The sequence below is a fragment of the Ranitomeya variabilis genome, chromosome 2, assembly GCF_051348905.1.
Source record: "Ranitomeya variabilis isolate aRanVar5 chromosome 2, aRanVar5.hap1, whole genome shotgun sequence".
Classification (NCBI taxonomy): domain Eukaryota; kingdom Metazoa; phylum Chordata; class Amphibia; order Anura; family Dendrobatidae; genus Ranitomeya; species Ranitomeya variabilis.
Window position 1 is genome coordinate 1,003,593,019 of NC_135233.1, and position 144,179 is coordinate 1,003,737,197.

Consider the following 144,179-nt stretch of genomic DNA (forward strand, 5'->3'; position numbering starts at 1 on the left):
ATACTGAGGTAAAATACTGACCAAATACTGCTAGTGTGACGGCAGCCTTACTCTGCAGTCACCAACAAAATGGCTGCTCACTGTGTTCCTGAATATCATCCTCTCTTATCCCTTAGAAAACACCCAGAAGGGGAGGAGAGGAGTGACATCACACACGTCAGCAGACTCCGCCCATAATTACTGCAGTGCAGTAATGTGAGCTAGTTGTACACTAGGTTTTTCTGAAATTTCAGCAGCTGCTCCCCCTAGTGTTTAAAAGTGGAAATTCCCAAACTTTTCAAATTATTTTTCATATTTTACTAAATTATAAACAAATGATAATATTTTTTAAGAAAATTTAAACATTAATTCTTTACATTTTTACAATTGCTGTAAAAAATTTTTTTTTGATGGCACCTTCCCTTTAAGAAAACGAATCTTGTTTCGATTTCATCAAGCACAGTTTTAAGTAAAGGCTTGAAGAATGTTTCTTCAAATTCTCTTGGATTTAAATATAATGTTCCACTTGCTTGCTGGCACGCTGGCTCTTGGCAATCTTTATCATTGCATTGACGAGTTTTTTTCCTAATTCTGTGTGCTGGGTACTCGGTGGGTATATCAAGCTTCTTACATATATCGGCAGCTTTACTCTCTGCTTGTTTGAACCCCAATGTGAAATACTCTGTGAAGGCTGTAGTGATGGCCTCAACCAGTGAAATTGTGCTGGAGAGGTTCATAGTTTTCGCCTGTAAAGCCAGGCTGATTTGGTTGACCTGCAGCAAGATGTCATACCAAACACATAATGAAACTACAAAAGGGTAGGTACAAAGTGAATCCAGTAGAATCTTTGCTTCGCTGTATGTGTCACTGGAATATTTAGTGCCATGTACAAAGACTTCTAAAGCTTCAACAAGCTGAGGAAACTGAAACAAAATGGCTTTAACTGATTCAAGACGAGCACACCATCGTGTCTGAGATAGAGCCTTTAGTGTTAATTGTGATAAATGCTTATTGGCCACTTCCCACCTTTTAGTTGCTCCAGAAAAGAATGCATAAATGCGACTCAAAAGGTCATAAAATTGTTTTGATCGGTTGGAACTCTCTGCAGCATGTACGACAACAAGATTCCAGTTATGTGGAGAACATGGCACAAAGAATGCATGAGGGTTTTTCTCCAAACCAATTGCCTGCACTCCTTTATATTGTCCCCTCATATTAGCTCCATTATCATAACACTGGCCACGAATATTTGAGACACACAACTGATGCTGTTCTGTCAATCTTTCTAACACAACTGTTGCTAGCCCTCTTCCAGTTGTGTCTGTGACATGCAGAAATTCCAAGAAGCTTTCTTTGACCTCCACTGTTTTGCTAACTTCATCCATGACCACATATCGCAGCACTAGGGACAACTGCTCTTGCTTAGAGATGTCAGGTGTGCAGTCTACGATGATGCTGAAAAATGTAGATCCCTTCACTTTTTCCATTATTATTTGAATTACTGCATCTCCAATCAAATGTAAAAAGTTGTTTTGCATATCTTTGCTCAAATAATGCACATTTGTGCCTTCTTTAGCACGCTGCAAGTGTTCCTTCATAACCAAATCAAATTCTGAGATCAGTTCCAGTAACTGTAGAAAAATCCCGTTGTGTTCTGTGAATACAGTATCTGATGATCCTCTGAATGAGAGATTGTTTTTTGCCAACCATCGAATCACCTTCAGTATCCGAAACAAAACTTCACGCCAATGTTGCTCTTCCAAATGGATTTGCCTACGCAAATTTTTGTCAATTGCTCTTCCAGATGTTACGCTAGCTTCCAGCTCTTTCCATTTAGCATAATTGGTGAAGTGATGGCTTGATATTTCGTGGGAGTGTAAAGATCCCTTACCACTGATATGTTTCCAGTCCCTGAAACCACCAGGACTCGAAAACACAGATTTTGCTTCGTTGTCAAACAACCGACAACAAAAACAATATATGCAATCTCCAACCGTGGAGTAAACAAGCCAGTCTCGTAAAACCTTTATTCCAGTACCCATCAACCTGTAGTAATGGGTACAAGCGAAGCGTCTCTTTGAACCATCCGAAAAGTCTGTGAGCGCGAAATTTTCCAATCTCACTTGTTTGGGGCCCCTTTTTATTGCCTGACATCTCAGCACATCGGAAATTATATCAGGCCATTCAGCTGGATCATCGGTTAGTTCTGGCCGAGGTTCAGAAAGACTGAGGAGTTGCTGATGTGAAGAATCTTCAATTTCTTCCGTAATTTCATCAGTGCTGGAAAATGCTTCCACAGAGACACTCGAACTTGGTTGAATTCCTGATGTAGTGCAACTGCTTGACTCACCACTGTCCTTTTGTGTAGACTTCCTAAAAAAGTGATTAATGGTAGTAAGCTTCTTCACTTTCTCTTCCAATAACTGCTTCTCTTTTCTTTTCTGACTTCCAGACTTGTGCTTCTTGGATGGAGGCGCCTGTTCATCTGGAAGTTCTTTGGCTTGATCACTACTTTCCATGTTGGCCTAAAAAAGCTGTGAAATCAAGAGCATTTTCTGTTGTCAACTTTATGATTTTTATAGCAACTATCGGCCATGAGCATTAACCGGGCCTTTCGTGTGGCTGATAACTGCAGCATGTTAAGGTCTCAGATGATTGTTGCTATTTATGCAACTATAAAAGGAAGTAGAGATTGACTGCAATTTCCCCAAACAGGAAGATAAGCAGTTGGGGTCGAGACCAAATTCCAATGATTGCAGTGAGGCCGGAGTCCCACTTGCGAGAGCGATGCGCGAGTCTTGCATTGCATCACCCGAAACGTCCGTATTTCTATATGCAGCTGCACACTCCTGTCCAAAGAACGGGCGGCTGTGCAGGGTGAAGTGATGCGAGGCTCTTGCAAGTGGAACTCCGAGTCCGACCTAATACATAGTAACGATTGGTCACTTAGTCACTTACTAGTCCACGGATGTGTGTGTTCTGGAATATAAGTCCTGATGATGGCGTTTCAGCACTGTGTCACTCTTGGAGTAGGTGACATGTAGATCCTGTGCTTAGCAGGTGGCTAACTCTGGTTATCTAAGGTCCACAAGTCTCAGGCTCAGGGTATTAGTACCTGTAATATTAGAGGCAAATCAACATTGATAAATGTACCATACACTAGTAGAAACTGTCCAGAGAAGTGCACCCTTTACAAAAACGGTGACCCGCCAAACCATCCATTTATTCCATGTTGAACCTGCCATTTGCAAATATTCCTTTATTGACGGTAATCGACGCTTTCTCCTGCCTTACAGGGGATTCACACAGCTGTTTAAAAACTGGTCAGAGAGCAGGCCTCCCAGTCCCCCCCTCCATAAACAGGGGGTTTACGCACTTTCAGCCTCCGGGTAGAGCTATGAGTGGCTGTGCGGCCCCAATGAGGACATCAGGTTCAACCTTCTTTCAACATTTTATGCATAATACTCACATTCCCTGATTCATGACTTAAGTTGTAACTACTGCGTGATTATTAGTTTTTGATTATAGGCTACAACAATGACAAGATGGGCCGTTAGCTAGACCAAAAGCATTTTGTGGTGCGGTAACTGCTCAGCCTCACCTGATCAAGTTGCGAGAAAGCACAACTAGAATGGCATAGAAACCCTTGGTCCAGCTATTGGTGCTCCGCTGATTGGCAAAACCAATGTTGAAATCAAAATGGTGTAGCGAGGTGGCTATGCTGCGCTGCCCATGTCTCAATAAATAAGGATGTCCAGAATCGAAACCTACTTCTTCATCAAGAACAACACAAATTCTACATATTCTACTAATCTAAATCTACTCTGGACTTCATTCATTGAGGCGCCAGAGCACAGCCCACGCCACGCAGTATATAACACACAGCCCACGCAGGATATAACACACAGCCCACGCAGTATATAACGCACAGCCGGTGAGTCTGTGACGCAGTTATAACGCACAGCCCATGCAGTATATAACACACAGCCCACGCAGTATATAACACACAGCCCACGCCACGCAGTATATAACACACAGCCCACGCAGTATATAACACACAGCCCACGCAGTATATAATGCACAGCCCACGCAGTATATAACGCACAGCCGGTGAGTCTGTGACGCAGTTATAACGCACAGCCCATACAGTATATAACTCACAGCCGGTGAGTCTGTGACGCAGTATATAACACACAGCCCACGCAGTATATAACACACAGCCCACGCAGTATATAACACACAGCCCACGCAGTATATAACGCACAGCCCACGCAGTATATAACGCACAGCCGGTGAGTCTGTGACGCAGTTATAACGCACAACCCACACAGTATATAACACACAGCCCACGCAGTATATAACACACAGCCCACGCAGTATATAACGCACAGCCCACGCAGTATATAACGCACAGCCGGTGAGTCTGTGACGCAGTTATAACGCACAGCCCATGCAGTATATAACTCACAGCCGGTGAGTCTGTGACGCAGTATATAACACACAGCCCACGCAGTATATAACACACAGCCCACGCAGTATATAACACACAGCCCATGCAGTATATAACGCACAGCCCACGCAGTATATAACGCACAGCCGGTGAGTCTGTGACGCAGTTATAACGCACAGCCCACGCAGTATATAACGCACAGCCCACGCAGTATATAACACACAGCCCACGCAGTATATAACGCACAGCCCACGCAGTATATAACGCACAGCCGGTGAGTCTGTGACGCAGTTATAACGCACAGCCCATGCAGTATATAACTCACAGCCGGTGAGTCTGTGACGCAGTATATAACACACAGCCCACGCAGTATATAACACACTGCCCACGCAGTATATAACACACTGCCCACGCAGTATATAACACACTGCCCACGCAGTATATAACGCACAGCCGGTGAGTCTGTGACGCGGTATATAACGCACAGCAGCCCACGCAGTATATAACGCACAGCAGCCCACGCAGTATATAACGCACAGCAGCCCACGCAGTATATAACGCACAGCAGCCCACGCAGTATATAACGCACAGCAGCCCACGCAGTATATAACGCACAGCAGCCCACGCAGTATATAACGCACAGCAGCCCACGCAGCATATAACACACACAGCCACGAGCCCACACAGATCACGTCACAGCGGCCCCGGAGCCCCCATAACCACGTCCAGCGCACAGTACAGCCAGCACCCACATCATCACTGGCACTGCGCGCAGCTTTCAATTCTGCCCATTTTGCTCCTGAATGAGCTTTATTAATTTGAGGGTGTCACGCAGGCTCAGCAGACCCAGCCACTGCCAGGCTCAGCAGCAGGCATCCGAGATTCCACTCCCTCCCCCCCCGCAAAGCGCAGCGTTGGGACGGGACCCTCACTCACCCCCTCACCGAAGACGAGTCACTGACTCACTCGTCGTGGACACAGCAGGAGAGGTTGCACCGTCCTCACTGCAGGCTGCAGCTGCTGCTCGTCTTCTCCTCCTGCTTGGCGCTGCCGGACCTGTCCTCCTCTCTTCATGTCCTGGATGGTGGACGCTGGACAGATAGATTCTGGAGTCTGGACTGCAGTGGAGACTAGTGGAAGGCTTCAGTGGCGCTCTCTCTGTCCTCTCCTTCTTGCGAGTCTAGGATGACGAGCCCGCCGACCGGATGTAACAGGAGAGGAGATGACCCAGCGATCCGGAAGTGTCTTCTTGTGTATCCATGGTGACTGGTGAGGGGGGCCGGCGGAGGTGAGTATTGCGCTGCTATTGCAGCTGCGCAGCGCCAGACCAGGCAGGCGCCAGCGAAACGGCCTCAGGCTCAGACAGAGCTGACTGTCTGTGCCCCCTGCAGCCAAGGCGCCGCCGGGCGATGTGCATGTAGTCAGTGAGTGACGCTGACTCAGCGTCACTCACTGACTACATGCACATCGCCCGGCGCTGACGTCACGTGTACTACCATAAATGGGCCCCCCCGTCTCGCCAGGGCCCCGGCACTTGCCTGGGTGCGCCGGGTGGTGACGCCGGCCCTGTGCATATGACTTGATAGCGGGGCAGGCCTTGCATTCAATGCAACATTTTTTCAGGAGGCCATCCTGTACCTCTTGTGAAAGGGGTATTGGGGTGCATTGTAATTCTTGGCAGCCCAGCAACTCACAGCATAGGCAATAACAGCATAGGAGACCCATTGTTTAATAATGGCCCTTTAAGAATATTAATGCCGCCTGATGCACCTCTAAAAATAGGCTTTGTGACTTTAAGAGTCCCTCCTTCAGAAATGAAACAAGATGTGTCTCCCTATGTGTCACACACCACATGGCCAGCTAGAGTTGTTAAATGTTACAATGACATTTCCAAGTGAATGCATTTGTATTGGTTGAAAGCAATGTTAAAGTTGAAAAACGTTGCGTGTGAACATAGCCCAAGTGGTGAAGGAATATTTTGGTCTGGGGTAAATTATTTTGCCTTATATACAAGTCATTAGCCTGGAAAGGATGTACCTTAACAATATTTCCCAACAAAATCCATTTTGGTTTAGTTTTTGTATGTTTTTTGGTGCAGCTGTAAAAATGGTGTGAAACTCTGACAACATTGCTTACAGCTGTGACCTAGGAGTCAGAAATGCTTCCAGGAGCGATCCCCATGATGTTCCCATGTCATGTGAGCAGTGTTTCCATCATTTTCAGACGTTTTTAGACCTTTTAAAGGAACTCCGCTGTAAAAATACTCGGGTTTCCCATAGACTTACATTGGGCTCGTTGCTTGGGTCAAGTACCCGAGTATTCCAATTTGCTCGACCCGAGCAACGAGCACCCGAGCATTTTAGTGCTAACCCTTTACTAGAAAACACAAGTCCTTCCTTGAGTTCGCTGCGCACTATATCAGCACCTAAATGATGCATATAATCCTTAGTTACTGAACAGCAAAAAAACATAGTGACTAATCTAGAGTTTCTGGCCTTTGATTCAGGTAGAAAAAATGTGGTCCGTAGAGTCAATACACCTAACTAACTAACTAAAGTTTTTGTTCCAGCCATGTTTCTCTTGGCGCCAAAATATATTGTGATCCATGCACGTTTACTTACTGCGGCATCACAGTGGGCTTTTAGTGTTTCTTACTGCCGGGTCTGCTCAAAAAGATACAATTAGGACACGCTGGTGGATGCAGAGCTCTTCCAGCCTGTAAAACTGAGGAGGCTTGTGCTATAACGGTTGAACAAGATGTGGCACCTTTCACTTGACGGGTCCCGAATCCCTTCTGTTCTTTAACAACTTTTACAGCAGGAATTCCCTAGCATCCGGACAGGTTCGAATACAATTTCAGTTCAGCTTCAATCAGCCTCTGCTCTTTACTCAGATGGGTGCTGTCACGAGGGGATTTCACCACATCCCTCTCCAGCACAGACTCATACACTCCTCATTCCTGCAGACTCTGCTTAAGGTGGCCGAGCTTCCTCTTTTTGTCTTTTGCTTTATAAAACCCTCCCTTTCACATCTTATAGACATATCACAGTATCTTAACCATGTTCAAACAACAGCGACATCTTGTGGCCAGTTAACAATATTAACCCCTTCACCCCCAAGGGTGGTTTGCACGTTATGGACCGGGCCAATTTTTACAATTCTGACCACTGTCCCTTTATGAGGTTATAACTCTGGAACGCTTCAACGGATCCTGGTGATTCTGACATTGTTTTCTCGTGACATATTGTACTTCATGATAGTGGTAAAATTTCTTTGATATTACCTGCGTTTATTTGTGAAAAAAATGGAAATTTGGTGAAAATTTTGAAAATTTCGCAATTTTCCAAATTTGAATTTTTATGCAATTAAATCACAGTGATATGTCACACAAAATACTTAATAAGTAACATTTCCCACATGTCTACTTTACATCAGCATCATTTTGGAACCAAAATTTTTTTTGTTAGGGAGTTATAAGGGTTAAAAGTTGACCAGCAATTTCTCATTTTTACAACACCATTTTTTTTTAGGGACCACATCTCATTTGAAGTCATTTTGAGGGGTCTATATGATAGAAAATACCCAAGTGTGACACCATTCTAAAAACTACACCCCTCAAGGTGCTCAAAACCACATTCAAAAAGTTTATTAACCCTTAAGGTGTTTCACAGGAATTTTTGGAATGTTTAAATAAAAATGAACATTTAACTTTTTTTCACACAAAATTTAATTCAGCTCCAATTTGTTTTATTTTACCAAGGGTAACAGGAGAAAATGGACCCCAAAAGATGTTATAAAATTTGTCCTGAGTACGCCGATACCCCATATGTGGGGGTAAACCACTGTTTGGGCGCATGACAGAGCTTGGAAGCGAAGGAGCGCCATTTGACTTTTCAATGCAAAATTGACTGGAATTGAGATGGGACGCCATGTTGCGTTTGGAGAGCCACTGATGTGCCTAAACATTGAAACCCCCCACAAGTGACACCATTTTGGAAAGTAGACCCCCTAAGGAACTTATCTAGAGGTGTGGTGAGCACTTTGACCCACCAAGTGCTTCACAGAAGTTTATAATGCAGAACCGTAAAAATAAAAAATCATATTTTTTCACAAAAATGATCTTTTCGCCCCCAATTTTTTATTTTCCCAAGGGTAAGAGAAGAAATTGGACCCCAAAAGTTGTTGTACAATTTGTCCTGAGTACGCTGATACCCCATATGTGGGGGTAAACCACTGTTTGGGCGCATGGGAGAGCTCGGAAGGGAAGGCGCGCCGTTTGACTTTTCACTGCAAAATTGACAGGAATTGAGATGGGACGCCATGTTGCGTTTGGAGAGCCACTGATGTGCCTAAACATTGAAACCCCCCACAAGTGACACCATTTTGGAAAGTAGACCCCCTAAGGAACTTACCTAGATGTGTGGTGAGCACTTTGACCCACCAAGTGCTTCACAGGAGTTTATAATGCAGGACCGAAAAAATAAAAAATCATATTTTTTCACAAAAATGATCTTTTCGCCCCAAATTTTTTATTTTCCCAAGGGTAAGAGAAGAAATTGGACCACAAAAGTTGTTGTGCAATTTGTCCTGAGTACGCTGATACCCCATATGTGGGGGTAAACCACTGTTTGGGCGCATGGGAGAGCTCGGAAGGGAAGGAGTGCCGTTTGACTTTTCACTGCAAAATTGACAGGAATTGAGATGGGACGCCATGTTGCGTTTGGAGAGCCACTGATGTGCCTAAACATTGAAACCCCCCCACAAGTGACACCATTTTGGAAAGTAGACCCCCTAAGGAACTTATCTAGAGGTGTGGTGAGCACTTTGACCCACCAAGTGCTTCACAGAAGTTTATAATGCAGAGCCGTAAAAATAAAACAAAAATTTTTTCCCACAAAAATTATATTTTAGCCCCCAGTTTTGTATTTTCCCGAGGGTAACAGGAGAAATTGGACCCCAAAAGTTGTTGTCCAATTTGTCCTGAGTACGCTGATACCCCATATGTGGGGGGGAACCACCGTTTGGGCGCATGGGAGGGCTCAGAAGGGATGGAGCGCCATTTGGAATGCAGACTTAGATGGAATGGTCTGCAGGCGTCACATTGCGTTTCAGAGCCCCTAATGTACCTAAACAGTAAAAAAAAAACACAAGTGACACCATTTTGGAAAGTAGACCCCCTAAGGAACTCATCTAGATGTGTTGTGAGAGATTTGAACCCCTAAGTGTTTCACTACAGTTTATAACGCAGAGCCGTGCAAATAAAAAATATTTTTTTTCCACAAAAATTATTTTTTAGCCCCCAGTTTTGTATTTTTCCAAGGGTAACAGGAGAAATTAGACCCTATATATTGTTGTCCAATTTGTCCTGAGTACGCTGATACCTGACATCTGGGGGGGAACCACCGTTTGAGCGCATGGCAGAGCTCGGAAGGGAAGGAGCATCATTTGCAATGCAGACTTAGATGGATTGGTCTGCAGGCGTCACATTGCGTTTGCAGAGCCCCTAATGTACCTAAACAGTAGAAACCCCCCACAAGTGACCCAATATTGGAAACTAGACCCCCCAAGGAACTTATCTAGTTGTGTTGTGAGAACTTTGAACCCCCAAGTGTTTCACTACAGTTTATAACGCAGAGCCGTAAAAATTAAAAAATAAAAAATTTCCCCCAAAAATTATTTTTTAGCCCCAGTTTTGTATTTTCCCAATGGTAACAGGAGAAATTGGACCCCAAAAGTTGTTGTCCAATTTGTCTTGAGTACGCTGATACCCCATATGTGGGGGGAACCACCGTTTGGGCGCATGGGAGGGCTCGGAAGGGAAGGAGCGCCATTTGGAATGCAGACTTAGATGGAATGGTCTGCAGGCGTGACATTGCGTTTGCAGAGCCCCTAATGTACCTAAACAGTAGAAACCCCCCACAAGTGACACCATTTTGGAAAGTAGACCCCCTAAGGAACTCATCTAGATGTGTTGTGAGAGCTTTGAACCCCCTAGTGTTTCACTACAGTTTATAACGCAGAGCCATGCAAATAAAAAATATTTTTTTTTTCCACAAAAATTATTTTTTAGCCCCAGTTTTGTATTTTCCCAAGGGTAACAGGAGAAATTGGACCCCAAAAGAAGGAGCACTGTTTTACTTTTTCAACGCAGAATTGGCTGGAATTGAAATGGGACGCCATGTCACGTTTGGAGAGCCCCTGATGTGCCTAAACAGTGGAAACCCCCCAATTATAACTGAAACCCTAATCCACACACACTCCTAACCCTAATCCCAACGGTAACCCTAACCACACCTCTAACCCAGACACACCCCTAACCCTAATCCCAACCCTATTCCCAACCGTAAATGTAATCCAAACCCTAACTTTAGCCCCAACCCTAACCCTAACTTTAGCCCCAACCCTAAATGTATCCCTAACCCCAGCCCTAGCCCTAACCCTAGCCCTAGCCCTAACCCTAACCCTAACCCTAGCCCTAACCCTAATGGGAAAATGGAAATAAATACATTTTTTAATTTTTTTTAATTTTTCCCTAACTAAGGCTACGTTCACATTAGCGTTCTGCGCCGCAGCGTCGGGCGCCGCAGCGTCGCCGCATGCGTCATGCGCCCCTATATTTAACATGGGGGCGCATGGACATGCGTTGCACTTGCATTTTGCGATGCATGCGTCACTGCGGCGCACGCGTCATGGCACAGAGGACGCAGCAAGTTGCATTTTTTGTGCGTACAAAATCAAGCAAAAAAAGGACGCATGCGTCGCAAAACGCAGCGTTGTGCATGCGTTGTGCATGCGGTGTTCCTGCGTTGTGCGTTGCGTCGCCGACGCTGCGGCGCACAACGCAAATGTGAACGTAGCCTAAGCGGGTGATGAAGGGGGGTTTGATTTACTTTTATAGCGGGTTATTTAGCGGATTTTTATGATTGGCAGCCGTCACACACTGAAAGACGCTTTTTATTGCAAAAAATATTTTTTGCGTTACCACATTTTGAGAGCTATAATTTTTCCATATTTGAGTCCACAGAGTCATGTGAGGTCTTGTTTTTTGCAGGACGAGTTGACATTTTTATTGGTAACATGATTGGGCACGGGAGATTTTTTGATCGCTTTTTATTCTGATTTTTGTGAGGCAGAATGACCAAAAACCAGCTATTCATTAATTTCTTTTGGGGGAGGCGTTTATACCGTTCCGCGTTTGGTAAAATTGATAAAGCAGTTTTATTCTTCGGGTCAGTATGATTACAGCGATATCTCATTTACATCATTTTTTTATGTTTTGGCGCTTTTATACGATAAAAGCTATTTTATAGAAAAAATAATTATTTTGGCATCGCTTTATTCTGAGGACTATAACTTTTTTATTTTTTCACTGATGATGGTGTATGGCACCTCGTTTTTTGTGGGACAAGATGACGTTTTCAGCGGTACTATGGATATTTATATCCGTCTTTTTGATCGCGTGTTATTCCACTTTTTGATTGGCGGTATGAGAATAAAGCGTTGTTTTTTGCCTCGTTTTTTTTTTACGGTGTTCACTGAAGGGGTTAACTAGTTATGTAGTTTTATAGGTGGGGTCGTTACGGACGCGGCGATACTAAATATGTGTACTTTTATTGTTTGATTTTTTTTTTATTTAGATAAAGAAATGTATTTATGGGAATAATTTTTTATTTTTTTTTATTTATTTAGGAATTTATTTATTTTTTTTTTTTTTTACACATGTGGACATTTTTTTTTAACTTTTTTACTTTGTCCCAGGGGGGGACATCACAGATCATTGATCTGGCAGTGTGCACAGCACTCTGCCAGATCTGCGATCTGCTGTGCAGGGCTGCAGGCTTACCAGCGCCTGCTCTGAGCAGACACTCGGTAAGCCACCTCCCTCCCTGCAGGACCTGGATGCCGCGGCCATCTTGGATCTGGGACCTGCAGCGAGGAAGGAGGTAGGAGACCCTCGGAGCAACGCGATCACATCGCGTTGCTCCGGGGGTCTCAGAGAAGCCCGCAGGGAGCCCCCTCCCTGCGCGATGCTTCCCTATACCGCCGGTACACCTCGATCATGTTTGATCGCGGTGTGCCGGGGGTTAATGTGCCGGGGGCGGTCCGTGACCGCTCCTGGCACATAGTGCCGGATGTCAGCTGCGATAGTCAGCTGACACCCGGCCGCGATCGGCCGCGCTCCCCCCGTGAGCGCGGCCGATCGTCCTGGACGTACTATTCCGTCCTTGGGAAGTAGGGCCCACCCCACATGGACGGAATAGTACGTCCAATGACAGAAAGGGGTTAACTATAAAGAAACACATGTATTGACAACAAGTGCAATGATTATTCAGGAGTGGATACAATAACATTTATCTTCAAATATACCGCCCTGGTAAGTCAACACACATCTCATAGATGTACAGTAGCCATGCGGAGAGAATCGGGAGGAACGAAGTGCTAGTTGCCTCTTGGAGCGTAGATTTTCCTAGAACAGTTTGCAGACTCCATATATAGAGCCCTTAATTGCTAGGAGGGCAGAATTCCCCATCAAGTGACCCCATTTTGGAAATGATACTCATTTGGGAATTTATCTACAGGTGTAGTGACAATTTTAACTCCATGGGTATTTTCCAGAAGCAAGCAGCAATGGATGTTGCCAACTAAAAATTGCAAACTGCCATTGTAGTGTCCAGTATGCTGCAGTGACTAGTATGTTGCGGTCACCAGTGCATTATGCCCAACCAGTGCTCCAGGAAACATGCACCCGTAAGTTAGGCGGGTCCTCAGTGCTTCAGAATTGTTAAACACGTAGACTCTGTGGGGCTCAGGAGGGAGGGGGCATTTGGATTTTGAAGCGGACAATTTGCAGAATTTCTTTTGGAGAGTGAGGAGCCAGTTCGCTTTCCCAGAGCCTTTGTACTACCAGTAACGTGGAAGCCCCCTGTATTTCTGTTAACAGTTGACGGACCCCAGTGGAGAGTTGCTTTTTTGTGAATTGAGTTAAAATTTTTATTGGGAACATTTTACATAACGTTTGGGATCACATTTATCCTGCACTGTGCACTTACTTCGGGGTTTTCATCTAAATCTCTATCCAAGAAGTATTGTTTCTCCTTGCGGAGATTGACATGCTAAGCATGCCAAGATGAGGAGACTTAAAGCCGCAATGCACCTCTGGGAAATATGCAAATTGTCTCTTCAGAGAGGAGGAGAAGTAGAACTCTAGTGCCACCTATTGGAAGTCACGTATATAGAAAACACCGTGTGCACAGCTATGGGGTGGTGCTAAGGTTAGGTTCCCAAACCGCTAATATAGTGAAAGTAAACCTTGCACTCAGCTTAAATGCGTAAAGATGAATTTATTGTAGCACATGAAACTTTTTGGGCCACACGGACCTTCATCAGTAACTACAACAGTAGATAGATTAAGCTTAGTACAAGATTACCGTGAAAACAAAACAAAAACAAAAATAAAGTATATACATAAATAAATGCAAGGTCATTAGATCATGTATCTGTAGTAATAGACAAGCAGAGGGTCTGCCAGGGTTATCAAATCAAGAGAACACTTGTTAAGGACTTGCTCAAACTTAACACAGAAATCGGGTGACTCCGAATAATGTGGGATGCAGAGGAACCCGTAGACCTCTAGGGATGTGCTGAACCCTTAAATATTCAGATAGGGTGGCACAATGCAATTCTGTATTGACCAGGGATCTTAATTTTCGTTCCAAATCCCTGCCACGAATCTCCTGTGGGGGATCTGTAGGAACTCACTTGAAATTTTGGATTGGGCGAGGATATTGGCAGTTTCCTCTATGTTGTAGGAAAAAGTTGAAATAGTGGACATGACCTTATAGCGTGCTTACATGTATGGGAAATCACGTATATAGAAAACACCGTGTGCACAGCTATGGGGTGGTGCTAAGGTTAGGTTCCCAAACCATTAATATAGTGAAAGTAAACCTTGCACTCAACTTAAATGCAAAAAGATGAATTTCGGGTCCACTTACTGACCGCTAACCGCTTAGGCCCGCCCTCGCCCCTATTTAATGACGCGGGAGATCCAGCTTACCCAGACGTGCGGTGGACTCCGCGTCTGGTGGCAGATGCATCCGCCTTCTCCCCTTCCTCTCCTCTCTCAGGTATTTATAGAAACCGCCCTCTGCCTACGAGCTTTCATATATGCATAACTTTATACATTAAGTACGTGGAGCGCCCCCGCGCGTAAGGGCAATGGGGTACTCGGTACCGGGTCAATCTCTCTCTCGATTCTGGGGATGTCATGGTGGCCCGACCCGGTCCGTGTCCCTTTGAGGGGCGCCCAATTAAAGGTGTAGTTTGTCTGGTGTTCGTGACGCCACCTGTGGTATTCGGTCAGGGTGACCGACGCTGCTTAGGGGTCCGCTGGGGTGATGGAATGGCAGCCAGATGGTATACCTTCCCACAGGTGAAGTATGTCCCCAGGGCTTCCCAGATGTGTAGGTGATGATGGTGGACGCTGTAAGGAGCAGTGAATAACGAGGACACAAAGGTTGCAGTCTCTTTACCTTTTACTGAAGACTTCGGCGTCCACAGTCCAGAGTACCGTTCACAGGGCTGGCTGAAACCTGCCGGTCTGAAGTCACATCCAGAGTTCCCTTAATCAGGTGGAAATCAGTAGCCTTCCTACTAGCGCCTGTGTGTTATAGTACCTCCCTGCTGAGCACCACGGGATAGTCCTCACAACTTTCGTGGATGTTTTTGATCTTTTCTCTCTCCGTCACCCAGATGGTATGGATAGGACAACCCGTATGACGGGGTAGGCCTGGAGCTATTTTATAGGGACCCTAGCGTCGCCCCTCTCCCACAATTTTGCCTCCATGTCTTCTTAGGTATTAAGGTTGGACAGCCAACTTGGAATTAACTGCCCTGCCGATTTCTGAAGTAATACGTAGAGTTAATTACTCCCTCGGTGTTCCAGCCACTGGCTACGCGCCTCAGAAGGAGGCTGCCGATCTTGGGGCAGGTCTCCTCCCGGTATTATCTCCTTGTGCTGTGACTTCGTTTCTCACTCTCCACACTATACTTCGCTTCATGTCCTTTCTTAGGATGCTGCCGCAATGGGTGCAGGTGTAGCTCCGTAACGTTCTGTCTCATGCTTGGCCTCTGTCAGGATCCCACCCCTGACAGGGACCCTCTGTCTGCAGCTCAGATGTTCCTCCTTCTCCCCCTGTCTGCCTGATAGGTCCTCTCTGGGTCAAACCCAGGTAGCTTCTCTCTAACTTCCTATCCAACCCACCAGTTTTACCCGCGCGTGAGGAGTGCCCTAATAGATAGAAGCAAGGCTCCCCCTGGTGGACTGGAGTGTGAAGTGTAGTGTGTGACTGTGATACCTTGTCAGGTGAACTCCTTTAGTGCCATCAAACGTAATATCACTCCCCCTGGTGGAAGAGCGACATTACTGCAACGACCAGGACTCTGGGGCGCTGCATACGCACATTGTACTTGCAGCTCTCATATGCCACTTAGTGCCCAGCGGCAGAAGAATCCGCCTATCCTCATCCTCTCAGGTATTTATCAGACATGCGGCTTTGCTACAATGCAGTTTATACCCCATTGACACACTACGCCATCTAATGAGCACACATACTAGTTTTTTTGCAGTGTCTCATATACCACTAAGTGCGGTCTCCTGCTATAAGTACGGTCTCCTGTGTTTTCTGTCCACCTCTTGTTCACTTTATCACCATCACTCTAAATTAGACTACATTTCTTTCATCAAAGTAGGTACTTTTTACATACAGTTCTTCTCGGGCAAGCATATCACGGTATGTGACTCCTATCTACTTATTTTCTCTGTACCTCACACCCTATGATGACATACTGCTCATTTACTAGGTTTGTGCGAGTATATTGTAATAGGACCCTCTGCCTGTCTATTACTACAGATACATGATCTAATGACCTTGTATTTAATTATGTATATACTTTATTTTTGTTTTTGTTTTGTTTTCACGGTAATCTTGTACTAAGCTTAATCTATCTACTATTGCAGTTACTGATGAAGGTCCGTGTGGCCCGAAACGTTTCATGTGCTACAATAAATTCATCTTTATGCATTTAAGTTGAGTACAAGGTTTACTTTCACCTACTGGAAGTCGACATTGACTGTTAGGATTGCTACAGTACTTCCAATAGGCGGCACTAGAGTTCTAGTTCTCTTCCTCTCTGAAGAGACAATTTGCATCTAAATCTCTGAGAGACGTGATTCAGATGAAACCCTCAAGGGACCCATTCACTATATTGAGGCAGCAGAGTTACTCTGGACTCCATCAGGCCTCTGTTCAGCGGTGTCCTACTTCTTTTATGAAATGCACAAACTGTGGCCACCGGCATTTTTACGCAGATACCGTCAGATCACAGGTCAGATGGCATCCACAGTGCCTCCATCTGCCTCATTTTAGGGAATCTTCTGTCGAGGATTCTGTCTGAATCACATATTTCAGAGATTTACATGGAAACTCCGATGCAAGTCTTACTGCAATATTTGGGAGGCAAAATGAAAAAATCAACAGCAGGTGAAGAATTGGTTTTATTTATTTTTTCACCATTCCTCGTGTGGTATAAGTGATTAGGCGACCTTATTATTCGGGTCGGTTCGATTACAGCGATACCAGATTTATATTGGGTTTTTAGCTGCTGTCACACAATAAGATGCTTTTTGTTGCAAAAACTACCGTATTTTTTGGCATATAAGACGCACTTTTTCCCCCCAAAAAAAGGTGGGAAAATGGGGGGTGCGTCTTATATTCGCAATGCAGGCTTACCGTGGACCGTGGCGGCAGAGGTGCGGCGGCAGAGGTGTGGCGGCAGAAGTGTGGAGATGAGGAGGCGCAGTGAGCGGGGTCCCTTTCCCCGGTGAGGTGATGCAGCAGCCCCGGTAATGCAGCAGAGCCGGGTGCCGCGCGTGCGCAGATGGGGATCGCGGCGGCCATTTTCCTGAAGCCCCGGGCAGCAGAGCTCCATCTGCGAACGCGCGGCCTCAGGATGGCCGCGCGCACCGATAACAACAGGATTCACCCGGCCCTGCTGCATTACCGGGGCTGCTGCATCACCTCACCGGGGAAAGGGACCCCGCTCACTGCGCCTCCTCATCTCCACACCTCTGCCACCACGGTAACAACAGGATTCACCCGGCCCTGCTGCATTACCGGGGCTGCTGCATCACCTCACCGGGGAAAGGGACCCCGCTCACTGCGCCTCCTCATCTCCACACCTCTGCCACCACGGTAACAACAGGATTCACCCGGCCCTGCTGCATTACCGGGGCTGCTGCATCACCTCACCAGGGAAAGGGACCCCGCTCACTGCGCCTCCTCATCTCCACACCTCTGCCACCACGGTAACAACAGGATTCACCCGGCTCTGCTCCATTACCGGGGCTGCTGCATCACCTCACCAGGGAAAGGGACCCCGCTCACTGCGCCTCCTCGTCTCCACACCTCTGCCACCGCGGTAACAACAGGATTCACCCGGCTCTGCTGCATTACCGGGCTGCTGCATCACCTCACCGGGTAAAAGGACCCCTCTCACGCCATACCTCTCACTGTGCCTCCTCATCCCAACACCTCTGCCGGTAACCACTGCTGCCACCCTCCCATGGACACCAGGCCGTGGCGTCGCCCACCTAAGCAGGAAGGGACCCTGCTCAGGTGCACGCCGTACCGCCTCACCCCACCTCTGCCGACACCATGCCTCCTGTGACCCTGCTCTGCCACCACCAGCCCACAGGTAAGATACTGTAAATTCGGACAATAAGACGGACCCCCATCTTATAAAAAATCTTTTTTTCTGCAATTTTCACCCCAAATTTGGGGTGCGTCTTATGGTCCGGTGCGTCTTATATGCCGAAAAATACGGTAGTTTTTTGCATCATCATATTTTGAGAGCTACAATTTTTCCATATTTTGGTCAACAGAGTCATGTGAGGGCTTGTTTTTTGCGGGACGAGTTGATGTTTTCATTGGTACCATTTTCAGACACATTACATTTTTTTTATCACTTTCTATTCTGATTTTTGGAAGGCAGATTGAACAAAATCAGCAATTCAGGAATTTTTTTTGGAGGAGGGAGTAAAGTCATTCAGCATGTGGTAAAATTGATGAGGCAGTTTCATTCTTCGGGTCAGCACTATTAGGGTATGTTTCCACGTTCAGGAAACGCTGCGTTTTTGACGCTGCGTTTTTCCGCAGTGTCAAAAACGCAGCGTCCAGATGTTACAGCATAGTGGAGGGGATTTCGTGAAATCCTGTCTCCACTATGCGTTAAAAAACGCATGCGTTTTTGCCGCGAAAAAGCACATGCGGTGCGTTTTTTCAAAACGCAGCATGTTGCTACAATGAGCAAAACACGCAGGAACACCGCAGGTGACCTGCCAGTGACCTCAGGTGCAGTTTTGGTCAGGATTTTACCTGCATAAAATCCTGACCAAAGCCTGAAGCAATCCTGAACGTGGACACATACCCTTACAGCGATACTTCATTTATATAGTTTTTTAATGTTTTGGCAATTTTACGCAATAAAAATTATTTTACAGAAAAAATAATTATTTTTGCATCGCTTTATTCTGAGAGTTATAACTTTATTTTGTGGAGGTGTATGGTGGCTTGTTTTTTGTGGACAAAATTACATTTTCAGCTGTACCATTTATAACTGTCTTTTTTATCACGTTTTATTCCACTTTTTGTTCAGCGGTATGATGATAAAGCATTGTTTTTTGCCTTAATTTTCATTTTTTTATGATGTCCACTACACTGTGTTCCAAATTATTATGCAAATCGGATTTAAGTGTCTTAAAGATTTAATTGTTTTGTTTTTCAAATAAACTCGTGGATGGTATTGTGTCTCAGAGCTCAATGAATCACTGAAATCAATCTTAAACACATGTGATAATTAGTTTTCCAGGTGATTCTAATTAAAGGAAAACTACTCAAAAATGATGTTCCACATTATTATGCAGGTCACAGGTATCAAGCAATATGGGAAATAAAAAGGATCTCTCTGCTGCTGAAAAGCGTTAAATAGTGCAATGCCTTGGACAAGGTATGAAAAAATTAGATATTTCACAAAAACTTAAGAGTGATCATCATACTCCGATGAGATTTGTGACTGAAACAGAGCACAGACAGAGTTCATGCAAATAAAGGCATAATGAGGAAGTTTTCTGGCAGACAAATTCATTGGATTAGAGAGCAGCTGCCAAAATACCATTACAAAGCAGCAAACAGTTATTTGAAGCTGCTGGTGCGTCTGGAGTCCCTCGAACCTCAAGGTGTAGGATCCTTCAAAGGCTTGCTGTGGTGCATAAACCTACTATTCTGCCACCCCTAAACAGTGTTCACAAGCAGAAACGGTTGCAGTGGGCCCAGACATACATGAAGACTAATTTCCAAACAGTCTTGTTTACTGATGAGTGTTGAGCAACTCTGAACGGTCCAGATGAATGGAGTAGTGGATGGTTGGTGGATGGCCACCATGTCCCAACAAGGCTGCAACGTCAGCAAGGAGGTGGAGGAGTCATGTTTTGGGTTGGAATCATGGGGAACCAGCTGGTAGGGCCCTTTAAGGTTCCTGAAGGTGTGAAAATGATCTCAGCAAAGTATATAGAGTGTCTGACTGACAACTTTCTTCCATGGTCTAAAAAGCAGAAACGTGCCTTCAGGAACAAAATCATCTTGCATGACAATGAATACCTCTGAGTAATTGGCTGCTATGGGCTTAAAAGGAGATAAACTCATGGTGTGGCCACCATCTTCCCCTGACCTCAACCCTATAGAGAACCTTTGGAGTATCATCAAACAAAAGATCTATGAGGGTGGGAGGCAGTTCACATCAAAACAGCAGCTCTGGGAGGCTATTCTGACTTCATGCAAAGAAATACAAGCAGAAACTCTCCATAAACTCACAAGTTCAATGGATCCAAGAATTGTGAAGGTGATATCAATGAAGGGCTCCTATGTTAACATGTAACTTGGCCTGTTAGGATATTTTGGAGTTAAATAGCTTTTTTGTTCAGTGAATGTGACCTCCTAATGCTGCAAATTCCACAAATGAGCATTTTCAATTCTTTAAATCATATCAAATGTTTAGAAATACTACTGTGCGTAATAATTTGGAACAGTGCATTTTGAGTTTTTATTCATTTTGGAGATTATACTGTTATTATTGGGAGGTTTCTTCAATAAAATTCGATGTATACTCTAATGGGTGATGACTTTTATTAGACTGACTGTCATTTGCACTGACCATTTAGGAAAATCCGAGAAAAATGTCATTTGCACAATAATTTGGAACATAGTGTAAAGGGGTTAACTAGTGGGACAGTTTTATAAGACGGCTCATTCTGGACGCGGCGATACCAAATAAATGTACTTTTATTGTTAATTTTTTTTATACGAATATATATTTACAGGTACAATATCTTTATTTTTTATTTTTATTTTTTATATTTTTACAATTTAAATTTTTTTTTTACTTTTTTACTTTGTCCCATTATGGAACTATCTTTATTTTTTTTGCAGGCTGATCGCTTGCATAGCATGGAGATGCAGCAACATCCCTATGCTATGCAACACAAACTGTCAGCGCTGCATTGAAAGAGTAAGGCTGCTTTCACACTAGCGTCGGTACGGGGCCGCTGCGCTGCGTCGGCCCGACGTACCGACGCATACTGTGAAGAAAATGCCTGATGTTGGCAGCAGAAGCAGTCTTAAGACGCTTCCGCTGCTACATTGTAAGGTCCGGGGAGGAGGGGGCGGAGTTTTGGCCGCGCATGTGCGGTCGAAAATGGCGGTCCCGACGCACAAAAAAGTTACATGTAACTTTTTTTGTGGCGGCGTTGCGCCAAAACACGACGCAACGTCGCACGACGGTTGCGACGTGTGGCACCGTGTCGCAATGCATCGGTAATGTTAGTCTATGGGGAAAAAACGCATCCTGCAGACAACTTTGCAGTATGCGGTTTTTCTCCACAACAACACATTGCGACGTGCAGTGCGCGACGCTAGTGTGAAAGTAGCCTTAGTTGATGACCATGCTCTGAGCATAATCTAGCAACTTTACAAGCTCTGGTGACCCAGATATCGTCATGATAACATCGTGTCCCCATGGAAACAATCGGGACTCCGTGTGCTGTCCCAGGGTCTCCGATCCAAGGGCAGAGAAGCTGTCATCCCTCTGCCAGCTCCGGAAATGCTGTGATCGTGTTTGCACCACTCCTGGCACTAAATGCAGTGTGTCAGCTGTCAGAATCAGCCTGTGTGAGCGCAAAATCGCCAGGACATAATAATCTGTCCCACGTCCATAAGTACCAGGGCACAAAGACATATTATTACGTACAAGGTTGGAAAGGGGTTAATACATTCACACTACATTACATGCACATATACACACTTTAATGAAAAAAATAATAATAGGAGAGCTTCTTTAAAGGCAACAAAGCTACAGATTTTATATAAATTGTAGAAAGTTCTCAGCATAAATGAGTACACCCCTTTTGAACAATAAAGATTTAATCAATTTTTTACTGAATACAAGAACAATTTTCTAAATTTTGATAAGTCTGTATTTCATAGAACATTTCTTTAACCCATAGCATGAAAGTAAGGCTAATACTACTAATATAACTTTCATTACAAAATCTTCAGTTTTACTCAAATTTATTGATAACAAAAGTGAGAACACCCCACACAGAAAACTGCTACATCTTGCATTTTGTGTGACCTCAATGATTTTTAAGGACACCCCCAAGTGTCTTAGGCATGGAATGGACAAGATGGCGACATATTGCAACATCTATCTTTTTCCATTATTCAAGAAGACACACAATGCAAAGATTGAGTCAATTTCTCCCCTTTTTATCTAGTTTGAGGTGGGATTTTCATATTAACCACACCTATTACTTGCCACAGGTGAGCTTCATCGAGCATCACATTCTTGAAACAAAGTTGTTTACCCACAGTTTTGGAAAGGTGCCAACATTTTTGGAGTTTTATGTAAAATGATGATGTCCAATGTCTGTTTTTCTCATGTGTATAAGAAAACATGTGTAATTGCAATAATAATTGTCTGTGAGAATTGTGAGAAATACTTCATTTTCTGGAACAATTTTAAGGGTGCCAACACTTTCGGCCATGACTGTGCATATACTGTATATACATACTAAATTTCTGAACATCTGGAAGTTGAATGAGGATTAAAATTTCATGTACCGTATTTTTTGGCATATAAGACGCACTTTTTCCCCCCCAAAAAAGGGGGGAAAATGGGGGGTGCGTCTTATATTCGCAATGCAGGCTTACCGTGGCGGCAGAGGTGCGGTGGCAGAGGTGCGGTGGCAGAGGTGCGGTGGCAGAGGTGTGGCAGCAGAGGTACAGAGATGAGGAGGCGCAGTGAGCGGGGTCCCTTTTCCACGTGAGGTGATGCAGCTGCCCGGTAAGGCAGCAGAGCCGGGTGAATCCTGATGTTATCGGTGGGCGCAGCCATCTTCCTGAGGCCGCGCGTTCGCAGATGGAGCTCTGCTGCCCGGGGCTTCAGGAAAATGGCCGCGGGATGTCGCGCGTGCGCAGATGGGGATCGCGGCGGCCATTTTCCTGAAGCCCCGGGCAGCAGAGCTCCATCTGCGAACGCGCGGCCTCAGGAAGATGGCCGCGCCCACCGATATCGACAGGATTCACCCGGCTCTGCTGCATTACCGGCTGCTGCATCACCTCACCGGGACTTTGGACTCTGTATACTCCATCCTTTTGCTTCCCAGGATGGGTGCAGCAAGGTTCAGGAAGGATCTCGTGGGCACATGGACTGGAGATGGAGGTAGTGGTGTACATTGTGATGCGAGTATTCCACAGGCTCTCAGATGTCTGAGTCCTTGCCGCTTCCCGGCGCTCCTCAGCACCGCATGGCACGGCCGGCTCTCCGCCTCCAGCAGGGCTCGCAGCAGTACAGAGGCGCTTTTCCCGCAGTGTCCGGTCATGGCGGCTGTGTCTCGGTAGCGGAGCTCCTCACTTATTACCGGCTTCTGAAATAATTATTGCGCTGAGGAGCGCCGGGAAGCGGCAAGGACTCAGACATCTGAGCTCCTGTGGAATACTCACTTCACAATGTACACCACTACCTCCATCATCTCCAGTCCATGTGCCCACGAGATCCTTCCATCACCTCACCGGGGAAAGGGACCCCTCTCACGCCATACCTCTCACTGTGCTTCCTCATCCCAGCACCTCTGTCGGTAACCACTGCTGCCACCCTCCCATGGACACCAGGCCGTGGCGTCGCCCACCTAAGCAGGAAGGGACCCTGCTCAGGTGCACGCCGTACCGCATCACCCCACCTCTGCCGCCACCATGCCTCCTGTGACCCTGCTCTGCCACCACCAGCCCTCAGGTAAGATACTGTAAATTCGGACAATAAGACGGACCTCCATCTTATAAAAAATCTTTTTTTCTGCAATTTTCACCCCAAATTTGGGGTGTGTCTTATGGTCCGGTGCGTCTTATAGTCCAAAAAATACGGTACTTGTATTAACTAGAAAACTATAGCTACAATATACTTTCCTAAACTAAAATTCTCAGGAAATCTGCCAGGTGCATGTAGAAGAAATAATGGCAAGGCTTTGTCTCCAGATGGAAAAAACGTGAGGCTCTGGTTTACAGGGTTGTATCTAAGGGATTTAGCCCTAAATGCAACCTGCAGAGGGGCTCCGAGTGGGGTGCATACGTACAGTGATATGCCGAATAGACATGAACAGCTTTCACCTGTATTCAGAGAGGCTAGACATGTAGTCAGAATCAAGCCATAAGTTTGGAAATTGCATAATTGCGGTTACATGACGTTGGCATGGCAGAATCCTGACAATGTGTGGTGCGCTGTGAGCTTTCAGAATTCTGCAGTCACATAAAGTGACTGCAGACTTTCAGCAAAAACTTGAACAGCCCCATTAATTATAAAATTAAGCACTCTAGTGTACCCAGTTCAAACCACTTGTAACATAAAAATAAAAGGGCAGAAGCCAGAGCTGCTTATGGTCAGAACGCAATACATAAAGTGCACATGCACATATTGATTTCTAACTGTATTTCAAAATGAGACATTTAGCAAACAATAGATCAATTCTTTGAGCCACCCCACCATGCCAAGACATTCTCATAATGGGGCAGTCCTACTCTAATTTTTTTTTATTCGCTGTGCCATTACGGCCTCCTAAATGTATATAAAAGCAAAACCACATTAAATGCAAACTGTACCTGAAGTGTTTTTGAATCACTCCCATGGCGCCAGAAAGGGCAAGCGCAGATAAAGATTGACCAGGTCCAGACATAGACATTTCAGGTCCAACCTCCACACTGCCCAGCCAGCACCACAGATGAAGAGTGAGGCAGGCCTAGACACAGGTGCACAATCAAACAGAGCCTAGGGCAGGGCAGGGCTGCTGTATATGTGTACAGCAGCCTAGATCAATCACAATGAACACAGAAAGAATGGCGTGCATAACCCAGCACGCATGGCAACAGTGGTGGTAAACCACAAACAAATATGAAAATAAAAAAGGGAAGAAGCCAGCGCTGCTTATGGTCAGAACACAATACATAAAGTGCACATATTGATTTCTAACTGTATTTCAAAATGAGACATTTAGCAAACAATTGATCAATTCTTTGAGCCACTCCGCTTTGATATACAGTTAGAAATCAATATGTGCATGTGCGCTTTTTCTATTGCGTTCTGACCATAAGCAGCACTGGCTTCTCCCCTTTTATTTTGATATTGGTTTGTGGCTTTTGCCATGCGCGCTGGGTTATGCACGCCATTCTTTCTGTTTTCATAGTGATTGATCTAGGCTGCTGTACACACACACAGCAGCCCTGCCCTGCCCCAGACTCTGTTTGATTTGTGCACCTGTGCCTGGGACTGTCTCACTCTTTATCTGTGGTGCTGGTCAGGCAGTGTGGAGGTCAGATCTGAAATGTCTATGTTTGGACCTGGTCGACCTTTATCTGTGCGTACCCTTACTGGCGCCATGGGAGCGATTCTGAAACACTACAGGTACAGTTTGCATTCAATATGGTCCCGCTTTTAATACATTTAGGAGGCCGTAATGGCACAGCGAATATAAAAAACGTAAGGTGGGATTAATGTGGTCTTGCTTCCAACACATTTAGGAGGCCGTAATGGCACATCAAATATAAAAATCATAGAGTAGGACTGCCCCATTATGAGAATGCCTTGGCCTGGCAGTGTGGCTCAAAGAATTGATTGTTTGCTAAATGTCTCATTTTGATATACAGTTAGAAATCAATATATGCATGTGCACTTTTTGTATTGCGTTCTGACCATAAGCAGCGCTGGCTTCTCCCCTTTCACTTGTAACATAACCATTGCCAGAATTTAACTGGCTATCAAGCTGAGAAAATGTAAAGCACAGGCTCTCAGCTTTCAATTGTACTCACTTCTTTCAAACACAAGTACAATTCAAGTGCTAATTGCTGGCACTTTCGGGTCAGGTTGACATCACTAGCATGATCAGGTCAGCTGATCACACAGTTGACACCACAGCTGCGCCATATAGGAGGTGGACGGCGGCAAGGCTAGTACTACAATGGAGCCCAAAACACAGGAGTTCTATTGGGGAGTGTAAGTAGGTAACAGTATCGGGGAAGGGAGAGTGCGTAAATGTGTTAGGAGATGAAAGTATGCTTCCCAGTTCCAAATTTATATTTGGGGTAGGCTGTATGTACTATGTACATCTCTGGAATCATGGAATATGTCAGTAAAGATGATATTGTTCAAGTTAGCTATTTAATACTCTGTTCACATCTATATTCTTATTTCTGTTTGGATACCCGACGGACCATTTTTATTATCAGATGTTTCTGATTTCCACCATGGTGTCAATTTTCAGGACAAAATAGCAAAACCTGCATTTTTGTCTTGACTGTGTTTCTAAGCAAAGCTTTACGGGTGTAGGAAGTGGACAGTTGTTAAAGCTTGTGGAATAAGGAATGTTGGGTGGATAATGCAGACGTCACAACTTTTATAACAAGGTCACATGGTTCATGGCTTCAATGTTGTCCTTGGTATGAGCTTTTTCCTCTGCTTATTTTGTAAAATTGTATTGTACTGTAGTGATGGAGTGATGAGTCTTTTGCACAGCAGCTCATCGTCCTTAGACAGTCCAACCTTTAGGTTGTAACCAAGGATCCTGGCAATCCCAGATTGATATGGCTTCAATGACTGGTCCCTAATTTCTTGGGGGTCAACCTCATCCTCAAGACATTTCTCAGACATCAAAGTCCTCATTTTCTGTAGTTCTTTAACCTCATGTTCCATACGTTCCACTCCAAATGTCTGTACACGTTTCCAGAAAGTATTATTGAAATAGACATACATATCCCAGTCCAAATTATTCCATGATTTTACCCTTTCCTGAGTTTCCAGCGTTAGTGTTTTTTTAGTACTGTTGCTTCTACTATTCAGAGGGAAAGACAGGACATCATAAAAAGACCAGCAGAGAGCATGCTTCAGGAGAACAAGAGACTCATCATAATATTCTGTGATCAGCACCAGATCAAATATGTTATCCATTGCCTGCCATGATAATACTGAGTGCTCAAGGGAATCATTAGGCTCAAAACCTAAATCAAAAGTTATCCAATCCTTACCAAGATAGCCATATCCATCTGTACCTTTGTAATATATTTTTGAATTGTTTAAAAAATCTTCCAGGCTTTTAGCCATTTCGAAGGGTCCATTGTTCCTGTTATAGGCAAAAGATGATTCCATCCGAGAGACTGGGTTTCGCAGGATTGTGAAGTAGAATGTGTCGTCTGGCATCACTTTTCTAACCTGTTCAAAATTAATGAGATAATTAATCCATTATAAAAATGACATTTCAGTAAAATCTACTATATAATCGTCTACATCTGTCTGTTTGTCTGTTACGGAAATCACGCGTCGCTGATTGATCGCCACATAGTTCACTCACGTTTACTGAACAAGTTCTGTCAGTTACAGTGCCACGTAGTTCAGTCACGTTTACTGAACAAGTTCTGTCAGTCACAGTGCGACATAGTTCACTCACGTTTACTGAATAAGTTCTGTCAGTCACAGTGTGACGTAGTTCACTCACGTTTTACTGAATAAGTTCTGTCCATCACAGTGCCACGTAGTTCAGTCACGTTTACTGAACAAGTTCTATCAGTCACAGTGCCACGTAGTTCAGTCATGTTTACTGAACACGTTCTGTCAGTCACAGTGCGACATAGTTCACTCACGTTTACTGAACACGTTCAGTCACTCAATGTGGTGTACAAAAATATTTTGGGTTGATATTGTTAACAAATATATTATAGTGCCGATGCACTTCTTTCGCCCGATGATTTATTTAAATACAGTTAGATATTCATGTAATGGTTTATATATTTTGATGATCTGTTTAATAATTTCATTCATTTGTATTAAGTTCTACAAGCAATGAAATTTAATGATAATGTATATATTTTACTCTTAAAATCCTGTGTATTCATTGCATTATTCTTAAATCTCCATAAATAAACTACATGCATATTCTAGAACTAGATGGTGGCCCAATTCTAACGTATCAGTTATTCTATAATATGTAGGTAGTATATAGCACAGGCTACATACTATATTGCACAGTGACGTAGTATATAACACAACCGGCGTAGTATAACATAGCTACGTAGTATATACTGTAACAGAGATACGTAGTACGTAACACAGCGCTACATAGTATATAGCAGAGCTACGTAGTATATAACACAGCCACATAGTATATAACATAGCCATGTAGTGTATTGCACAGCTACGTAGTGTATTGCACAGGCACGTAGTATATTGGTCAGCCACGTAGTATAGAGCAGAGCCACGTAGTATATAACATAGCCACGTAGTATATTGTAGAGCCACGTAGTATATTGCACAGGCATGTAGTATATTGCACAGCCACATAGTATATAACACAGTCACGTAGTGTATTGCACAGTTACATAGTGTATTGCACAGCTATGTAGTATATTGGTCAGTGATGTAGTATATAGCAGAGCCACGTAGTATATAACATAGCCACATAGTATATTGTAGAGACACATGTAGTATATTGCACAGCCACGTAGTATTTAACAGAGCCACGTAGTATATTGCACAGTCGACGTTGTATATAACAGAACCGACACAGCCACATAGTATATTGCACAGCTGCGTAGTATATAACACAGAGCACGTAGTATACTGCACAGTTACGTAGTATATTGGACAGTCACGTTGTACAGTATATTACCCAGCTACATTGTATATAGCACAGAGATGTAGTATATAACAGAGCCCACGCAGTATGTAACACAGCCCACATAGTATATAGCAATGTGGGCACTATATGCGTGGTTAAAAAAGACATAAAATAAAAAATAAACATATACTCACCTTCCGAAGGCCCCTTGAAGTCCTGGCACCTGTGTGCAGTGCACGCAGCAGCTTCCGGTCCCAGGGTTGGTATGAGCGTAGGACCTGTGATGACGTCGCTGTCACATGACCGTTACGTCATGGCAGGTCCTTCTCGCATAGCATCCTTGGCACCGGAACCTGCCGCTTGCATTGCCGAGGACAGCGCGCAACGTCGGAAGGTGAGAATAACCTTTTTTTTATTATTCTTATTTGTAACATTAAATCTTTTTACTATTGATGCTGCATACGCAGCATCAATAGTAAAAAGTTGGTCACACAGGGTTAATAGCTGTGTTAACTGAGTGCGTTACACCGCGGCATAACGAGGTCCATTAACGCTGCCATTAACCCTCTGTGAGCGCTGACTGGAGGGGAGTATGGAGCGGGTATGACTGCAGGGAGTAAGGAGCGGCCATTTTGCCGCCGGACTGTGCTCGTCGCTGATTGGTCATGGCTGTTTTGCTGCGACCAATCAGCGACTTGGGATTTCCGTGACAGACAGACAGACAGATGGACAGACAGAAAGACGGAAGTGACCCTTAGACAATTATATAGTAGATACCTGATGCATTAGAATCAGGCCACCATCTAGTGTAATTATGATTAGGCTACATTTGGGGCAGCTCAGTGACTTAGTGATTATCACTGTAGCTTTCCAGCACTGAGGTCCTGGGTTGCAATCTCACCAGGGGCAACATCTGCAAGGAGTTTGTGCATTCTTCCTGTGTTTAGGTAGGATTCCTATCACACTTTAACCCCGCAATGGCCGGAGCATTTTTCAGTTTTGCGTTTTTGCTTTTAGCCCCCCTTTTTCCCAGAGCCAAAACCTTTTTTGTTTTTCCGTCAATATGGCCATGTGAGGGCTTATTTTTTGCGGGGCAAGTTGTACTTTTGAACTTTTAGTTAATAGGCGCAGGCGGATCGCGATTCTGCCCTCGCCTATTGCGGGCACATGTCAGCTGCTCACATGTCAGGTGACCGCGGTGGAGACTATGGGTAAGGATATCATTGCACAACCCTAGTAATGTAAATGTATCTTAAAGTGATACATACCTAATTTTGTGCTGGGTTACATTGTTACTAGTTGAGTGTCTTACTGCTTTTCAGTTTTCCTATAGCAGCACCTTATATTTTGACTTGGTATTTATAAATGTACTGTTTTGGTACACAAAATGAGAATGCTTGGTCTGGGGGAAAATGTGTGTAAATGGGTAATTAACTGGCTTAGTGATAGAAAGTGATAGAAAGCAGAGGGTGGTTATAAATGGTATAGTCTCTAACTGGGTCGCTGTAACCAGTGGGGTACCGCAGGGGTCGGTATTGGGACCTGTTCTCTTCAACATATTCATTAATGATCTGGTAGAAGGTTTACACAGTAAAATATTGATATTTGCAGATGATACAAAACTATGTAAAGCAGTCAATACAAGAGAAAATAGTATTCTGCTACAGATGGATCTGGATAAGTTGGAAACTTGGGCTGAAAGGTGGCAGATGAGGTTTAACAATGATAAATGTAAGGTTATACACATGGGAAGAAGGAATCAATATCACCATTACACACTGAACGGGAAACCACTGGGTAAATCTGACAGGGAGAAGGACTTGGGGATCTGTTGTGAAATTGGATTTTGGGCTCCCCCGATGGCCACTGGTGGAATTGAACTGGTGTGCATCATCCTCTCTGTTCACCTGTTTCCATCAGGATGTGGGAGTCGCTATTTAGCCTTGCTCCTCTGTCACTTCCATGCCGGTCAACATTGTAATCAGAAGCCTTTCTGTGCATGTTCCTGCTGCTAGACAACTCCCAGCTAAGTTGGACTTTAGTCCTTGTTTGTTTTTGCATTTTGTTCCAGTTCACAGCTGTAGTTTCGTTTCTGTGTCTGGAAAGCTCTTGTGATCTGAAATTGCCACTCTGATGTTATGAGTTAATACTAGAGTCTTAAAGTAATTTCAGGATGGTATTTTGATAGGGTTTTCAGCTGACCATGAAAGTGCCCTTTCTGTCTTCCTGCTATCTAGTAAGCGGACCTCAATTTTGCTAAACCTATTTTCATACTACGTTTGTCATTTCATCTAAAATCACCGCCAATATTTGTGGGGGCCTCTGTCTGCCTTTCGGGGAAATTTCTCTAGAGGTGAGCCAGGACTATATTTTCCTCTGCCAGGATTAGTTAGTCCTCCGGCCGGCGCTGGGCGTCTAGGGATAAAACGCAGGCTACGCTACCCGGCTACTGTTAGTTGTGCGGCAGGTTTAGTTCATGGTCAGTTTAGTTTCCATCCTTCCAAGAGCTAGTTCTTATGTTTGCTGGGCTATGTTCTCTTGCCATTGAGAACCATAACAGTTTGACCGGCCATAAAGGGTTAAATTAATTGACAGAGAAAGGAGAGAAAAGAGAAGTCTGCTGAATATTTTTTTTTTTTTTTTTTCCTTCAGTTCTGAGTGTGCTTGTAATTGAATCTCTTGCAAGTCTGCCTATATTGCAGCCTTTCTCTCTCTCTCTCCTTCTAATCCTGGAATGGCTCTGTGTTCACCTGTTTAAAATGGATATTCAGAGTTTAGCTGCAGGTTTGAATAATCTCACCACGAAAGTTCAAAATTTACAAGATTTTGTTGTTCATGTTCCTATATCTGAACCTAGAATTCCTTTGCCTGAATTTTTCTCGGGGAATAGATCTTGCTTTCAAAATTTCAAAAATAATTGCAAGTTGTTTTTGTCCCTGAAATCTCGCTCTGCTGGAGATCCTGCTCAGCAGGTCAGGATTGTGATTTCCTTGCTCCGGGGCGACCCTCAGGATTGGGCTTTTGCATTGGCTCCAGGGGATCCTGCGTTGCTCAATGTGGATGCGTTTTTTCTGGCCTTGGGGTTGCTTTATGAGGAACCTCAGTTAGAACTTCAGGCGGAAAAGGCCTTGATGTCCCTATCTCAGGGGCAAGACGAAGCTGAAATATACTGCCAGAAATTCCGTAAATGGGCTGTGCTTACTCAGTGGAATGAGTGCGCCCTGGCGGCGAATTTCAGAGAGGGTCTCTCTGATGCCATTAAGGATGTTATGGTGGGGTTCCCTGTGCCTGCGGGTCTGAATGAGTCCATGACAATGGCTATCCAGATCGATAGGCGTCTGCGGGAGCGCAAACCTGTGCACCATTTGGCGGTGTCTACTGAGAAGACGCCAGAGAATATGCAATGTGATAGAATTCTGTCCAGAAGTGAACGGCAGAATTTTAGACGAAAAAATGGGTTGTGCTTCTATTGCGGTGATTCAACTCATGTTATATCAGCATGCTCTAAGCGTACTAAGAAGCTTGATAAGTCTGTTTCAATTGGCACTTTACAGTCTAAGTTTATTCTATCTGTGACCCTGATTTGTTCTTTATCATCTATTACCGCGGATGCCTATGTCGACTCTGGCGCCGCTTTGAGTCTTATGGATTGGTCCTTTGCCAAACGCTGTGGGTATGATTTGGAGCCTCTTGAAACTCCTATACCCCTGAAGGGGATTGACTCCACCCCATTGGCTAGCAATAAACCACAATACTGGACACAAGTAACTATGCGGATTAATCCGGATCACCAGGAGATTATTCGCTTTCTTGTGCTGTATAACCTACATGATGTGTTGGTGCTTGGATTGCCATGGCTGCAATCTCATAACCCAGTCCTTGACTGGAAAGCTATGTCTGTGTTAAGCAGGGGGACGCATGGGGACGTACCTGTGGTTTCCATTTCATCATCTATTCCCTCTGAGATTCCTGAATTCTTGACTGAATATCGTGACGTTTTTGAAGAACCTAAGCTTGGTTCATTACCTCCGCACCGGGAGTGCGATTGTGCCATAGATTTGATTCCGGGTAGTAAATACCCTAAGGGTCGTTTATTTAATCTGTCTGTGCCTGAACATGCTGCTATGCGAGAATATATAAAGGAGTCCTTGGAAAAGGGACATATTCGTCCTTCGTCATCTCCCTTAGGAGCCGGTTTTTTCTTTGTGGCTAAGAAAGATGGCTCTTTGAGGCCGTGCATTGATTATCGGCTTTTGAATAAAATCACGGTTAAATATCAATATCCGTTGCCACTGCTGACTGATTTGTTTGCTCGCATAAAGGGGGCCAAGTGGTTCTCTAAGATAGATCTCCGTGGGGCGTATAATTTGGTGCGAATTAAGCAGGGGGATGAGTGGAAAACCGCATTTAATACGCCCGAGGGCCACTTTGAGTATTTGGTGATGCCTTTTGGTCTTTCAAATGCCCCTTCAGTCTTTCAGTCCTTTATGCATGACATTTTCCGTGATTATTTGGATACATTTATGATTGTGTATCTGGATGATATTTTGATTTTTTCGGATGACTGGGACTCTCATGTTCAGCAGGTCAGGAGGGTTTTTCAGGTTTTGCGGTCTAATTCCTTGTGTGTGAAGGGTTCTAAGTGCGTTTTTGGGGTTCAAAAGATTTCCTTTTTGGGATATATTTTTTCCCCCTCTTCCATCGAGATGGATCCTGTCAAGGTTCAGGCTATTTGTGATTGGACGCAACCCTCTTCTCTTAAGAGTCTTCAGAAATTTTTGGGCTTTGCTAACTTTTATCGTCGATTTATTGCTGGTTTTTCTGATGTTGTTAAACCATTGACTGATTTGACTAAGAAGGGTGCTGATGTTGCTGATTGGTCCCCTGCTGCTGTGGAGGCCTTTCGGGAGCTTAAGCGCCGCTTTTCTTCCGCCCCTGTGTTGCGTCAGCCTGATGTTGCTCTTCCTTTTCAGGTTGAGGTCGACGCTTCTGAAATCGGAGCTGGGGCGGTTTTGTCGCAGAGAAGTTCCGATTGCTCCGTGATGAGACCTTGTGCTTTTTTCTCGCGTAAATTTTCGCCCGCCGAGCGGAATTATGATGTTGGGAATCGGGAGCTTTTGGCCATGAAGTGGGCTTTTGAGGAGTGGCGTCATTGGCTTGAGGGGGCTAGACATCAGGTGGTGGTATTGACTGACCACAAAAATCTAATTTATCTTGAGTCCGCCAGACGCCTGAATCCTAGACAGGCGCGCTGGTCGTTGTTTTTCTCTCGGTTTAATTTTGTGGTGTCCTACCTGCCGGGTTCTAAGAATGTTAAGTCGGATGCCCTTTCTAGGAGTTTTGAGCCTGACTCCCCTGGTAATTCTGAACCTACAGGTATCCTTAAGGACGGAGTGATATTGTCTGCCGTTTCTCCAGACCTGCGGCGGGCCTTGCAGGAGTTTCAGGCGGATAGACCTGATCGTTGCCCACCTGGTAGACTGTTTGTTCCTGATGATTGGACCAGTAAGGTCATTTCTGAGGTTCATTCTTCTGCGTTGGCAGGTTATCCTGGAATCTTTGGTACCAGGGATTTGGTGGCAAGGTCCTTCTGGTGGCCTTCCCTGTCTCGAGATGTGCGAGGCTTCGTGCAGTCTTGTGACGTTTGTGCTCGGGCCAAGCCTTGTTGTTCTCGGGCTAGTGGATTGTTGTTGCCCTTGCCTATCCCGAAGAGGCCCTGGACGCACATCTCGATGGATTTTATTTCGGATCTTCCTGTTTCTCAGAAGATGTCTGTCATCTGGGTGGTGTGTGATCGTTTCTCTAAGATGGTCCATTTGGTTCCCCTGCCTAAGTTGCCTTCTTCTTCCGAGTTGGTTCCTCTGTTTTTTCAAAATGTGGTCCGTTTGCATGGTATTCCGGAGAATATCGTTTCTGACAGAGGTACCCAATTCGTGTCTAGATTTTGGCGAGCATTCTGTGCTAGGATGGGCATAGATTTGTCTTTCTCGTCTGCTTTCCATCCTCAGACTAATGGCCAGACCGAGCGGACGAATCAGACCTTGGAGACATATTTGAGGTGTTTTGTGTCTGCAGATCAGGATGATTGGGTTGCTTTTTTGCCTTTAGCGGAGTTTGCCCTCAATAATCGGGCCAGCTCTGCCACCTTGGTGTCTCCCTTTTTCTGTAATTCGGGGTTTCATCCTCGATTTTCTTCTGGTCAGGTGGAATCTTCGGATTGTCCTGGAGTGGATGCTGTGGTGGAGAGGTTGCATCAGATTTGGGGGCAGGTAGTGGACAATTTGAAGTTGTCCCAGGAGAAGACTCAGCTTTTTGCCAACCGCCGGCGTCGGGTTGGTCCTCGGCTTTGTGTTGGGGACTTGGTGTGGTTGTCTTCTCGTTTTGTCCCTATGAGGGTTTCTTCTCCCAAGTTTAAGCCTCGGTTCATCGGCCCGTACAAGATATTGGAGATTCTTAACCCTGTGTCCTTCCGTTTGGACCTCCCTGCATCTTTTTCTATTCATAATGTTTTTCATCGGTCATTATTGCGCAGGTATGAGGTACCGGTTGTGCCTTCCGTTGAGCCTCCTGCTCCGGTGTTGGTTGAGGGCGAGTTGGAGTACGTTGTGGAAAAAATCTTAGACTCCCGTGTTTCCAGACGGAAACTCCAGTATCTGGTCAAATGGAAGGGATACGGTCAGGAGGATAATTCTTGGGTGACTGCCTCTGATGTTCATGCCTCCGATTTGGTCCGTGCCTTTCATAGGGCTCATCCTGATCGCCCTGGTGGTTCTGGTGAGGGTTCGGTGCCCCCTCCTTGAGGGGGGGGTACTGTTGTGAAATTGGATTTTGGGCTCCCCCGGTGGCCACTGGTGGAATTGAACTGGTGTGCATCATCCTCTCTGTTCACCTGTTTCCATCAGGATGTGGGAGTCGCTATTTAGCCTTGCTCCTCTGTCACTTCCATGCCGGTCAACATTGTAATCAGAAGCCTTTCTGTGCATGTTCCTGCTGCTAGACAACTCCCAGCTAAGTTGGACTTTAGTCCTTGTTTGTTTTTGCATTTTGTTCCAGTTCACAGCTGTAGTTTCGTTTCTGTGTCTGGAAAGCTCTTGTGATCTGAAATTGCCACTCTGATGTTATGAGTTAATACTAGAGTCTTAAAGTAATTTCAGGATGGTATTTTGATAGGGTTTTCAGCTGACCATGAAAGTGCCCTTTCTGTCTTCCTGCTATCTAGTAAGCGGACCTCAATTTTGCTAAACCTATTTTCATACTACGTTTGTCATTTCATCTAAAATCACCGCCAATATTTGTGGGGGCCTCTGTCTGCCTTTCGGGGAAATTTCTCTAGAGGTGAGCCAGGACTATATTTTCCTCTGCCAGGATTAGTTAGTCCTCCGGCCGGCGCTGGGCGTCTAGGGATAAAACGCAGGCTACGCTACCCGGCTACTGTTAGTTGTGCGGCAGGTTTAGTTCATGGTCAGTTTAGTTTCCATCCTTCCAAGAGCTAGTTCTTATGTTTGCTGGGCTATGTTCTCTTGCCATTGAGAACCATAACAGGGATCCTAGTTAATGATAAACTTACCTGGAGCAGCCAGTGCCAGGCAGCAGCTGCCAAGGCAAACAGGATCATGGGGTGCATTAAAAGAGGTCTGGATACACATGATGAGAGCATTATACTGCCTTTGTACAAATCCCTAGTTAGACCGCACATGGAGTACTGTGTCCAGTTTTGGGCACCGGTGCTCAGGAAGGATATATGGAACTAGAGAGAGTACAAAGGAGGGCAACAAAATTAATAAAGGGGATGGGAGAACTACAATACCCAGATAGATTAGCGAAATTAGGATTATTTAGTCTAGAAAAAAGACGACTGAGGGGCGATCTAATAACCATGTATAAGTATATAAGGGGACAATACAAATATCTCGCTGAGGATCTGTTTATACCAAGGAAGGTGACGGGCACAAGGGGGCATTCTTTGCGTCTGGAGGAGAGAAGGTTTTTCCACCAACATAGAAGAGGATTCTTTACTGTTAGGGCAGTGAGAATCTGGAATTGCTTGCCTGAGGAGGTGGTGATGGCGAACTCAGTCGAGGGGTTCAAGAGAGGCCTGGATGTCTTCCTGGAGCAGAACAATATTGTATCATACAATTATTAGGTTCTGTAGAAGGACGTAGATCTGGGGATTTATTATGATGGAATATAGGCTGAACTGGATGGACAAATGTCTTTTTTCGGCCTTACTAACTATGTTACTATGTTACTATGTTTTAGAAGCTGTGCTGATTTATTGTTCTGAGCACTTTGATATCTCTTACCAGTGACATTTTTTACCCAACGTGATGGCATATCATACATTGTCTGTGGGATTAGTGTTTTGTGTCCTCCCATCCACTTTGATATACGCGGTTTCTGGGTGTTATACCTGTAATGTTAGCTATTTCACTTTGTCTATTTGATTATTTTATGGTTATTTTGTAGTGTCTACTTGTATTTTTGGAATAAATTATTACTTGGATTTTATTTGGGACTTTTTGTGCTCTTTTACTTTCTGTGCTACAGGACTTCAAAGCATCGTTCCGCTCACCACCGCAGAGGTACTGCTGAGTCCTATCCCTGCAGTGTCTGCTGAGTGCCGGCCTGTTCCTGTCACTGCAACCACTGGACTGAATACTATTCCTCCGGCCTTGTCTGCCGAACTGTTTTCTACGTCCACTGTGCCGCGGACCTACACCTCTACAACATCTCGTGCCCGTACCAGGAGACCACGTGCCGAAGGACCCAGAGGATTCACCACTGTCAGGAGACAGTGTATCGCCTTTCTGCAGGACCAGATTTGAGACTTCTTACGCTACCTGCGGCGCCACCGAGGAATCTTCCAGCCACCTCCTACCAAGACCCAGAGACTGATAAGTTAAGCTGTTGTTATCTTTATAATAATACCCCCTGCTTGATCTATTGTTGTTTTACATAAAAACCCCTGTTAACCCTTGCTCTGCCTCCTGTGTGTCTCCTGCTAGCATCTTACACTTGGCATAGTCGGCAGGGAACAGTACAATAGCATGCAGGCAGCAGACCAAGCAGTTGGGAGTGGCCCCAGAACTAGCTTTTCCCATGCTAAGCAATTTGTCCAAATTCACAGGGAGCAACACTCTGCTTTGGAGCTGGACTGAGCGCTTTAGATGCATGATGAGAATGCACCCATGACCCCTGCGCTGGAGGCTGAGGTGGCCATTATGGCACTGGACAGAGAAGCCAGGGATTCAGTGACTTTACGGATCCCCGAGACCAAGATACCTTTAATAAGGTGTTTCAGATCTTGGAGGAGACTCATGGAGACCCCACAGACGTAGGGGAACTGAGAACACACCTTTTTAGTAGAATGCAGAGGGAGGGGAGACCGCAACCCAATATATGAATGAATTGCAAGTGCTACACACTGCGATTATTAGAAAAGACGGCATGGGAGTAGGACCCAAAGACATAATGTTACGAGACCTCCTAGTGACTGGGTTGCGGGACGTGCTGACAAAACAAGCCCTGCGAGAATGTGTCCGGGTGAACCCCCCAAATGAGTTTCCCTGAAGTAGGGAGTGAGGCACGCATGCGTGAACATGAGTAGAGGTGTCTGTAAACGCCATTGCTGAACCCCAATGGGTAGAAGAACTGAGGAGAGAACTTGTGAGTGTGAAAGTAGAACTGGCTGACATAAAGAAGAAAATGGAGGCTACCAGTAATTCTTCAGAGAGCAAGGAAGGCCCAGAGCCCCACCGTGATTCCAGAATGTTTCGCCAGCCGAGGCTCATCACGTGTTACAATTGCGGAGAGTGGGCACACTTCCGGCGACATTTTCCAGGAGCAAAGCGGCCTAAATGGGGCCATGTGATAAAGTTAATGGTGGCCAACCAACTACCCATCCCAGTCACAGGGGTGGTATAGATGCAAGTGTCTATCTGCAGGAGAGACCTGGGATAGAAAGGTGTGATTCTGATCCAGAGAAAAGTAAATAATGGACCCGCCATCACCTTGGGAATGAACGTGCTGAAAGAGTTTGGAAGTCTTCTCATCAGGGAGCTATCTAATGAGTTTCTAAAACAGTGGGGCCCACATACCCCCCAAAGGAGAATTTACCAACAACTGGCCCGGGTGGCACAAGTACAAGAGTCTAGCTGTGAGGGAGGAGTGTTGGGAAAAGTGATCGTCCCTGCTTCCACCAAACTTGTTCTTCCATTGGGACAAACAGTGCTGTCTCTGCCCGTCCATGTCTGTGTCACCTTGGAAAGGGTTGAGGTCCAAATTGAATCATCTTCTTCTGAACAATTACCCATGGGACTCCTAGTGGTGCATACGTTAGCCATTGTACAAGAAGGGACTGTTCCTGTACGGTGTATTAATTTGGGAGATCAGGACATCACCATTTTTCCCAGAAGTGTGGTGGCCCGAGTAATGAATCCACCTGAAGAAATAATACCTTCCCAAGCAGTACAAGTGGAAGTACAACCTGGAGATCCTTGGACTGTGGCAGTGAACTCCATCTCAGCATCAGAACCTCATTACATCAAAGAGGGCCGACCCATACTGAAACGAATCTGGGCCGAGTTGACCAAACTCAAACCCACCCAGGTACAAAAGGTAGAAGCTATGCTGGGAAAGTATAAAGATGTTTTTGCTCTCCACGAAGATGATTTTTGCTGCACCACGGCCATTATGCATGGGATACCAACTGGAAGCACTGCACCTATGAGAGAAATTATCGACAAATTCCCCCACAGTTATACCAGGAGGTGAAGAGCACGTTGAACCAGATGTTGCAGGCGGGTGTGATTAGGGAGAGCCAGAGTCCATGGGCTGCCCCAATTGTGTTATTGCGGAAGAAGGATGGTACCTTACGTTTTTGTGTGGATTACCGAAAACTCAATGCCTGTACTGTGAGAGACTAATGCCCATTACCCAGGATTGAAGAGTCCCTATCTGCTCTGGGAAAAGCCAGGTTTTTCTCTACATTGGACCTCACCTGCAGTCAGGGCCGGCCCGAGAGATTACGGCGCCCTAGGCGAAACTATTTTGTTGCGCCCCTACTATTCTTGGCAGTAAATGAAAACTTGGGATATAAGTTTAGGAGCAAAATAAACCACAACAACAATGATTAATTAACTCTCTCCTAACTCTTTAATCTTCTGAGAAGTTGTATAGGACAAATATATACAAAGTAATCAATAACAAATAATAAAAATCTGCCTTATTTATATGAAATATGATATCCACAAACCTTCCTCTATCCATTCATAAAACAAGCTAAAGAAACAATAGTAATGACTAAAAACATTAAATACCAACCTTATAAAGTGTGATGTGTTCGGGAACAATGAGCCTGAGAAGCCAGCACACAGCTATATCTTCCTTCCTGAAGCTCTGCAGACCAGCTGTGGTATCAGGTTTCACACAGCAGCTAGAGCCGCCCAGGAGACTATCTAGAGGGAGGGGCTTTCCTGAAAATCTGGTGAGAAGGGAGAAATGAAAGTAGAAGAGCTGCGCCTGTTAGATCCATTGTTCCTGATGGAGGGTTAAGTATACGTATTTTTTTCTCTCGGGCGCCCCCTTAGTGTAGTGTGTGCTAAGTGAGCATTTTTAGTTGTTTGTTTTAGTTGTTTGCTTTGCCAACATTTGAAAACTTAGGAGCAAAATAAACGCGCGGGATCAAACACCTGTCAGCAGACGATGCAAACGACTCATGTCCGTAGTTTAGCGCCTCCTTTCCGTGCGTAAATTGAACGGTTTTTCTTTTAAATTTATGGTAAAAAAATTTATGTACACTTTTCTTTCCATCCCTAAAACTTTTTGCCTTTTGAAAAGATTTTTTATAATTTTTTCTATTTTTTCTCTGGCGCCCCCTTAGGGTCGGTGCCCTAGGTGGCCTCCTAGTTCGCCTATACATTCGGGCCGGCCCTGCCTGCAGTTACTGGCAAGTACCCATGTCTGAACAAGATCGAGTGAAGACAGCCTTTATTCTTCTCATGGGTTTGTACAAGTTCAATCGAATGCCGTTCGGCTTAGCTAACGCTCCCGGGACTTTTCAACGCGTCATGGAAAGGTGCCTATGGGACTTGAATTTTGAATCCACGCTCATCTACCTGGACGACATTATAGTCTATGCGGATTCATTAGAGGAACATCTGCAGTGCTTAGAACAAGTGTTGGTCCATCTTCAGAGACATGGACTAAAAGTGAAGCCCCAAAAATGAAATTTATTTTGCACACAGATTAAGTACTGGGGCCCTGTCGTTTCCACTGATGGGACAGAGCCCTCCAGAGAAAAGATTGCTGGGATTCAACACTGGCCCACTCCAGAGACCATAAAGAATATTCAGGCATTCCTGGGACTGACCGAATATGACAGGCGCTTTGTGAAGAACTTCGTTCTGCGGGCAAAGCCGTTACTGGAGCTGTTGAAAAAGGTACCTTCCTGTGCAAAAAACTGGAAAATCCGCTGGAAGGAGTCCCAAGAAGAGGCCTTTCCAGATCTAAAGAGAGCACTCACCGAATCACCTATCTTGGCTTATGCAGATTTCTCACAACCATTTATTCTCCACACCGACGGGAGTCTGCTGGGACTTGGAGCTTTGTTGTCACAGATGCAGGACAGGAAAGAGAAGTTGATCGTGTTCACTAGCTGGTCCCTTCATGATTCCGAATGCAATCCAGACAACTACAGCTCCTTTAAGTTGGAGCTGCTGGTGTTAGTGTGGGCTATGATGGAGAGATTCGCATAATATCTATCTGGCTCCAAAGTATTAGTGCGCAGTAACAACAACCCGTTAATGCACCTGGAGAATGCGAGACTGGGGGCTCTGGAGCAGCAATGGGTGGCCAGATTGGTGAAGTTTCTCTATTAGATTGCCTATAAGAGGGGAGCACAAAACACTCATGCTGATGCCCTGTCTAGGAGGAGAAGTACTAATCCAGAGTGGGACAGAGATGCAGAGCTGGAAGATGAAGAAATTCCAAAGCTTCTGAGACCCACCAGGATGGTGGTGGCAACATAGGAGCAAATACACACCTCGGCCCAGGAAGGCAAACTGGGACGATCTCGGTATGAGTGAGTTCAACTTCAACAGGAAGATAGTGAACTGGAATTGTTGAGACAGTGTGTGGCTGCTCAAAGACTCCCCAGCTCAATAGAAAGAAGTACTCTGTCTGCAGAGGTGTTACGAATCCTTCGGTAGTGGGAACAGCTTCGGATGAAGGAAGGCCTAGTGTATCGGAAAGCACAATTGCGGACCAAGCTCAGTATGACCTGGCAAGTCATAATCCCGACAGTGTTGTTACCCGAGGTTGCCGTTACTGCACATGAGCAAGGAGCCCACTTTGGCCCAGAGAAAACCTTCCAATGGCTACAACAGTTCATTTACCACCCCCAGTTTAAAACAAAAGTGGAAGAGGCCTGTCGAACATGTGAACTGACTAAGCCGCCGGAGCAAAGAGCTCCCGTCCAGTCCATAGTAACCTCCGCTCCCCTAGATTTCTTGACAATAGACTATCTGACCATTGGCCCAGCCCATCAGGGCTATAAGCATTGCTTAGTAATGGTGGATCACTTTACAAAGTTTGCAGTAGTGACTCCAACTCGAGACCAGACCACAGAATCCGCTGCACCCTACCACCCTCAGGGTAATGGCACCTGTGAACAATTTAATCATACTCTAATTCAGATGCTAAGAACTTTAGAAGAAGAGTGAAAGGTCCGGTGGCCTGAATATGTTGCTGAACTGGTGTGGATATATAATAATCGAGTGCATTGAACCACAGGATATACGCCTTATTTCCTCCTGTTTGGTAGAGATGGGAAGGGAATCTCTGAGGTGGCATTGGACCCAGAAGAGGACTACCCACGGACGGGGGTGTCCTCCTGGGTTCGGGAACATTGACATCGCCTACAAACCTTACATCCATTTGGTCAGACTAGACTGCAGGAGCTAGAATATGCGGAGAAGACCCCATCCAGAGCAACAGAGTTTCAAGTTGGAGACCGTGTCTTAGTGTGGGAGTGCATCCTCACAACAAGCTGGAAAACCATTGGGAAAAAGACCCGTATCGGGTAAAGAGAAGAGTTAGTCCTGAGAGACCCGTGTACGAAGTCCAGCCTGAGGGAAAAGAGGATGCCCCCACTCGAACCCTCCATGGAATATGCTCCGACTCTGATTATATAAAACCCCTGTACGGGTGGAAGAGGAGCCCGAGGCTTCCGAAACAATCCAGACACCTGTAGCAGATTAGGACGAAAAAGGGGGTGAAGAGTTGAGCTTCGAGGGCTTTGAGAGGTTGGAACCAGAGGATACAGCCTCAGCCATGGCTCCGCCCTCACAGCCGGATTCTGTCCCACAGGAGAACTCCACTACTTTTCCTGATCTGAGATGCTCCGAACAAACAACAGCTGGTAAGCTCGCCATTTGCTATGAACAAGAAAATTTCATCTGGCAACAATCCACACAGAAGAAGAGACAATCATACACCCCTTGAAGAGTCTCGCCCATGGAATGGAGAGGAAAAAGAGTGGGGGAGTGTAGGGAGGAGAGCCAGGCTAACGGTCCCTCTTGCGTGTCTGGGATGGAACTGTCGGGGCTGTCACCATTATTCCGGGGGGAAGCGATTTCTGACCAGAGCAGTTCAGGACACCTGACTGATGGGGGCGGGTCCGATTTATATAGGGAAGAAAGGGCTTTTGGCGGGGAACCAGCTTGAAAGCACAGAGACAGTGAACTCCCTCTCAACTTACCCATGCCAGCTATTTGTGCCTTCCCACTTTGTTAGCAGTGCCATCCCGACTGATGACACACAACCCAGAGAGATCCCCGCACCACACAGTGACGAGTATGGACTTCAAAGCATCCTTCCGTTCACCACCAAAGAGGGATCTTCCAGCCACCTCCTACCTAGACCCAGAGACTGATGAGTTGAACTGTTGTTACCTTTATAATAATACCCCCCTGCTTGATCTATTGTTGTGTTACATAAAAATCCCTGTTAACCCTTGCTCTGCCTCCTGTGTGTCACTGCATCCTACACACCTGCTAGTATCCTACAGTTACATAATTATTCCGCTTGAAAAAAGGCAAATATTCAAGTTCAACTCTAGGATGGGAATAAAAAAAGGCAAAAGGAACATGCACAACCACAATGCAAGATCAAGTCTACCCCCAAAAATAAAATATTTCCCTCATGATCCCAATTGTATATTCACTGGAACAAACATTCTAAAGAAGAACTTTACACATTTACATGTGTTTGTGTTATTATCTTCTAAAATAGCGTCTTAGTCTTTTTTTAACCCCTTAATAACTGACAATACACCTTTTAATGGCAGGAATTAAGGGTACATTTAAGGGTTCATTAAGGGTACATTAATGTAGCTGAGACCCTGGAGAAGCTGAAACCCTGGAGAACATGCTTCAGGTCGATTTTTACCGACCCCAGTCTTGTGATCGCCGTTATTCACCAAATGGCACTCCTTCTCTCCTGAGCTTTGCACTGTGGCTTAAAAGTAATTTTTGACCACATATGTGATATTGGTTTAATCAGGAGAAACTATGTAACAAACTGTATTGTTCATTTTCTCCTATTATCTATTTTGAAAATTGAAAACTTGGGACCATAACATTTTAGTGGAAAAAAAAATGTATTGTTTTCATTTACTCACTCCAATGTTATACAATTCTGTTAACCAACCAAGGGTGACAAATGCTCAATACACCCCTAGATAAATTTGAGAGATGTAGTTTCCACAATGGGATCATTTACAGTGGTTTCTGCTGTGTTGGCATGTCAAATGTAACATGGCTCGCGTAATCTGTTGCAGCCAAAATGCTGCTCCAAAAATGAAATAGCGCTTCCTTCTCTTCCGAGCTCTTCTGTCTGCCCAAACAGTAGTTTTCCTCTATATATGGAGCATTGTTGTACTCAGGAAAAATTGCAAAATAAATTGTGTGATCTAATTCTTCCTGATTCCCAAAAGAAAATTTTTTGGCTAAAACATTTTTGAGGGAAGAAAAGTAATTTTTCATTTTCAAGTCTCAATGTTGGAAAGTTCTGTAAGGCACGGGTGGGAATTAGATGCTCACAATATCCATGCATTAATTCCTTGAGGAGTGTAGTTTTCAAAATGAGGTCATTTGTGAGGAGTTTCTGCTGCTATGGGATATCAGGGGCTCTTCAAATGCAACAAGGCATCCAGAATTTATTCCAGCCAAAATTGCACTTCAGAATTCAAATGTTGTTCTTCCCCTTTCAAGCCCTGATGTGCATCAAAACAGTAGTTTTCCACCATATTTAGGAAATTAGTGTAGTTAGGAAAAATTGCACAACAAATTTTTGGTCCATTTTCTCCTGTTACTCTTGTGGAAATTAAAAAATTAGAGCTAATAGCTTTAAGTCCTGTGATTCATCTAAAGGGTTAGTAAACTTCTTGAATGTAGTTTTGACCACTTTCAGGGGTGCAGATTTTAAAATTGTGTCACTTTTGGGTATTTTCTGTCACATTGGCCCTTCAAAGTGACTTAAAATGTGATGTGGTCATTAAATGAATTGGTATTGTAAATTTTGTTGGAAAAACAAAAAATTTCTGATAAATTTTAAACCTTTCTAATTTCCGAACAAAAAAATGTGTTTCAAAAATGTAAAGGAGGTAAGATGTAAAGGAGGCATATGGCAAATGTTATTTATTAATTATTTTTAGTGGTATATTCATCTGTTTTAAGAGAATACAAATTCAAATGAAGTACAATGTGTCACAAAAAATAAACTCAGAATCACTGTGATATGCTGAAGAATTCCAGCGTTATTACCACATAAAGTGACACTGGTCAGAACTGAAAAATGTGGCCTGTTCAGAAAGGTGAAAACAGGCCTGGAGGTCAAAGAAGTTAAAACAGATAAACACATTGCCCAAGAGAGTTTATATATAGCATTGGTCAGGTCTACTTTACATCAGCATTATTTTTTTAAAAGACTTTTCTTTGTTAGGATGCTAGGAAGAAACCAATATTTGTAGGTATTACTTTAGTATGGAAATCAACTAGAAGTGCCTACAGCTGCTTCACAAAATGTTATATTAGACCACAAACTTTAAATATTTTTTTTTTTTACACAAAAATTTTGCTATCGCCCCAAGTTTCTTATTTTCACAAGTTTAAAGGAGAAATTGCTAAATAAAATTTGGGGTACATTTTTTTTTCTGAGTACACAGATAGCTAACTAGTAGTTGGAATCTACCATTTAAACAGACGACAGGACTCTGAAGAGAAGGAAGACTGTTTGACCTTTGGAGTGCAATTTTTGCTCAAACAGATTGCAGACACCATTTGACATTTGGAAACCCCCTGAGGTGCCAAACAGCAGAACACCCCCCCATTTTGAAAACTACACTCCTGAAGGGATTTATCAAGTATCATATGCAAATTGCCTCTTCAGAGAAAAAAAAGAGGACTGAAAACTCTATAGCGCCACCTGTTGGAAGTAGCAATCCAACAAGTCACAATCAACCCTTTAACGAGTCGACCAATATGACTTAGGATAAGAGCCAAATCAGTATCTCAATTCGCAGACACGATGTTTCGGGCTGTTGGCCCTCGCCAGTGCGAAGCATGAGAACTAATTTTGCTAGGTGAAAGGCTCTGGACTGGGGTCTAAGGGGTACGGTTTCTCCTTGTGGAGTAGCAAAGTGAGCATTTTGATCCCATATTTGATTTGTTGAATTTTAATCAATTCCCCTATGGAAATTTAATATTACATTTTTTCCAAAAAAGTTGTTTTAGCCCCATATTTCTCATTTTCACCTAGGTAACAATTTGTTGTGCAAATTCTCTTTTGTACACATGTAGTCTGAAACTGCATGGTGGCACAGTGGTTAGCATGCTGGAGTCCTGGGTTCAAATCCCAGCAAGGACATCTGCAAGGAGTTTGTATGTTCTCCCCGTGTTTGCGTGGGTTTCCTCCAGATTCTCAGGTTTCCTCCCACATTCCAAAGACACTGATAGGGAACTGTGAGCCCCATTGGGGACAGTGATAATTATGTGTGTGCAAACTGTAAAGCGCTGCGGAATATGTTGGTGCTATATAAATAAAAAGCTTATTATTACTGCTTGGGCAAATGGAAGGGCTCAGACGGGGAGGAGCATTATTTGATTTTTGGAGTGCAAATTTAAATGGAATAAATTACGGACACCATGTTGCATTTGCACAGCCTCTGAGTTGCAGAAACAACAGAACCCCACACTCTACAGCCCTCAATGTATCCATTTAGGGGTGTGAGGAGCATTTTGAATGCATTGGTACTTCACAGAATTTTATAACATTGGGCTGTAAAAATGAAATATTACATTTTTTCCATGAAAATGTTGCTTTAGCTCAACATTTCTTATTTTTACAATAGAAGAAAGAGACAGTGGACCCCAAAATCTATTATGTAACTTCTTCTGAGTGCGAATACAGCCTACATGTGGTAAGAAACTATTGTTTGGGCACACAGCAGGGTTTGGAAACGAAGTAGTGGCATTTGACTTGGGACACAATTTTTGCTAGAATAGATTGTAGATGCCTTTTTATATTAGGAGGAGAGCCTCTGAGATGCCAAAACAACTAAAACCTCCCACAAATGACCCCATTTGTAAAATACACTGTCAAGATATTTATCTAGGGGTGTATTAAGTGTTTTAAAGCCCACAAGTGACAATATTTGTTATGCCCTTACTCCTCAGTACACCAAATCCAATATGTGGTCAGAAACTTATTTTCTGACACCGTGCAAAGCTCAGAAGTAGCGCCATATTGGAGTGCAGGTTTGCTGGTATGACTTTTGGGTGCCATGTTGTGTTAACAGAGTCCCTGAGGTGCCAGAAAAGTTGAACACTCTTACAAGTGACCCCAATATAAATATGGTGGTTTAGTGCCAAATGCACTCTGCTTATTAGAGACACATAACCCATAAATTGTTAAGTGGACTTCACCTGCTTATGGCCTCTGTACTTGACTGACCCTTGACAGGTCATTATTTAAGCTCTAGTTGCCATGAAAACCATCAGCTCCTCCAACTGCTTTGTGGAGTGCCAGTGGGTTGAGAGAGGGAACCTCTTCCCACTCACACCTTCTAATAGGCAATATCGCTATTGATTTACAGGGTGTGAGGCAGTGATTCGTGTCACAGGTGGGGGTCACTGTGTGTTCTCCCCAGGTTGTGCATGGAGACGGATGAAGTCCATAGGTGTGCATGACAGTCATGGATTTCCGGTCCAGGTTTTCCATGTGGCTGAAAGCCACAGGTTAGTTTGTTAAAAACCCTGCAGTAAGGGGTATGGGTGTGTCAGGTTTCAGGTGCAATGTCAGTGTCAGTCTGGTGTGTGCTGTTGTGCAGAGCAGAGGCCTGCAGAGTGTTGGCTGTGTGTGTGAAGCAGCACAGACCAGCGGAGCCAGCAGCTATGGCAGCTGAACAGCCTGGCACACGCAGCGTACACAGCGATGCAAGTCATCCATGGTAACTGGCCTCGGATGTGGACAGTCCTGTGCCCGGAGGTGAATCGGAGGTGGATGTCCTGTGCCCGAAAGACTCGGATGTGGACAGTCCTGTGCCCGGAGATGAACCGGAGGTGGATGTCCTGTGCCTGAAAGAGGACTGGCATGTGTAACGATTGCAGACAGGTGGATATGGTGCTCGGCTGTTATCCGGAGGATATCTTGGGCTGTGTACGGCTGTGTGAGTAAAGAGTCTGTGATACAGCAGTGCAGGACACCCACGGGAACTAGTCAGAGGAGGACTGGCGTATGTAGTATCTGCAACATGTGAAGCTGCTTTTGGAGACTGTCATATGGTGTGTGGTCGCCCCACTGATACTGGTCAAGGAGAGGTCCGGCGTGTTTAGGGACTGCAATGTAAAAGCCATATGATGTGTAGTGCTATGAAACGGGCACTGAGACGAGATGCAATTATGTGTAATGAACTTTGATGACGTGTACTATAAAATGCTATGCACCTTTATGTGTGAAGTAACACATTAAAGAGACTGTTGTATTTGAACTTTGTGGGTCACTGCCTCTTCACTGCGTATGGTGCTACCGCAGCATTACAAGGGTTAAATGCTATTAATTTACAGGGTTTTGCAGGGCTTCAGAAATCGGATAAGCTAAGCTCCTGGTGGTGATTGTATGTCCATTTGGGGACACTCTGCAAAATTGGGTATATCGATGCAACTAATGTTGGGAAAAGATTAACAGGAATCTGTAACCAGGTTTTTGCTACTCCATCTGAAAGCAGCATGATATAGGGTCAGAGACTCTGAGACCACCAATGTGTCACTTAATGGACTGCTTGCTGCTGAAGACTGAGCTCTGTATAACCCCACTCCCACCACTGATTGGCAGCTTTATGTGCATATGCAGAAAGCTCCAATCAATCTTGGAGGCAGGTGATAGAGAGCTCATGAATATGGAGGACTACATGGCAGAAGGTTTACTAGTACTTTAGTGATCATCTCCTGCTAATAAAAGTGGTTTCATGTAAACTACCCCAAGCAGACCAGGAAGTGAAACATCACTGGAATATGAATCTTTAACTCTACATTATGCTGCTTTAAAATGAGCAGACAAAAAGCAGGTGAATGATTACCTTTAATAATTCTCGGATGCAGTACATTTGAGCCCAGGACTTTGTTCATATAGATTTTATTTAACTTAGAAAAATCATAGTTAGACCATATCTATGCTTAACTATCTGAATACATTAGATGACATAATAAGTGCACTGGGATCGATCACATCTGCTGCTCTCTCTTCTTTGATATACACAGAACTAATGAATTCATTAAGTCATTCTCCTTTCTCTTAATCCTTAGTGACCATCTCCCTGTTACCATAACTTAGAGGAACCACCTGTGCAGACCTTGATTTTTTTGTATTTATATATTTAAGGAATTTCTTGGGATTTGTCTTGCTTTCCTTGGCTACCTGCTGCTAATTCTCTAGCTGATTTTATTACTTTTTTTTTACCAATTCTATTCAGTTTTTTATCATTTTTAAATTATAAATTAATGTGTTCTAAATCCCCTTTTTGTCATTAAAAACCTTCCTAACCACAGGTGTAAGCCACATGGGGTTTAATTTTTGCTGTGTATACTAGTTGCCTATAGAGACACATTTTTCAATCTTGCAGACCAATATGGACTTAAATCACGTCTATTTATCATTTGCATCAGTATCACTCTCTGACTGTAGCTATTCCCAGCCAATGTCCTGAAGTGCAGCGCACAATCAAGGAATATTTGCCTTTTAAAATTATGTGATTTTGACCTCTATGTCCGAGTATGTTTTTTACAGTCTAAACAAAATGAAATTATAGTATAACTATAGATCACAATGGCGCTGAACACGTGTGCCTAAAAAAACAGCAGCAGGCAAACCAACCAGTGTGGTATGTGTAACTGTCAACAGATAAGCAGAGTATATAAAAAAGGTTGCCGCGCTGAAAGGCACTTCCAGAGTGAAGTGTGGTCCTGTGCAAGAAATGTCCACTTGCATAACGGTATCTTCATCCACAGTCCAGTAGTGTTTAGCAATGGGAGCGTCCTCCCTAGAGTAGCAATACCCCGTAGAAACCTGCCGCCGTAATTCAGCGGTAGCCACGGCCGATGGCGCCGCTGTCAGCGTAGCGAGGTGAGCGGGGGGCGTGGTAAGATGGTGACGTCACCTGTGCGTTTGTGACGGACGTGTGTAGGGGCCAATTCCGACGCGTTTCGAGGGAAACTTCCCTCTTCCTCAAGCTTTGAGCGCGGCAACCTTTTTTATATACTCTCAAAATGAAATTATATTTTGGTCACTATTACCAAGGTTTTTGTAAACAGTGCCAATTCCTATAAACTCTGCATTGTTAGAAATGACCAGATCCAACAGAGCATCACTTTTTCCACAAAAGTGGCCCCTACAATTATAGGCCACATTCATACGTTCAGTATTTGGTGATTTTTTTACCTCAGTATTTGTAAGCCAAAACCAGGAGTGGGTGATAAATACAGAAGTGGTGATGAGTTTCTATTATACTTTTCCTCTGATTGTTCCACTCCTGAACGCCCTCCCCTTAGTGCAATTGCAGCGCCCCAGAGTCCTGGTTGTTGCAGTGCTGAAGCTCCGCCGCTAAGGGGGGGCTATGGTACGTCTGATGGCACTGAAGGAGTTCTTCTGACCAGGTATCACAGTCACCAATACATTTCACAGTCTGGCCTCCAGGGGGAGCTAAGGGTGCTATGTATTAGGCCACTCCTCACAATCTGGTAAAACTGGGGGTTAGGCAGGAAGTTAGACAGAAGCTGACTGGGAATCGAACAGGCAACATCCTGTGGCAGAGGGTGTTGCGGGGAGAGACTCAGGGGGGTCACTGTCAGGGGTGGGATCCTGACAGGGGCCTAGCGAACTGAGAGAACGTTACGGGACCGCGCCTGCACCTGATCGCGGCGGTACCCTAAGAAAGGACAAGAAGCGAGGTTTATTGTGCTGAGTGAGAAATGAGATCAACGCAACAAGGAGAAACACCAGTAGGAGTCGTGCTGTAAGACGAGGCAACATCCTACTGAGGCGCGCAGCCGGTGGCCGGAACGCCGAGGAAGTATAGAGCTCCAGGCCTAACTTCAAACCTACGGCAGGACAGTCAGCTATAGGCGGGCTGTCTCACACAAATCACCTATGAAGACACAGGGGGCAACAACAGGAGAAGGGCGACACTAGAGTCCAGGAAGAGCTCCGAGCCTACCCGTCATACGGGTGCGTCCTAGCCATATCATCTGGGGGACGAAGCAGAACATCATAATCGAGTTGTGAGGGAACTTCAGAAACAGACACAACAGTTGTGGGGACTATCCCGTAAGCACAGCAGGGGAGGACCACAACACACAAGCGCTAGAAGGTAGGCACAGATTTCCACCTGCGAAGGGAACTCTGGAGGTGCCATCGGACCGGCCGGACTTGCGCAGCCCGGTTAACCGTATTCCGGACTGAGGATCCTGAAGCCTTCAGTAAAGAGGTAAATAGACTGCAACCTGGTGTCCTCGTTATTTACTGTGACCTGCACCACATCATAACATCAGCACCATACCACCCTCCACCTTCATTGTACGCCCCTCAGCAGGGTCACGGACCGGGTGTAGCCACCGTGACAACCCCAGGACAGAGACTCAGAGGCCCGGTACCGGGTACCCCTCGGCCCTGCGGTAGTGGGGGCGTTACAACTTGGCGTCACGAACAGGATCTACTTAAGCCTGAAGAATCAGGTCATGTGTGCCTTGGAACTGTGATTTATTGTACTTAGACTGTGACTTATTGCAAAGACTGTGCACTACCATTTGCCGCCAAAATCCGCCGCCATTGCAGCGCCACCGGGAGCGCAGAGGAAGAAGAAGGGCGTGCCATGGGAGGAGACTACCAGAGCGGCGCCAAAAGCAGTGACCGCCCCCTCCAACTTCTGCTGCGAGATGATGACCTGCCCAGAAGCAGAGGGGAACCACCCCCTGATTTGCAACGGCGGGAACGAGGCGAAGAGGGAGCTCGACCTTGGAGAAATGGCGGAGCCAGGTGTATGCGGTGCCGCCGAATGCCGGACAGCGACGATGAGCAGCAAGTGCCCGAGCGACGGCGAAGTGATCCTGGCTTGCCCTCACCCACCAGAGGCGGACTCGCGTCCACCGCAGCTGAAGGATCTGAACTCCTTGGAGTCGCCGGCGGAGGAGCCGAGCCTACCTATCCCAACCACGGAGCCATGGAGGGCGGAACCACATCAAGAGGCCACCTTGGAGGAACAGCAGTCCGGGCTGCGGCCGATTCCAGTGTCCTTGTCAGCGGAACGGATCGACATCGGTGGAATCACATCAGGCGCAGGTATGGAAGACGCACCTGCTCCCCTGACCGATCCTGCTCCCCTGACCGATCCCGCTCCCGCGACCGCTCCTCACCCCAACAATAACCGTTTCCTCTCGGCGGGTCTGGTGGTGCTCACCCCCGACACGATGGGGAAGCTGGTACCTCCACTACCGACCACGATGGGGGAACCCATAGATGTGAGCCCAGAGGGGGTGATCCTCCAGTGGGACACCCCCTGGACCGGGCCAGAAGGAGCTCGGGAGGAAGGCTTCACCCTTGCTGTGCTCACCTGGGAACAATATAAACAATGCCTGATCCTACATTGGAAAAACCGAAGAGACACAGAACAAACTAATGCACCAAAAATACAACGCCTGAAGCCTGCGTGCGGCAGGAAAGACGTGGTAAAGCGGGGAACTGTGCTGGCCTTTCACCCAAAGCGTGGTTGGGGCTCCATACAGGAACCGGGACTACCGACTGACATCTTCGTTACCAGTTACAACGTGAAGACTCCCTGTCGCAACCAATATGGTGACCCACTATTGCAAAGGGGGGATCAGGTGACCTACACCCGCCACCGGAGTGCGCAAGGATGGTGCACTCGGAACGTCCAACGATGTGGGCCTGAGGGGGTGTCACCTGTTGCCCCGACCATGACCGATCCGGACCTGACAGATCTTGTTGCTATCGCCACTGTACGCCTTGTTGCGGCTACTGAGCTTGCAGCCAGGGTTAGCCTTCGAATCCAGACACCGGGTGACCTGACTGCACCCGAGGGACCAACCCTTGACACTGACACCACATCAGCCGCGGATCAGAGGCCGTCTTCTGTCCAGCCAGAAACTGAGTAAGCAAGAATGCTTCAACGCATGTAAATAGTTAACTGTTTGTCCTTTTGCTGCTACGACCCGTATGGGGTTAGTCACTGAGTCCTCCTAGGAGCCATACAGAGATGGCTCCGCAGTCCTAAAATGAGAGATGGATGATAAGTTCTATACTGTGTATAGTAGTAGAAAGGCAGTAGGCCCGGGCAGAAAGGGGCGGTCCTGTAATAGAACGAGAGGCGGTAGGCCTGGGCAAGTAGACAGGCGGTCCTGCAGATGTAAAGATGGGAAATGAAGGAAAAAGTTGATTAGCCTTATAGTGTTTTATAAGAAGGTCTTTAGTGGATTCAGCGTGTACGTCCTTAAAGGCAACGTTAAATTATTGTTCAAAAATTTGCACTTAGTAGAATACCCGGTTGGGTAAGAAAAGTTATTTATAGTATGTTATTTAAGGTATTTAACCAGGTTTGTAACGTTCAAGTGTCCTCACCTCCCATAAAGGGAAGCTCTGTTCAAATTTACTTATTGTTATTGCATTTCCAAAATTGTATGTCTTTTTGCTGACATGTATTGTTGTTTTCTTCCCAGTCCAGGAGTACTGGATTTAACCAGGGGGGAGTGCAGCGCCCCAGAGTCCTGGTCGTTGCAGTACTGATGCTCCGCCGCTAAGGGGGGCTATGGTACGTCTGATGGCACTGAAGGAGTTCTTCTGACCAGGTATCACAGTCACCAATACATTTCACAGTCTGGCCTCCAGGGGGAGCTAAGGGTGCTATGTATTAGGCCACTCCTCACAATCTGGTAAAACTGGGGGTTAGGCAGGAAGTTAGACAGAAGCTGACTGGGAATCGAACAGGCAACATCCTGTGGCAGAGGGTGTTGCGGGGAGAGACTCAGGGGGGTCACTGTCAGGGGTGGGATCCTGACAGGGGCCTAGTGAACTGAGAGAACGTTACGGGACCGCGCCTGCACCTGATCGCGGCGGTACCCTAAGAAAGGACAAGAAGCGAGGTTTATTGTGCTGAGTGAGAAACGAGATCAACGCAACAAGGAGAAACACCAGTAGGAGTCGTGCTGTAAGACGAGGCAACATCCTACTGAGGCGCGCAGCCAGTGGCCGGAACGCCGAGGAAGTATAGAGCTCCAGGCCTAACTTCAAACCTACGGCAGGACAGTCAGCTATAGGCGGGCTGTCTCACACAAATCACCTATGAAGACACAGGGGGCAACAACAGGAGAAGGGCGACACTAGAGTCCAGGAAGAGCTCCGAGCCTACCCGTCATACGGGTGTGTCCTAGCCATATCATCTGGGGGACGAAGCAGAACATCATAATCGAGTTGTGATGGAACTTCAGAAACAGACACAACAGTTGTGGGGACTATCCCGTAAGCACAGCAGGGGAGGACCACAACACACAAGCGCTAGAAGGTAGGCACAGATTTCCACCTGCGAAGGGAACTCTGGAGGTGCCATCGGACCAGCCGGACTTGCGCAGCCCGGTTAACCGTATTCCGGACTGAGGATCCTGAAGCCTTCAGTAAAGAGGTAAAGAGACTGCAACCTGGTGTCCTCGTTATTTACTGCGACCTGCACCACATCATAACATCAGCACCATACCACCCTCCACCTTCATTGTACGCCCCTCAGCAGGGTCACGGACCGGGTCTAGCCACCGTGACAACCCCAGGACAGAGACTCAGAGGCCCGGTACCGGGTACCCCTTGGCCCCGCGGTAGTGGGGGCGTTACACAATCTTAGGGGGGTAAAATGATAACACAGCCCCCGTAACATTAAATTGGTAATGCATGTTTAATCTACACATTTTATTATTCAGCTAAAGGGTTAATTTCTGTCAAGTAAGCTGTGCAGTGCACGAGCAGGTTGATCTGGTTTATTTTATGTCTCCTTCCCGCCTTTTGTGGATTTTTGATTGGTCAGCAGGTTTTGAGCGGGAAGGAATTTTGTCTATAAAAGCAGCTTTTCGGGAGCAGTGTCATCAGTTTACTTCAAGCAAGTTTGAAGATCAGAAGAAGATTAGCTAATGGAATCATTGATGCAACAGCTGCTCCGAAGGGTGGAGAGTGAGGGCGGTGTCGAGTGGTTGCGTAGCTGTCTAGCTATAGAACCTGCTATAAAACCTACCTCTGCTCTGGAGGATTTGACAGCTCCTGCTCTGCAATTGCCGCTCTCTCCTCCTGTCCCTCGTCAGCCGCTGGTTCCACCGCCTTCTTGCCGCAGCTCAGCGAGAAATCGGCGGCCCAGGATGTCATATTCACCTCCGCCATGTTCCCGATCAGCTGACCGGACCCTGGAGGCACGTAGTAGAAGCAGAAGACCCTCGCGTCGGAAGTCCCGCAGCTCATCGCGGGAATTCAACAGGGTTCGTCATATCGCTTTGCCAGCATCATTACTCTCAGCCGCCGGCATTTCTTTGACGTCTGGTTTAGGCTTACCTGAGATTCCGGATGTCGGATGCGTCAGGCAAGGATCATCTAGCTGCCGCATCCATAAAAGAGCTGCGGCGGCCCAGGGAGTTCCATCGACGACATGCCATCCATCAAAGAGATCAGCTTCAGGAGAGGTGAGCACCGCTTCTGCCGCAGCAGCGTCATCGAGGTCCGCATCACCCTTTTCTGATCAAGAGGAGGAGCAAGACTCCTGAAGTCCCCTTTGAGAGTGATGTCGTCCATCGAAATGGGGGTGAGATCCTTAATGTGCCCCTGTCTGTTTCTTCCTCTTCAAATTTAAAAGCTGTAGTCAAGGAGGTGCGCAATGAATATTTTTCTAGCCGTGTTCTGACACCAATTCCTAATGTTCCTGTTCTGACGAATGACTCAGTCAGTGGTAATATAATTATCAAACCCGGTCTGCCTGAGGTATTTTTAAAGAGTCCCATACATGTGAGGTATCCCCCTTAGGATTTCATCTTAATCTAATCCTTCAGTAAAAAAGCAAATTTGGAAGAGGGAATATGTAGACGTTTTTTCCCTTTTACCATTTGTAAAAGAGCAGCAGCATAAATTTGACAAGAAGGATGATCTGGAGGATAAAAGAAAAAATTCTAACACTAGATCATTTAACAATTGGCTCCAAGCCTTTTCTATTTATGCTGCTGTATTGGGTGAGAAATTTCCCAATTTATGTTCAGGCCTTTTTCAACACCTAGATTCTATTCTTGAAGCTTATAGAAATTTTGGGGGTATGGCCTGGCTTCAATACGACGAGTCTTTTAGACAAAAGTTGTCTATGCACCCAGATTTATCATGGGGTAAAAAGGATAATGGATTATGGATCAATTTAATGTTGCCTCAGAGATTCCCATCATCTAGGCAGGGTGTGTTAGCCCCCACTAAAAAAGGTGTATGTTTTGCTTTCAACGAAAATAGTTGTAAATGGTCTCTTAACTGCCGCTTTCGGCACACATGCTCTTTTTGTGGGGGCAACCACCCCATGTCAAATTGCTACAAGAAACAATTTCAATCCGGACATCAGGGGCCCAATAAGGATGCTATTCCGAAGGGCCCTGACTCCGGTGAAATTGCAAAACATGGTCCCTTGGCTAGAGGCGTACCCAAATCAGGGGATTAGTTCGCTTATTTTTCATGGTTTTTATCATGGATTTTTCGCTCCGCAATTTAAAGGCATTGGTTGTAAAGTAGTTCAGAATTTACCATCCGCTGCTGAATTCCCTTTAATAGTTAAAGAAAAAGTTTTGAAGGAGTTGGAAGCGGGTAGAGTCTTTGGCCCTTTTGATTCCCCACCTTTTAAAAATTTTAGGATCTCCCCTCTTGGAGTAGTTCCTAAAAAAGAGCAAGGTTCCTTTCGTTTGATACACCATTTGTCGTATCCGAAGGGATCTTCTCTTAATGATGAAGTAAGTACTGACATTTGCTCTGTTAAATATGCTTCATTTGATGAAGCCATTGAAATCCTGCAAAGGTTTGGCCGCAATGCTTACATGGCAAAATCTGACATAATATCTGCCTTTAGACTGTTACCAGTCAATCCAGATGGTTTTAACCCCCTCGGTTTCTTTTTTAATAACAAATTTTTTTTCGATAAGTGTCTTCCTATGGGATTTTTCGTTATCTTGTAATTATTTTGAGTCATTTTCTTCTTTTTTGCACTGGCTAGTTGAGGTTTCTGTAAAAAAATCGGGAGTGTTGCATTATTTAGACGATTTCTTGTTTGTTGGTCCAGCTGGCTCTGACGTCTGTTTTTCCCTTTTACATAGTTTCATTGAAATCTGTGATTATTTTGGTGTCCCGATTGCGGAGGAAAAAACAGTTTCTCCCTGTACTTCCTTGGAGTTTCTTGGAAGTCATATTGATTCAGTGAACATTAGTGTTGAGCGATACCGTCTGATACTTGAAAGTATCGGTATCGGAAAGTATCGGCCGATACCGACAAAGTATCGGATCTAATCCGATACCGATACCCGATACCAATACAAGTCAATGGGACTCATGTATCGGACGGTATTCCTGATGGTTCCCAGGGTCTGAAGGAGAGGAAACTCTCCTTCAGGCCCTGGGAACCATATTAATGTGTAAAATAAAGAATTAAAATAAAAAATATTGCTATACTCACCTCTCCGACGCAGCCTGGACTTCAGCGAGGGAACCGGCAGCGTTGTTTGCTTAAAATTCGCGCTTTAACTTCCTTACTTGAAGTCCCGGCTTGTGATTGGTCGCGCGCCGCCCATGTGACCGCGACGCGACCAATCACAGCAAGCCGTGACGTAATTTTAGGTCCTTCAGGATTTTAAAATTACGTTCCGGCGTTGTGATTGGTTGCGTCGCGGTCACATGGGCGACGCGACCAATCACAAGCCGTGACGTCACGGGAGGCAGGAGACGCGCGCATTTTAAAATGCGCGCGTCTCCTGCCTCCCGTGACGTCACGGCTTGTGATTGGTCGCGTCGCCCATGTGACCGCGACGCAACCAATCACAACGCCGGAACGTAATTTTAAAATCCTGAAGGACCTAAAATTACGTCACGGCTTGCTGTGATTGGTCGCGTCGCGGTCACATGGGCGGCGCGCGACCAATCACAAGCCGGGACTTCAAGTAAGGAAGTTAAAGCGCGAATTTTAAGCAAAGAACGCTGCCGGTTCCCTCAGTAAGGTCCAGGCTGCGTCGGAGAGGTGAGTATAGCAATATTTTTTATTTTAATTCTTTATTTTACACATTAATGTTGTTTCGATACCGATACCCGATACCACAAAAGTATCGGATCTCGGTATCGGAATTCCGATACAGCAAATATCGGCCGATACCCGATACTTGCGGTATCGGAATGCTCAACACTAGTGAACATGACTTGCTCCCTGCCCGTGGATAAGATTTACAGGTTATGTTCATTGATTCATAATTTCTTGTTAAGAGAAAAGGTTACCCTCAAAGAGCTCCAATCTTTGCTGGGTATGTTAAATTTCACCTTGAAAGTTATCCCTATGGGTCGTGCATTTTCTAAGCGACTTTATGATCTCACAGCTGGTCACTCTTCCCCTCATGCTCATTTGCGGCTTAACAGCGATGTAAAGGATGATTTGAAGATTTGGTTGAAGTTTCTGGTAGAATTTAATGGTAAGAATTTATGGCAAGCTGCTTTCATATTTTTTGATGAGCTTGGTTTGTCATTTTTTACTGACGAGCACCTTGGTATGGGATTGTCATTTTCTTCCAATTGGGCCTTTGAGTTCTGGCCTAAGTCATGGGTCAATAAAAAAATCACAAAAAATTCAGCATTTTTGGATCTTTTTTCCATTTTTATAGCTATCCAGCTTTGGGGTGATTGTCTCGCTAACAAACGCATTTATTTTCGCTCTGAGAAACAGGGTCTCGTTTTCATATTAAATACCCTTTCTTCTAAGAATTATCTATCTGCTATGGTTCTTAGGCATTTGACCCTCCTTTGTTTAAAATCTACAGTGGGGCAAAAAAGTATTTAGTCAGTCAGCAATAGTGCAAGTTCCACCACTTAAAAAGATGAGAGGCGTCTGTAATTTACATCATAGGTAGACCTCAACTATGGGAGACAAACTGAGAAAAAAAAATCCAGAAAACCACATTGTCTGTTTTTTTATCATTTTATTTGCATATTATGGTGGAAAATAAGTATTTGGTCAGAAACAAAATTTCATCTCAATACTTTGTAATATATCCTTTGTTGGCAATGACAGAGGTCAAACGTTTTCTGTAAGTCTTCACAAGGTTGCCACACACTGTTGTTGGTATGTTGGCCCATTCCTCCATGCAGATCTCCTCTAGAGCAGTGATGTTTTTGGCTTTTCGCTTGGCAACACGGACTTTCAACTCCCTCCAAAGGTTTTCTATAGGGTTGAGATCTGGAGACTGGCTAGGCCACTCCAGGACCTTGAAATGCTTCTTACGAAGCCACTCCTTCGTTGCCCTGGCGGTGTGCTTTGGATCATTGTCATGTTGAAAGACCCAGCCACGTTTCATCTTCAATGCCCTTGCTGATGGAAGGAGGTTTGCACTCAAAATCTCACGATACATGGCCCCATTCATTCTTTCATGTACCCGGATCAGTCGTCCTGGCCCCTTTGCAGAGAAACAGCCCCAAAGCATGATGTTTCCACCACCATGCTTTACAGTAGGTATGGTGTTTGATGGATGCAACTCAGTATTCTTTTTCCTCCAAACACGACAAGTTGTGTTTCTACCAAACATTTCCAGTTTGGTTTCATCAGACCATAGGACATTCTCCCAAAACTCCTCTGGATCATCCAAATGCTCTCTAGCAAACTTCAGACGGGCCCGGACATGTACTGGCTTAAGCAGTGGGACACGTCTGGCACCGCAGGATCTGAGTCCATGGTGGCGTAGTGTGTTACTTATGGTAGGCCTTGTTACATTGGTCCCAGCTCTCTGCAGTTCATTCACTAGGTCCCCCTGCGTGGTTCTGGGATTTTTTGCTCACCGTTCTTGTGATCATTCTGACCCCATGGGGTGGGATTTTGCGTGGAGCCCCAGATCGAGGGAGATTATCAGTGGTCTTGAATGTCTTCCATTTTCTAATTATTGCTCCCACTGTTGATTTCTTCACTCCAAGCTGGTTGGCTATTGCAGATTCAGTCTTCCCAGCCTGGTGCAGGGCTACAATTTTGTTTCTGGTGTCCTTTGACAGCTCTTTGGTCTTCACCATAGTGGAGTTTGGAGTCAGACTGTTTGAGGGTGTGCACAGGTGTCTTTTTATACTGATAACAAGTTTAAACAGGTGCCATTACTACAGGTAATGAGTGGAGGAAAGAGGAGACTCTTAAAGAAGAAGTTACAGGTCTGTGAGAGCCAGAAATCTTGATTGTTTGTTTCTGACCAAATACTTATTTTCCACCATAATATGCAAATAAAATGATAAAAAAACAGACAATGTGATTTTCTGGATTTTTTTTCTCAGTTTGTCTCCCATAGTTGAGGTCTAACTATGATGTAAATTACAGACGCCTCTCATCTTTTTAAGTGGTGGAACTTGCACTATTGCTGACTGACTAAATACTTTTTTGCCCCACTGTAATATTTGGCTAAAAGCTTTTTTTTCCACCAATACTAATGATGATAATGCACAGTTTATTTGTCACCACCAGGCAGAAGCGGACAAAGGAAGATCAATTTGTCCTCCACAGATATGGGATCTGATTCAAGTATAATTCAATTTTTTGTAGAGAATTCCTTAGCTAATAAAACTTGGGTTGACTACTCAGCTGCTTGGAGTATGTGGGTAAAATTTTGTTATGCTAATAATTACCCCTGTCATGAAGGCAACCCAGCTGTTGCTTTATGTTTGCTGAGCAATTAGTAAAAAATGGGTCGTCTTACTCGGCCCTATCTAAAAATCTATCTGGAATTTCATTTTTTCTTAAAGTCTTAGGAAAAAGACCGTTGTCTGAGTTTTTTCTGGTTAGGCAATTTTTGAAAGGCTTCAGGAGGGCTACCTTCACGCCTGATACTCGCTGCCCGATTTCAGCTCAATTGCTAAGAGACATTTGCTTATCTCTTCCTTCAGTATGTAACGATCTTTTTGAAGCGTCTCTTTTTGCTACGGCTTTTTGTTTTGCATTTTTTGCAGCTTTGCGTGTTAGTGAAATTGTTTCTCTGAAGAAAGCATCGCCGGCGAGTTTGTTTTTAGAGCACGTTAGTTTGCACGGCAGTCATTTGTTTTTGTTTATAAAAAAATCAAAAACTGATCAGCTTTGTAGACGTGCGTCTGTGAAGTTGAATTCTATCTCCGACCCGACCATTTGTCCAGTGTTTAATGCTAAAGGTACCTTCACACGAAGCGACGCTGCAGCGATAGCGACAACGATGCCGATCGCTGCAGCGTCGCTGTTTGATCGCTGGGGAGCTGTCACACAGACAGCTCTCCAGCGACCAACGATGCCAAGGTCCCCGGGTAACCAGGGTAAACATCGGGTTGCTAAGCGCAGGGCCGTGCTTAGTAACCCGATGTTTACCCTGGTTACCAGCGTAAAAGTAAAAAAAACAAACACTACATACTCACCTGCGCATCCCCCAGCGTCCGCTTCCTGACACTGACTGAGCTCCGGCCCTAACAGCAGAGCGGTGACGTCACCGCTGTGCTTTCACTTTCACTTTGGGGCCGGCGCTCAGTAAGTGTCAGGAAGCGGACGCTGGGGGACGCGCAGGTGAGCATGTACTGTTTGTTTTTTTTACTTTTACGCTGGTAACCAGGGTAAACATCGGGTTACTAAGCGCGGCCCTGTGCTTGGTAACCCGATGTTTACCCTGGTTACCAGTGTAAAACATCGCTGGTATCGTTGCTTTTGCTTTCAAACTCAACGATACACGGCGATCGGACGACCAAATAAAGTTCTGGACTTTATTCAGCGACCAGCGACATCACAGCAGGATCCTGATCGCTGCTGCGTGTCAAACTAAACGATATCGCTAGCCAGGACGCTGCAACGTCACGGATCGCTAGCGATATCGTTACAAAGTCGTTTCGTGTGAAGGTACCTTAAGAAGTGGTTGTCTTTTGGGCCAAGTTTAGATGGCCCGTTTTTTGTGCATAAAAATAATGAACCGGCAACCGTCTTTCAGTTTAATTTCATACTTAAAAAATGTTTAAATCATTTAGGTTTGGGTAATCTTAATATTTCTTCCCATTTCTTTCGTATTGGAGCAGCTACTGAGGCTGCCAGGCTTGGCTTTAGCGAGGCCCACATAAAAAGAATTGGCAGATGGGAGTCTAACCGTTTTAAACTTTATATTCGTCCGGAATTATACGATCATTAACATGTTATTCATTTTCTAGGTGTTTTCACTATTTGGATCATCGGACATTCCTTTGTTTATTGGGCCGAGAAGAGGGCAAGCGTAAGATGTTATACAGAAAATTTATCTTTAAATAATTCTTCCCTCCAAATTTTTTGGCATAGCAAGAGAGGAATGTTATGGCAGAACTTGATTTTTGAGATGCATAAGCTAGCCGAGACGAGACCTCACCCGAACTTAGTTATTATTTATTTAGGTGGTAGCGATCTGGGTAAAGTGAATACTCTGGACCTTTTATCTTTCATTTAGAGGGATTTGTGTTTCTTAAAAACAGAATTTTTTAATGCTACATTTCTATTCTCGGAAATTGTTCCTAGATGGTTGTGATTCCAGAAGAGTACTTCATTTTTGGAGCGTATTCAGAAGAGGGTTAATAGGGATGTACATCGTTTTATGCCATTAATACATGGATTCTCTTTCAGGCATGTCAATCTGGAGGATGCAGTTCCAGGAATGTACAGGAGAGATTGGGTCCATCTTTAATTTGGATCTCCAGGCCATTATCGAGGATTGCCTGGGGCGTTTTTGGGGGGCCATGCCTTGTTGAGGCCTGGCTTTTGGAAAATCGCCCGGTTCGGCTGGATTCGGACGTTTCATGGTGAATTTAATTCAGTTTTATGGAAAGGATTATAAAATCATTTGTTGGTTATCAGTTAATAAATTTCATTTGTGTTAATCAAAAATAAACGCCACGGCCAATTTTATTCCAAACTAAGTCTTGTAGTTTTGTGTTTTATTTTATTTGGGTAAGTGGGGATTGTGTTACCATGGTTTTGGCTTATAAATATGGATGTAAAATACTGACCAAATCCTGAACGTGTGACCGTGGCCATAGTGCAACGAAATGAGGAATTTTCTTCCCTTTGCAGATGAAGCAGGACCAAGACCCCAGTCAATATCTGGATAGTTAAAACCTCCTATAATCATTACTGCTGCAGTCTATGTAGCCCACCCCTCCGATATTGCAGCCGACCTTCCAACTCCTCAGGGATGTTGTGTGGGGGTCACTTCTAACATGCAGACATACTCTTCCTCCATTCAGTAGAAAGATAAAGCTTCAGGGCACTAGACAGTTAAACACTTTGCTCCTTTATCCCTACTGTAAGCCTGGTCAGTGATTAATCAGGTGTAACCGTGGTGCTCTGCTGTATGGGAGTTCGAATGTCTGAGCAAATGTAATGAAAATCATCACTTTCTGTATCTTTATTGAAAATGACTATTAATATTCATAAGTTATGCAAGGCACTAAAGGGTGAAAGTGTATATGTAGGGGAGGTGGAACATTACTTTACTGAACTCTTCGCTTTGAGCAACTTCCTGTTTGCTCAGCTGCCTGTACCTATGATATGTTTGTTTAGATGCATTTTTTGAGTGAGTTTACACTGCATAAACGTACTTACAACGCATGTGCTGTTTTTAACTGGAAATTTTCCACATCTAATGCAAGTCTATGGGAAATTACACACAGAGGAGTTCGTAAGAGAAATTGACATGCTGCAGCTTGGAAATATGAGCCGCAGATCAGGTTACACTGCGTAAAAAAGGAGCACAGTGGGCATGAGATTTCTATTAATCCCATTGACTGTGCTTGTGCTGTACCATGCAGCATCTTGGAATCAGTGAAAATACGTTGTGGGCATGCAGCGTAAGGGTTATTTCCACAATATTAATCACAGCTCAGTATCTTCAAATCCTAAAATAAATTAAGTCAAAATAATGCCAAATACAATTAATTTCCAAAAGTGCTCGCTGCTACATATATCATTCCGTGAAGATCTGCATGTCAAAAGCTTTTTCCTGCCTCGTCGCTCATAGATACAATCTGTAGTCCTATAATGGCAGGTCACAAATGCTCAGAACATACCTGCTATTCTTCTATGTAAGTATACTTTTTTTACTTTGTAGGGAGATCGCAAATGTACAGTAGGGTGGTTTCCACTGCACAAGTTGGATGTGGTTGATGGGCACCCACTCCAGTCAAAGGAGGAACACCTATCATCCGATTCAACTACGTGGCTCTGCTATGTGATACACACAGCCGAGTAAGAGCAGAGGCACACGGCACTAAATCACCAATAGTTTTCCCATTTAAAAGTATCAAGATTTGTGCCCTTATTTGCTATAATGGATACCTCCTACCTATACATACCACATAAAGCGGGCAACATGCTCACATCTGCTAAGCAATATGCACTCTGGAACTCCTGCTCCAGTTTTGCTTTCATAAGGTAGACTGTGCACTGAAGCTAACCTTCAGTCCTGCCATACATTAACCAAAAATAAAAAACAGTAAACAATAATAAAAGACAGAAAAAAATAAATACTGATAGGTATGGAACTCCTATCTTCAACTCCTTTTTTAATTTCACTTGTTCACAGGCCACTTAGATCTGTTGTACCACAAAAAAAATTCTGTGCTCTTGAAGCAATGGCCGGGGGACCACCATGGTGCAGGAAGACTACTATACACAAGATGAGGTGCAAACAACAAAGGGTAGATTTATTGGAAGGCAAGGAATGAAGGGAATGAGGAAGATGCAAGCAGGGTATACAATGGCAACAGACAATTTACAAGAGTAATAAACTTTATCTTTTCCGTAAAATAGCACGGTGCCCCAGCTATTACAGACTCAAAATATGTCTAACAAGCAAATGTAAACAATAAACAAGTGATGATGCTACTCTACATTAACATCCCTGGCCTTTACTAAGCAGGCCTCACGGCTCCCGTGTACTGACTATTGAAGCCTACACTAGGCCCTAACAGGTGCACCAAAACAGGAACAAACTCACGGTGATGTTGGAGAATCATGTCCAGTCCCAGGGGGCCCCCAGCAGTCTAATACGATGGTGCGCACGGCTTTCTGTCAGCTCTGTGAAACGTGGTCTTCTCCTTGCTTCTGGGTCCTAGGGATGCTCCTGGAAACTGTAAATCCCTTTCTCTGTATCTTCGTGGCTCTCTTGCAGCTATATCAGGACACAGTTCTTCTCTCCTTCAGCTATCAGCACAAAAAGTCCTCTCTGCAGCAGCCTCAGCTCACACATGCTGCTCCAGCTCCACACCTGCACTCTGCACAGACTAGTTCATTACAACGATTATTGCAGGGGAGTGTCAGGACTCTGAACATTTTTATTACCTTTTGTGCATTCCTGCCCTTTTCCAAGATGGCGTCTTTGGTCTCATGTGCACTGTGTCTTCCTGCTATAAAACTCCACCCCAGCCTTCAGTCTGTGCTAGAGTATTCTGCCTTGCATCCAGCTCCTGACTCTGGTGACTCCCTGGCTATATACCTGCTCCTTTGAACCTGTGGGGTTATCCTGCTACTCTGCTCTGAGTTCCTGCTGCATACACCAGTTCCAGTAATCCTCCTTCATCTGCTGCTCGTGTTTACTTCCATCTGCATTTGCTGGACATGTAAGCTGTTGCTGCTCTGCAAGAATCTGAGACTATTACCCAGGCCTCCCTGGTTGAGCTAAGATATTATTTGAACTGCCTTATAAGCATATCTATCTGTGTTTGGGACTAAGCAAGGACTTATTTGTGTCAAGTATCCTCAAGAATAATTGTGCTTCATAGACTTTCTGCGTGATTGCATTTTCCTCTGAAGTTCCCTATAGACTGCTAAGCTGCGTTTAATATTTACACCAAGTGTTGTGGACTTGAGTTTCTCTCTGCACCTGTTTGAATCACCGTGTGATAATATAGACTTTACCACTTATAAAACTGTGTCCTGTAGTTGTCTTGTTCCACGCAAAGAGTCTCCTGAGTTATCCCCTATAATTATTACAGGATACTCTAGCCCAAAAGAAAAAGAAGACTGCTGGAACAATGACTGCAGAGAGCAGTTTAGAGCAGGTGTTTTCCATAATTAGATCACTGCAGAAAGATGTGGAAGGTCTGCAAAAGAAGTTTGGAAGCTTTGAACACAATTAACAAGTGTTTGGACAGACTTTGCAGGATTTAAGCACCCGCATGGCAGCCCAGGAAAACAAACTTGCTGGCATAGAGTCCCAGTATTGACGGGCTTTTCAGGACATAAGCACGCAAATAGCTGCACAAGCGACTTTTCCCTCTGGGCAACCGCCACCAGCTATCCCACCTAAGTTGCCCCATTCAGATTTAATGGTGATCGCGACAAATTTTGTGGCTTTGTGAATCAATATATGCTATATTTTGATGTGCATGCTGATCGTTTTCCTAATGATAGATTCAAAGTATTGTGTGTAATAATGCTGCTGACTGCACGAGCGCTCGCCTGGGCGAATCCGATGTTTGAGTCTCGTGACCCACGGTTAAATAACTTGGATGATTTCTTGGCCACTATGGCATTAATGTTTGATGATCCTAATCGTCATGCAACCGCTGAATCTGCTTTATTGTCTTTACGCCAGGCAAAACGTTCTGTTATTGAGTATGCTACTGAATTCAGGAGATTAGCGGTAGATACCAATTGGGACAGTTATGCACAATTGCCTATTTTTAAAAGGGGTCTGTCTAGTATTGTAAAAGATGAACTAGCTCGCTCTGAGTCACCACAAGAGCTAGAGACATTTATACAGCATTGTGTGTGCATTGACATTCGCCTTACTGAGCATAGGCAGGAGAAGTTTGCTGCATATAACCGTATTTCTAACTTTTCCCTTCCTTCCAAAGAGCCTGCAGGTAAAACATCTTGGGAGGTGGAGGAGGTGCCCATGCAAATTGATTCCGTTCAGAGGCGCGAGATCAATGAGCGCCGGGAGCATCGCCTTCGTGAAAGTCTATGTTTCTACTGCGGCCAGTCTGACCACTTCTTGATCAATTGTCCTAAGTGTCCTAGACTGCCTAACAAGGTGCTAGCAGCAGTAGGGGAGTATGACAACTGTGATGATGAATCTGGCATCTCTGAATGTAGCCTGCATTTAAATGCTGTATTCCATTCACTTTGTATGACTTCACCCCCCAAGGAGCTTAAGGAAAAGAACTCTCACTGTTCTCTCCCTATTAAGATCCTGTGTTCAGGACAGTGGATTTCCAGTGCAGCTATGATTGACTCTGGTGCAGGTGGCAATTTCATGGATATCGCATTTGCCAAGGAACATGGTATTGAAATTCAGCAAAGAGCCTCTCCAATTACCATGGAAACAGTGGATGGGTCACCTTTAATCTCTGGGCCTGTGGTTCAGGAGACCGTACCCCTTGAAATTTTGTTGGAGCCTAATCATCAGGAGCAACTTTCTTTCTTGCTAATTTCTTCTCATTTTCCTGTGATTTTAGGCATTTCTTGGTTGCGTTCTCAGAACCCAATTATCAACTGGGAGACCAAGGAGATTATCTTTCCAACAAGGAGCAACTCAGCGTTAACAGAAGCTGTCCCTGAGTCCACGGCTACGGAACCACATGTACAGGTATTTTCTTTACCTCCAGCATATAAAGAGTTCTCTGACAGCTGTTTCAAGAAGAATGCAGATCAGCTTCCTCCACACAGGCATTATGACTGTCCCATTGAGTTGCTTCCTGGGGCAGCTATTCCTTTTGGTAACGTATACCCTTTGGCGGCACCTGAGCTCCAAGCCTTAAAGGAGTATATTGATGAAAATCTGGCCAAAGGCTTCATACGTCCTTCTTCCTCACCAGCAGGGGCACCTATCTTTTTTGTAAAGAAGAAGGATGGGACCCTGAGACCCTGTGTTGACTATCGGGAACTCAATAAGGTAACCGTACAAAACTGTTACCCTTTGCCTCTGATTCCCGAGTTACTGGAAAGAGTCCGCCATGCTAAGGTGTTCTCTAAACTGGATCTTCGTGGGGCTTATAATTTGGTGCGTATTCGTCCAGGGGATGAGAGGAAGACAGCATTCAGATGCCGGTATGGACACTTTGAATCTCTTTTGATGCCCTTCGGGCTTTGTAACGCCCCTGCAACGTTTCAACACCTTGCTTATGACATTTTCAGAGATTTGTTGGACCAGTTTGTAGTGATCTATTTGGACGATATACTAATCTTTTCTGACTCTCTACAGGAACATGAAGAACATGTCAAAACTGTTTTAAGACGTCTGAAAGAGAACCATCTGTATATTAAGCCGGAGAAATGCGAGTTCCATCATTCTGAGATGCAGTTCTTAGGTTATATCATCTCTATCCAGGGGCTGAACATGGAATCTGGTAAGATTCAGGCTATCCTTGACTGGTCGGTACCCAAGAACGTTAAGGAGGTCCAACGTTTTATTGGTTTTGCAAATTTCTACAGATGCTTCATTCAAAATTTTTCTGATATTGTCCGTCCCATTACTTCCTTGACAAAGAAGGAAAAGCCCTTTAAGTGGTCATCACAGGCTCAAGAAGCTTTTGATCGGCTTAAGATCTGTCTCACATCAGCACCGCTGTTGATACACCCAGATCCAACACTTTCTTTCATTGTGGAGGTGGACGCTTCTGATAATGCTTTGGGGGCTATTCTCTCCCAAAGAACTGGAAAGAAGGGTCTGCTACATCCTTGTGCTTTCTTTTCCCGTAGACTAACCTCAGCAGAGAAGAATTACGATGTGGGAGACAAGGAATTGCTGGCTATTATTGCGGCTTTCAAAGAATAGAGCCATCATCTGCAAGGAGCTGCACAACAGATCATAGTGCTAACTGACCATCGCAATTTAGCGTTCCTTAGATCCGCTAGATGTCTTTCTCCTCGTCAGGCTCGTTGGAACTTATTTTTAAATCAATTTAACTTTGTTATCTCGTACCATCCAGGTTCTCGTAATGGGAAGGCTGATGCTTTATCCCGAATCCATGCTGCGGATTCCGTACCTGGAGCCCCATCCAAGAACATTCTATCTGATGCCAATTTCATCAGAGTTATCCACGATCAGGACTTGTGGAAGGAGTGCAGGGAGGCCTATGACGGTGATGTATTTCTGGCCAACCCACCTGTGGATATTAATCTTGTCTTTAAGGGTGGCATGTGGTTCAGAGATCGACGTATCTACGTCCCTGAGGTCGTCCATCTGCAGATCCTCAATTTGGTACATGACTCCAAGTTGGCTGGTCACAGGAGGGTACAGAAGACACAAGAGTTCCTGAGCTGATTCTTCTGGTGGCCAACTTGCCTGAAGGATACCAAGGACTATGTTCTCTCTTGCGAGGTATGTGCTCGTTACAAGACTCCTCATGTGGCACCTACGGGTCTTCTACAACCATTACCTGTTCCGTCCCGCCCTTGGGGGTCTATATCAATGGACTTTATTGTGGAGCTGCCTACATCGGGGGGCATGAATACAATTATGGTGGTAGTTGATCGCCTGACTAAAGCTGCTCATTTTGTTCTGTGCACCGGCCTCCCCTCAGCTAAAGATACAGTGAACTTGGTTATACAGAATGTCTTTCGGTTGCATGGGGTTCCGGATGAGATCATCTCTGACCGTGGAGTACAGTTCACTTCAAGATTCTGGAAGGGGTTTTGCTCTGCACTCAATATTAATGTCTGTCTCTCTTCCGCTTACCATCCCCAGACAAAATGGTCAGACTGAGCGTACCAAACAGACGCTGGAACAATATCTAAGTTGCTATGTCAGCCATCTCCAGGATGATTGGTTGGAGTTGCTGCCGTTAGCCGAATTTTCATATAACAATTCTCAGAGCGCCTCCACTAAATTTACACCTTTCTTTGCCAATCTGGGTTATCATCTGTGTATCTTACCTAGGTCTCCAATTAATTCTCCAGTTCCGGCAGTGGAGGAAAGGCTGACTGCGATGAGGCAAAATCTGGAGGTTCTGAAGGAATCCCTGACCACAGCTCAAGAACGTTATAAGAGATCGGCTGATAGATTCCGTAAACCTGCACCCATGTTCAAGGTAGGAGATTCCATGTGGTTAGCAACGAAGAATCTGAAGTTAAACGTTCCTTCACAAAAACTTGGATAGAAATTCATTGGCCCTTTCAAGATCAACGGTATTGTGAGCTCTGTGGCCTGCCGGCTGAAGCTGCCTAGGACTATGAAGGCACACCCAGTTTTTCATGTATCTTTACTAAAGCCTGTATCTCCTAATACCTTCCAGGGACGTGTTGTGCCACCTCCGCAGCCTGCGGTGATTGATGGGCAAGAACAATTTGTGGTGGAGGAAATTATTGATTCCAGGATTCACAGGAATCGGCTCCAATATCTGATAAGATGGCAGAGATATCCCCACAGGTTCACAGGAGCAGGTATATAGCCAGGGAGTCACCAGAGTCAGGAGCTGGATGCAAGGCAGAATACTCTAGCACAGACTGAAGGCTGGGGTGGAGTTTTATAGCAGGAAGACACAGTGCACATGAGACCAAAGACGCCATCTTGGAAAAGGGCAGTAATGCACAAAAGGTAATAAAAATGTTCAGAGTCCTGACATTACTCCCTCCTTAGAAGCGGCCTCGGGATGATCCTGGACCTGGTTTCTCAGGGAATCTCTGATGAAAACGAGAAATCTTCTGTTGGGCATTGATATTTTCCACAGGTTCCCAAGAGTCATCCTCAGGGGGTTATCCTGCTACTCTGCTCTGAGTTCCTGCTGCATACACCAGTTCCAGTAATCCTCCTTCATCTGCTGCTCGTGTTTACTTCCATCTGCATTTGCTGGACATGTAAGCTGTTTCTGCTCTGCAAGAATCTGAGACTATTACCCAGGCCTCCCTGGTTGAGCTAAGATATTATTTGAACTGCCTTATAAGCCTATCTATCTGTGTTTTGGACTAAGCAAGGACTAATTTGTGTCAAGTATCCTCAAGAATAATTGTGCTTTATAGACTTTCTGCGTGATTGCATTTTCCTCTGAAGTACCCTATAGACTGCTAAGCTGCGTTTAATATTTACACCAAGTGTTGTGGACTTGAGTTTCTCTCTGCACCTGTTTGAATCACCGTGTGATAATATAGACTTTACCACTTATAAAACTGTGTCCTGTAGTAGTCTTGTTCCACGCAAAGAGTCTCCTGAGTTATCCCCTATAATTATTACAGGGAGAAACAGAACATTCCATCACGCCAGACAAGGGGGTGCAGCCTCTTAAAGTGACAACGTGTTCCTTACTGTCCATAACAGCACCACCCTCTTACATGCCTCCCTTCTTAATGATGGTCGTCCTCGGCCATCACAGCATCAGGGTCAAAGTGTAATGGAGGAACGTGCAATGCGGAAACAGCACCTATAGAGGAGGCACAAAGGTGTAAAAACAGACAAAGCACACTGTTCTACATATCGGACTGGTGGAACCCCTGCATTAGACCTCTGGGATCTCCGAAGCTCTTGGCTGTCAGGCAAGGCTTGACTATCTTCCAGAGGAACACTTGTTGCAGGAGACATTGTGAGCTGTTGTCTGGTCTTGTCCTCGCATGGCGGTACTGGTACATCCATGGGATTACCGTCTCTGTGCGGCTGAGGACCCCTACTGTGTCAGGGACGGTCCACCCACCACTCATCATCAATTTCACCATCAGGCATGACAGATTCAGGAAGTGGAGTAGCGCCTTCAGGTGACAATGGCGTAGAACAGACCTCAGACCGGCAAGGCCGCAGCATATTTCTGTGAAGTACTCTAGGGGCGGATGCCCCAGTCTCAATCTGTACCTTGTAGACAGGGCCATTAGCATACACTCGCTCGATAACTTTCTACGGCTGTACTTCCCATCTCTCACTTAGTTTTCCCTTGGAGCGTTTCTCTCTGACTAATACTCGGTCTCCAGGTTGGAGCGGTAACTGTTATGAACTAGTGGCCTAGGAGCAGCATGGACGAGCTCTGGAGTAGGTGGCCCCTATACTAACCGCAGACCCTGAACTTAACACATCAACTAGAAGTAGCCGTGGGATGTTCCTGTCACTCCCTAGACACCTCATCACGGCCGGAGGACTAATTACACCTAAAGCAAGAAACAGGAATACTATCTTGCCTCAGAGAAAATTCCCAAAGGAAAGGCAGCCCCCCACAAATATTGACTGTGAGAGGAGAGGGAAATTACAAACGCAGACTGAAAACAGAATTTAGCAAAGGAGGCCACGCTACCTAGAAAGAAAAGACAGGAAAGAGTACTGTGCGGTCAGTATAAAAAATACTACAAAATCCACCACAGAGAATACGAAAATCTCCACACCTAACTAAAGGCATGGAGGGTAACTCTGTGACTCCAGAGCTTCCAACTTGGCTGAGTAAATCTTAACACAGACAAAGCTGGACAAGAAAAAACATAGCAATTCACAGAACTATTAAGTCCACCGCATGTGGACTGCAAAAACAGAGCCAGGACTTATCTTTGATGATTTGGACAATCCAGAAGGAGAAACCAAGCAGAGATGTGGATCCCTAGAAAACAATGGACAACTGGCACTACCTAAAGGAAGGAGCCAGACTAAATAGCCCCGTCCAAAGTGGAAGCAGCTGATGACTGTTGTGAAGGACAAACGGCAGCACTACCACTTATAACCACCGGAGGGAGCCTAAGAGCAGAACCCATGACAGAATTCACAACAGGTAACTCTTGAGTCGGTTTGCGGCCAGTAAGTTCTTTTTCTTGCAGCTGCTGACCCACCAACCGCCGTATCGTTTGTAATCGTTGCCGATGCTCTTTCCCCCATGAGGTGACAGTTCGCTCCATCAGCTCCTCTGGCTGTTCCAAATTCAGCTCAATGATCTCTCGTCCAGCTCTTCCAAACAACAGTAGATAGGGGGTATAACCTGTGGTGGAGTGGACCCGATTGTTGTAGGTCCAGACCAATTACGGCAGATAGTCTGGCCAACACGCCTTCTTATCCTCCTCCAATGTTCTCAGCATTTGAAGTAAGGTTCGGTTGAAGTGTTCACAAACTCCGTTGCCTTGAGGGTGGTAAGGGGTGGTCCGGGACCGCTTGATGCCATACATACGATACAATTCTTCCATCACCTTGCCTTGGAAACATGCGCCTTGGTCGGAGTGGATGCGCTTTGGGCACCCATACACCCGGATGAAGTCTTGACAGATGGCTTGCGCCGCCGATTCCGCAGTCTGGTCTCTAGTCGGAGTGACTACTGCGAACTTAGAGAAATGATCGGTCATCACCAAACAGTATTGCAGCCCCCGGGCCGAGTGTCCCACGAGGAGATAGTCGATCATCAAGACTTCTAGAGGTTCCTTAGTTTGTATGGTCTGGATGGGTGCCCTCTGTTCGGTACTCTTAATGAGGTCACATACTCGACATTGCCGGCAAACCTCTTCCACCACAAACTCCAACCGAGGGCAATACACATACCGCTGTAACCATTGGTAGGTCTTTGTGGGGCCGAAGTGCGCTCCAAATTCGTGGGCTTCTTTAGCTACTTCTTGAGCCATTCTTCCTGGGATGACAACTTGCCACCTTACTTCCATATCTTTTGGCTGTTGCCTCTTACGATATAGCACTGACACTCACACCTCCAGTCTATCCCACTGATGTAACACGCTCCTCAATTCAGAGTCCAGATCATCTCTCTCTTGTTTGCCAGGCTTCCGCTTTTGAGTTACCCACCATTTCATCTGTCTCAGCACTTCGTCTTTATCATGAACGTGTCTCCATTCCTCATTGGTTCTCCCCAGGGACCGGGGTAATGTGCAGGCCTCCCTTCTTGACTGGGCTGCAACCATTGGGGGCTTAAACTTGCAAAAGTCTGGGGTTTCCTCCTCTTCGAGTTGCTCATCAAGATCCCCCACTGGAGTCTCCACAGTCACTATTGACAGCCCATCAGCATTTGCGTTTTCGGTAGCAGAGCGATAACGGATGGTAAAGTCGACCTTGGCTAGGCAAGCCACCCACCGTTGTTCTAAGGCCCCCAATTTAGCATTCTCAAGGTGGGCCAGGGGATTATTGTCTGTTTGAACTTGAATCTTGGTACCTGTCAGGAAGCCTGCAAACTTTCTGTCATGGCCCACACCAGGGCCAGGAGCTCTAACCAGAAGGAGCTGTAATTGTGAGGGTTTCTTTTGCTCTCTCGCAGGGACCTGCCGGCATACCCGATGACTCTCTCATGTCCATCCTGTATCTGAGAAAGTACTGCACTGAGTCCATGAAGGCTACCGTCTGTGTACAACAGGAACGGTTGATCGAAGTCTGCGTAGGCCAAAATCGGGGCTGAAGTAAGGGCATTCATTATAGCCTGGAAGGCCTCGTCTTGTCCCTGTGCCCAGGAGATGCGCTAGGTCTTCGGCATTCCAGCGGTCCCCCTTAGCAACTCATTGAGAGGACCCGCCACCTTCGCGAAGTCTTTAACAAGCCGGCGATAGTACCCAGCGAGTCCCAGGAAGGCCTGGAGTTCTCTCACGGTTCGAAGGACTGGCCACTTCTGGATAGCAGCCACTTTTCCTGGCAAGGGTAGAACTCCATCTTGTGACACTATGTGGCCCAGGTACTCGATCTCTCTCTTGAAGAGGTGGCACTTCTTTGGCTTCACCTTCAGGTTATGAGCCCGCAGTCTTCCGAGTACCAGTCCAAGCCAGGCAAGGTGTTCTTCGAATGAGGCCGAAAACACAATGATGTCATCCAGATAGATCAGGGTAGCCTCAAAATTTAATTCTCCCAAACTCTTTTCCATCAGCCGTTGAAATGTGCCTGGAGCATTGGAGAGCCCGAAGGGCATCCGGTTAAACTCGAACAGCCCCATAAGGAGGATGAAGGCGGTTTTCTCTTTGTCTTTTTCTGCCACGGCTACTTGCCAGTATCCGCTTGCTAGGTCCAGGGTGGAGAAGTACTTGGCTTTCCCCAACGCTGTTAAGGATTCCTCGATGCAGGGCAACGGATGCGAGTCTCGAACAGTGCAGGCATTGAGTTTCCTGTAATCTACACAGAACCGGATGGTCCCATCCTTTTTCTTGACGAGCACCACCAGGGCTGCCCAAGGGCTCTGACTACTCTGCACCACTCCCGAATCCAGCATCTGCCTCAGTAATGTTTTCACCTCCTGATACATCTTGAGCGGGATCTGCCGGTATCGTTCTCGAATAGGACGATCTTCCCCAGTTGGTATCTCATGTGTGATGGCTTCAGTACAGCCAAAATATTCGGCGTGACGGGCGAATGTGACCTGATTTTCCCACAGCATAGTTTCTATTGCTTGCACATGCTCAGGGCCCAGAGCCTTCACATCCACTTCCATTTGATCAAGGATGACCTGTCCACTCCACTCCGGGGACGGCGTCTCTTCGTCCCCCGCAGCAACTGCTAGGGTCCACCCCGCACCTTCTTTCGGTGATAAAGACATCTCCTTCTGACTCACCACTTCACCCTTATGTAGGTGCAGCGCCCCAGAGTCCTGGTCGTTGCAGTACTATGGCTCCGACACTATGGGGAGCTATGGTGCGTCTGATGGCACTGAAGGAGTTCATCGGATCAGGTATCACAGACACCAATACATTTCACAGTCGGGCCTCTGGGGGGAGCTAAGGGTTCTATTCACTAGGCCACTCCCCACCATAGTGGGTAAACTGGGGGTCAGGCAGGAAGTTAGATCAGAAAGCTGACTGGGTTGGAACCAGGCAACACCTTGTGGCACAGGGTGTTGTGGGGGAAGATACAGTAGGGTCTCTGTCAGGGGTGGGATCCTGACAGAGGCTTGGCAACTTGAACGAACGTAACGGGACCGCGCCTGCTCCGGGTAGCGGCGGTGCCCAAGGAAGGATTAGAAGCGAGATAGATTGTGCTGAGTGAGAAACGAGATCACGCAAAAGGAGAAATACCAGTAGGAGTCGTGCTGTAAGACCGAAGCAACATCCTATTGAGGCGCACTACCGGTGGCCGGAACGCCGAGGGAGTATCATAACATTCAGCTTCAAGCAATACTCCAAACAGCGGCAGGACAGTCAGTCTAAGGCGGGCTGTCTAACTTTAATCACTTATGCAGTCTTGGGGGGCAACTTGTGGAGAGGGGCGACTCTAGGGTCCCGGAAGAGCTCCGAGCCTACCCATCAAACGGGTGCCGTCCCAACCAGAACACCAGGGAGGGACGGAGGATTAGCAGAACATCATCTAATCGAGTTGTGAGGGAACTTAAGAAACAGACACAACAGTTGTGGGGACTTTCTGTAAGCACAGCAGGGAAGGACCACAACACATAGCGCTAGAAGGAAGGCACAGATTTCCACCTGCTAAGAGAACTCTGGAGGTGCCATTGGACCGGCCGGACTTGCGCAGCCTGGTAATCCGGATTCCGGACTGAGGACCCAGAGACCTTCAGTAAAGAGGTAAAGAGACTGCAACCTGGTGTCCTCGTTATTTGCTGCACCGCACCACCACAGCATCCCCACCATCTACATCTGTCACATCCTTCACTGTGCGCCCCTCGGCAGGGTCACGGACCGGGGCCTAGCCACCGTGACAACCCCAGAGCAGAGACTCAGAGGCCCGGTACCGGGTACCCCTCGGCCCTGCGGCAGTGGGGGGCGCTACATAGGTACACCAGGGCCAGATTTGTCCCTCGTGGCAAGGTGACCTCCCCGGGGCCCACATTCAAAGCTCTTATGGGGACATGTCCTCGTTGGACCATAGCTATCGTACAAGCTATCATGACTTCTTGGTCCACTCCTCTGCGTACCACAGGCTGAACAACCACTTCCAACCCATCAAGGTTGCGGTGAGTCCCCACTGGAAGGTATACTATAGTTTCTCGCTCGGGAGGTAGGATTACAGGTTCTTTACCAGGAGCCCTGATGACCCCTACCGTCTGATAAGATGGCACACTCTTCTGCATCCCACACACGTGGATCAGTCGTTGAAGGGCTTCTTGAGTAGGCTTATGTGTAGTAGCCTTCTTCCAATATCCATGTCCCCGTTTGGTAAACATAATCTGATCGAGTTCACGTAGGATGTTCATTCCCAGTACTACAGGCACATCTTCCTTGATAGGCTCAGGGACTAGCAGGATCCCTTTTCTCCCAACTTCTTGCCCACAGATTCGAATATTCATCCACACGACCCCTGTGACCGGGATCGGTTGTTGGTTGGCAGCAAACAACCGGATCAATGTCTCTTTTTCTGGCTTGGCCAGGTCCTGGAAATGCTGCTTGAAATACGATTTGGGCATCGTTGTCACTTGTGACCCGGTATCTATCAGGCAATCCACTAGAACTCCTTCGAATTCAGCACGTAGGATGGGGCTCCCAGCAATCAAGTGTTCGTTATGATATGGAGCGGCCTCTCTCCTCGCCTCCCCCACAGAGTGCCGCACTACTGCTGGGGTTGGTAGTTTAACGGCGGCTTCAGCTGGCTTTGAGTATAGGTCCGACAGTCTCTGGCAAGGTGCCCCCATCCTCCACATTCCCAGCATTAGATGCCTCCTCCTCGCCGGGGGGTACCTCGAGCCTGTCCTCATTCCTCCAATGCCTGATGGGAGGGGGCTTGCTCCCACTGATCCCTTATCGGTCGGACTGTAGTATGGTTGCATGAGTACGGTGGGTCAGACTGTTGTAGTTCCCCCATTCTTCGCTCCATCTGGGTCAGTTTCTCTTGCACGTTGAGAAGGGACTGCTGCAAGTCTTGCACCACCTTGACCAAAACCTCCTGATGGTTTGGGTCCCCTCTGGTATTGGTGCCCTGGACACGCATCACCCCAGACGCATAGCTCTCTTCTTTACTTCGGGCCACTGTTTCCGCCAGGATTTGAAGAAACGTAAGAGACGGATCTGCCCGGACCCGTTCTGACAGTGCTCGCCTCAAGGATGTGCTGTGCAGTCCCAGAATGAATTGCTCCCGGAGTATCCGGTCTTTAGAGCCCATGCCGCCAAATCCATCCACCTCCTTTCTCTGCACCTCTGCTAACACTTCTTGCAGTGCTGTTGCATACTGAGAAATTCCTTCTTCTTCCCACTGCAGCCTAGAGAAAAATTTGGCACGAAGGTGTCCGGCGCTAGCAGTCTCGCCGTAGATCTCTTCCAGGAACTTCACTAGCTCCTTCGGGGTACTGCGGGTGTGTTCTGGTTGTAGGCAGACATTTCTATGGGCTTCTCCCTCTAGGGCAGTTAACGCAATGTCCACTTCAAGGTTTGGGCTGATGTTATAAATCTTCAGGGTGCTTTGCAGCCGGGACACCCAGTCGGACAGTGGCATATTCTTGCCGTCAAACTTTGGTAGCACACTAAATATGGTGCCCATAGGGAGTGTCCTTGCAGGGGTTCCACCAATGCCCACAGCATCTCCATTAACATTAGCATTCCCGCCATTGCTGTCTGCTGCCTCCATCTTGGTGACAGTACCCTGCTCGCAGCACCACTTGAAGCGATGACCGGGGGACCACCACGGTGCAGGAAGACTACTATACACAAGATGAGGTGCAAACAACAAAGGGTAGATTTATTGGAAGGCAAGGAATGAAGTGGATGAGGAAGATGCAAACAGGGGTATACAATGGCAACAGACAATTTACAAGAGTAATAAACTTTATCTTTTCCGTAAAATAGCACGGTGCTCTAGCTATTACAGACTCAAAATATGTCTAACAAGCAAATATAAACAATAAACAAGTGATGATGCTACTCTACGTATAACCTCCCTGGCCTTTACTAAGCAGGCCTCACGGCTCCCGTGTACTGACTATTGAAGCCTACACTAGGCCCTAACAGGTGCACCAAAACAGGAACAAACTCACGGTGATGTTGGAATATCAGGTCCAGTCCCAGGGAGCCCTGTTATGATCCTAGTGGCAAGGATCGCAAATCTGACTAGCTAAGAAACTGAACCGACGACTAGCTCTGGGGAAGTGGTAACTGAATTGACTGCAACCTGATCCTATCCGCAAACAACTATAAGTAGCCGTGGAACGTTACCTGGAAATCCTAGACGTCTCGTCACGGCCTGAGAAACTGACTATTCCTAGAGAGAAAGTAAGTCCTCACTTGCCTCAGAGAAATGACCCCCAAAGATATAGAAAAGCCCCCCACAAATATTAACGGTGAGTTAAGGGGAAAGCACATACGCAGAGATGAAATAGATTTAGCAAATGAGGCCCACTAACACTAGATAGCAGAAAATAGGAAGAGAACTGTGCGGTCAATGAAAAACCCTATTCAAAATATCCACGCAGAGATTGCTCGAGCCCCCGCACCAACTAACGGTGCGGGGGAAGCAACTCCGTACCCCAGAGCTTACCAGCAGCAAGACATCACATATTAGCAAGCTGGACTAAACTCATCATAAACAGAAATCATATTGCAGACAGATGAGCAAAAAATAATCAAACAGAACTTAGCTTCTCATGAAGAGACAGAAAACCAAGATAGTCAGGAGTAATCAGAATAGCACTGAATACATCGACAGCCGGCAACAAGTGGAGGTGAAGCAGAGCTAAATAGGAACCTCCCTAGAGAATAACAAGGCAGCTAATCCAGCCACAGACCCGCAAGATAACAAACAAAGCCACCAGGGGTAGCCCAAAAATAAAACTCACGCAATACCACCTGTGACCACAAGAGGGAGCCCGAAAACAGAGTTCACAACAGTACCCCCCCCTTGAGGAGGGGTCACCGAACCCTCATCAAAACCCCCAGGGCGATCAGGGTGAGCCACATGGAAGGCACGAACCAAATCGGCCGCATGAACATCAGAGGCGACAACCCAGGAATTATCCTCCTGACCATAGCCCTTCCACTTAACCAAATACTGAAGCCTCCGTCTAGAAACACGAGAATCCAAGATCTTCTCCACCACGTATTCCAATTCACCCTCAACCAGCACAGGGGCAGGAGGCTCAACCGAAGGAACCACAGGCACCACGTACCTCCGCAACAACGACCGATGGAACACATTATGAATAGCAAACGATGCTGGGAGGTCCAGACGAAATGACACAGGGTTAAGGACTTCCAAAATCTTATAAGGACCGATAAACCGAGGCTTGAACTTAGGAGAGGAGACCTTCATAGGAACAAAGCGAGAAAACAACCACACCAAGTCCCCAACGCGAAGTCGGGGACCCACACAGCGACGGCGGTTGGCAAAGCGCTGAGCCTTCTCTTGTGACAGCTTCAAATTGTCCACCACATGATCCCAAATCTGATGCAACCTATCCACCACAATATCCACTCCAGGACAGTCAGAAGGCTCCACCTGACCCGAGGAAAAACGAGGATGAAACCCCGAATTACAAAAAAAAGGAGAAACCAAAGTAGCAGAACTAGCCCGATTATTAAGGGCAAATTCGGCCAATGGCAAAAAAGTGACCCAGTCGTCCTGATCAGCAGAAACAAAACATCTTAAATAAGTTTCCAAGGTCTGATTAGTTCGCTCGGTTTGGCCATTCGTCTGAGGATGGAAGGCCGACGAAAAAGACAAATCAATGCCCATCTTAGCACAAAAGGTCCGCCAAAATCTAGACACAAACTGGGATCCTCTGTCGGAAACAATATTTTCAGGGATCCCGTGCAAACGAACCACATTTTGAAAAAACAGTGGAACCAACTCGGAGGAGGAAGGCAACTTAGGCAAGGGCACCAAATGGACCATCTTAGAAAAACGATCACACACCACCCAGATGACAGACATTCTCTGAGAGACAGGGAGATCTGAAATAAAATCCATGGAAATGTGCGTCCAAGGCCTCTTCGGGACAGGCAAAGGTAACAACAAACCACTGGCACGAGAACAGCAAGGCTTAGCCTGAGCACAAATTCCACAAGACTGCACAAAGGAACGCACATCCCGCGACAAGGAAGGCCACCAAAAGGACCTGGCCACCAAATCTCTGGTACCAAATATTCCAGGATGGCCCGCCAACACCGAAGAATGAACCTCGGAAATTACTCTACTGGTCCATCTATCTGGGACAAACAGTCTATCCGGTGGACAACGGTCAGGTCTATCCGCCTGAAACTTCTGCAACACTCGTCGCAAATCTGGGGAGATGGCGGACAAAATCACCCCTTCTCTGAGGATACAAGCCGGCTCTGAATCTCCAGGAGAGTCAGGCACAAAACTCCTAGAAAGAGCATCAGCCTTCACATTCTTCGAACCAGGCAGGTACGAGACCACGAAATCAAAACGAGAGAAAAACAACGACCAACGAGCCTGTCTAGGATTCAGCCGCTTGGCCGACTCGAGATAAATCAGATTTTTGTGATCAGTCAAGACCACCACACGATGCTTAGCTCCCTCGAGCCAATGTCGCCACTCCTCAAATGCCCACTTCATAGCCAACAACTCCCGATTACCGACATCATAATTCCGCTCGGCAGGCGAAAACTTTCTTGAAAAGAAAGCACATGGCTTCATCACAGAGCAATCCAAGGGCCAGAAAAAACGCATCCACACTGAGCAATGCAGGATCCCCTGGCGCCAATGCGAAGGCCCAATCTTGAGGGTCGCCGCGCAAGAAAGAAATAATAATCTTAACTTGCTGAACGGAATCACCAGAGGAACGAGGTTTCAAAGAAAGAAACAACTTGCAATTGTTCTTAAAATTCAGGAACCTAGATCTATCTCCGGAAAACAACTCCGGAATAGGTATTCTAAGCTCTGACATAGGACTGTGAACATCAAAATCCTGAATACTTTGTACCCTTGCAGCAAGATGATCTACACTGGAGGCCAAACTCTGTGTATCCATGTCAGCAGCTGAACTCAGAGCCACACCAAGATTAAGAGGAGGAGAGAGGCTAGACACACAGCAGCTAGACACACAGAAACAAAAAAAACAAAAAAAAAACTCAAGGCTTCTCTTCTCCTGCTTCTGCCATGTAATTAACACTTTATAGGCTGGCTGTACTGTTATGATCCTAGTGTCAAGGATCGCAAATCTGACTAGCTAAGAAACTGAACCGACGACTAGCTCTGGGGAAGTGGTAACTGAATTGACCGCAACCTGATCCTATCCGCAAACAACTATAAGTAGCCGTGGAACGTTACCTGGAAATGCTAGACGTCTCGTCACGGCCTGAGAAACTGACTATTCCTAGAGAGAAAGTAAGTCCTCACTTGCCTCAGAGAAATGACCCCCAAAGATATAGAAAAGCCCCCCACAAATATTAACGGTGAGTTAAGGGGAAAGCACATACGCAGAGATGAAATAGATTTAGCAAATGAGGCCCACTAACACTAGATAGCAGAAAATAGGAAGAGAACTGTGCGGTCAATGAAAAACCCTATTCAAAATATCCACGCAGAGATTGCTCGAGCCCCCGCACCAACTAACGGTGCGGGGGAAGCAACTCCGTACCCCAGAGCTTACCAGCAGCAAGAAATCACATATTAGCAAGCTGGACTAAACTCATCATAAACAGAAATCATATTGCAGACAGATGAGCAAAAAATAATCAAACAGAACTTAGCTTCTCATGAAGAGACAGAAAACCAAGATAGTCAGGAGTAATCAGAATAGCACTGAATACATCGACAGCCGGCAACAAGTAGAGGTGAAGCAGAGCTAAATAGGAACCTCCCTAGAGAATAACGAGGCAGCTGATCCAGCCACAGACCCGCAAGATAACAAACAAAGCCACCAGGGGGAGCCCAAAAATAAAACTCACGCAATACCACCTGTGACCACAAGAGGGAGCCCGAAAACAGAGTTCACAACAGAGCCCCCAACAGTCTAATACGGTGGTGCGCACGGCTTTCTGTCAGCTCTGTGAAACGTGGTCTTCTCCTTGCTTCTGGGTCCTAGGGATGCTTCTGGAAACTGTAAATCCCTTTCTCTGTATCTTCGTGGCTCTCTTGCAGCTATATCAGGACACAGTTCTTCTCTCTTTCAGCTATCAGCACAAAAAGTCCTCTCTGCAGCAGCCTCAGCTCACACATGCTGCTCCAGCTCCACCCCTGCACTCTGCACAGACTAGTTCATTACAACGATTATTGCAGGGGAGAAACAGAACATTCCATCACGCCAGACAAGGGGGTGCAGCCTCTTAAAGTGACAGCGTGTTCCATACTGTCCATAACAGCACCACCCTCTTACACTGAGATAATCTTGTAAACCTTCCACTGCTATTTAATGCTGCTCCAGTTCATGTTTGTCACATACAACAGCTCCTGGCCAGGGAAGGAAGAATTTCTCACTTATGATAAGTGAGTATGTGGACAGCTTACAGCTGCTGAATTCTGAGGAAATACATTTCCCTACGTGGGGAAGCATATTCTCTGCATGTTTTAAGACAAGAGTGAGTGTTTCTGTCACCCTCCAGCCCTCAAAGCTCATCATAAATCAAGTCAGTGACATAGGAGCTCCAGCGACTGGGCCTGGGCCGACTGGGCAGCTGGATCTATATGTCATCAACTAAATTTATGATGAGCTCACAAGACTGGTGGTGCAACACAAATACTAACTCCTGTGATAAAACAACCAGCGAAATGTTTCATGTCAGAAAACAGCAGCTGCGATCCCCTGTTTCATCTGCATACTCACTTATCATAGCTGACTTATGCTTTTTTCCCTGGCAAGAAGCTGTGGCGTGTGACAACCATGAACTGGAGCAGCTCTGCATGGTTGGACACAACTATTACACAGTACATAGCAGTGGATGCATTCATAAGATTTTCAACACAGGTATATTTTATTTTAAAACATTTAAATTTGGAATTTATTATTATTCCAAGATCTATTGATTAAATGTATTTTGTTTGTGGGAAAACCAATTTATTGATCAAGCCTCAGAATGAGCAAGGCTCAGGCTGAGTCCTCTGCTTTCATTTCAGCAAGGGAGAACAATTAATTTCTTCTACCTCCAAATTTGAGGTCTAAATTGTGACAGTAGTTTTAGCAGTAGATATAAGCCAAACTGCACAACATTGTGTTATAATATTAAATAAAATATTAAGTTATGAAGAATGTTCATAGATAAAACAACTTGCGCAATATAATGTTACACACATGTGTTATAGCCATCAAAGCCATTTATCTGTTATCTAAATAGCATCTGGGAAAAAAGCATGCAATTCCTCTTTCCAAGACGGCATAAGAAAATACAAGCTGATAACACATGGTCTACGAGAATATCAAATTATACAGCCCAGAGAGTAAATTTTCACTTAAAGAGAACCAGTCATGTAAAATAATGCTATTAACCTGTAGAAATGGAGATGATCTGCAGGTTAAAGGGAACCTGTCACCTCCAAAATCGATGGTGAGGTAAGCTCACAGTCATCAGGGGCTTATCTACAGCATTCTGTAATGCTGTAGATAAGGTAGATAAGCCCCCGATGTTACCTGAAAGAGGAGAAAAAGACGTTAGATTATACTCACCCAGGGGCGGTCCCACTGAGGTCCGGGTCCGATGGGTGTCTCAGGTCCAGTCCGGGGCCTCCCATCTTCATTCCATGACGTCCTCTTCTGGTCTTCACGCTGCGGCTGCGGCGCAGGCGTACTTTGTCTGCCCTGTTGAGGGCAGAGCAAAGTACTGCAGTGCGCAGGCGCCGGACCGGACCTGAGACACCCATCGAACCCGGACCGCAGCGGGACCGCCCCTGGGTGAGTATAATCTAACCTCTTTTTGTCCTCTTTCAGGTAACATCGGGGGCTTAGCTACAGAATTACAGAATGCTGTAGATAAGCCCCTGATGATGGTGAGCTTACCTCACCATCAATTTTGGGGGTGACAGGTTCCCTTTAAGGCATTCTAACACTGGGCGGTGCTGGTATTGAGAGCCCCGCTGCCAGGAGGAAATTTACTTTATTACCCGAGCAGCATCAACTTCTAGTCATAGCGGCGGAGCTGGAACAGTTTCAGTCACCGCTCTGTGCATAGTGACAGAGGCTTTAACCGTGCCCCAAGCACTGACTGACAACAGGATCAGCATTAAAGAAATGTTATCAAAATTGCAGACACCAGTAAAGTAAGTGATACATTGGTGGTATCACAACTCAGATGGGGCATCAAGAAGCTGGTGATAAAATCCCTTTAATGAAATTTCCTCTGTTAGTCAACCATCAATCAAAGCCAAAAGTTTAATTATTACCTGAAGTCTACTAATTTCTATTCCTTTAAATTACAATTGAATCATTCATTGCTCACCTCTGTAATCTTGAAGCGCATGTGATGACACATAATATTAAAAATCTTTTTTGTTTTTTCTGAGAATCCATTCACATAAGAAGCTCTGAAAAAACTGGGGTATGAGTAATGAACTTGGTGAGTAGGGAAGGCAAATGTTAAGTTGTGAAATTCTCCATAGCGGAAAAGAATATTCATAATTGAGCTGCTGGCCGTCTTGTGAGTTTTTAGGAAGAAGATGTTGTTCTTGGGTTGACAAGATTTTTTGTCTTGTTCACTTCTGGCATCAGATTCATCTGTTAAGACTGTTTTGCTTCTCATTCTTGATTTTAAAGTCATTAACACTTCCTTCCACCTCGGCCCTTTTAATCTCTCAGACAATTGATCTTTTTGCAAATAACTCAAAAGTTCAGCTGCAATATCTTGTTCTCTGACGTAGTTGTAATCACTTCTTTCGAGTCCATAAGTAACTCCGTCTCCATTATTGAAAGGTAATAGATTTGAGATGAAAGGAATCTCATGGATAGTATACCTGCATGAGAATAAAATAACTTTTGAGGCTAATTATCTATATATATAATTGTCTAAGGGGTACTTCCGTCTTTCTGTCGGCAAATTCTGTCACGGAAATCCCGCGTCACTGATTGGTCTCGCCAGCTGACTGTCATGGCTGCCGCGACCAATCAGCGACGGGCACAGTCCGATTAGTCCCTCCCTACTCCCCTGCAGTCAGTGCCCGACGCCCTCTCCATACTCCCCTCCAGTCACCGCTCACACAGGGTTAATGCCAGCGGTAACGGACTGCGTTATGCCGCGGGTAACGCACTCCGTTACTGCTGCTATTAACCCTGTGTGTCCCCAACTTTTTACTATTGATGCTGCCTATGCAGCATCAAAAGTAAACAGATCTAATGTTAAAAATAATTTTAAAAAAACAAAACCTGTCATTCTCACCTTCTGTCGTTCGACGATGTACTCGCGCCTGCCGCCATCTTCCGTTCCCAGAGATGCATTGCGAAATTACCCAGGAGACTTAGCGGTCTCGCAAGACCGCTAAGTCATCTGGGTAATTTCGCAATGCATCCTGGGAACGGAAGATGGCGGCAGCAGTGCGCGCATTGCCAGAGCTTTGCTGGATCCAGGCGGATGAGTATATAGCTATTTTTATTTTTATTATTTTTTTAACAGGGATATGGTGCCCACACTGCTAAATACTACGTGGGCTGTGTTATATACTGCGTGGCTGCTATATACTATGTGGGCAGTGCTATATACTATGTGGGCAGTGTTATATACTGCGTGGGCAATGCTATATATTACGTGGCCAGTGTTATATACTGCGTGGGCTGTGCTATATATTACGTGGGCTGTGTTATATACTATGTGGCTGCTATATACTACATGGGCAGTGTTATATACTGCGTAGCCTGTGCTATATACTACGTCACCTTTATGCCTGTGTTATATACTGCGTGGCTGCTATATACTGCATGGGCTGTGCTATATACTACGTGCCCTGTGATATATACTGCGTGGCCTGTGTTATATACTGCGTCGCCTGTGTTATATACAACGTCGCCTGTGTTACATACGGTGTGGCTGCTATATACTGTTTGGTCTGTGTTATATACTGTGTGGCCACTGTTATATACTGCGTGGCCTGTATTAACGCATTGGTATTCTACAATATGTACGTATGCATGTATGTATATAGCACAGGCCACGTAGTATTTGTCTGCTATATACTACATGGCTCCTATGTACTACGTGGCCTGTGCTATATACTGTGTGGCTGCTATATACATACATACATACATACATATTCTAGAATACCTGATGCATTACAATCGAGCCACCATCTAGTTAGTAATAGTCATATAAGTGACAGGAATATGTCAGATAAATTTACACATTGAATACAATCTATATATATAATTGTCTAAGGGTTTTTCTGTCTGCCCTGGAAATCCCGCGTCTCTGATTGGTCGAGGCCGCCTGGGTCTCGACCAATCAGCGACGGGCACAGTATCGACATAGATGTCATAATGGTTGCCATGGCGACGATGATGTCATAAAGGTTGCCTCGACCAATCAGCGACGGGCACAGTCCGCCGCGAATTCTGGAATCATCATTGTCCATATACTACGGGGACATGCATATTCTAGAATACCCGATGCGTTAGAATCGGGCCACAATCTAGTGCAATATATTTATCTACACTTCTTAGCTTCTAGATCTCTAGAATATCAGATATTGAGTTTGATATGCTGATGGTTTCTTAAAATTCGAACATATGGGAAGAGAAAGGAGTAGACTAAAAAATGTATGCACAACCCAAAAGAATTGTAAAGACAATGACTAATTACAATAAGCAAAAGCACCTTTATTCAACACCTCAAAAGACATTTAAAAACATTTAAAAACAAATATACAAATACCTATGCCCACCATATCCCATGATAGATGAGAGTCCCATAAATGGGGAAATGATGATATCCCACCCTGGGTCCACCTGATCACATGTGTAATCCTGAAAAGATGTGCCTATATAGGCCACAGCGGACTAAGCCACCCTATGTCAATCTGCACTGCTGTAAGCCATGAAGTAATAAAGAAATAGGAACTGACATGCAATGCATCATCCCAAGATAAAGATATGACATGCAATGTAACTGCTGCAAATACAACCTGTCCAACGTCAATTCAGGTCTGTGAAAGTGCAGCAATGTCCAAAGGCACAAGGCACCACAGGGATAAAGTCCATATAAAATCAAGGAGCGTAACGGTCCCAAAAATGGCACCAAGGTGGGAAGGAGGGATAAGGTGGGAGCGCACCCCACGCGTATCGCTGCCTCTGCAGCTTCGTCAGGGGAAGTGATGCTGAAGGTGCCATATTCAATGCTTAAATAATACATGTAATAATAATAGACTGCATACCGGTGTAGAGGAACGGAACGGAAGAGGTGGAGAAGAATGCCGGAAGCGCCGGCCGCGCCATGATAGTGAAACCATGATGGATGACGATCCCAGAGCGTCCAGGAAGGTGACATGCGCATGCGCAAACCGCGGTATCCGATAGGACCGCGTTGCGCACGCGCAGTACCAGCCGGCTGGATGGACAGAAAGTTGGGCACAAAAGCCCGGGGTGAGAATAGAGTGGGGAACTGAGCTGAAACGGCAGGGCTCGCCGAATGGGTGCATGGCAGGGCCCAGAATGGAGGGGATGCAATGGGGCACTGCACTGAAGATCAAAGAACACAGAAAACAGACAAAAAAATATGTATATATATATAAAAGGTGAAAATGAGAACAGGACCCAGGAGGGAAGCGAAAGAGTTTAAATATATTGTGACAGAGTATGACAGTACATAATATCCACCCATGAAATAACGAGGGATATACAAAAAGTATAGAGATGTGTTTTAATAATAAAGGCAAAAACGCCAGAGGATATAAGCAGGCCAAACGTGTGAGGCCACATAGCACATCTGAGAGGGAAAAAGGACATATTATTGTTGTTACCAAGTACATAAGCATAGATGCACACTTGGCGTTTTTGCCTTTATTATTAAAACACATCTCTATACTTTTTGTATATCCCTCGTTATTTCATGGGTGGATATTATGTACTGTCATACTCTGTCACAATATATTTAAACTCTTTCGCTTCCCTCCTGGGTCCTGTTCTCATTTTCACCTTTTATATATATATACATTTTTTTTGTCTGTTTTCTGTGTTCTTTGATCTTCAGTGCAGTGCCCCATTGCATCCCCTCCATTCTGGGCCCTGCCATGCACCCATTCGGCGGGCCCTGCCGTTTCAGCTCAGTTCCCCACTCTATTCTCACCCCGGGCTTTTGTGCCCAACTTTCTGTCCATCCAGCCGGCTGGTACTGCGCGTGCGCAACGCGGTCCTATCGGATACCGCGGTTTGCGCATGCGCATGTCACCTTCCTGGACGCTCTGGGATCGTCATCCATCATGGTTTCACTATCATGGCGCGGCCGGCGCGTCCGGCATTCTTCTCCACCTCTTCCGTTCCGTTCCTCTACACCGGTATGCAGTCTATTATTATTACATGTATTATTTAAGCATTGAATATGGCACCTTCAGCATCACTTCCCCTGACGAAGCTGCAGAGGCAGCGATACGCGTGGGGTGCGCTCCCACCTTATCCCTCCTTCCCACCTTGGTGCCATTTTTGGGACCGTTACGCTCCTTGATTTTATATGGACTTTATCCCTGTGGTGCCTTGTGCCTTTGGACATTGCTGCACTTTCACAGACCTGAATTGACGTTGGACAGGTTGTATTTGCAGCAGTTACATTGCATGTCATATCTTTATCTTGGGATGATGCATTGCATGTCAGTTCCTATTTCTTTATTACTTCATGGCTTACAGCAGTGCAGATTGACATAGGGTGGCTTAGTCCGCTGTGGCCTATATAGGCACATCTTTTCAGGATTACACATGTGATCAGGTGGACCCAGGGTGGGATATCATCATTTCCCCATTTATGGGACTCTCATCTATCATGGGATATGGTGGGCATAGGTATTTGTATATTTGTTTTTAAATGTTTTTAAATGTCTTTTGAGGTGTTGAATAAAGGTGCTTTTGCTTATTGTAATTAGTCATTGTCTTTACAATTCTTTTGGGTTGTGCATACGTTTTTTAGTCTACTCCTTTCTCTTCCCATATGTTCATGTGCTACATGTAGACTAAGTATTGCACCCCTTGGTAGTTATTTTGATATTATAGATTGGTGCGCCCCTTTTTAGTTTTATTTTTGGTTTCTTAAAATTCAAGAAAACAATCTGGTTTGGCCTATTTTCCTTAACTATGTGGCAAGATTTGTTAAAGGGTTGGACTTTGACTTATATAATAGCTCCCTTTAATGGGTGGCACTAGAGACTCAGGGTTTTCTGCAGGTAAAAAATTCATGTGCGTTTTTAGTGTATTTCAGTGGTGGAAACGCATCACAATTGCATTTAATCCGCACCTAAGTACTGTATATCAATAAAGTTTTGTCAAAGCCAAATACCAGGAAATATGAGAAATAAAGCAGTTTTATTTTATCCCTTCATGACCTTTGACATACCTATATGTCATGGTCGAGAAGGGGTTTCTGACCTTTCACATATGGGTATGTCATGGCAATTGTGCACGACACAGGAGCTGTGCCTGCATGATAGCCACTGGGAGCTTGGCTAAAGCGATAACTCCATATGTGCAAATTAATAGTGTTTTTTTCACATTATAGAAAGAGTGAGATCATAAAACTATAATAATATGACTAGATCACAATGTAAGTTATAGTGATCCAAAATATAAATGGGAAAAAAAAAGTTTGGATCCCAAGAATGGGTGGAACGCAGTGTAGAAAGTGAGAGCGTACTTGTGTGCACTCAGCATGAGGAATACCAAGCATATAGGTAGCAGCGGTAGGGGAGAAATATTGAAACAGAGAACTACTGTTTAGTTTACAAGAATTTAAAATAAGAATGTGGTAAGTAAAGGGGATCCTGTCAGCAGGATTGTGCTCAGTAATCTACAGACTGTGTCAGGTCAGTGCCGTTATACTGATAACAGTGATACCTTGGTTGATGAAATCCGTCTTGTGGTTGTTGTTTAATCTTTATTTTCAGTTAATGAGATTCTCGTGCTCTGGGGTGGCCTGTGGACGTGGCTGTGGGTGGCATGTAGGCGGAGCTGTGGGTGGCATTTGGGTGGGGCTTTATGTGGTGCTCTGCTTATACAGGTCACTGATCCCTGAGTGACCTGCTCCCTATTTTACATAATGCAGTTTCTCAGGAAATTTATATGACAAAATCAAATGAAAATATGGATATTATAGCTCGTATCATGCTACAGCACAGGTGCCACCTGAATTATGAATTAAATTTTTTTTTCAAACAATAAGCTATGCAGTATGTAAAATAGGGGGCAGGTGACTGAGGGATCAGTGACCTGTCATAAGCCATACAGATGAATATGTAAGCAGAGCACCACATGAAGAGTCCCCACACAGCCCCGTCCCGGAGCATGAGAATCTCATTAACTGAAAACTGCAAATAAAGATTAAACAACAACCACAAGACGGAATTCATCACCCCAGGTATCATTTTAATCAGTATAAACAGCGCCAACCTGACAGTTTCTGTAGGTTACTCACCACAATCCTGCTGACAGGCTCACTTTAAGAACATATGGAGGAACATATAAAAAAGAGCATCTTCATTTTATATGTTTTATGTACAAAGAATAGAGAACAACATTACTATGCCCAACTGTACTAAAACAATTGGTATTAGTTAGCATAATAATTAGATTTGAAACCTTGTTGTAGATATAAACATACCAATTTTAAGAATAATTACATATTAAATAATTACATTTTAAAAAATTGTTATTAATATAAATTGCAGTGCAATAAAAACCTAATGCCACATGTTCACAATAGAGTTTATGGTGGTGGAGGGAGGAATAATAAATTAGTTAAACATTTCAGAGGCCTAAGTAGTAACATTTCTCCTTGTGGAGAGTGACATACCGGCTCTGGCATGCCAAGGTAAAGGAGGATTATTCGCCATGCAATGCTTTTCTGAGAAATGTAATATGCCAATTGCCTATTCAGAGAGGAGGACTTGAGCTCTATAGTGCCACCTGTTGGAAGCAACAATCCTAGAAGTCACTATTGACCCTTTAATGGACCTCGCAATGTGACTTAGGATAAAAGATTTGGCTTTTATCCTAAATCACATTTCAAGGCCTTCTTCCTCTCTGAAGAGACAATTTGCATATTAAAAATGTCAAAGATTTCGTTAAAGCCAAATGGCTTGAGGGCATTTTATTTATAAAGACAAAAACATATTTTCTATTTAATTGTTATATACAGTTATTAATGCTGATTAGCATATGCTCAATTGGGATAATGTGCAACACTTTATAGTCTTTTTTTATGAACCAGTGGCGTCATAAGCCATGCTGTAAAAAACGTTTTACGATGTTTGATCTGTGGGTGTTTAGTGTTTTACGTGAAGATTGCATTGTTGTACACATACTATATTGTGCAAGGACATTATATCACATAAGTGACATCAGTAGTTTTACAGGTAAGAAAGCATTCTATAGAAAAGAATTCTGTTTGTGGAGAACTCTGTACAGCAGTGTGTGAAAGATTCACAGCAGAGACACTTATTCATGTTACATTGAAGCACCCCATTCTGTGATTCTCTGATTATAGAAGGATTTTTGCAGTTCACTTTTCTTGTTTGTAGCCAGCTAGATGCTATTATATTTCTATTTGTGAGGGCCCTTCCAAAAAGTCAGTTCTGGATTCTAGGGAGATGTGTATCCAATATGGGGTCACCCAGTAAGATATGCCAGTGTACTTGTAAGCTATCACACATCCTTTGTTGGTTGCACTAAAAGTAGGTAGCAATTACATTGAACTCATACCTATTGGATGTAGGGTTTATTGTTTTAGATAAAAGCATTTCTCGACTAACATCCTTTGTATCGTGGAAGGCTTGTCTTATTAGCTCTTCAGAATAGTTCTGTACATGGAATCGGCTGCGTAAAATGACGGCTTGTGCCAAAAAATCCAAATCTAACGTACAATTTTTTTCAAACTCTCTTGAAGTGATTCACACGTATATTTACTATTATAGTGAATATAGATGTTAGAGTCTACATTTTTTTAAATTTTTTTTAGTATAATTGCATTAATTCAAGTCAAAAATTGCGATAACCAGAAAATCTATGGAATGTGTATTATGGCTGGAATAGAAAGAAATGCTCTAGCTGTTGTCATTGAGGCTATTAATGATGGTCTCTATATTATCCTGGGAGATGTCCCATATAAAGAACACGTCATGAATAAACCCTTTATACAGAACTTGATTTTTGGCCAATGGGTTATTAGAAATAAAGGCTTCTTCAAACAATTCCTTAAAGTGATTTGCATATGTCGGTGCTACCCTCGAGCCCATCGCTGTCCCACGCATTTGATAAATTAATTTTCTCAGAAAGTGAAGTAATTATTTTTAAAAATTAAGGACAACACTGACATAATAAATTTTATTTTGATCAGCTGAAAGTCTTGAATCTCTTGATAAAAATTCCTGAAAACACAGTAATCCAATATTGTGTTCAATATTTGAATATAAGGCAGATACATCCATTGTTAAAAAAATATGAGTTATCACAAATGATGCTAATGAGATGTGTTGAGTCTTTAATACAGCTAGGTAGCTAGAGGATGTGAAACTTCATCATCTTGTCAATGTAAGAGAACAGGTTACTGATGAGGGACCTTATGCCCAAAATGATTTTGTAAGGCTCATGTAGATTTTTGTTAAATGATAATCAAAAGGAATTTTAGGGAATCTATTAATTAGAGAATTATTTTCTGGTTTATTTAGAATATTTTTAGCTACCGCTTTATCAACTAGAGCATTGTATTGGGAAATGATATATGGAAAAGGATTGGAATACATTTCCTAGTAATATTCAGAATATTCAGAATCAGACAAAATCCTATCAGCATCCTTGCAGTAATTTGCAAAATGTTGGATCACTATCCCACATCCCCCCTCTCCCCTTGTCAGCAAATCTGATGACAATGTTAGTGTTATCACGGAGGCATTTTAGGGAATTCCTCTCATGTGTAGTAAGCTTTTTAGTAGGAAGCCTGAGTGAAGGTAGTGAGGATTTGAATTTGCTTAGTACTAAATCACTAAAAATGTTGATATATTGACCTTTACATTAAATGAAATAGAAGGAGGATTTGTGGTCTAGTTCTACATGGAGATTCAGATCATTGTTGCCTAATTGAGCAGGTGCAGGATTTTTATTCTTATTAATATGGAAATAACTTTAAGTGTCACCTTCCTAATAAAGGATTAGAAATACAAAATAGATCAAAATCTTTGTTTTTTTAGGTGGGTCAAGAACATAATCCTTTTGACAGAACTAGAGTGTTATTTTCTGTGAGCTGGTTGTCAGACAAATTAAAAATGTCGGTAATGGTGGAATGATTTATTAGTTCAGAATGATAGGTATTGTAATCTTTCCCTTTTTGTTGTTTTTTACCAGCCTATGTAAAACTACTAGCCTTCGTGTGGTGCCCCAGGGTCCTGGTCGTCACAGTAATGTCGCTTTCCTCACGTGGAGAGTGATGCTACGTTTGGAGGTAAGAAAGGATAACTGTAACCAGGTACCACAAACATGCAACACATTCACACTTCAGGCCACCAGGGGGAGCTTTTGATCCTATTTACTAGGTGACTCCCCATATATATATAACTGGTAGCCTGTAGGGAAAGTTAGTGAGTTCCAGACAGCAGTCTGAGGAGGACAGGGGGTTTACGAAGCTGTGTAGGCCACAGTGCTACAGCTCCTGGAAAGAGACATTTAGAAAGCTGAATTGATTGCAGTGAGCGTGCAGGAGAGGAAGCACAGGAGAGTATACCAGAGGGAGACCAGCCCCGAGCAGGCTGCCTCCTTCTGAGGCGCAGAAATCCGGTAGCCGGAACACCGAGGTTGTAAGGACCTCCAAACCTTACATCAGAGACCAGCAAGACAGCTGAACTTCAAGTTCCCTGTCCAGCCCAACACCCAGGAGGCACGGTGACACCCTTCTGAGCCGGGTCATCTAAGAGACCCTATAAACAGGCTCAAGTCACCAGTCATATGGGTTATGTCCTATCCTATCCGGGGGGACAGAGAGAAAGAGATAACATCTGTGAGGACCTTATGTGAAGCTTCTAGCAGTAAGGGACTACACCACTACAGCACAAAGGAAGGCTTCTATTTTCCATTTCTGACTATGGCTGCTGAAGTCTTCAGTAAACAAGGTAAAGAGACTGCAAACCTGTGTCCTCATTCCATACGGCACCTCTCACCATTCTACCATCTACACACTGGGAAGCCCTGGGGACATACTTCACCTGTGGGAAGTTATACCATCTAGCTGCCATAACATCACCCCAGAGGACCCCTTAAAGCAGTGCAGCGCCCCAGAGTCCTGGTCGTTGCAGTACTGATGCTCCGCCGCTAAGGGGGGCTATGGTACGTCTGATGGCACTGAAGGGGTTCACCTGACCAGGTATCACAGACACCAATACACTTCACAGTCTGGCCTCCAGGGGGAGCTAAGGGTGCTATGTATTAGGCCACTCCTCACAGTCTGGTAAAACTGGGGGTTAGACAGGAAGTTAGAGAGAAGCTGACTGGGAATCGAACAGGCAACATCCTGTGGCAGAGGGTGTTGCGGGGAGAGACTCAGGGGGGTCACTGTCAGGGGTGGGATCCTGACAGAGGCCTAGCGAACAGAGAGAACGTTACGGGACCGCGCCTGCACGAGATAGCGGCGGTGCCCTAAGAAAGGACAAGAAGCGAGGTTTATTGTGCTGAGTGAGAAACGAGATCAACGCAACAAGGAGAAACACCAGTAGGAGTCGTGCTGTAAGACGAGGCAACATCCTACTGAGGCGCGCAGCCGGTGGCCGGAACGCCGAGGAAGTATAGAGCTCCAGGCCTAACTTCAAACCTACGGCAGGACAGTCAGTTATAGGCGGGCTGTCTCACTCAATTCACCTAAGAAGACATAGGGGGCAACAACTGGAGAGGGGCGACACTAGGGTCCCAGAAGAGCTCCGAGCCTACCCGTCATATGGGTGCGTCCTATCCATATGATCTGAGGGACGAAGCAGAACATCATAATCGAGTTGTGAGGGAACTTCAGAAACAGACACAACAGTTGTGGGGACTATCCCGTAAGCACAGCAGGGGAGGATCACAACACACAAGCGCTAGAAGGTAGGCACAGATTTCCACCTGCAAAGGGAACTCTGGAGGTGCCATCGGACCGGCCGGACTCACGCAGCCTGGTTAACCGTATTCCGGACTGAGGATCCTGAAGCCTTCAGTAAAGAGGTAAAGAGACTGCAACCTGGTGTCCTCGTTATTTACTGCGACTTGCACGACATCATAATATCATCACCACCCACACCTTTCATTGGGCGCCCCTCAGCAGGGTCATGGACCGGGTCTAGCCACCGTGACAACCCCAGAGCAGAGACTCAGAGGCCCAGTACCGGGTACCCCTCGGCCCTGCGGCAGTGGGGGCGCTACAGCAGCGTCGGTCACCTGGACCGAATACCACAGGTGGTGTCACGAACATAAACTTAATTCCCTTAAAAGACCATTCCCTTTTACATGGGTGCCCAGGGCCATGGACCGGGTCGCAGCCACCCTGACATCCCCCTGTGAACACTGGACCTGGTACCGAGTTCCCCACGGCCCTGGCGGGCGACTCATCTGTAAGACTTTTTTTTTCTTTTTCCTGATTTTGGTGAATAAAAGTTGGATATTAATCCTTTTTTTTCTTTTTTTTGAGTTAGTACTCGGGGCAAAAATTTAACTGAAGTGGTATTGTCAGTTCCAGGTTAAGGGGTAATATTGTTTTCCTATGAGGGGAATATATCCTCAGGAGAGGTATCATGAACAGAGATCCAATAAGTCAATAGATCTGGGAGATATGATGTTGGTAGTATCAAGGTCAATTGAGAACTTGGGTGTAAAATAGTCCCTGTATCGAGAGGTGGCAAAGGGGAATTTATGGAGATGTGGAATTTTCTCCTTTCTTCATTGATCTTATCTATATATTTTGTAATGGCCTCAACGTGCTTAATTACATAAAAAAAGGAGGTGAATTTAGATGCTTTTCAGTACATGTGACCATGGGGGGTTTATCTATAGAAAAAAATCTCTTAAAGGGACACTGTCACCCCCTCCAGCCGTTATAAACTAAAAGAGCCACCTTGTGCAGCTGCAATGCTGCAGTCTAACAAGGTGACTATTTTAGTTTTTGTTGCTGATATTCCCACAATAAAGGTATTTGGAATTTTGCTCAAATACCTATCTTTGTACCTGGAGGCAGGTCTGAAGCCTCCTCTTTGAAGCGCCCAACTGCCGTCAGTCATCTCTTCTGGGGTGATTGTCGCCGCCCCCTCAGCGCTGTTTTCGTCCGAAATCCGGCGCCTGCGCTCTGCTCTTCTTCCTGGAGCAGGCGCATAGAGCATTGGCCGTCCTAGCTCTGATGCCGGGTTCCGGTCTGCGCCTGTGCGGGCAGTGCGGCCACCCTGTTACTGAATCCCTGCCCCGCACTGTGTTATGCATTATGCACAGTGCGGGGCGGGGATTCAGTAACAGGGTGGCCGCACTGCCCGCACAGGCGCAGACCGGAACCCGGCATCAAAGCTAGGATGGCCAATGCTCTATGCGCCTGCTCCAAGCAGAAGAGCAGAGCGCAGGCGCCGGATTTCGGATGAAAACAGCGCTGAGGGGGCGGCGACAATCGCCCCAGAAGAGATGACTGAGGCAGTTGGGCGCTTCAAAGAGGAGGCTTCAGACCTGCCTCCAGGTACAAAGATAGGTATTTGAGCAAAATTATAAATACCTTTATTGTGGGAATATCAGCAACAAAAACTAAGAGTCACCTTGTTAGACTGCAGCATTACTGCTGCACAAGGTGGCTCTTTTAGTTTATAACGGCTGGAGGGGGTGACAGTGTCCCTTTAACACTATTGTTGACCTGAGCATAATTATTTTTTCTTAAATTTACTATTGAAAAAATTCCTTGCTGTGTTAGGTTTAGAATTTCTATGGAATGAGTTTGATAGATCACTTTTATTACCAGTAAGATTATTGTTTTTGGTTGAGCCTTTACCACAATTGTTTTGGTGTTCACTGTGATCATGGCATAGTTTTTTGGACTTTCTAATAATTGTGTCATGCTTTAGTTTTAAGGTAGGGGTGGTAACCATAGAATTAAATTTCTTGAAATTTGGGGGTGGTTCAAAGCATAAAAGTGAATTTGCTAGAGTATATACTTTTTCTACATCATTTTCATATAACTTAGATCTTTTCTTATCTAGGCATAGTAACTAGGGATGAGCGAACTAAAAAGTTTGGGGTTCATACCGGACATCTAGTGTCTAGTACCAAACTCCGAACACAGACTTTTTACCTGAAGTCCATTTTACTGTCTGGGTTTGGTGCTGAATAAAGTTTGTTGAGAGCCTGCAGCACAGCCAATCAACAAGCTTTTGGGCTGTGGTCACTTCCAGACCCATCACAGCCATGCCAAGTATTGTCGGATCATGGGTGTCGTCACTATTCTGCTCTGATTAACATAGGGTCAGAAAGTAATTTGAGTGAGGGACAGTGTTACATTCTGTGTGTCCACTCTGCAAAAAAAACTCTGTGTGTGTACTCTGCATGCATCTCTGTATGAGTACTGTGCCCAAAAGCCTATGTGTGTACTCTGCACCCATCTCTGTCTGAGTACTCTGCCAAAAAGCCTGTGTGTATTCTGCACCCATCTTTGAGTACTCTGACAAAAAGCCTGTTTGTGTACTCTGCAGGTGTCTCTTTGTGAGTACTTTGCCAAAAAGCCTGTATGTGTACTTTTCAATGGTCTCTGACTGAGTACTCTGCCAAAAATCCTGTTTGTGTACTCTGTACACATCTCTGTGGGAGTACTCTGCCAAAAAGCCTGTCTGTACTCTACATCCATCCTTGTTTCAGTACTCTGCCAAAAAAGCCTGTGTGCACTTTGCACACACTCTGTCTGAGTAGTCTGCCAAAATGACTTTATGTGTACCCTGCAAACATCTCTGTCTGAGTACTTTGCTAAAAGCCTGTTTAATTACTCTGCACGTGTCTCTGTGGGAGTACTCTGCCAAAAAACCTGTATGTGTACTCTGCACACGTCTGTAAGTACTCTGCACGTGTCTCTGTCAGAGTACTCTGCCAAAAAGCCTATTTGTCTACTCTGGACGCATCTTTGTCTAATTGCTCCGGACACGTCTCTGTCTGAGTACTCTGCCAAAAAGCCTGTTTGTGTATTGTGCATGCATTAGATTTAGTGATGAGCTAATATACTCGTTACTCGAGATTTCTCGAGCATGCTGGGTGGTCCTCCAAGTATTTTTTTTTGCTCGAAGATTTAGTTTTTCTTGCCGCAGCTGAATGATTTACATCTGTTAGCCAGCATAAGTACATGTAGGGATTACCTAGCAACCAGGCAATCCCCACATGTACTTATGCTGGTTAACAGATGTAAATCATTCAGCTGCGGCAAGAAAAACTAAATCTCCGAGCACTAAAAAATACTCGGAGGACCCCCGAGCATGCTCGAGAAATCTCGAGTAACGAGTATATTCGCTCATCACTAGTTAGATTGGATAGCTGAGAGTATCTTCAGTTCCTTTGCGTTATCTTCCACCCTGTCCCCTGCTGAAAGTGCAGAGTTGACATACGTGGACCATGGGCAAGTGGCTTCCACCTCATGCCCTTGCATGTCACCCTTGCAGTTGGAGCCCCAAGTCATGCTGCAGTCACTTCTGATTTTTGACGAGTCCGCTGGCTGGGGTCTCAGGGCCCATCCACCTGGGCCTGCTCCACAAATGGAAGAGATTGAGCAACCACCACTTGGTTAGTGTGCACAAACAGCGGACCACCACAGCACTCTGATGATGACAAAACAAAGGTACCAACTGCTGCTTCTTTCTGCAGTTTGCAGACCAGCAAGGAGAGTGGGGGTGATGACTGGGTGAAATATGATGCAGGAGATGAATGTGTGAGGTTCGGGGGGGGGGGGGAGAGGTGGTCACGCTGCCTGATGTGCACAGCAAAGGAAGGAGCAGGGTGCAAAAGCACAGAGGCCGGAAACTAGCCAGTATGTTATCTGCTACTGCCCACTACACCAATGAAATGAGCACACCAAAGTCAGATCAAAGGTGCTCCCTGGTGTGGTATTTCTTCAGACAATGTGCTGACAACAAGAGCTGTGTCTCGGTGTGCAGTCAGACCCTGTGCCTGAGCCTGATGCTAGGCATAAATGTTCTGAACCTGAGCACCATGTGCATCTGAATTCAAAGAATGAGCTGCACTTCTTTACACACCTAAAAACCAGGAAAGATCTGAGGCTCCTCCTGCTCAATGTTTTGCTGCGGTTTCAGCCTCTTCCTCCCGATTCTAATCAACAGAGTTACCTGGTTCACCACAAAGAGAGGATGTGACTGTACCAACACCACCACCAGCAGCAGTGTCACCCAGCATCCCACACCATCCCATGGTAGCGTTCAGCAGTCCATCGTCCAAACACTGGTGAGAAAAAAGAAAGTACCCTCTACTCACCTATGAGCCATGGTCCTGAATGACAACATTTCAAAATTACTGGCCTTTGAAATGCTGTTATTCCAGCTGGTGGAGACGGACAGTTTTATAAAATTGATGGCGGTGGCTGTCCCACAGTACATGCTTCCCAGCCGCCACTAGTTTTCCAGGCGTGCCATCCCTGCCCTGCACAAAAATTTTATGAACAAAATCCAGTGTTCTCTGCGCAATGCCATCAGTGGCAAGATTCACATAGCCACCAAGTAAGCATGGCCAGGGACTTTACATTACCCTACCTGCCCATTGCGTAAATATAGTGGTCCTCAGGCGGAAGGCATTCTGGTGCATGCCCTACCAGGATTGCTGGACGTTTCTCTTTCCATGTTGCCACCTACTCCTACTCTGCTTCCTCCACCACCTCTTCATCCGATCAATGCAACAACTGCACCGCTAACTTCAGCACAGCCAGGGGGAAATAACAGAAGACTGTTCTGACACTCATTTATTTGGGGGAAATATTCCACACCACACAGGAGCTGTGGACGGGAATCAAACAATAGGCCGATGAATGGTTGTTGACATGCACTGCCTGGTGGTGCACGATAATGGGAAAATCTCATAGCAGCTCTGGGCCTGGTCGATTTGACACACATCTCTTGTCTGGCATATGTGCTGAATTTGGTAGTGCATGGTTTCCTTAAAAATTATCCTCATCTGTCAGAGCTGCTGCAGAATGTTGGTGATGTCTTTGCATGTTTTCGGCGTTCTCACCCTGCTGCTACTTGCCTATCTGCCCTGCAGCATCATTTTTGCCTTCTTGCTTACCATTTAATATGTTGATGTACGAACCTTACATGTGCTGGAAAGACTGTATGAATGACAGCAGGCAATAGTGGAGTTTTAGATGCAGGGTGCACGGGTGAGTTGCTCTGGTGAACACCAACACTTCACGTCCAACAAGTGGGCCTCCAAGCGGGACATGTGTGCCTTGTTGCATTGCTTTGGGTACTCCACCAACATGACCAGCACTGATGACGCCACCATTGGCGTCACTATTCCACTTCTCTTCCTCCTTGAAAAAAGACTGAAGGCGATGATGGGTGTGATGGTGACACATAAAGAAGAGAAGGAGGAGGAACAGGGACTATTCACAAAATTATCAGGCCAGTTGTCCACACATGTCTCGAAGGGTGGGTTCTTGTACCAACAGCAGCCAAGTACATAACTGTCCAGCCACGGGACAGTTGAGGAGGAGGAAGAACCATCTTCACAGCAGGGTGGCACTCAAAGCAGCTCACAGGCTCCTCCCACCGAGGACAGCTTGTTGTTGCCACTTGGCAGCCTGGCACACATGAACCATTAAATGGTGTTGTGCATGTGCAACGACAGCTAAGTTGCCAAATTGTTATCACTGTTGATTACTGAATGGCCACCCAGCTGGATCCCTGCTACAAGGACAATGTACCATCCTTTCTTCCATCACTGGGGCGGGATCAGAAAAAGCGGGAGTGCAAACAAAAGCTGGCAGACACACTACTGATGGTGTTCCCACCTGATAGCGGGGGCTCATTGGAAGGATCAGGCAGAGGACAAAGTCACCAATGCAGCTGGGGCACCGACACCACCTCGGAAGAATGGTACAAAATGGGGAAAACTTTCCTCAGCATTCCACAACATCCAGCACAACCATCTGATATGGTCCGTATTAGCAGAAGGCAGCCTTTCAGGAAGAGTATGTGTCCACACTTCTCCACGTACTGAGTGATGGTATTCGCCATTTAACTTCTGGCTCTCCAAAGTGGACACTTGCCATTTATGCCTTGGAGGTGCTGGCCTGCCCTGCGGGAAGTGTTCTTTTGGAAGGTGTGCTCATCGTGGCAAGGGGTGTGATCATAAACAGGAGCATCCGCCTATTCACAACCAACGTGGGCAAGCTCATATTCATAAAAATGAACCAGGCATTGATCCCACAGGACTTGTCCATATATAGTTTATTACACACAATGACACTAAAATACGGGCTTATGTCTATGAAAATGACTGTGCAACCTTGTGAAATAGCACATGTACATAAAGAGAAGGAGAAGTTCAGGGAAGATGGTTTTAAGCGTAGGGAAAAAAACTCCCTGTGACGTACAGAAATAACCAGACTCATTTTATTGACCATAAAGGAATGTGATTAGCAGAGCAGTTAGCACAGCTTATCCTGATAACAGAGCAATTTGGACTCCTTTCAGAAGCCATAAAAAATTCCCTAATTTTGAGAGAGTATAAAAATGTGTCTATACAAAAGTAATTCATTTCCTTTATGGTTATAATATGCCTGTCATTGCACAAGGATTCTAGCTTACCGCTGGCCATGCTAGCCAGCACAATTAAGAGCCCGGTTGGTTCATTTTCATCACTCCACTGTTATCATGGTCAGCATCATCATCATTTTCAATTGGACTATCAGCCTTATCCCCTGCCTGTGCCAAGTCTATTTCCCCATTCACATGCTGCTGCTGCTCCTCCTTCTCTTCCTCAAAGTCCTGCAGCATTTAGTATGGTCCTTCAACAGACACAGTGCTATGATGATGAGGTGCAAATTGCTGTTCTTCTTACATCCCCTCTTGCATTCTGGTGAATGTTTTTTCCCAGGAAAAATATGAATGGGACAATCTTAAAAAGAAGAAGAAGAAGAAGCATATGGTGAAATGGGGTCGTTGGGGTGGTGACATCTAATCAAGTCTATTGCACATTAAGCTCATAGGCACTTTATGTAAGTATTTACAAGCACTCTATCTTTATCTCCATCTTGATTTCTGTCCTATGCAGTTTCAGTATAGTCTTTGGTACTGAAAGTCCTGTTATTGTTTTGGCACATGCACTTTATATTGGGAGTACTGTTCGGACCTATATATTGAAATTGACTATCAAACGATAGATCTTGTATTATGATATTTTTTATGATATATTCTTTAATATGTCTATGAGCTTGATATCCACTTGGATCAATTTTTGGTATATTTACTTGAATTTGTCACTTTGTGTTAAACCTGCTTGAATTTTTAACATTTTAAAAAACTTTTGGAAATAAAATATTGGTTATTTTAAATATTTTTGAATGGATCTTCTTTTGCCCTAAATAATTTGTTTTGGGGATGTGTAGATATCATATATTTGAGGTTATATTCCTTTACTCTATTGGACTGTGTTTATAAACTCAAAATAACCTAGTATGGCTGCTACTTGTTATAGGCAATCACAACTTATTGAACAGATGCTCCAAAAGTTACACCGTTGCAGTCTAGCAGTTTGCAACTTGCAAATCAGGCAGTACTCTGGCAATCTTTTCTGTTTTTGCTAAGCTGGAAGGGCATGCTTTGCCACATAAAAATGATTGAATGAGCTGACAATCTCCAACACCTGTAGAGATTCTTCAATATGTACAAAATCTATTGGCTTGTGATATGCCATAACAGGTAGCTCTCTGGCAGACCATTTAATTTTTGCAAGAGCCAGGATGGTGTACTTTGACACATAAGATCATTTCAAATGAGCTGACACTTTACAGACCATAGCCACCACTTTCGTCAGGGAGGTATTTTTCTGAAAGAAATGTTGCACAATGAAAATCAGGATATGTGCCATGCCTGAAGCATGAGTTACTTTTCCTGATTGTCTAGGGCCCCTGCTCTTCTCCATTTACACCTTTGGCCTGGGACAGCTCATAGAATCTCACGGCATTCAGTATCATCTCTATGCTGACGACACACAGATCTACATCTCTGGACCAGATATCACCACCCTACTAACCAGAATCCCTCAATGTCTATCTGCTATTTCATCCTTCTTCTCCGCTAGATTTCTAAAACTTAACATGGACAAAACAGAATTCATCGTCTTTCCCCCATCTCACACGACCTCCCCAACGAACCTATCCATTACAGTAAATGGCTGCCCACTCTCCCCAGTCCCACAAGCCCGCTGTCTTGGGGTAATCCTTGACACTGATCTCTCCTTCAAACCACATATCCAAACCCTTTCCACTTCCTGCCGCCTTCAACTCAAAAATATTTCACGGATCCGTACATTCCTAAACCAAGAATCTGCAAAAACCCTAGTCCATGCCCTCATCATCTCCCGCCTCAACTACTGTACCCTCCTGCTCTGTGGCCTCCCCTCTAACACTCTCACACCCCTCCAATCTATTCTAAACTCTGCTGCCCGACTAATCCACCTGTCTCCCCGCTATTCCCCGGCCTCTCCCCTCTGTCAATTCCTGCACTGGCTCCCCATTACCCAGAGACTCCAGTACAAAAGCCTAACCATGACATACAAAGCCATCCACAACCTGTCTCCTCCATACATCTGTGACCTCGTCTCCCGGTACTTTCCTGCACGCAACCTCCGATCCTCACAAGATCTCCTTCTCTACTCACCTGTTATCTCCTCTTCCTACAATCGCATACAAGATTTCTCTCGTGCATCCCCCCTACTCTGGAACTCTCTACCACAACACATCAGACTCTCGCCTACCATCGAAACCTTCAAAAAGAACCTGAAGACCCACCTCTTCCAACAAGCCTACAACCTGCAGTAACCACCGATTGACCAAACCACTGCACGACCAGCTCTACCTTCACCTACTGTATCCTCACCCATCCCTTGTACATTGTGAGCCCTCACGGGCAGGGTCCTCTCTCCTCCCCTACCAGTTGTGACTTGTATTGTTCAAGATTATTGTACTTGTTTTTATTATGTATACCCCTCCTCACATGTAAAGCGCCATGGAATAAATGATGCTATAATAATAAATAATAATAATAATAACCAGAATGTTCTGGGAATTATCATTCATAACATTTCCCAGCTGCAGTCCACAGAAGTCACCGTGTTTCCACTCTGGAGTCAATGCTTTGTCATGTGCCAGTTAAGGAAGGGTCTGTTTGTTGTACAAGAGCCATAGGTTGTGTAGGAGCAGACAAATAACCACCTCCTGGTCATGGAACCAGATGCAGCTCCTAGACGTGGAGTCTTCACTGCATGTCCCGTTTGTGGTGGCGCATCACTGGCACTCAAAACATTCACTCAATGGCTGTGAAACTCATGTATTGTCCTTGCCAATGGTGCTTCATGTGTCTAGAATGCAGTACATTTTGAAGCTCAAAGTCAAGTAGAAATAATATTATATGTCTTCCAGTGAGGCTGAGCACAGCTGACTTCGCAAAGTGGTAGGCAGAAGAAGGAGGATGTACACTCAAAGTTCGTCAAGCACTAGTGGTGGATGATAATGACAATGGTGACGAAGACACAGAACAGGTACTACTTGAGGGTGTGACATGACTTACAGAAAGATGAGAGTGACAAGAAGAAAAGGAAGAGAATTTGAGGCTTGCTCTGATTTCTGGCCAGATTGATTTAATTAAAGGAGCAGGTGATGTTCCATGTGTGCTGATGAAGAGCTCTAGTTCCAATTCTACACGAGCCGGGATGCCAACAGGTTATGTTGGTCTTGCAGAGCCTACAGACTGCTAACGAATCATTTGGTGGCAATGTTTACAAGGTCTCCCATATACAAGATACCTATATATATGACTCAACACCACCATGAGCTGACCTTTAAGGGGCTGTTGAGCCGCCTCCGCCAACAGCGCATGTGGCAACATAGGCTCCAGAGCTCATAGTAGAACAAGGAGATTTTGCCTCAGAGGATCTTTTAGCATGCATTGTGTATCACTGAAGCCAATACCCTCCTCGTCTGATGAGCTCACCTCTTCTACACACCTCTTTGGTTCCCATGTCTGCCTGATAATTGCCTCTGTGTGGGAAATGGCCATAGCTGCTTGACCTTCACTCCTCCTCTCTCCTATCCACTTGATTCCCATGTTCACACGTAGAAATTTGCCCTATCTCAGAGTGCTACCACGTGCTACCACCACAGCTTACAGGGCCAGTAACACAGCTTGACATTGGTACAGTGTTCTTTAGTTCCTCCTGTCCCATCTGAGTATGAAAGTTAGCAATTCATGTCTTCAAATAAATCAACTGAAATTTGTTGCAGTGTAGTATCTTCCTTAGTCCCCAGGATGTTGTGCGATAGGGGACTATGGGATGCACAACATTAAATGTCATGGCGATGGAGTTGGACAGAGCATAACACTGATTCAAGCTGAATGAGCTGCTGTCAGAGACTACATTATCCTATTGTTTATTATAACTGGAGGAATAAGAGTTATACTAGGTATAAGTAACGTAGAAAAAAGTTCAAATTTATTAGAGATTCACATAACATAGACTAGACATTATACATAAATAGGATAAAAAGGTACATGTGCAGAAATAACACACTGGGGTAACCATAGCCCTCTCATAACCCTAGTCCCTTGACGCCTATCAGTGCATGTATAAAGTGCATGTGCATAGTGCTAAGGCACAGGGGGGGGGATAAGTGTGCTGCCAGAATGAAGAGCCAATCTAATGCCACAATGGGGAAACTGATCGCTAGATGAAAAGTTGGCAGACACTTACCACTGACGAGGGTTGGAGGGTCCTAGGAAGGTTGTAGAAAAAGAAGCCCCGGGGGGGCTTCTTTTTCTACAACCTTCCTACGACCCTCCAACCCTCGTCAGTGGTAAGTGTCTGCCAACTTTTCATCTAGCGATCAGTTTCCCCATTGTGGCATTAGATTGGCTCTTCATTCTGGCAGCACACTTATCCCCCCCCCTGTGCCTTAGCACTATGCACATGCACTTTATACATGCACTGATAGGCGTCAAGGGACTAGGGTTATGAGAGGGCTATGGTTACCCCAGTGTGTTATTTCTGCACATGTACCTTTTTATCCTATTTATGTATAATGTCTAGTCTATGTTATGTGAATCTCTAATAAATTTGAACTTTTTTCTACGTTACTTATACCTAGTATAACTCTTATTCCTCCAGTTATAATATGCTGTTTTGAGTAGGTATATTTCTTGTTGCTATATGGGCTAACTATAGCCTTCGCTTCTGACTTAAATATGTCAGAGAGGTTTTTGTGGTTATTAATTATCCTATTGTTACTGAGGCAAGTGATGTAACATACAGTGGGGCAAAAAAGTATTTAGTCAGTCAGCAATAGTGCAAGTTCCACCACTTAAAAAGATGAGAGGCGTCTGTAATTTACATCATAGGTAGACCTCAACTATGGGAGACAAACTGAGAAAAAAAAATCCAGAAAATCACATTGTCTGTTTTTTTATCATTTTATTTGCATATTATGGTGGAAAATAAGTATTTGGTCAGAAACAAACAATCAAGATTTCTGGCTCTCACAGACCTGTAACTTCTTCTTTAAGAGTCTCCTCTTTCCTCCACTCATTACCTGTAGTAATGGCACCTGTTTAAACTTGTTATCAGTATAAAAAGACACCTGTGCACACCCTCAAACAGTCTGACTCCAAACACCACTATGGTGAAGACCAAAGAGCTGTCAAAGGACACCAGAAACAAAATTGTAGCCCTGCACCAGGCTGGGAAGACTGAATCTGCAATAGCCAACCAGCTTGGAGTGAAGAAATCAACAGTGGGAGCAATAATTAGAAAATGGAAGACATTCAAGACCACTGATAATCTCCCTCGATCTGGGGCTCCACGCAAAATCCCACCCCGTGGGGTCAGAATGATCACAAGAACGGTGAGCAAAAATCCCAGAACCACGCGGGGGGACCTAGTGAATGAACTGCAGAGAGCTGGGACCAATGTAACAAGGCCTACCATAAGTAACACACTACGCCACCATGGACTCAGATCCTTCAGTGCCAGACGTGTCCCACTGCTTAAGCCAGTACATGTCCGGGCCCGTCTGAAGTTTGCTAGAGAGCATTTGGATGATCCAGAGGAGTTTTGGGAGAATGTCCTATGGTCTGATGAAACCAAACTGGAACTGTTTGGTAGAAACACAACTTGTCGTGTTTGGAGGAAAAAGAATACTGAGTTGCATCCATCAAACACCATACCTACTGTAAAGCATGGTGGTGGAAACATCATGCTTTGGGGCTGTTTCTCTGCAAAGGGGCCAGGACGACTGATCCGGGTACATGAAAGAATGAATGGGGCCATGTATCGTGAGATTTTGAGTGCAAACCTCCTTCCATCAGCAAGGGCATTGAAGATGAAACGTGGCTGGGTCTTTCAACATGACAATGATCCAAAGCACACCGCCAGGGCAACGAAGGAGTGGCTTCGTAAGAAGCATTTCAAGGTCCTGGAGTGGCCTAGCCAGTCTCCAGATCTCAACCCTATAGAAAACCTTTGGAGGGAGTTGAAAGTCCGTGTTGCCAAGCGAAAAGCCAAAAACATCACTGCTCTAGAGGAGATCTGCATGGAGGAATGGGCCAACATACCAACAACAGTGTGTGGCAACCTTGTGAAGACTTACAGAAAACGTTTGACCTCTGTCATTGCCAACAAAGGATATATTACAAAGTATTGAGATGAAATTTTGTTTCTGACCAAATACTTATTTTCCACCATAATATGCAAATAAAATGATAAAAAAACAGACAATGTGATTTTCTGGATTTTTTTTTCTCAGTTTGTCTCCCATAGTTGAGGTCTACCTATGATGTAAATTACAGACGCCTCTCATCTTTTTAAGTGGTGGAACTTGCACTATTGCTGACTGACTAAATACTTTTTTGCCCCACTGTATATTGCATTATACCCTCCACTTTCTCTCCAATGATAATCTTAAAAGTGAGAAATGCGACCAATTGTGACCTGTATTTAGTAATACTACTGCCAGGACAGTTAATGTTCACAGTGACGGTGGTGTTGGTGTTGCTGGAGGCTTCCAATTTTTTAGCCATGATATGGGTTTTCTTTTCTCTCATGCTACCACTTCTGTTGTCAATGCCAGATTTTGGGTTTAATATACATTTTGGACACATGTATAACATTTAATTTGTTTCTCAAAACTTTCTACCACATGTAGTCAACCACTGTAGAATATCAAATCAACCAGAAATGTTGTATAAGAATTAAGTTTCCATTATTTTTATACACTATTATACCCATGACATAGAGACGTAACCCATAATGCCATTTTGATTGGCAGGTAATCACAGTGAAAAGAACTTTTAGCGATAAAAGCCTGATATCCTTTAGCTTAGTAGAGCTGGAGTTCTGGGTTCAAATCTCACCAAGGACATCTGCAAGGCGTTTGTATGTTCTCCCAGTGTGGCTTTATTCCCACACTGTAAAGTCATACTGAATTTAGATTGTGAGCCCCAATGGAAACAGTGATGATGATGACTGTAAAGTGCTGCGGAAGTAATGGAGCTATATATTTGAGTAAAATAAATAAATCAATAAAGTATATAAAGAACTCCTGAAATTGCATCCAAGGCAGAAAAAAAGATTTATTACAAAACTCATATTATTTTTTTTGTGCACATACTTTACTAACCATAATAAAGTTTTCTGCTTCCTGTTACTTGTTTTTATTGTATTTTTTCAACAGTAAATGTTTTCGAGCTGTGACCCTACCCTACACTCTTTTATTTAAAAAGAAACTATATTATGTATGCTGACTCTGTTATCTTTGTGATAGATATTTATTTTAGTATTAGACATTTGAAAACAATTATTCTCTCACCTTTTGGACTTGCTGATTATCAGAATTTGTAAAGCCAAAAACAATACTATTGTAATTAGTAAAATAACTCCAGAGATTTTCAAGCACTGAATGTTGCTGCAGACAAACCTGAAAGACAACCCAAAATGTATTAAACCTATTTTATAACACATTTGTAAAAAGTCTTCTGTGGGTAATTTCACTCTATATTCTTTAGTGCAAATGAGTGGACTACAAAGTTGCAGGAAGTTCATAGGTGTCAACTAGATGCAATGATACTTTCTTTAGCCAATGCTTGTTTATGATGCAAGTAAAGCCCCCATCCTAGCAATACATTCTCAACCCTTTAAGGACCTCTCATATGCCTATTTACAGCAGTCATTAAAAAGCTTTATTGCTCAGCACTGATTTGTTATGGTTCTGAGAAACAAGTAAATGGTGCCCCCTCACTAGGTAGAAACATTCCAGGTAGCTGAAACCCTGGAGTAGAGTCTGGGCATTTTTGGGGGGGACACAATCATTGTGAGCCAACAAATAACAGCAATCTCAATTTTTAAAAAAAGTGAATTGCTTATTACAAATCATTTTTCTCGCCTCTAACATTCTATGATCTGTCAGAAGAGAGAAGAGTGGTGCACTACTTTTGTGTCAAAAATCATGCTGTGCTGTGCATTACATTGTGAATAGTGTCATGCATTTTAGTGTGTGTGGTGATGTAGACTAAAACATGCAAACATGATACATGAAAGTTGAACCGCATTACTGCACTAGAAATATGAAAAAATGAGAGCATTTAGCGCATAAATTGGCCAATTTACGTGTACCTGGTAGCCACTTTAGGGCATCTCTCGTATACCAGGTCCTACACTTTCCTTTCCTCACTGAGAATAAACGTCTTCATCTGAATGGGTACCTATGAAACCTCTTCTTAGACTAAATTTCTCTCTCTCTGTGGAGGGGTAATGGACCTGCTGCGATTAAAACCCCTGTGGCTAAGAGGCTGAGTGCTCGGTCAGAAGGCTAGTGAATACAAATTTCAAAAAACTGACCGTCACATCCAAGGCTTAGGTGCCTCCTTCTGGGTGTCCAAGTTCCACCAACGTCTGGTGGTCCTTGGTAGTGCTTTCAGGCACGGGTACCTCCTGCTTAGTAACCGGGTTCCAGTACCATCAGCTGGTCCTTGGTAGTTCCATTGGCTCTTGTACATTCTGCTACTTATTCGGTTTCCAGTACCATCAGCTGGTTCTCGGCAGTGTCTTTTGCTCTTGTACCTTCTGTTCCTCATCCTGGTTCCAGTACCGTCAGCTGGTTCCAGGCAGAACCTTTGGCTTAGGTGCCTCCTTCTGGGTATCCGAGTTCCACCAACGTCTGGTGGTCCTTGGTAGTGCTTTCTGGCATGGGTACCTCCTGCTTAGTAACCGGGTTCCAGTACCATCAGCTGGTCCTCGGTAGTTCCATTGGCTCTTGTATCTTCGGGTAGCCATCCGGGTTCCAGTACCATCAGCTGGTTCTCAGCAGTTCCTTAGCCTTCATGTACCTTCTTGCTAATCACTCTTGATCTCCCTGACGATGACCCTAAAGACGACGACCCTGAAGACCACCCTGAAGAAGACGACGACCCCAGAGACGATGACCCCGTAGACGACCCTGAAGACCACCCCGAAGAAGACGACGACCCCGGAGACGACGACCCTGAAGACGACGACCCTGAAGACCAAGAAGCAGAAGAACAAGAAGCTGCAGAACAAAAAGCAGAAGAACATTAAGCATAAGACTAAAAATCAGAGCAAAAGATATCTAAATTATAAGCAGAAGAAGACTAAGCAGTGTATGGGGGTGAGTCCGTTCCTCCTCGTGGTGCCCCTGGAAAAAACCTGCTGCTGCAGGCCAAACTAAACGCGGACAAATCCTGTTGTAAATCTTTTGTGACAGGCAGAACGGAAGGTGTAATCTTCAAACTTTTATAGATAACAACTACAGGAATGCCTGTCACAAATAAGAATATGATGAAGAAGAAGAATATGAAGAAGATGAAGAAGTAGGATATGAAGAATAATAATAGTTGAATAAAAAGAATATGAAGAATGAAAAAAAATAGGAAGAAGGTGAAGAAGAAGATGAATAAGGTGAAGGAGAAGTTGATGAAAAAGATGCTGCTGCTGAGGATGATGAAGAAGAAAGTGTGGGAGAAGTAAAAAAGGTGAACAGCACGGAAGTAGTGAAACATAAATATCTGGCTAAATATAAAAAATCTTAACGTAGTCAATATCTTTGTAATTCTGAACGTCTTAAAAAAAAATAAATTCCTGCTATTCCATTTGATTGGGCTAAACCTCTATGCCTTTAATGTCTCCTCCACCTCCCCCAATACATCCTACATTATTCTTAGTTGTTTTCCTTCATGTAGAATTAACCTACAAGGAAAGAAAGGGTTTATTTTAATTCCGATATTTTTGTCCCATTGACGCATTGGTATCGGGTATCGGTATCGGCGATATCCGATATTTTTTGGATATCGGCCGATCCAATCCGATACCGATATTTTCGAATATCGGACGGTATCGCTCAACACTATTCATAAATCTTAATTGTTTCTGCTGTAAGTGCTCAGATCACTGAAAATGTCATTCGGATTAATGCTGTAGATACTTATGTAACAATTCTGCTGTGTGATCATATGATAAGGAGTTAATACATTTACCTGGGTCTTGTTTTCCAGCCTGGCTCCATAATTGTATAATTAGAAAATTTCAGTTCCACTCACTTTGTTGTTTTTGTCTGTCACATTTTCTTTTGAGCTCTATTCTTATATCTCCGCTGATTTTCCGTAGGATCACTCCACCCCTTGACTGTCACTAAGAATATAGCTCATTGTCAAAATGCTACCATAACTAAACAATGAACACAATATAAAAATTAATGATTAACTTTATTACAAAAATCATCATCCTAAAGCACCATATACCTATACTGAATATTTCAAAATGTAGGAATTCCCAACTTATAGTTGCTCTTAAATAAATATCTATATATCTTATTTTTTAAATATATTGGAGTTCTTAGTATGCTATGGGAGCATGACCTTATAGGTCTGCATATAGGAAGCAGCGGCCACTTATAGATAATACAGCGAAATTAGGGCACTATCAGCATTCCTGCAATTGGGAACAAGAATGAGCGAATCATTTGAAATTCAGTTTTGCAGGCCTCGCCAAATTTTTCCAAAATATTTAATTTGTAGCTAATATATTCCCTCCAAATTGGAATACTGAAAAGTGTTTCATTGCCTGAAAACAATTAATTGCAGTTTTAATCCCTGTTATGCAAATAGTCTTATTAATGCCCAAGCGACCTTAACCTATCTGGCTAAGGAAAAACGGATGACAACTGCTGGTAAGCAGCAGCCTATTTAACTAGACACTGCAGTTTCAGACTTTGTAGGCTACTTAAAATCTATAAATGGTCCAAAAATTACCTTTTTTGGAGGGCAGATGCCTGCCTTTCTACTGCTATGAGCAAGCTGTGCAAGCGGAAGAAGCCTTGGTCTTTTCACACGGGGAGCGCAAAAATTATCCTTGTTTAAAAAGAAACAAGAGCTTTTTTCTTTGTTAGTGTATCAGCAATAGCTTTTTCACAATCTATTCAAAATTATCCCATTATATAGGGAAATGAAACAGGTGTACACTTTCGAATGTGAATTAGTGATAATGGCTTCTCACCTAGGAGGGAAGAAATTATCCCTTTTTTGAATGCACAACCGGCTTGCAATTTCCAAAATGAATAATTGCAAAGGCTTTTTATAAAGTCATCAATAATTATCCCTTTTTTAGGGAGCAGGAAGAGGTTAGCTATTTTCAAAGTGAAAATGCAATGGCTTCAAGTTGTCACCAAACCTCTCCAAAAATTTGTCCTATTTTGAGAGTTGTTTCATATTTGCGTACCCTCAAAAGAGTATGTTTTGCAACAACAGTACAGTGAATCACTATAAATCACAGTGAACGGGCAGCTAGGAAATATGTGGCTGTGCAGTGGCAGATGTCCATGGTAGTGAATTAGGATGGAGCAGGCAAGGAGATGTCTGGCAGTATAGAGCCAGTAATATAAGCTATGACAGAAGCAATATAGTCTAACACTATATAACACAGTGGGCAGCCAGAAGATATGTGGCTGGTGTGGTTCTTCAGTGGCATAAGTTTTATATTAAATAATTATGACAGGGCAAGGAAGGTGATGTCTCTCTGTGTAGAGTCACCAAAGTCAGCAGAATGGTCTAGCAGTATAAAACAAGGGTGGATAGGCAGCCAGGAAATGTGTGGCTGTGCAGAGGCAGTAGCAAAAGCCACATGGTAGAGTATTAGAAAAGGACAGGCAAGGAGATGTGTGACAGCAACAGCAGCCCAGGAAGCAAAAGTACTACAGAATAGATGACATGATTAATAGGGAGTAGGAACACAGCTGGTGGCAGTAGGATGCTGTAGAAAACAGACCATGGACAATCAGGCAGGCAGATGGTATGATTGATATAATCATTGGCATCATCTGTAGGTAAATGAAAGTCAGCACTGATCCATGCCAGATTCATTTTGAAAAATGTTAGGTTCTCCAGGCCCTTTTTGACATTAGACTGCAGGATGGATATGACTATATTCCCATAGCAAAGTGGTCCAGTTCTTGCCACTGTTCCAATCTGTTGATCCTAAAGTCCATGGAATCGGGGCAAAGGGTCAGGGCTGGCTCCAGGTTTTTGAGAGCCCCAGGCGAAAGAGTCTCAGTGGGCCTCCCTCTTTAACACATACCACGATTCATGATGCACAGATACAGCAGAGAAATATACCACAGGCAAGTAGCGTATAACACAGCCCATGTAGTATATAACACAGCCCATGTAGTATATAGCACAGCCACGTAGTATATTGCCCAGCCACGTAGTATATTGCCCAGCCCATGTAGTATATTGCCCAGCCCACATAGTAAATAGCACAGCCCACGCAGTATATAGCACAGCCCACGCAGTATATAGCACAGCCCATGCAGTATATAACACAGGCCATGCAGTATATAACACAGCCCACGCAGTATATAACACAGCCCACGCAGTATATAACACAGTCCACGCAGTATATTACAGCCCACGTAGTATATAGCACAGCCCACGTAGTATATAGCACAGCCCACGTAGTATATAACACAGCCCACATAGTATTTAAAACAGCCACGCAGTATATAACACAGCCATGCAGTATATAACACAGCCACATAGTATATATATATATATATATATATAGCCCATGTATTATAGCACAGCCCCGTGACATAGTATATTACACCGCCCATTTAGTATATACAGTCAGTAGTCTATGCCTTTAGTCTGTATGATGCAACATTTGAGATTTGGAAAGTAAAAGGGTCAGTGTTCTCTTCTGACTATCTACCGGGGGGGGATAAAATAGAGAGGGGAAATAGCCTCTACATGACCTAAACATCTTCCCATTGAGAGCTAAGTCAGACTCTAGGATCAGAAGCCAGGAAAGGCCTGGTTCACAAACTGTGAAGCAATACAGCTTGGCATTACAGGATGCACACAGGCCCAGGCTCAGCAGGCTGCATCCCTCCCACCCCCGCAATGCGTTGGGGCTACTAGTTTGGTTGGGGCCTACTAACGGTGTCTGCCGCTCCTTGGTGTTCTCCTGGTTTTTTTTCCTGAGCTTCAATCTTCTGGCTTTCGGCCTATATTTTTAATATGAAACTGCATTTGGCCTACTAGTTTGGTTGGGGCCTACTAACGGTGTCTGCCGCTCCTTGGTGTTCTCCAGGTTTTTTTTCCTGAGCTTCAATCTTCTGGCTTTCGGCCTATATTTTTAATATGAAACTGCATTTGGCCTACTAGTTTGGTTGGGGCCTACTAACGGTGTCTGCCGCTCCTTGGTGTTCTCCAGGTTTTTTTTCCTGAGCTTCAATCTTCTGGCTTTCGGCCTGTATTTTTAATATGAAACTGCATTTGGCCTACTAGTTTGGTTGGGGCCTACTAACGGTGTCTGCCGCTCCTTGGTGTTCTCCTCCACTGAACAAAGCTGAGCTTCAATCTTCAGGCTTTCGGCCTATATTTACAAATTTTAAACTGCATTTGGCCTACTAGTTTGGTTGGGGCCTACAAACTGTGTCTGCCGCTCCTTGGTGTTCTCCTGTTTTTTTTTCCTGAGCTTCAATCTTCTGGCTTTCGGCCTATATTTTTAATATGAAACTGCATTTGGCCTACTAGTTTGGTTGGGGCCTACTAACGGTGTCTGCCGCTCCTTGGTGTTCTCCTCCACTGAACAAAGCTGAGCTTCAATCGTCAGGCTTTCGGCCTATATCAGATATTTAACTGCATTGGGGCTACTAGTTTGGTTGGGGCCTACTAACGGTGTCTGCCGCTCCTTGGTGTTCTCCTCCACTGAACAAAGCTGAGCTTCAATCTTCAGGCTTTCAGCCTATATCAGATATTTAACTGCATTTGGGCTACTAGTTTGGTTGGAGCCTACTAACAGTGTCTGCCGCTCCTTGGTGTTCTCCTCCACTGAACAAAGCTGAGCTTCAATCTTCAGGCTTTCGGCTTATATCAGATATTTAACTGCATTTGGCCTACTAGTTTGGTTGGGGCCTACTAACGGTGTCTGCCGCTCTTTGGTGTTCTCCTCCACTGAACAAAGCAGTGCCGCCTGTTTACTCCTGTTACCAATTTTGAACTTTATTTGGCCCACTTTATTATTTGGGCCTACTAACTGTGTCTGTCTCTCATTACAGTTGTCCTCCACTGAACAAAGCAATGCCGCCTGGTTAGTCCTGTTACCAATTTTCAACTGCATTTAGCCCACTTTATTATTTGGGCCTATATCTGTGTTTCCTCCTCATCCTGCCCATTGCCCAGCCAGTGCTACATGAGTCTGCTGGTACATTGACCCAGACCACTACATTCCCCTTGCACTCTACACAGCCAGAATCTGACCCTGCTGAAATTCAGGTTCCCCTTCCCGCATACTATACCACCTTACACGGGGACAAAGAGGAAGGCGCAGATGAAAGTGCAGGTTCCTTCATCAGGTGGGGAGGGCATACTTGTTGGTGACGTCACTGTCACAGGGCCCCTCATAGTACGCAAAAGTGTCTCTGCCGGTGGGAGGCGCCCCCGCCGTCAAACACAACGCCGTACTTTGAGGGGCCCTGTGCCAGTGCCAATGCGAACGAGTGGGCCCCCCTGCTTGCTCAGGATCACAGCACTTGCAAAGTTGAAATACTGACCTCTCCCTGCTCCACTGCCGTGATGTAGTCCGCATTTCCTGGGCCCACGAAAAACTTGAGCCAGTCCTACCCCCCCACAACTTTAGCCAAATGACCCCTAATTTTCAATGCCTAACTATTATTATAAGGTAAATTAAGATTCACAAGCTTAAGTGACACGAATTGCTGTTTTTGACATTAAAATGGGCACTGTAGGTGTTTTCCTGTCCTCATCTCACTGCCGACTTTGCTCCCCCATTGACTTACATTGGGCTTCGTGTTTCGGTCAATCCCTGACTTTGCGCGATAATCGGACGATTTCACTCGACTCGACTATTGACAAAATCGGGTTTCGCGAAACCCGACTCGATCCTAAAAAAGTAAAAGTCGCTCAAGCCTACCCAAGATGGTGCAAATTACAGAGTATTACCCTTCCGCTGATGTGCTGGGATAAGAGCAATTGTTACTTCAGAGTTTCCAGGGACAACTACCCCACCTGTGGCACGGCATGCACAGAGAGGAGGTAATGACAAGCTTAAGAAGATGAAAGTCCATTGAGGTACAATGGCCTTTTGACATGAGGGTCAAAACCTAGCTTCTCCAAATATCATCATGGAGCCACGTGACCAATGGGTCCCATTCCTGGCTTTCACAAATGTATTCAAGAGGATCAGGTGACTGAAGGGTCCAAATCCTGATTACCCCAAATGTTTCCATGGTTCATCAATGGCCTATGGAGCTGATCTGTATTCTTTCAGCCAGGGCCATAGTCCCCTGTTGTGAATTCCGTTCTTGGGCTCCCTCCTGTGGTTGTGAATGATACTTTTGGGAGTTCTGCCCTTGGGCTCCCTCTGGTGGGTTTGAGTGGAACTGCTGCTCCTGGAGTTTGGCCTGGCAGCTGACTTCACTAATCGTCTCCCTTGGCCTTGGTATTTAACAGGGCTCTGGCCTGTAATTCATGCCAGCTGTCAATGTTCTTCTAGGTTAGACTCAGTCTTCTCCTTGGATTTCTCTGATGGCCTGTCCATGTCAGCATAAGATAAGTTCTTGCTAGTTCTTGTACTTACTGTTCAGTTTAACCCTGCTGTTCTGTTTAGATTTCACATACACTTGTACTGTTCCCGGTCATTTTTGACCGGACCTAACAAAGTTGTGATTTGTACCTAATTCAAGTGTTATTTGATTACCTGTTGCATTGTTTTACTGTATGTGAACATGGTTTTCAATAATCAGATGAAAAATTAAATCAAAAACTTTTATTTTTTGAATCAAATAAATTAACATTTATGTACAGTGTAATACTGTACAACCAGCAAACACATGGAAAATCAGAAAATCATGATTTACAATATGAAATGTTGACAACTGAATGGAACTAGATCTATATGAACAGCAGGGTAAATAAAAACCAGTGAAATAAATTGCGCATAGCTATACTGGAAGCGAATCCGTCGGCTGTTTCGCAACTTGAAAATGTTGGTATGTGTAAATCTGTTCTGACCAAAAGTAGTCAGATACATTGATAAATAGTAGTAGATGCAATATATAGTTCAAAATGAGGTGATAGCACCTTTATTTTTGTCAAAAATTGTCTGGAGAGCTGAATAAAGGCCTATCGGTCATTTTTGACCGAACAGTACAAGTGTAAAAAAAATTGTACCAAATAAAGTAAACAAAAATTAAAAAAAAAAAAAATTCCCACAGAGAGTACCCCCCTAATGACGAAAAGTCAGGGAGCCTCAAGTCTCAGAATCACACGCTGAATTTTTATAACATTATAGAATTTCAAAAACGGTCATTTTTGACCTAACAGAACAGCAGGGTTAAAGTTATGTCTCTTTTTGTCCAGCTTGTCATTATGAAACATTCAGGCTAGCTGGAAGCTCTGGGGAAGCAGAGTTGCCCCTCCACACAGTGAGTCGGTGTGGAGGTTATTTTTGTAATCTCTGCGTGGATTTTTAGGTTCTATATACTGACCGCACAGTTCCCTTTCCTATTTCTGTCTATCTAGTCAGAGTTGGCCTCCTTTGCTAAAATCTGTTTTCATCCCTGCGTTTGTCATTTCCCTCTCCACTCACAGCCAATATATGTGGGGGGCTATCTTTCCTTTGGGGAATTTCTCTGAGGCGAGATAGTTTTCTATTTCCATCTTTAGGGGTAGTTAGTTCTTAGGCTGTGAAGAGGCGTCTAGGGAGTGACAGGAACGTCCCACGGCTATTTCTAGTGTTTGTGTTAGGATTAGGGATTGCGGTCAGTAAAGCTACCACCTCCTCAGAGCTTGTTCATGATCTATTTTACCCACCAGGTCATATCAGTGTTGCCCCGTACCCACCAGGTCATATCAGTGTTGCTCCGTACCCACCAGGTCATTTCAGTGCTGCTCCGTACCCACAAGGTCATTTCAGTGCTGCTCCATACCCACCAGGTCATAGCAGTGCTGCTTCGTTACCACCAGGTCATATCAGTGCTGCTCCGTTACCACCAGGTCATAACAGTCCCCTAACCTGGCATCCTGTAGAATGACAAATCTGTGACCCTCATGATGGAGTCTCTGGGTCTTTGGATGTATCTCTATCTGATTGTATATATCTCACGTAGCTGTTGTCCTTCAAGCCAGCATTCACAGCTAAAGGGGAAGAATGCTGACAAGATCAACTCGCATTGTTCGATTATTATATCTATTTGCATAGTTTTAACTGCTCTGTTTTGCAAGCTAGCTGGCCTGGACAATGTGTAGTCAACATATCAGCAAACATTATTGCTCAATTATCCTGAGCCTCTAGTCATCCAGGATAACAGCACAATATGATACAACAAATGTCAACTTACAAGTCAATATTACATTTTCTTGACCAACAAGAAAGAAACACATACATTCAAAAGTCAATATAGAGATAGCCGTCTATTACTCCAGGCTTACTAAAAATATACTGACCGCTGATTAATTATGGTAAAATGCTGTGTCGTCACAACCATATTTTCAGAGATGATGTCCTCCACCCAACTCTCAAAAAGCTTAACGGGTCTTCAGTAGAGATAAGTAGTCGAGCTGGGCTATCAGACAGTCGCCTCTGTAGCTGTGGTGTCGTTCTTCCTATGATTAATAATATTTTTTATTGGGCCATCACAGGCATTGTTGTGACTAGAGGAAGAAGGTGGGCAACCACATGCGGCAATGTCCCTTGTCAAAATGTTCCTTTTTTGCTGGTGTATTCTTATTCCCATGCACCCTTCCCCAGCTAAAAAATAATTTACGGTTTGTGCTTTTTTTCCAACTTCTCCACCATAACCACAGAGTCATCAAGCAGTCCTCTCAATTTTTAGAGTGCCATTTAAGGCAGTGGGGTGTCTAGAGGGAGAAGGTGGCCAACTGATGCGCCCATTTCCACAAGTCAGCTACAGCAGTGATGCTGCAGTGCTTGCAAGTGCCATCACACTGACTGGTTTGCAAACTGCTCACGTACTGGAACTCAGCATTCCGTTGAAAGTATAAAACATCAAAACTTTATTATACAAAATACAAAAACAGGCTTGGGAGAATAATGGACAATTCCACATAAAACCGGGTGCACCAATATAGAAGGACTCACGGGAGCCGGTGAGACAATGGAATCACACAATGTAGACATAATTTTATGAAACGTCTAAGAATAATCAACCAAAGATGTGAATCTAGATAATACATATAAACAAGAGTGAGAAGCTTGTCCAACTGTAAAGAGTACACCAGTCAAACTAGAGCTAGACATTATATACTGTATAATGTGCAAAATATGCATGGATGAGTGACCAGTATGAGGGGTTAAATTCAAACGTATAACATTGTGCCTGTATGGTTGGGCAGGCTAACGCTCACCCCTGATGAAGGAACAGCATCCGAAACGCGCCTTGGGGTGGACCCACACACCCAGTGAGCCTTAGCCCGCCCATCCATACTGATTTGCTCGTTTCCCGTTTTATCATGGAGAGCATGACAACCCTTGTCTTTTAAATATGCACCAATAAAGGATTTAATTTTATTCAAGGCATCTTTGTGGAGCTGGAATCAACCCTGTTTTTCATGATTAAAATTATACCTTTGTTGATGAAATCCATCTTGTGGTTGTTGTTAAATCTTTATTTTCAGTTTCGAGTTAATGAGATTCTCGCGATTTGGGGCGGCCTGTAGGGGGATCTGCATGTGGTGCTCTGATAAGGTATTCATAATGCAACCCGCTGACAGATCACTGATCCCTCAGTGACTTTCCCACTAGTTTACATAATGAATATATGTACATACTGCAAAATAATAATAAAAAAACCTTCTCCAGGCTGGTGCCAGCCGTGACACCTGCGCTACAGCATAATTGCATTTTTACTGTGTTGTTAATAAATGTGCTTGAGGTTATTCTGAAGAGAGTAGTAGCAGCTATCAATGTATAGAGTTGCTTTTGTGGTAAACTAGTTATATGAGGTGGTGAACTTTGATTTTTGCTGTGTGGAATGATCCCTGGAACAGACAGTTCATTGCTGAACACGGATGAAAAGTGTCGGTTTAATATGTCAGCCTTTTCTTTGTCCTCTATAATTATCTTGTTATTATTGTCTTTTAAGGGGCTGAAACCATCTGTTTTTTTTCTTTTTGGCATTGATGTATTTAATCAAATTTTGGGGATTTATTTTAATGTTGCTGGCGATTTGTTTCTCTGCAGATAACTTGCTGGCTTGATTTCTTTGTTACATTTCTTTTTTAGATCTTTATACTCCTGAAATGCTATTTCAGTGTTCTCAGTTTTCAAGATTTTGAATGCCCTTTGTTTTAGTCTTATTAAACTTTGTATTGTCTTATTTATCCATAATAGTTTCTTTTCACTTTTTGATATTTTATTACCAAATGGTGTAAGTTTTCTGCAGGATTCTATTATTATTTCTTTCAAAATGCCCCATTTATGTTTGGGATCCCCAGTTACCATGACATGGTCCCAGTCTACATGATTACACTCTTCCCTTAATTTGTTGAAATTAGCTTTCCTAAAGTTCCAGGTTTTGGCATTTCCCCTTTTGAATGTTTGATTGAAAATTACATTGAAACTTACCATATTATGGTCACTGCTTTCCAAATGCTCACTGACCTGTAGAACTGAAATTGTATCTGGTCTGTTTCACAGAACCAGATCCAGAAGATTACATCCTCTGGTTGATTCATCTACAAGCTGAGAGAGGTAATTGTCCTGAACTGTGGATAACAGCTTGCAGATTTTAGCACAACCAGAAGATTACATGTCCCATTGATGTCTGGATAATTAAAATGCCTTATAATAAAAACACTATTACTGTTTGCTGCCTTTTTAATTTGTTGCAAAATTTCATCCTCTAGCTGTTCAGCTATATTACAAGGCTTGTAGCAAACTCCAATTAGCAGTTTTCCATTATTGGTCAGCCACCGGGTCAGCCACCGTGACATCCCCCTGTGAACCGAAGGACCCGGTACAGAGTACCCCACGGCCCCATGGGGGCGCTCCAATCTTTTGGCGTCACGAACAGGATCTACTTAAAGGGAACCTGTCACCTGAATTTGACGGGTCCTTTTTTGGGTCATATGGGCGTTGTTTTCGGGTCTTTTATTAACCCCTTTTTTTCCCGCTGGCCGCACGCTGGTCGCGAAATTGACATGACGTTGATTCGCTTTCCTACCTAGTTAACGAGTGCACAAGGCAATCTTGCCTTGCGCACGCGCAGTATGCTTTGCCCAACTGCGGGCAAAGCCGAAAACCATTAGTGCGCATACTTACTGAAAGACTGTGTATTGCAAAAGACAGCCAAAAATTCCCGCCAAAACAGCCGCCGTTACCGCGCCACGAGGGGGCGCAGGAAAAGAAGAAGGGCATGCCGTCGTGGGTGTGAACTAACTGAGAGCGCGAAAAATAATGGCCGCCCAGTCCAACTACCTCTGTGCCTTGAGGACGTGTCCATCAGCAGCCGAGATCTGCCTCCTGACCCTCAATGGAGGGAGGAGACAAAGAAAAAGAAACAGCCCCCGGAGGAGAGAGCAGGAAAAAGACCAGGAAGGAGCAGAGATGACGACCAACGGGAATCTGAGAGAGAACGACCCCACCCAGCGCAATCCCCAGATACCAGAGGAGTACCCAGATCTACTGCCACTGGAGGATGTGGACCCCTTGGAGCCGTCAGTGGGAGAGCTACACCACCGGCCCCTGGATAACAAGGTGGTGACAGCGGAGCGGACCGGCTTTGGAGGAATCACATCCGGCGCAGGTACCGGAAGCGGCCCCATCCCAGCGACCAGCCCCGCACTCGCGACTGCTTCCTTCCCGGCCACTAATCTCGCCCCAGCGCCCGCTACTGCTGCTTAAACCTCGGTGGTACTTCCCTCCGGCTACGCCCCTAGCGCTGGACTGTACGGGCCCCACATTAGAATCCTCACCTGGGAGGAATACCGGCGGTGCCTGATCTCACAGTGGGAGAGGGAAGAAGCACAAAGAGCCCGAGGTGAAATACAGGACAGCCTTGCACTGAGATGGGGTGTTGTAGTGTTCTTCCATCTCCAAAAAGGGAACGGCTTTATTCAGGAGATTGGATTACCGGTGAGGGTCCATGTCACCAGGGACGAGGTGGAACCTAGTCCTCGAGAGGGATACTTGGGCCAGGACGTATACCCAGGGGATGCTGTAGCTTATACTCGGCACCGGAATGGAAACGATTGGTGGGCTCGAGATGTTAGGAGGTGTGCACCACTCATAGCGTCACAGGGGGCCCAATAAATCTTCCCCACTACTGCAGCTGAACTGCTGGTAGCTACTACCACCGAGACAGCGGCCGCAGCCCCTGCTATCGTGAATGCCCATACTCAAGCTACGTAAACTTCTATTGCTGCGTATGACTTGACAATACATGAAAGACAAACTAATGGCATTTACCAAGCTCCAGGGGTGACCTTGGATCCAACCCTTCCCAGGCCAGGAAGGATTCAGTGCCAAAAGAAGCCCTGGAAGCCGTCTGACTAGAAGAAATCTGAACTGACTGTAAATAGTTCTTAAACTTTCTTTTTGCTGCTTTAAACCTGTCCAGGGTTATTTCTTAAAGGGGTCCCATGTTGAAAGGGATCCTCAGTAGGGTTAAGCGAAACGGATCGGACATTTTCAAAAATCGCCGACTTTCAGCAAAGTCGGGTTTCGTGAAACCCGACCCGATCCCATCGTGGGATCGGCCATGCTGTCGGCGATCTTTGCGCCAAAGTCGCGTTTCGTATGACGCTTTCAGTGCCATTTCTCAGCCAATGAAGGTGGACGCAGAGTGTGGGCAGCGTGATGACATAGGTCTCGGTCCCCACCTGTTGTGAATTCTGCTCTTGGGCTCCCTCCAGTGGTTGTTAGTGGTAGTGCAGTGGTCTCTGGATTATAGGCCAGGGCAGGTGTTTCTGCTTATTGCAGCTCTATTAGGTATTTAGGTTTGTAGGATCCATCAATCCCTGCCAGTTGTCCATTGTATCTTGGAGGGATTGCATCTCTGTCTGGCTCCACTGCCCTGCTGTCATTTCAGCTAAGATAAGTGCCTTGTTTTGGTTCTCTGTAGCACGCATGCAGTGTGCTTTTATGTGCAGTGCAATCTATTGTGTTTTTGTCCAGCTTGACTTGTTTGGATTTTTCTGTCATGCTGGTTTCTCTGGAGATGCAGATATACATCCTATGTCTTTAGTTAGATGTAGTGTATAGTATTTTCTGCTGTGGAATTTTCTAGTGTTTTAATACTGACCGCTTAGAACTCTGTCCTATCCTTTCTATCTAGCTAGAAGGGCCTCTTTTGCTAAACTCTGTTTTTTCTGCCTGTGTACGTATTTCCTCTTAAACTCACAGTCAATATTTGTGGGGGGCTGCCTATCCTTTGGGGCTCTGCTCTGAGGCAAGATAGGATTTCCCATTTCCATCTTTAGGGGTATTTAGTCCTCCGGCTGTGTCGAGGTGTCTAGGCCTGGTTAGGTACATCCCACGGCTACTTCTAGTTGCGGTGTCAGTATTAGGATTGCTGTCAGTACAGGTACCACCTACTCCAGAGATAGTCTCATGCGGCTCCAGGGTCACCGGATCATAACAGTACAACTGGCCAACAATGAGTTAAATGCATCTCAGAAGAAGGGAAGAAAAGTCCTGAGCCATTTTTTTTTCTGCAGTCTGTTTTGTCTTTCCTTCCCTCTTTTCCTCTGGGTGACTGAGGAGCTGTTTGCTAGCATGGATGTTCAGGGATTAGCTTCTCGTGTAGACCAACTAGCTGCTAGGGTACAGGGTATTTCCGATTATATTGTTCAGACTCCGGTTTTAGAGCCTAAGATTCCTACTCCTGAGTTATTTTTTGGGGACAGGTCTAAATTTTTGAGTTTTAAAAATAACTGTAAACTGTTTTTTGCTCTGAAACCTCGTTCTTCTGGTGATCCCATTCAGCAGGTTAAAATAGTCATCTCCCTGCTGCGTGGCAATCCTCCGGATTGGGCATTTTCCCTGGAATCTGGGAATCCTGCCTTGCTTAATGTAGAAGCCTTCTTTCAGGCTCTAGGGTTATTATATGATGAACCAAATTCTGTGGATCATGCTGAGAAGACCTTGTTGACCCTGTTTCAGGGTCAAGAATAGGCAGAATTGTATTGTCAGAAATTTAGAAAATGGTCTGTGCTGACTAAATGGAATGAGGATGCTTTGGCGGCAATTTTCAGAAAGGGTCTTTCTGAATCTGTTAAAGATGTTATGGTGGGGTTTCCCACGCCTATTGGTCTGAGCGATTCTATGTCTCTGGCCATTCAGATTGATCGGCGCCTGCGTGAGCGCAGAGTTGTGCATGCTGTGGCGTTGTCCTCAGAGCAGATACCTGAGCCTATGCAGTGCGATAGGATTCTGTCTGGAGCTGAACGACGGGGATTCAGACGTCAGAATGGGTTGTGTTTTTACTGTGGCAATGCTTCTCATGTCATTTCAGTCTGCCCTAAGCATATTAAGAGAATCGCTAGTTCAGTTACCATTGGTACCGTACAACCTAAATTTCTGTTATCTGTGACATTGATCTGCTCATTGTCGTCATTTTCTGTCATGGCGTTTGTAGATTCTGGCGCCGCTTTGAATTTAATGGACTTTGAATTCGCTAGACGTTGTGGTTTCCCCTTACAATCTTTGGAGAACCCTATTCCTTTAAGGGGCATTGATGCTACACCTTTGGCTAAAATTAAACCCCAGTTTTGGACACAGGTGACCATGTGCATGGCGCCAGCCCATCGGGAGGATTGTCGCTGTTTGGTGTTGCATAATTTGCATGATGCTATTGTGCTGGGTTTTCCATGGTTGCAGGTACATAATCCGGTGTTGGATTGGAAATCTATGTCTGTGACTGGTTGGGGTTGTCAGGGAGTTCATGGTGACGTTCCTTTGATGTCAATCTCTTCTTCCCCCCCTTCTGAAGTTCCAGAGTTCTTGTCTGATTTTCAGGATGTGTTCAATGAGCCCAAGTCCAGTTCCCTTCCACCGCATAGGGACTGTGATTGTGCTATTGACTTGATTCCAGGTTGTAAGTTTCCTAAGGGCCGACTTTTCAACCTGTCGGTGCCTGAACATACCGCTATGCGGAGTTATATTAAGGAGTCTTTGGAGAAAGGGTATATTCCGCCTTGAGACCTTGTATTGATTATCGCCTTTTGAATAAGATCACGGTCAAATTTCAATACCCTTTGCCTTTGCTTTCTGATTTGTTTGCTAGGATTAAGGGGGCAAGTTGGTTTACTAAGATTGACCTTCGAGGGGCATATAATCTTATTCGTATTAAGCAGGGTGACGAATGGAAAACTGCGTTTAATACGCCCGAGGGCCATTTTGAATACCTTGTGATGCCCTTCGGGCTCTCTAATGCTCCATCTGTTTTTCAGTCCTTTATGCATGATATCATCCGGAATTATCTCGATAAGTTTATGGTTGTATATTTGGATGACACTTTGATTTTTTCCGATGATTGGGAGTCTCATGTGAAACAGGTCAGGATGGTTTTTCAGATCCTTCGTGACAATGCTTTGTTTGTGAAGGGGTCTAAGTGTCTTTTTGGAGTGCAGAAGGTTTCTTTTTTGGGCTTTATTTTTTCTCCCTCATCTATAGAGATGGATCCGGTTAAGGTTCAGGCCATTCATGATTGGATTCAGCCCACATCCGTGAAGAGTCTTCAGAAATTTTTGGGCTTTGCTAATTTTTATCGCCGTTTCATTGCTAACTTCTCCAGTGTGGTTAAACCCCTGACTGATTTGATGAAAAAGGTCGCTGATGTGACGAATTGGTCCTCTGCGGCTGTCTCTGCCTTTCAGGAGCTTAAACGCCGATTTACTTCTGCTCCGGTGTTGCGTCAGCCAGATGTTTCTCTTCCATTTCAGGTTGAGGTTGACGCTTCTGAGATTGGGGCAGGGGCCGTTTTGTCTCAGAGGAATTCTGATGGTTCCTTGATGAAACCATGTGCCTTCTTTTCCCGAAAGTTTTCGCCTGCTGAACGTAATTATGATGTCGGCAATCGGCAATTGTTGGCTATGAAGTGGGCGTTCGAGGAATGGCGACATTGGCTTGAGGGAGCCAAGCATCACATTGTGGTTTTGAGCAATCATAAAAATCTGATTTACCTCGAGTCTGCCAAGCAGCTGAATCCTAGACAGGCTCGATGGTCTTTGTTTTTCTCCCGTTTTGATTTCGTGGTCTCGTATCTTCCGGGTTCTAAGAATATTAAAGCTGATGCCCTCTCTAGGAGCTTTTTGCCTGATTCTCCGGAGGTCCTTGAACCGGTCGGCATTCTAAAGGAAGGGGTGGTTCTTTCTGCCATCTCCCCTGATCTACGACGGGTCCTTCAGGAATTTCAGGCTGACAAACCTGACCGCTGTCCAGTGGGGAAACTGCTCGTTCCTGATAAATGGACTAGTAGGGTGATTTCGGAGGTTCATTGTTCCGTGTTGGCTGGTCATCCTGGTATTTTTGGTACCAGAAATTTGGTTGGTAGGTCTTTTTGGTGGCCTTCTTTGTCACAGGATGTGCGTTCTTTTGTGCAGTCCTGTGGGACTTGTGCGCGGGCTAAGCCTTGTTGTTCCCGCGCTAGTGGGTTGCTTTTGCCTGAGAGGCCTTGGACGCATATTTCTATGGATTTTATTTCAGACCTTCTGGTTTCCCAGAGGATGTCAGTTATCTGGGTGGTTTGTGACCGGTTTTCTAAGATGGTTCATTTGGTGCCTTTGCCTAAGTTGCCTTCCTCTTCTGATTTGGTTCCATTGTTTTTTCAGCATGTGGTTCGTTTGCATGGTATTCCGGAGAATATTGTGTCCGACAGAGGTTCCCAGTTTGTTTCTAGGTTTTGGCGAGCCTTTTGTGCTAGGCTGGGCATTGATTTGTCTTTTTCTTCCGCATTTCATCCTCAGACAAATGGCCAAACCGAGCGAACCAACCAGACTTTGGAAACTTATTTGAGATGCTTCATGTCTGCTGATCAGGATGATTGGGTGGCTTTCTTGCCATTGGCTGAGTTTGCCCTTAATAATCGGGCTAGTTCGGCCACCTTGGTTTTGCCTTTTTTTTGTAATTTTGGTTTTCATCCTCGTTTTTCTTCAGGGCAGGTTGAGCCTTCTGATTGTCCGGGTGTGGATTCTGTGGTGGACAGGTTGCAGCAAATTTGGGCTCATGTGGTGGACAATTTGGTGTTGTCTCAGGAGGAGGCGCAACGTTTTGCTAATCGTCGTCGGTGTGTTGGTTCCTGGCTTCGGGTTGGGGATTTGGTCTGGTTGTCTTCTCGACATGTTCCTATGAAGGTTTCTTCCCCTAAGTTTAAGCCTCGGTTTATTGGTCCTTCCGGCATCTTTTGCTATCCATAATGTTTTCCATAGATCTTTATTGCGGAAATATGTGGTGCCCGTTCTTCCCTCTGTTGATCCTCCTGCTCCTGTGTTGGTTGATGGGGAGTTGGAGTATGTGGTTGAGAAGATTTTGGATTCTCGTTTTTCGAGACGGAAGCTTCAGTACCTTGTCAAATGGAAAGGTTACGGCCAGGAGGATAATTCTTGGGTGGTTGCCTCTGATGTCCATGCTGCCGATTTGGTTCGTGCTTTTCACTTGGCTCGTCCTGATCGGCCTGGGGGCTCTGATGAGGGTTCGGTGACCCCTCCTCAAGGGGGGGGTACTGTTGTGAATTCCGCTCTTGGGCTCCCTCCGGTGGTTGTAAGTAGCACTTTTGTGAATTCTGCTCTTGGGCTCCCTCCTGTGGTTTTGAGTGGTATAGCTGCTTTTTGGATTTAGCATCAGCAGCTGCTTCCACTGATCGTCTTTCTGGCTCAGCTATTTTAGTCTGGCCTTATCCCTCAATCAATGCCAGTTGTCAATTGTTCCTGCTTGGAGCCACTGCTCTTTTGGATTTCCCTGACACTCTGACCAGTTCTGCAAAGATAAGTCCTTGCTTGTCCTTTTGCAGTCCACTTGTTGTGGACTTTATTGTTCAGCACATTCTATGTTTTGCTCATTTGTCCAGCTTATCAATATGGATCTATTCAGCTAAGCTGGAAGCTCTGGGCAGCAGATTTTGCCTTCCACACCTTTAGTCAGGTGTGGAGATTTTTGCATATCTCTGCGGTGGACTTTTTCTAGTTTTTATTACTGACCACACAGTGTTCTTTCCTGTACTATCTATCTAGCTAGAAGTGGCCTCCTTTGCTAAATCTTGTTTCATACTACGTATGTCATTTCCTTCTCCTCTCACAGTCATTATTTGTGGGGGGCTGTCCTATCCTTTGGGGATTTTCTCTGAGGCAAGATAGCTTTCCTGTTTCTACCTTTAGGGGTAGCTAGTTCTCCGGCTGTGACGAGGTGTCCAGGGAGTGACAGGAACATCCCACGGCTACTGCTAGTGTTGTGTTAAGATCAGGAACTGCGGTCTGTATAGTTACCACCTGCTCAGAGCTAGTCGCATGTCGCTCCTAAATCACCAGTCCATAACAGTACAACTGGCAAAAATGAGTTGAATGCATCTCAAAAGAAGGAAAAGAAAAAGAGTTCTGAGCAATTTTTTTTTTCTCTTTAGTCTTTGTCTTTTTCCTTCCTCTTAAACTCTGGGTGGTTCAGGATTTGGGCGCGGACATGGATGTTCAGGGTTTGTTTTCTCATGTGGATCAGCTTGCTGCAAGAGTTCAGAGTATCCAAGATTATGTTGTTCAGACTCCAGCCTTAGAATTCCTACTCCAGATTTGTTTTACGGGGATAGATCTAAGTTTTTGAACTTTAAAAATAACTGCAAATTGTTTTTGCTCTGAAACCCCGTTCCTCTGGTGACCCCACTCAGCAAGTTAAAATAGTTATTTCTCTGCTGTGTGGTGACCCTCAGGACTGGGCATTCTCCCTTGAGTCAGGGGATCCGGCATTGCTTAATGTAGATGCATTTTTTCACTCGCTCGGAATATTGTATGACGAACCTAACTCTGTAGAGCATGCTGAGAAAACACTTTTGGCCCTGTGTCAGGGTCAGGAAGCGGCAGAATTTTACTGCCAGAAATTTAGAAAATGGTCTGTGCTCACTAAATGGAATGAGGATGCTCTGGCAGCAATTTTCAGAAAGGGTCTTTCAGAAGCCCTTAAAGATGTTATGGTGGGGTTCCCCACGCCTGTTGGTTTGAGCGAATCTATGTCCCTAGCCATTCAGATTGATCGGCGCCTGCGCGAGCGCAAAGTGGTGCACCATATGGCAGTGTCCTCTGAGCAGAATCCTGAGCCTATGCAATGTGATAGGATTCTGACTAGAGCGGAACAGAGGGGATACAGACGTCAGAATGGGCTGTGTTTTTACTGTGGTGATTCTGCTCATACTATTTCTGATTGCCCTAAGCGTATTAAGAGGGTCGCTAGATCTGTTACCATTAGTACTGTACAGCCTAAGTTTCTCCTGTCTGTGACCCTGATTTGCTCATTGTCATCTTTCTCTGTCATGGCATTTGTGGATTCAGGCGCTGCCCTGAATTTAATGGACTTAGATTTCGCCAGGCGCTGTGGCTTTTCTTTGCAGCCTTTGCAGAGTCCTATTCCCTTGAGGGGTATTGATGCTACACCGTTGGCCAAGAATAAACCTCAGTATTGGACTCAGCTGACTATGTGCATGGCTCCAGCACATCAGGAAGATTGTCGTTTTCTGGTGTTGCATAATTTACATGATGTTGTTGTACTGGGTTTTCCATGGTTACAAGTACACAATCCAGTGTTGGATTGGAAATCGATGTCTGTGACTAGTTGGGGTTGTCAAGGGGTACATAGTGACGTTCCTTTAATGTCAATTTCCTCTTCCCCCTCTTCTGATGTTCCTGAATTTTTGTCAGATTTCCAGGATGTATTCGATGAGCCCAAGTCCAGTTCCCTTCCTCCTCATAGGGACTGTGATTGTGCTATTGACTTGGTTCCTGGCTGTAAGTTCCCTAAGGGCCGACTCTTCAATCTGTCTGTGCCAGAGCATGCCGCCATGCGGAGCTATGTTAAGGAGTCTTTAGAGAAGGGGCATATTCAGCCGTCTTCGTCACCATTGGGAGCGGGATTCTTTTTTGTTGCCAAGAAAGATGGCTCCTTGAGACCCTGTATTGATTATCGCCTTCTTAATAAGATCACGGTCACATTCCAATACCCTTTACCTTTGCTCTCTGATTTGTTTGCTCGGATTAAGGGGGCTAGTTGGTTTACCAAGATTGACCTTCGAGGGGCATATAATTTTGTTCGTATTAAACAGGGTGACGAATGGAAAACTGCATTTAATACGCCCGAAAGCCATTTTGAATACCTGGTGATGCCTTTCGGGCTTTCTAATGCTCCTTCTGTATTTCAGTCCTTCATGCATGATATTTTCCGCAATTATCTTGATAAATTCTTTATTGTGTATTTGGATGATATTTTGATTTTTTCCAATGATTGGGAGTCTCACGTGAAGCAGGTCAGGATGGTATTCCAGATCCTTCGTGATAATGCTCTATTTGTGAAGGGGTCTAAGTGCCTATTTGGAGTTCAGAAGGTCTCTTTTTTGGGGTTTATTTTTTCTCCTTCGTCTATAGAAATGGATCCTGTTAAGGTCCAAGCCATTCATGACTGGATTCAACCCACATCTGTGAAGAGCCTTCAGAAATTTTTGGGCTTTGCTAATTTTTATCGCCGTTTCATTGCCAACTTCTCTAGTGTGGTTAAGCCCCTGACCGATTTGATGAAGAAGGGCGCTGATGTGACAAATTGGTCCTCTGAGGCTGTTGAGGCCTTTCAGGAGCTTAAGCGCCGATTTACTTCTGCCCCTGTCTTGCGTCAGCCTGATGTGTCTCTTCCTTTTCAGGTTGAGGTTGACGCTTCTGAGATTGGGGCAGGGGCCGTTTTGTCACAGAGGAATTCTGATGGTTCCTTGATGAAACCATGTGCCTTCTTTTCCCGAAAGTTTTCGCCTGCGGAACGCAATTATGATGTCGGCAATCGGGAGTTGTTGGCTATGAAGTGGGCATTTGAGGAGTAGTGACATTGGCTTGAGGGAGCCAAGCACCGCGTTGTGGTCTTGACCGATCATAAGAATCTGATTTACCTCGAGTCGGCCAAGCCGGTGAACTCTAGACAGGCTCGATGGTCCCTGTTTTTCTCCCGTTTCGATTTTGTGGTCTCATATCTTCCGGGATCTAAGAATGTTAAGGCGGATGCCCTCTCTAGGAGTTTTTTGCCTGATTCTCCTGGAGTTCTTGAGCCGGTTGGCATTCTTAGGGAAGGGGTGATTCTTTCTGCCATCTCCCCTGATTTACGGTGGGTGCTTCAGGAATTTCAGGCTGATAAACCTGACCGCTGTCCTGTGGGGAAGCTGTTTGTTCCTGATAGATGGACAAGTAAGGTAATTTCTGAGGTCCATTGTTCGGTGTTGGCCGGTCATCCTGGGATTTTTGGTACCAGAGATTTGGTTGCTAGGTCCTTTTGGTGGCCTTCCTTGTCGCGGGATGTGCGTTCTTTTATGCAGTCCTGTGGGATCTGTGCCCGGGCTAAGCCTTGCTGTTCCCACGCTAGTGGGTTGATTTTACCTTTGCCTGTCCCTGAGAGGCCCTGGACGCATATTTCCATGGATTTTATTTCGGATCTTCCTGTGTCTCAGAGGATGTCTGTTATCTGGGTGGTTTGTGACCGGTTCTCTAAAATGGTCCATTTGGTACCTTTGCCTAAATTGACTTCCTCCTCTGATTTGGTTCCATTGTTTTTTCAGCATGTGGTTCGTTTGCATGGCATTCCGGAGAATATTGTGTCTGACAGAGGTTCCCAGTTTGTTTCCAGGTTTTGGCGGTCCTTTTGTGCTAGGATGGGCATTAGTTTGTCTTTTTCTTCGGCGTTCCATCCTCAGACAAATGGCCAAACTGAGCGAACTAATCAAACCTTGGAAACCTATTTGAGATGCTTTGTGTCTGCTGATCAGGATGATTGGGTGGCTTTCTTGCTGTTGGCCGAGTTTGCCCTTAATAATCGGGCCAGTTCGGCTACTTTGGTTTCGCCTTTTTTTTTGTAATTTTGGTTTCCATCCTCGTTTTTCTTCAGGGCAGGTTGAGCCTTCTGATTGTCCTGGGGTTGATTCCGTGATGGACAGGTTACAACAGATTTGGACTCATGTGGTAGACAATTTGACGTTGTCTCAGGAAAAGGCTCAGCGTTTTGCTAACCGCCATCGGTGTGTTGGTCCTCGGCTTCGTGTGGGGGATTTGGTCTGGTTATCTTCTCGTCATGTTCCTATGAAGGTTTCTTCCCCTAAGTTCAAGCCTCGGTTTATTGGTCCTTATAAGATTTCTGAGATTATCAATCCAGTGTCTTTTCGTTTGGCCCTTCCAGCCTCTTTTGCCATCCACAATGTTTTCCATAGATCTTTGTTGCGGAGATATGTGGTACCCGTTGTTTCCTCTGTTGATCCTCCTGCCCCGGTGTTGGTTGAGGGGGAGTTGGAATATGTGGTTGAGAAAATTTTGGATTCTCGTTTTTCGAGGCGGAGGCTTCAGTATCTTGTCAAGTGGAAGGGTTATGGCCAGGAGGATAATTCTTGGGTGGTTGCCTCCGATGTCCATGCTGCCGATTTGGTTCATGCTTTTCACTTGGCTCGTCCTGATCGGCCTGGGGGCTCTGGTGTGAGTTTGGTGACCCCTCCTCAAGGGGGGGGGGGTACTGTTGTGAATTCCGCTCTTGGGCTCCCTCCAGTGGTTGTAAGTAGCACTTTTGTGAATTCTGCTCTTGGGCTCCCTCCTGTGGTTTTGAGTGGTATAGCTGCTTCTTGGATTTAGCATCGGCAGCTGCTTCCACTGATCGTCTTTCTGGCTCGGCTATTTTAGTTTGGCCTTATCCCTCAATCAATGCCAGTTGTCAATTGTTCCTGCTTGGAGCCACTGCTCTTTTGGATTTCCCTGACACTCTGACCAGTTCTGCAAAGATAAGTCCTTGCTTGTCCTTTTGCAGTCCACTTGTTGTGGACTTTATTGTTCAGCACATTCTATGTTTTGCTCATTTGTCCAGCTTATCAGTATGGATCTATTCAGCTAAGCTGGAAGCTCTGGGCAGCAGATTTTGCCCTCCACACCTTTAGTCAGGTGTGGAGATTTTTGCATATCTCTGCGGTGGACTTTTTCTAGTTTTTATTACTGACCGCACAGTATTCTTTCCTGTACTATCTATCTAGCTAGAAGTGGCCTCCTTTGCTAAATCTTGTTTCATACTACGTATGTCATTTCCTTCTCCTCTCACAGTCATTATTTGTGGGGGGCTGTCCTATCCTTTGGGGATTTTCTCTGAGGCAAGATAGCTTTCCTGTTTCTACCTTTAGGGGTAGCTAGTTCTCCGGCTGTGACGAGGTGTCCAGGGAGTGACAGGAACATCCCACGGCTACTGCTAGTGTTGTGTTAAGATCAGGAACTGCGGTCTGTATAGTTACCACCTGCTCAGAGCTAGTCGCATGTCGCTCCTAAATCACCAGTCCATAACAGGTTTTTGCCTCTGATGTCCATGCTGCTGATTTGGTTTGGGCCTTTCATTTGGCTTGTCCTGATCGGCCTGGGGGCTCTGGTGAGGGTTCGGTGACCCCTCTTCAAGGGGGGGTACTGTTGTGAATTCTGCTCTTGGGCTCCCTCCGGTGGTTGTTAGTGGTAGTGCAGTGGTCTCTGGATTATAGGCCAGGGCAGGTGTTTCTGCTTATTGCAGCTCTATTAGGTATTTAGGTTTGTAGGATCCATCAATCCCTGCCAGTTGTCCATTGTATCTTGGAGGGATTGCATCTCTGTCTGGCTCCACTGCCCTGCTGTCATTCCAGCTAAGATAAGTGCCTTGTTTTGGTTCTCTGTAGCACGCATGCAGTGTGCTTTTATGTGCAGTGCAATCTATTGTGTTTTTGTCCAGTTTGACTTGTTTGGATTTTTCTGTCATGCTGGTTTCTCTGGAGATGCAGATATACATCCTATGTCTTTAGTTAGATGTAGTGTATAGTATTTTCTGCTGTGGAATTTTCTAGTGTTTTAATACTGACCGCTTAGAACTCTGTCCTATCCTTTCTATCTAGCTAGAAGGGCCTCTTTTGCTAAACTCTATTTTTTCTGCCTGTGTACGTATTTCCTCTTAAACTCACAGTCAATATTTGTGGGGGGCTGTCTATCCTTTGGGGCTCTGCTCTGAGTCAAGATAAGATTTCCCATTTCCATCTTTAGGGGCATTTAGTCCTCCGGCTGTGTCGAGGTGTCTAGGCCTGGTTAGGTACATCCCATGGCTACTTCTAGTTGCGGTGTCAGTATTAGGATTGCGGTCAGTACAGGTACCACCTACTCCAGAGATAGGCTCATGCGGCTCCAGGGTCACCGGATCATAACACCACCATCTTAGAGAAGGGCATTACAGTGATTGGCTTGCTTTCTGTGGCGTCACAGGGGCTATAAAGGGGCATGCACGCCGACCGCCATCTTACTTCTGCTGATCGTAGCATAGGGAGAGGTTGCTGCAGGTTCGTCAGAAGCAGGGATATTGTTAGGGAGGAAAGATTAACCCCCAAACCGCTTGTGCTGTAGTGATTTCCACTGTCCAACACCACCTATTCTTTGCAGGGACAGTGGAGGCTAGATTTCTGTGCATCAGCTCTGTAGCTTATAAGGCTCCCTGATAGCTGCATTGCTGTTTGTACGCCGCTGTGCAAACCAACTGCTTTTTTAAAAGCAAAAATCCTGTTGCTCTTTCCTGTCTGCACAGTTATCTTGTTTATTTGTCCACACTTTTGTGAGCAGCAGTCCTTTTTATTGCTGGCTGCCATACTTTTCCTGAGATCATTGTAGGGAGATTGTTATTGTAGTACAGTCCCTTTTTTATATATATATATCTGCCAGCCACTGTCTGCCACTGAAACTGTGTAGTGTAATACAGTGGGCCAGATTTTTTCTGCAGTCTCCCACACATAAAAAGGGAGATTTATATTGTCACTGAGTGCATCTGCGTCAGTCCTGTTTGTGGCATATCTGCCAGCCACTTTCTGCCACTCACACTGTGTAGTGTAATACAGTGGGCCTGATTTTTTCTGCTGTCTCCCACACATAAAAAGGGAGATTTATATTGCCACTGAGTGCATCTGCGTCAGTCCTGTTTGTGGCATATCTGCCAGCCACTTTCTGCCACTCAAACTGTGTAGTGTAATACAGTGGGCCTGATTTTTTCTGCTGTCTCCCACACATAAAAAGGGAGATTTCTATTGCCACTGAGTGCATCTGCATCAGTCCTGTTTGTGGCATATCTGCCAGCCACTTTCTGCCACTCAAACTGTGTAGTGTAATACAGTGGGCCTGATTTTTTCTGCTGTCTCCTACATACACATAAAAAGGGAGATTTATATTGCCACTGAGTGCATCTGCGTCAGTCCTGTTTGTGGCATATCTGCCAGCCACTTTCTGCCACTCACACTGTGTAGTGTAATACAGTGGGCCTGATTTTTTCTGCTGTCTCCCACACATAAAAAGGGAGATTTATATTGCCACTAAGTGCATCTACGTCTGTTCTGTTTGGCGTATATCTGCCAGTCACTTTCTGCCACTGAAACTGTGTAGTGTAATACAGTGGGCCTGAATTTTGCAGCAGCCTCCCACACATATAGAAAGGGAGATTTAAATTCACAACAAGTTTACATACACCTTCTACCTTGTTTTACAGTACCATATAACGGTTGTTAGTTTGGTAACATTTTCACAAGAATGAGGAAGTCTGGTGGAAGAGGTCGTGGCCGTGGGCGGTCATTGCCAGCTGCTAATGATGGTGGTGGTGGTGGTGGTGGAGCATCTGGTGGTAGTGGGAAAAGCAAAATAGCACCTAAGGCTTGAGTTGTTGAGTCAGCGTCATCGTCTGGCTACACAAGGCCTCGAAGGCTCCCTTTTCTGGGAGTAGGAAAACCGCTTTTAAAGCCGGAGCAGCAGGAAAAAGTTTTGGCTTTCCTTGCTGACTCAGCCTCTAGCTCTTTCGCCTCCTCTTTAGAAAGTTCCAAATTTAAAAGCAGTGAGTCATCAGTGGATGCTCACTGTCAGGAACAAGTCGCTTCCTTGTGTCCTTCACCCAAAGCAAAAGTGAAGAATGCGGCAGGCGACACTACAGTTTACTCCATGGAGCTCTTTACACATACTGTGCCAGGGTTAGAAAGGGAAATAGTTCACAGCCCATTACAAGATGAATCGGACATGGAGTGCACAGATGCACAGCCACAGCTAGATTATTATGCTGTTCCATTGACTCAGATCAAAACATTGCCCTCGCAGTGTACTGAGCCAGAATCTGACCCTGATGAGACTATGGTGCCCCGTCCCGAACGCTATAGCACCTTACACGGTGACACAGAGGAAGGTGCACAGGACATTGAAGAGGAGGTGATAGATGACCCAGTTGTTGACCTCGATTGACAGCCATTGGGGGAACAGGGTGCCACTGGCAGTAGCTCTGAAGCGGAGGAGGATGAGCCACAGCAGGCATCAAAATCGCAACAGCTTTCATCTGGCAGGCCTGTATCTGGCCAAAAACGTGTGTCAAAACCAAAAACAGTTTTAGGACAGCATGGCCATCCGTTGACAGTAGCACAGCGTGCAATGCCTGAAAAGGTATTCGATAGTAGGAAGAGTGCAGTCTGGCATCTTTTTTAACCAAGATCTGAATGATCAGTGCAAAGTTATCTGTAAAAAATGCTCAAGGACCTTTAGCAGAAGGCAGAATGTCAAAAATTTAAATACAACGTGCATGCGTAGACATTTAACCAGCATGCACTTGCAAGCCTGGACTAACTACCAAGCATCCCGTAACGTAGGTGCACCCGCTCAGAATGAAGCTAGTCAGCAAAGCTACATTGCTTCCCTCACTGTAAGCCCACCGGTTATGACACCACCAGTAACAAATGTGGAGGTATTGTCGCAAGGCCAAAGCAGTCAGGGAATCACAAGGTTCTTGGTTGGAAACACTGTAGGTAGGCCCACATCAAGAATACCATCACCAAGCCTCTCTCAATCTGCCATGTCCACCACCACCCCCCCTAGTTCCACCATATGCAGCTCTCCAGTCCAGCTCAGCCTACAAGAGACTCTCGATAGGAAAAGAAAGTACTCTTCCTCTCATCCGCATACACAGGGTTTGAATGGCTACATTGCTCGACTAATCTCATTAGAGATGATGCCCTACCGGTTGGTTGAAAGCGAAGCTTTCAAAGCCCTGATAGCCTATGCAGTACCACGCTATGACCTACCCAGTCGACACTTCTTTGCGAGAAAAGCCATCCCAGCACTCCACGAACATGTCAAAGAAGGCATTGTCCATGCAATGAGGCAATCAGTCAGTAGAAAGGCGCACCTCACAACTGATGCATGGACCAGTAGGCATGGCCAGGGACATTACGTGTCCATCACGGCACACTGGGTTAATGTGGTGGATGCAGGGTCCACAGGGGACAGCCATAGTGGCACAGTTCTGCCTAGCCCACGGTCTAGGAAACAGTTGGCTGTAGGCGTTTGCACCTCCTCCTCCAGAAGCGAAAGCTCGTCCACAGAGCTCAGTCGCACGAACACTCCATCCACAGCTGCCAGTGTTACACCCGTGGTGTCCCATTATGGAACAGCTAGTGGTAAGCGTCAGCAGGCTGTGCTGCAAATGAAGTGTTCGGGCGACAACAGACACACCGCGGAAGTACTGGCAGAGTACTTGCAGCAAGAAACTCAGTCATGGCTGGGCAGTGTACATCTTGAGGCAGGCAAGGTAGTCAGTGATAATGAAAGGAATTTTATGGCTGCCATAGCCCTTCCCAAAATGAAACACATACTGTACCTTGCCTGGCTCACACCTTGAACCTTGTGGTGCAGTGCTTCCTCAAGAATTACCCTGATTTACCAGCCCTGCCCCTGAAGGTGCGCAGACTTTGCTCGCACATCCGCCGGTCGCCCGTACACTCCAGCCGTATGCTTAACCATCAGCGATCGCTGAATCTTCCCCAGCACCGCCTAATAATAGACGTTGCAACAAGGTGGAACTCTACACTGCACATGCTTCAGAGCCTGTGCAAACAGAGGCGTGCTGTCATGTATTTGTGGGAGGATACACATACACGGGCAGGCAGTTGGATGGCAGAAATGGAGTTGTCTGGTGTGCAGTGGTCGAAGCTCCAAGACCTGTGTCAAGTTATTCAGTGTTTCGAGGAATGCACACGGCTGGTCAGTGCGGACGACGCCATCATAAGCATGAGCATCCCACTAATGCGTCTGCTGATGCAAAGTTTGACGCACATCAAGGAGCAGGCATCTGCGGCCGAGGAGGAGGGAAGCCTTGATGACAGTCAGCCATTGTCTGGTCAGGGAAGTCTCCGGGACGAGGTGGCGGATGAAGAGGAGTAGGAGGAGGAGGAGGATGATGGGGCTGAATATTTATGGGAGGAGGATGCTTCTCAGGGGGCAATAGAAACTGGTGGCATTGCAAGGTCAGGTACAGGGTTTTTGCGGGACACAAGTGATGTTGATTTTCAAGAAAGTGCTCCTCAACCCAGCACAAGCAGTGAATTGACACCTGGAACTTTGGTCCATATGGCAGAGTATGCCTTGCGTATCCTAAAACGGGACCCCCGCATTATCAAAATGATGACCGATGACGATTACTGGTTGGCCTGCCTCCTGGATCCACGATACAAAGGGAAATTACAAAATATCATGCCACATGAGAACCTTGAGCAAATATTGGCTACCAAACAAGCAACTCTTGTAGACCGTTTGGTTCAGGCATTCCCAGCACACAGCGGCGCTGATGGTTCTCACACGAGCTGTAGGGGGCAACATGGCAGAGGTGCTAAAGGTGCACAAAGCCGAAATGGCATTGGACAGAGCGGATTTTTCACCAGGTTGTGGAGTGATTTCGCAATGACCGCAGACACGGCAGGTACTGCTGCATCAATTCAAAGTGACAGGAGACAGCATTTGTCCAGTATGGTTACCAACTATTTTTCCTCCATTATCGATGTTCTCCCTCACAGGTCATTCCCCTTTGATTACTGGGCATCTAAACTAGACACCTGGCCCGAATTGGCAGAATATGCATTACAGGAGCTCGCTTGCCCAGCTGCTAGTGTGCTCTCAGAAAGAGTCTTCAGTGCTGCTGGTTCAATACTGACCGAAAAAAGGACACATCTGGCTCCCCGAAATGTTGATGATCTAACCTTCATTAAAATGAACCAATCATGGATTTCTAATTATTTTGCCCCACCTTCCCCTGCTGACAAGTAGCTTGCCAGAAAAATTTCTTGTTTTTGGCCTCCTCTTACTGACTGATCCAATTCTGCCATTTGCAGGTGCCGAATGTCCACCATAGGCCATTTGTATACCTCCCTAAATGGGCTGACTCCCCCCACAGGGCCGTGGTCACAACATGGCGCAAGCACCCGTGCGAGTGCCGTTTGCCTGGACAGGTGGGTGTGCCCACTCTTGGGCCACGGCACTGGCACAGGGTCCCTCATGGTACAATGAAGTGTCTCTGACGGTGGTGGTGCACAACCAACGTCAGACACACCGTCGTAATATGAGGGGCCCTGGGCCAGTACGAGGGAGTGTTCCCCCCCAGCTCAAACTGTGCTCTACCACTTGCAAAACTTACCTCTCCCTGCCCCACCACTGTGTAGTCTGTGCTGTTAAATCCTTAAATGGCACTGCCATAACAAATTTGTTGCAATGATAGATGATAGTAAAAATATACAGGGGCCATGGCCTCCATTTAGACCCCTTAATACTTTGCGCCAACTACCCCTGTCTGCAACTCTGCAGAGGAGCCCACCCCTGTACCTCGCTATGCCACCAGTTTATTTATGACCAATTCCTTAGCTGACATTTAGCCCACTTTAGTATTTTGGTCTACTAACTGTGTCAGCCACTTCTAACAGTTGACCTCTGCTGAACAAAGCTATGCCACCTCTGTACTTCTGTTACCAATTGTGAACTGCATGTAGCCTACTTACTTACTTGTGCCTAGTAACTGTGTCAGCCTCTCATAACAGTTGTCCTCCCACGCTGAAACAAGCTAGGCCGCCTGGTTAGTCCTGCTAGCAGTTTTGAACTGCATTTAGACACCTTTTTTAAGGTTAGGCCTATGTCTGTCTGTCTGTCAGCGCCACACATTACAACTGCCCCCCCCCCCCCGAAACAAGCTAGGCCGCCTGCTTAGTCCTGCTAGCAGTTTTGAACTGCATTTAGACACCTTTTTTTAGGTTAGGCCTATGTCTGTCTGTCTGTCTGTCAGCGCCACACATTACAACTGTCCCCCCCCCAAAAAAAAGAAGCTAGGCCGCCTGCTTAGTCCTGCTAGCAGTTTTGAACTGCATTTAGACACCTTTTTTTAGGTTAGGCCTCTGACTGTCTGTCTGTCTGTCTGTCTGTCGGCGACACACATTACAACTGCCCCCCCCCCGAAACAAGCTAGGCCGCCAGGTTAGTCCTGCTAGCAGTTTTGAACTGCATTTAGACACCTTTTTTTAGGTTAGGCCTCTGTCTGTCTGTCTGTCAGCGCCACACATTACAACTGTCCCCCCCGAAACAAGCTAGGCCGCCTGTGTACTCCTCTTACCAATCTAGAGCAGCATTTAGCCTACTTATTTATTTTGTCCTAGTAACTGTGTCAGACTCTCACAACAGTTGTCCTCCACCGCTGAACCAAGCATGGCCGCCTGTGTACTCCTCTTACCAATTGTAAACTGTATATAGCCTTCTTTTTTATTTTACGCCTACTCAGTGTGTCAGAGCCACTAATTACACTTGTCCTCCTCCGCTGAACCACGCTATGCCGACTGTGTACTCCTATTACAAATTTTGAACTGCAATTAGCCACCTTTTTTAATTGTAGGAGTACTCTGTCTGTATGAGCCACTTATTACAGTTGTCCTCCGCTGAACAAAGCTATGCCGCCTGTGTACTCCACGAACCAATTTTGAACTGCATTTTGCCTACTTTCTTATTTATGCCTACTAACTGTGTCTGCCTCCCATTACAGTTGTCCTCCACTCAACAAAGCTGAGCCTCAGTTTTCATCCGATATCAGATATTAAACTGCATTTGGCCTACTTGTTTGGTTGGGCCCTACTAACGGTGTCTGCTGCTCCTTGGTGTTCTCCTCCACTTTACAAAGCTGAGCTTCAATCTTCAGGCATTCGGCCTATATTTACAATATGAAACTGCATTTGGCCTACTAGTTTGGTTGGGCCTTACTAACGGTGTCTGCCGCTCCTTGCTTGTCTCCTCCACTGAATATAGCTGAGCTTCAATCTTCAGGCTTTCGGTCTATAGGAAATTTTAAACTGCATTTGGCCTACTTGTTTGGTTGGGCCCTACTAACCGTCTCTGCCGCTCCTTGCTTGTCTCCTCCACTGAACAAAGCTGAGCTTCAATCTTCAGGCTTTCGGCCTATAGGAAATCTTAAACTGCATTTGGCCTACTTGTTTGGTTGGGCCCTAGTAATGGTGTCTGCCGCTCCTTGCTTGTCTCCTCCACTGAACAAAGCTGAGCTTCAATCTTCAGGCTTTCGGCCTATAGGAAATTTTAAACTGCATTTGGCCTACTTGTTTGGTTGGGCCCTAGTAACGGTGTCTGCCGCTCCTTGCTTTTCTCCTCCACTGAACAAAGCTGAGCTTCAATCTTCAGGCTTTCGGCCTACATAACACATGAAACTGCATTTGGCCTACTTGTTTGGTTGGGCCCTACTAACGGTGTCTGCTGCTCCTTGGTGTTCTCCTCCACTGAATATAGCTGAGCTTCAATCTTCAGGCTTTCGGCCTATATCAGATATTAACCTGCATTTGGCCTACTTGTTTGGTTGGGCCTACTAACGGTGTCTGCCGCTGCTTGGTGTTCTCCTCCACTGAACAAAGCAGTGCCGCCTGTTTACTCCTGTTACCAATTTTGAACTGCATTTAGCCTACTTTATTCTTTGGGACTATATCTGTGTTTCCTCCTCATCCTGCCCATTGCCCAG

The 144,179-nt window shown here is 45.1% G+C and overlaps 1 protein-coding gene across 1 annotated transcript; it reads right to left on the bottom strand.

Moving 5' to 3' along the window:
• Window positions 1–26,283: 26,283 nt before the first annotated feature.
• Window positions 26,284–113,247, bottom strand: LOC143808492 (galactose-3-O-sulfotransferase 2-like). The gene is made up of 4 exons (XM_077291220.1): window positions 113,126–113,247; window positions 110,446–110,553; window positions 85,654–86,164; window positions 26,284–27,292 (listed from the first exon to the last, which is right to left on the bottom strand). Exons 1-4 carry the CDS (start codon window positions 113,152–113,154, stop codon window positions 26,501–26,503), a joined length of 1,440 nt encoding a protein of 479 aa, XP_077147335.1. The 5' UTR covers window positions 113,155–113,247; the 3' UTR covers window positions 26,284–26,500.
• Window positions 113,248–144,179: the final 30,932 nt, after the last annotated feature.

Bases quoted from the DNA above. Each gene is read 5' to 3' on its own strand.
- LOC143808492 (XM_077291220.1), bottom strand. From the start codon at position 113,154: ATGGAGCCAGGCTGGAAAACAAGACCCAG. The intron at 86,165-110,445 runs GTGAGAGAATAA...ATTCTCATGCAG, and splicing joins ATAATCAGCAAGTCCAAAAG to GTATACTATCCATGAGATTC. The intron at 27,293-85,653 runs GTGAGCAATGAA...AATTTTGAACAG, and splicing joins TGCGCTTCAAGATTACAGAG to GTTAGAAAAGTGATGCCAGA.